General features: G+C 40.9%; 2 protein-coding genes across 4 annotated transcripts; both read left to right on the forward strand.

Annotated features, from left to right (window-relative positions):
• Nucleotides 1-6449: 6449 nt before the first annotated feature.
• Nucleotides 6450-12021, forward strand: LOC120559901 (E3 ubiquitin/ISG15 ligase TRIM25-like). Its single transcript, XM_039801983.1, has 4 exons — nucleotides 6450-7278; nucleotides 8937-9076; nucleotides 10477-10644; nucleotides 11026-12021. Exons 1-4 carry the CDS (start codon nucleotides 6658-6660, stop codon nucleotides 11732-11734), a joined length of 1638 nt encoding a protein of 545 aa, XP_039657917.1. The 5' UTR covers nucleotides 6450-6657; the 3' UTR covers nucleotides 11735-12021.
• A 321-nt stretch (nucleotides 12022-12342) lies between these two features.
• On the forward strand, nucleotides 12343-111930 carry chchd6a (coiled-coil-helix-coiled-coil-helix domain containing 6a). Of its 3 annotated transcripts, XM_039801482.1 has the most exons (9): nucleotides 12343-12566; nucleotides 14371-14464; nucleotides 15926-16046; nucleotides 17317-17461; nucleotides 43676-43699; nucleotides 50661-50744; nucleotides 69576-69646; nucleotides 85348-85483; nucleotides 111275-111930. In XM_039801482.1, exons 1-9 carry the CDS (start codon nucleotides 12483-12485, stop codon nucleotides 111296-111298), a joined length of 783 nt encoding a protein of 260 aa, XP_039657416.1. In that variant the 5' UTR covers nucleotides 12343-12482; the 3' UTR covers nucleotides 111299-111930. The 3 variants fall into 3 exon arrangements, with proteins under 3 accessions (XP_039657416.1, XP_039657419.1, XP_039657420.1); XM_039801485.1 differs by lacking the exon at nucleotides 43676-43699; XM_039801486.1 differs by lacking the exons at nucleotides 43676-43699; nucleotides 50661-50744; nucleotides 69576-69646; nucleotides 85348-85483; nucleotides 111275-111930 and adding an exon at nucleotides 20018-20521.
• Nucleotides 111931-144179: the final 32249 nt, after the last annotated feature.

Genomic DNA, 144179 nt, shown 5'->3' on the forward strand with positions numbered 1-144179 from the left:
CCTGTGATGGATCACAACTATTTACATATCACAGCTCCCTTGAAACTGTTCCTTGCTCGCCAAAAATAAATACCTCCGAGCTAAAGGAGTGAGTGATGGAAAATGGATATCAGGTCTTGATATAAACACATATATTGGGGCAGGGAAGAGGGAAGGGCCGGGCCACGCTCACAATGCTTCGTCTTGTCTGGGAAGGGCCCCCCGGAGGCTGACTGCGTTTGGAAAAAGGGGAAAGAACACCGGACCCTGTCTGTTTGAACTGCATGCTCAAATGAGGACTTAGCATAAATATTTCCACCAAGAGAAATGAGAGAATGTTATCACATGTGGAGTTTATATATACACACACATGGCACACACACATGCTTGAAAATTCATGGGTTTACAATGTGGCATGCATTTACACAAACCCACAAAAAAAGAGGATCCACGTATAAACATGTTGGTTAAAGGATGTTAGGTAGGCTACAAAACCTGGTAAATTGGGTTGTGTAATTTTATGATATTTATAAGAGATTTATTTTCCATAAAACAGCTATAATTGTCCTGCATTTGAACAATTTTGGTGGCTCAACAATCTATCCACATTTCACCATGTTAGTGTTTGTTGGAGGGCTTGATTTGGATTAGACAGTTCGTGTTAGTAGAGTAAGTGGTAGTATACAGTATTTGTTTCTCCAAAGAGGACATTTTCCTTCAATGTCCAATCCGGTTTTACTTTTTTCTGAGCAAGAATTTCTCACACTTACTATTACATAGCTTATGCCGAAATAATCTGTGGTCTAAACACTGTCGGCAATGGTTCTAAATTGTTCATCATCATTATCGCCCAATTCTGCAGTTCCCCTCAGCTCCATGGAGCGTTTTAGCTTCAGCAAAAAGCTCTGATAAACCAGCTGCCGGCTCAGCACCAAACAGCAGATGAAATACTAGTTTAACATGGTTTTCCCCACATAAAAAATGAAAAAAAAACTCAGGAGAGTTTATGACTTAAAGTTCCAGTCCAGACACGTTTTTAAAGTATGTAAAACAAATAAAGTTTATCATGGTTTTCCCACATTAAAAAAAACAACTCTGTAATTCAGTGGATAAATGTTTTTTTTTTCAGCGTCACAACCCCCGCATAATGATTGGTTTCACTATCAGAATTTAATCCATTTGGTCCCATAACATTTGGAAAGTCTAGAAGAGAGATGATTAAATCCTTTAATACCCATTCAAGTTGGCAAAGCCCTAAAACGGGAGGTTGCCGACTCGGCCAGCGGGAGTCTCTAGTGCACCTGCTCTATGGGCCCCATAGAGCTGAAGCAGTGCCAATCATCTGGGTAATTTTATATGCGGCAATTTAACTTTTTTTAACTTCATGCTCTACCGAGCAAATAAATGAACAGGGCTCTGCCTCCATAGCTGTATCCAGTTCTTATTATAAGCAGGGACAATTTTCAGGCTCATTCTTTCTACGTTTTTTTTTCATCTGTGAAAAGGGTGAATTTTTTTAGACAAATTTTGTTAAGTGTTGTAATACTCAATTCGACCACAAGAGGCTGAAGTGCACAACTACCCAATATTCTGTTCCAAACACGACTGAAAACATTCATGTTTTATTTGACGGGAGGTGAGTTTTAATTTCTTCATGCACACTAAACACAAGGTAAATATATTGTGTGTCACCAAGTTATGGATCATTACTGTCTTTCTTTTGACTAGAAAGATACCTACTCAGCACACTCTTTGCTGTTACCTTGTGTTCAGAGTGCATGGAGAAATTACAACTTACCTGGAAGAAAACATGAATGCTTTCAGTCCTATTTAGAACAGAACATGGGGTAGTGGTGCACTTCAGCCCCTTGTGGACGAACTGAGTATTGCAACAACAGCTAAAAAAATATCAATCACAGATAGAAAAAGAGAAAAATTTAGCCTGAAAAAATAATTCTTGCTTGCTTTTAGGACTTCTGTACAGAAGTCTAATTGTACAAAATACGACAATCCTGGTGGAGACATGTGCAGCAGTAAAATGCAACATACACATTAAAGTGCCCATATTATGAAAAAAATCACTTTTTCTGGGATTTGGGGTGTTATTTTGTGTCTCTGGTGCTTCCACACGCATACAAACTTGGAAAACCCATGCTGTTTTGAGTGAGATACGGTTTCTGAATGTGTCCTGCCTTCAGTCTCCGGGTGAGCTGTTCAAAATCTGCAGGGCTTTCTACGTCAGAAGCCGAGACGAGGTGGCTAACTGTAGCATGCTAGCGCTAGCATGCTAGCGCTAGCATGCTAGCTCGTTCTCAATGGCAAAACACTGCTACAACATACATTAGTTCACCATAATCTACAAAAGAACTACTTACATATCCCTGTTCTGCAGGTATTCCACGCAAAGTTGGAAGTGCTCCCTCGTTTAGTCTCCCGGCTAATCCTGCCTTGTACTTACTGAAGTTGTAGAAACAAACGGCTATCTGATGTGATCCTTACCTAGCTACTGCGCATGTGCACCTCCCCACAAAGATGGGATAGAAGTGAGATGTCTAACTCTGTAGCTAAAACAGAGACCTGAACACACAGGGTGAAAAGAGGAGCTGCAGCAATGTGCAGTAGGCCTACAACAAAAATATATATGGTGTTTTTTGAAAACTAAACCATGTAAACCTATTCTGGTACAACCTCAAAATACAATTATGAAACTGAAAATGAGCATAATATGGGTACTTTAATGCAGCAGTACTGATCCAAACATCATATATAAATACCGACTGCACAATGAATACTTTTACTTAAGTACTTAAACTACATTTTGCTGATAATACTTCAGTAGCAAACCGTGGCTCATATGGCTCTTTGTAGTTTTGCTTATTTAAAGTTAATGTACTTGCACTTACTAATTGTTGTCTGGAGTTTGCACCTTCAGGGTTGAAAGCATTTAATTGGAAGTCGTTTTGGATAAAAGCGTCAGCTAAATGACATGTAATGTAATGTTGTGTGTGTGTGTGTGTGTGTCTGTGTGTGAACTGATCAGGCCGCATTTTTCTGTCCAAGCCTGGCCCACGTCCAACAGACCAGTAACCTAACCCGACCCGAGTGCATAACCTATTTGTATTAGTGTAGACCTTTGGTATCATTTCGGGCATTATTAGTGGGGTCATTTAAGAGATACAAACGTGGGTCCATTAGCCCCGCGCTAAACTATTCAGCGGCTAACGCTACTCTACGCTAACTCGCCCAATGTTAGACCCAGGTGAAAAAAGCTTCTGGGGGGGTGTTTGGCTCGAGGGCATGGTGCAAAGGACCCTAGGGTAAATTACTCCGAACCATCACTTTAAGATATTTATGTCCGAGCCCGACACAGTTAAAATCTCGTTTTTTTTCTCATAGGCTACTAATGACAGATGTTAGCTTAATATGCACGTGTTAAGTTGTCCAAGCTACATAAACAAATTTCCGCACACAGGAAGACAGATGTTAGGGTAATATTTTACATTTATTTTAATCACAAAAACGAACCTTTGCATCAACAAGTGAAACAGGCCCATTGGATACCTACATAATAAGCTGTTTTAAATTTAAAATGTTCAATGCCTTATCGAGCCGATGTGATCGAGCCCAACCCGAACCAGAACATAATTTCTAAATATCTGTCCGTCAGGTACCGTCGGGCTTGAGTCGGGTATCACCACTCGTCTGTGTGTGTGTGTGTGTGTGTGTGTGTGTGTGTGTGTGTGTGTGTGTGTTATATATAATAATTTATTTTATATAGCGCTTTAAAAGGTAGCTAGTCAGAGGCACTTTACAAGGTAAAGACAAAGACAAAGAAAAACAATTACAATTGACAATATGATTCAAGGTAAAACAATTGCTATGATGACATACACAATACAACATTCCTGTTAGTTTGAATTGCTGCCATCTCTCTTTCTCATATCTCATATTTATTTGTGTGGTTGAACTTACCCTTTAAGTACACAAGGTGGAGCCAGAGATGACACCAAGTGGCCACATTCCATCTTTTCTCATTATATGGTTAATATGACACACAGCTCTGTTATGAGATGCTTTTTCATTTACAATGCATGTGTACAACTACTTTTTGTAGCATTGCCATCTATGGACTTCTGTTATATAGTGCATCATTTAACATAGTTCACATTACTATGAGCATCTTTTTGTTGTGGTGGAGTGGAGATAGAGGACCCAAACGTAGGTTGAGGGAGGCAGGAGATGGTTTGGACATGAGGTTTTAATCCAACAGAAAGCGGCAGTACAAAGACCGGAAAACACTCAAAGACACGCAGGGAAAAACCAAAAGCAACAGACGAATAATGCACAACAGACAGAAACACACAGGCAGGAACAAACAGGAGCAAACTCAAAACGATCTGACAAGAGACAAAGGGAACACAGAGGCTAAATACATGAGGTGATGGGTAAATCAGAAACAGGTGAGACGACAGGTGAAGCACATCAGGGTGGGGCAGGACAATCAACAAAGGCGGGAAAACACAGGAAGTAAATTGGATGAGACAAGACAGAAAACCAATCAAAATAAAACAGGAACCAGAAATAATCAGCAAATGAACAGGAGTACACAATACAAACAAGAATACACAGTTAAAACGGGATAAACAGAAACACACAACAATAAGGAACAGAATATACACAATAAATATACAAAACCAGATATACATAACCAGAGAATATACAAAAACAGGAAACTTGCAAAACAACAACAGGCAACAGAAACGTCCATAACCATCACACTTTTGCTTATATCTATATTATCTTTTTGTTTACTTTCTAAAATTCCATTTTGAAATTGTTTTTTTAGTTTGACAAATGATTTAGGGCTCAATTTTTGTTTATTTAAGCTATTGTTTCAGTAAATTGCTATAAATTCATTCTTAATTCAATACTTTTTTATTTAGTGATGCATTGATTTGTTTGTAAAGGTTCGTTATCAGTCATTTTATCCCTCATTTTTGTCTGAACAGATGTCAGTTAATGGACAGTTTCTAATTTGAGAAAAACAATATTTTGTTGTCATAAGCTTCAGAACAAGCACGTAAGTGAACCTTGAGTTGAGTTTGTTTTGTCAACTGCTGTTTCAGAGGTCAGGAACGTACATCAAGCACTATTTATAATTTCATTATTTATTTAAATGTTTTTGTTAGATACGCTGGCTTCCTGTCCTTTCCCAAGTTCTGTGCCCACCAGATGTCCTTCTTTCCTGATGTCTTTGTGTGTCAAAGACTCACGCCAATGTTTGTAAAATATTACTCGCAGACGTACTCACAAATTTGTCCGAAGAAAGGTTGTGACAACAATGACATATCACAACTTTGTGTTGACCGACAGTATATAATACCGGAAAGGTGGGATGTATATCATCAATGAGACATGTGCTTTATAATAAATACTGTACGCACATGTTTGACAGTTATTGTGATTTAACAACCTGAGAGAATCATGTCATATAATCACATTTCTTCTCAAATGTATGGCCTGTCAATGAGTAAACATTGTCTATCTATTTCAGGTACTAAATTCTTGTATTGTTTGTGTCAAACAAGGACTTAGGTGGCCGGGTTGGTTCAGTGGGTAGAGCAGGCGCACATGTGCAGAGAGGCTTGTGCCTCGACGCAGAGGTCTAGGGTTCGGGTCTGACCTGTGGCGGTTTCCTGTATGTCTTCCCCCTCTCTCTCCCCTTTCTCACCTAGCTGTTCTGTCCATTAAAGGCAGAAAAGCCCAAAAAATAATCCCCTCCCCCCCCCCCAAAAAAAACAAGGACTTATGATACCTGCAGTTTAACATAGCAAACAAACAAACTCTTCACGTTTTGATTACTTTCACTTGACTTTTTGTTGGAAGGTAACCTTGATACCTCCAGTGAAATAAGTCTATTAAATGCATCCTCTGCTGTAATGTGATGTTTACAGTCAACAGGAGACATCAGCGCGTGAGATTTGTGTGTATGATACAATGCTCTTCTGTTTTGGGGTCATCCAAGCACATGCAGAAACACAAACAAAGGTTTGCTGTTAATTTAACAACCAGTCATGCATTTCTTATGTCCCATAAAGAGTTTTATACACCTTATGGGTTGGGATAATGTGGAATTTTCAAGTCTACTGATGAAAACTTAAGGTAAAACAAGAACATTACCAAACTTGGAATAAGATGCCTCGGGCTAGATTTGTGCTCTGAGCTTTCCCGTAAATATGTTACTTACTTTCTAATTTCCAAAACGAGCTCTGAGCGGACATGACTGCTGACCGGTGTAGCATATTGTCAACAGCAACAGCATCCCCTATGCTGGTGGAAATTTCTGTTAGCACAAACCACACATGGAAAGTCATGCTGTACAGCGCACATTTGGGGATACTCCTCCTGCTATTGTGATACATTTTTAAGGGCTGAAGACTTCCTTGTTTGCTCTGTATGTACTGCCTATATTACCTGTTGTCGTTGTAGACTCACCTGTTGCCTCACCAGGGTGGAAAGAATATATGGAGTGAAGAAGGAATGACAGATATAGTTTTAGGACAAAAAAAAGGTGGAAACGGGGTAAGAAGGTTGGGAGGTTTTGACACCAAGAGTGACATGAGAAGAGAAATAATCGGCAAGTAACAAAAGAAGCGACCAACCTCATCGCCTGCCATCATGTCTTTCTCCAAGCCAGAGGATCAGCTAGGTTTCGAGCTGAGCTGCCCCATCTGCCTTCAGCTGTTCTCTGATCCGGTGGTTCTCCCCTGTGGACACAACTACTGTCGAGCCTGTATCTGGAAGACCGCCGACAAGAGGGACACAACCCTTCCACGTTGCCCAGAGTGCCGCATGGAGTATCAGGGTGTGGATTCCCTGCAGAAAAACTTCAAACTCTCCAGCATCATCGAAGGTTACCGAGCCACCGCACCACAGCCGTACATCAGGAAGCCTGAGACGGAGCCTGAGAAGACAGAGGTTTTCTGCGACCACTGTATAGATGAGCAGTCGCTGGCTGTGAAGACCTGCCTGAAATGTGAAGTGTCTCTGTGTCCCAGGCACCTTCAGAGACACCATGAGAAGGAGGCGTTCAGGGCACACACTATGGTGGAGCCCCTGAAGGAGCTGGGGTTGAAGAGCTGCGCCACTCACCGGCTAGCCCTTGAGTATTTCTGTTCCAACGACATGACGTTGATGTGCAGAACGTGCTACACAGAAGGCCGTCACCAGAGCCACGATGTTCTCACCTTCAATCTAGCCGAGGAGGAGATGAGGCGAGCACTGGAGAGCTGCACCAAGGTCCTTTTGTGGTTTCATTTACATTTACCATAGTTTTATTCCACAGACATTTTTCCTACGGTGATATTTTAGTGTAGGTTTTGCAAACCTCTGCAATATTGGGAATTGGTGATAAAGTAAAACACAGGATAGTGTTTTATTTTACAGTCAAATTTCTGAATAATTTCCTGGAAAGAACTTTGTTTTTGGGAAATTAGAGACATTGAATTATATTGGTATCCTAGAGATTCTATTAGTCAGTGCAGCAGGTCTGAACGCAAAAATGTGAAACTTATCTTCAGGCAAGCACACAATTTAGTGACAAGAATAACGTTTTTGAAAATGAATTAATAATGAATGAATGTTTACTTTTGCTTGAATCAAACAGAGCACTTTAGGGAGTGCTGAATGTCGAGCAATGATGAAGAGGCTTAACTTTATGCCAATTGCTAAACAACAATGAAAAGGTTTGAGTCAAGTGGCTACCGGGCACAAAGCCATTTTGTTTCAGAACTGATGAATGATGGTGATGATGATTCCACGGTAGCATAATAAGGGTCCCTACATGTAGACCGAAGCATTCAGACCTTTGTATGTGTACAGACAGTTTATTAAAAAGATAGTTTATAAAGACAGTACCATTTACGTATGCGCCATCTTGGGAAAACAGTCACGACCAGTCGAACTGTCTGTATACTTACAATGCTTCGGTTTACATGTAGGGACCCTCATTATGCTACCGTGGAAGTGTGGTGCTATTTTGAGCCTTGTTAGTGGTATAGAAATAGCGATTTCTTTTTACTTTACCCGTGCCCCGACGACTAGCGTTATAAGCTAATTAGCGGTTTGCGCTAAAACTGGTCACATTCAATTAGCATGAAAACATATCCCAGAGAGCGGTCGACTTGTTACTCATTTGTTATTAACCCCTAGGTTCATTTTGCGCCAGATTTCTCCTTTAATACACAGGCATGGCTGTGTAAATGGAAAACAAACAGAAAGGAGTGCATGAGCCGCAAAACACTATTCTAGCCAATAGGCGGCAGTTTATTGTAGGGGCGGGAGGGTGGGAGGCAGCATGTAAATGTGCTGGCCGGCCAGTAGTTATCTGTCCGCTTCTGAAGAGGGTGGGGGTTGTTTGTGTTTGGCAGTTGAGTTCAAATATCAACAATCTTTGTGCAGAATCACTTAATGCACCTTTATTTACATCTGTGCTGAGTAGAAGTGCAAAGTCATCACACCTAAAACTCACTTGGACTTGGCCAGGCCTTCCTCTTCCGTGCGCTGGTCATTGTTTACAGTCTGATTAGCAACTTGAGACGCGAGAATGGAGTTGGAGTTGGAGTTGAGAGACGACTTCTACCACCGGATTGCTTCACAATTAGCCTATTACACTCACTTAACACTTTAAACCCACACTAGCCGATGGGTTCTGAGATTGCATTCTGGCCAATGTGTTTCGGCTCTTTTACTCTTCACAAAGACTGTTTACCTGCATGCAACCAAAGCATACTCAGACTACAAACAGGTTGCAAACGGACTACAAAAGGGAGCCAGAATGCTTCGATGCCAAAATCTTGCCTACAGATTCTGCATTCATATGTAGATATCTGTTAGAGATTACTTGGTGTAAAACACACAAAATCTCTAATGTGGGTTACGTAAATCTGTGTTTGCAGGGGGTTTCTAGCAGGCTGCTGAAGACAGAGAGTCTCCTACAGAGGACAGCAGAGGAGCAAGCAGCCTCTGAAGCTACAGGGGACAGAGTGGTCAACAAGGCTGTCAGTGTCATGGACGGAATGGCTGCACTGGTGGACAGGTAATATACTGCACCTGTGCTGGTATTGATCCTGCCTTAAAAAGTAGAATTTGCTGTCCTAAAGCAGATGTATTAAAATATGCAAATGTCTTACTATAAGCGACGTCAAGCGAAGGCATGGAAACAATGTTTTTTTTTTTTTTTTAACATGAGACGTTTGCCTGTGCTGTTTCTCTGTCCTCATCTTCCTGGTTTGAGGTGGGCAGGGCTTAGTTGGACAAAGATGATGTCATGTGATGTAAATAATTCCCAGGTTATGTCACAGTAAAGTCAGTCACAGTACGATTTATAGTATATATTATAGTGCATTAGATTACGAGAGGCAGTTACTCTTTTAGTCTTAAGGCCCTGACACACCGACCCAACAGCCGACCGTCAGGATGAAATGTAGTCAGACTGATCAGTCTCCCCGAGTTGGTCAAAAAAGGTGCCTCGGAACACATCGAAGCGACACCGACTTGAGCATACGTTCTGCGCATGTGCGAGACGTAATACGTCTCCATAACAGCAGGCGTCGCCCAAAAAATGAAAACCGGCAGCTGATTGGACGAACGCGTCACGTGGGTCTGGCTGCTCCCGGATTTTACAACCGAGCATAATGGCGCCTCATTCAGAATACAACACGATACATACTTTACGAAGATAGTTCACCGAAACGTGTTTCTGGAAACATTTTAAGCGAGAAACAGGCCATGCAGTTGCTGAATCTGTCTTCACTTCAGATCGACAAAGGTCAGTTTGAAAGATTTTCGTCAGATTTTGTGAGGCTGTTCGTCACGATAACATAAGTGCACTGATTCGCTAGTCAAGGGCTAGCACTCCACCAATTAGATTGGTCATTGAGTCCGACTGCCCGCCCTCCGACCCAGCAAGTCAGGTCGGCCAAAATGAAGGCTGACGGCCCCTCCGACCGACGGACGACGGCACGGAACCTACCGAACAGACTCGAGTCACTAACCTCGCCAGACTGTCCGATGGCCGATTATCGGGTTGGTGTGTCAGGGCCTTTAAAGAGCAGGATCAGGCAGTGACTTTTGCAGATAATATTGCATGCCAGAACTCAGTAGACCAAATATTTTATGTGATGAATCCAGCTTATCAGCATTTTTAGACTTTTCGACCAAAGTAATAGTGTTTAAATGTCATTGACTATTCATTAACAGCTCTAAAACTGGACTAAATGATAGTTAATCTCATTCATCTGTATTGTAATGTTTGATTTCCTTACATGTAAAAGAAAAAAAAAACTGAAATAAAAGTCCTATGAAGCGAACCACACAACATACTGTCGAGCAATGCTAGCAATAACAGGTGGAGAATCATTATCACGATTTTTGCTGACAGGAGCTCACAGTTTACGCTCATTTTGATGTACCGTTGTTGTGTTGTGTTGTGTTCAGGTACAAGGGACGTCTATGTGTGCTATTGGAGGAGGAGAGAGACCAGTGCAGAAAACGCAGACTCCTCAGACTGAGTGCACTCAAAGAGCGACAGCAGCAGTTAATGGAGGCGCAGCGATGTGCCACACAGGCCCTCAGTGAGACAGACACATGCATCTTCATACACAGGTACAACAGAAATCTATATTGCTTGTAAAATTAAAATGAACAAATACAACAAAAAACATTCCAGGAAAAAGAAACTATTAAGAAGCTATTATCAGCTTTACAAACTGAGGTAATATATACAGTAGTGTATATAATAATGTGCTGAATGAACATGTGCACTATTAGCACTTCTAAAATATAAAACAAACGGGTAAGTCCATACACACACACACACACACACACACACACACACACACACACACACACACACTAGGAAAATGTTTTCCAGGCCGTATGTCTGTGCATTCATGCAGCTTACATACTGTAAATAAAGACATGACGCTAAGTCATGGTAGCACTACAACAATGGAAATCAACTGAGGAAATTCTTCTGCTCTCCAGGTTCATGCTGATTGAACATAAGCTGAGAGAAGTCGTCACAGACACAGTTCCCTCCACGATCCCCTCAAAGGCTCCACTGAACACCAGGCGTCTCCAGGCAAGCCTCAAAACCCAAGACTTCCGCTCAGAAATGACCCGCCTCCTGAATTCCCTCCACATCCTCCTGAGCCCCCTGGACCTCACCTTCAACCTCTGCACTGCCCACCCCAGCCTGATAGTCTCCAATGATCTGCACACAGTCAAGTACAGCCCTACCAAGCAGTCCTATGCAGAGCACCCAGACCGTTTTACAAGCGCCTCCCAGGTTCTTTGCAAACAGGGGTTTTCGAGTGGCGTGCACATATGGGTGGTAGAAGTGGGCTCCAACAGCATGTGGTCGCTGGGTGTGTGTTACAAGAGCATCCCTCGCCGTGGTGACCACAGTCGTTTAGGACACAACTCTGTTTCCTGGCGGCTGCAATGGAAAAACAACAAGCTGACAGGGTGCCAGTCCTCGTGCAATGTGGCTCTGGGAGAAATGGCCTATCATCTGCTGAAGATTGAGATAGTGCTGGACTATGAGGCTGGAACATTGATGTTCCACAACATCAAAGGACACAGGGAGCACCTCCATACCTTCAGGGCTGTGTTTAAGGAGCAGGTTTACCCAGCATTCAGCATACATTCAAACACACCAGAGTCCTGGATCACACTGCACAGTGGGATGTAAACACAACTTCTATTTTTATTGTTTTTATATATTTTAGATATTTTATTTGGGTGTTCAACCATGTAAATTTGCCTCCAACTAAAAAAATTGTTTCTTACTTTTGTATTCACTGCTTTCTTTCAAACGCCTGTATGGAAATACATTAAAGAAGTGCAGATTGGATAATACGTTTTCCTTTTATTTTCCTTATATACAGTAAACATTGATGTGTTTGAACTTGAATGCTAGCATTTGGGCTGAATATGAGACATGATTGTGTTTATGCTATAAATAAACTATTGTGCTAATGTCTGTTTATCCATATTTTTATGCGTATGTATGTATGTATGTATGTATGTGGGTATTTGTGTATGTATGGTATAATGGCTCTTGGCAGGTCATTTACACTATGTGCTATGGTTAGTATGACATTGGGCTTGCCAGGTTGGGCTGTGGATAGGTAGCTAACAGTGATTCAACCGTTTTGTATTGCACCTAAATGCACCTGTTGAAGGAATGTATATGCAGAATTGTGTTAGGAATAATTCAATTTACTGGTTCCTTCCTTTTAATACATTACTAGGAAACCATGCTCCGGCTTTTATACACATCTGTAAAAGGGGGATGGATTAAGACGTATTTGGCAACCCAGATCCCATCTGTCACACATTTTGTCATTGGGCAGTACACTAACATTAATTCATGTTAGTAACATTATTCAACACCAGGCCATTAACGTTAGCAAAGCTGCCACTTAACACCAGAAGCCATGGGCTCGGGAGAGAGTACGACCAGAAAAGTGTCTTTCGGTGTCGATGATGAGGACAGAGTCAGGATTCTTCGTGGAGTCAAGGTAATGCTAATTTAGCTAGCGTTTGATAAGCCATGCTAACGTCACTTTAGTGTCACGCCTACTGCTAACTAGCTACTTAGCGTGTTGCAGCATAGCAAATGAAGTTACCAGTTTATTCTGAGTTGAACTAACGTTAGATCTATTAAGTAAGTAAAGCGACTGATGAAATGAGGAAGATGTAGAGGGATGCAGGGGCTGGAGCAGGTTGATGTACGACCTGAAACGACCCTTTTACGTTACGCCAAACTCCAGTCGTAAAACTTCGCAGGATGCAAATATCTTGTTTATCGGCAAAAGAACATTATCTGGCAGATGACCAACGTCATTTAGAAACGTTAACGGTATTCTGGTCAATTCGGCACATAAACTATCCACTCAGCATTACTACATTAATTAGAAATCCCCCATTTGTTTTTACAATTCGCTAGCTAGCTAGCTAACGTCTAGCATTTGCTATCAACGTTGAATATAAGGTGTCCAGCTAACGTTATGTTAGCAGTTAAGAGGCGAAAGAGTCATTAAAGGTCGTTAGTATTTTGTTCGAACATTTAAATTGCACGGTGAAAGCGATCAATGAGATTCAAATGTTGTTGTAGATATGACGATATTTGTCCATAACACAGGTGCCTTTTAAATTGGCAAATTTCAAATGAAGTTTGGCGTGCTGTGCCTTTTTGACACTGCTGCCTTTCTGTGCTATTGTAAATGTCGGAATTTTCCGAAGTGCTATATAATACAACTACATGTAGCCAGCAATACCAAACTATACTCTCTTAAATGTTTTAAATTTTGTAAATAGTGATAATGCGTGCTGCACAATTAATCATCACGGAAACTGCGATGGATACATTTTTATGCAGTCATGTATTAACATTACAGTGATTCTGCTGCATTCACTTTAGCATAGATTTGTTGAATAAAAGCAAATGCTCCCAATCCTAAATGCATTAACAAAGACTTCATGTCACCATACAAATACCTGTGCAACAGGCAGGGGAGTAAAACAAAAAAAGAATGTGTTTAACACTGTGAAAGAAAATGATTAGCAGGAACAACACATTGAACAGTGTATGGAAACGACAACCTTTTGAAGTGGAGTAAGTAGTGCTTTTCAGCTTGGTGCTAACTCTAAGTATGGGCTGCTTTCAAAATAGATTAATAAAGCCACACACACACACTTGTTGGACGTTATCGACAAATTTCCCGTAGGATTTGAAGGCATCTTTAGACCTAGCTGTACTTTCACAGCCACTGGAATGTAAAAGATAAACGTATGCAATTCAAGCAAGTTAAGAGTGTATAGTTCTGGTACTTCAATGCATCATAAGGATTGTGAAAATGTATGTTTGTAAGATAATCTGTAAAACACGAGAAAGACCCTGCCTGCACATTCAAATCTTGTGAGTCATAGAAACAGTGAGTCAGTGGCTGCTGCTGCCTACTGTGGTTTTTTGTAACTAGGTTTAACCATTTCCCTGGAGACACACACACAGACACACACATTGTAGAGCTACAGTGACCCACTGTTTTCTGGCGCATTTGGCGCACCAAAGGTTTAAAAAAAGATACAAGTTAGATTTTTATTTGATTAAAGATGATACCCCTTAATGCATATTATATGCTTTATGCTCCAGAAAACTGTTATTACGTACGTTTGTGGAAATGTTGCTGAAAGGCTTCTCACTGTTTAAAAGAGACAAAAGCAAAGAACAAAAAAAAGCTTTAGGGCAATCCTATGTTCTCAATTCTGTGTTGATTCTGATCTTTGCCTATTTCTTTTTATTTGCTCTTTATCCCTTCCTAGCTGTCAGAAGATGTTCTCCAGAGGATGAGAGGAGTAGCTAACATTGCTCCAGAACGCACATCCCCATCGACCTCAAGCCCTCAGAAAGAAACAGGTATCATGCACCTATAACAGTACAGGTACCGTACATGTGCACACAGTATGTGTCCTGAAAAGGAATGTAAAGAAGGTGTTTTAGCAGTTAAACTTGTAGACTTCTAATTCCACATTTGGACATAAAAGGGGAACTCTACAGACATAAAGGTTAGTTTACAAGTCATGAAGTGTACTGCTCAATTTGTGAATACAGCTCAGGGTTCAGCTATAAGGGTTACCTGATGGCCCGGGGGGGAAGGTAAAACGCAAAGTCGGGCAAGTAAATATAACAACTCACTTGCGCAATCGGGCATGATCGTGTCATAAATAATGTTATCGTTATCTGGCCGTCGTCGGAGATTGCTTGTTGAATGAGCTGTTGGCCAATCAAAAGTTGAGTTGGCTTTTGAGGGGGGGTTTTTTCGCAAAAATTTTGAAGTTGTTTTTAAATATTTGTGATGTGTTTTTTTTTTTTTTACATTTGATGCTTTTTTTGATGCTTTTTTCCGTGTTTTCTTCAGCGTCTTTCACTGTTTTTCAAGCAAATCTTTTTGTATAGAGACCAGTAAAAATATATTTCGGGAAAGTAGAATTATTTTTTTCACTTGCCGATGGGACAAGTGATAAAAAAAAAAAAAAAAACCTTAATGTTGAACCCTGCAGCTGTAGGATGACTTTTGTGGCTCCGGAGGAGCTTTCTCAAGTCTGATAAAATAGCCCTGAGGATTTCTCATCTTGGAGACTACTGTAGGCAGGCAGCAGGAAAAAAAACATGGTATCAAATTTAGGGCTAAGCAATATATGGATATTATATCGATATATGAGATAGCTAGATATTGTCTTAAATTTTGGATATCGTTGTCTTTTCCTGGTTTTAAAGGCTGCATTACAGTAGAGTAATGTCATTTTCTCAAACAGACTGTTCAAGGTGTTCTGTTATTTGCCTTTACCCACATAGTTATTATAGCAACATAACTGATGATTATTTATCAAAAATCTCATTGTGTGCATATTTTGTGAAAGCACCAATTGTCAACCCTACATATCGCCACGATATTGATATCGAGGTATTTGTTCAAACATATCGGGATATTAGATTTTGTCCGTATTGCCCAGCTCTAATCAAGTTACTTTATGGGTAAGTGTAGAATCCATTGTTTTTGGAGTCATTATTTGGACATTAATTGACCATTCGATTTCTAATCTCTCACTTGTAAATCCCTCCCTATCAAAAACAGAACACTTTTAGGGCTAACTAACTCTAGCAGACATACAGTACATAGCAGACCCCTACTTTTTTAAATGTAAAAAACCTTATCAGGTTAAATAACTAGGTATCATTTTATTACACTATGTATCAATTATATCTGCATTACGGCTTGTTTTCTAATGCTTTAGGTCACCAAGGTGTCCTAGTTCATAATAGTTTGTCTTCTGCAGGAGTTTTTTCCCTTTTGATATCCACTCTGTCTTTGTCCAGGAGCCTCTCGCAGCGCCAGCTCAAGCTCTCGACCCCAGCAGAGCACACAGCACCAGGCCCAACCCAGCACCCAGTCCGGCTCTAGCAAACCAGCCTCCGACGCTAAGGAAGAACAGAGAAGGTGGGTTAAAGAACATGTGGGTGTGTAACACAGGTCCTTAGTGGTTGAAAAACATTCAAGCTGATTTATACCTGGGGATAATAAAAGTACATTTGAATATTGATGTACAAAAATAGCCACATCAGGCTATATGCTCAGTATTCTTTTTTTTTCTTTTCTTTTTTTTTATAGTGACACACAGTGCCTCTTCTCTTGTGTTTGTTTTTTTTTTTTGCATAAAAAAGAATTAAATGAAGCACTATCATTTTTAAAGGCTCATTCAGGAAAACTAAAATCAGTTGCAGCAGGGTAAGAGGCCCCAGTACAGAATTGTGACCATTTAAGTGATTGGCTCCTACTTTCTCTAACAACCTCCTATATACAAACATGATGGAGCTTCCTCTGAAATTCAATGGCTAGCAACAAGTATGCCAAATCTTTTTGAACTATGGGTATCGTGCACGATTGCCCAGAGTGAAACTACTTTCAATTAAATATGTAACCTTGCCGCGTACAATCAGAATATCACCAAGCTACTTATTCCGTACTCTCTTTGTATGAATGCATGTACACACAATGTCTAGACCAGGCTTTTAGCTGCCTTTTTGATTCCAGGGAAATGCAAGTTTACTAGCATCATGTGCTGAACTGAACGTGTGTCGTAATGTCATGGAGTTGACCAGTGGTTTATGGCCAAAGAACCACATCACAGTTACATTTTGAGAGTCCATTGTTTTGGGCCAGATGGCTCGCAATATAAAAAAATAGGGGAAACACAGATGGGAGATTTAACTTTGGAACAGTATAAAAGTTTTGCGTATGTTCTTTTCAATCGGACATTCCTCCTTGTTGTCTATGTCAAAATGTCTATTGGATCAATAAAATGTCACTGCATCCCTCAACGCCCTCCCGCTTTTGATTGAAAACTGCCAAAGAAAAATTGTTAAAAAGATAAATAAATGTTGCATTTTAAACTGGAGATCAAACTGAAGGCTAACAGATATTATTTCTTCTTTACATTTTAAATTTAAGTTTTCTCAATCCCTCTCAGTATTCTTCTCATTATGAGGGAATTCATATTTTATTTTAAGAGCACACCTTTAGATACTCCATGAATTTGACAGGTCTGATGAAATTTGGTATATGCTGCCCCCTTGTGGAAATGTGTTTTAAAGTAAGTTTGACTAATTGACTGGATTTGGAAAAGCAGAAACTGATGGTATGCAGCAAATGGAAGCATGATTATGTGTGTGTTTATGTGCGTGTGTGTGTGTGTGTGTATGTGTTTCAGGTATGAACGGCAGCAGGCGGTCCTGAAGGAGGAATTGGCCAAAGTCGCACAAAGAGAGAGGGAGGCAGCAAGGGAGGAGATGACTAAAGCCGTGACTCAGGAAAGACAACACAAACGCCAGGAAGCCAAGAACGCCAAACAACTGGTACACACACACACACACACAGACACACACACAGAGTGTGCATAATTTGTACAAAACAACTGTACTGCTGTGGTAAAAGCAGAGAAGCTAGCAAAGAATTGTCAACTAAGTAACTGTTCTCTTTTCAAGCATTGCATTAATATATAAGTCACATTTAATTGTATTTTATATGATTTCCCGTGACATAAGTGCTGGTCAGCATAAAGTGATGCCAATATTTAACAGACTAGTGATTTGAATAATTGTTAGGATATTCCACATTGAAACTATAGCTATTCATTGTGCAAAATGTTTTTTGTTTTGCATTGGTGGTCCATCAGTACCTGAAGCTTTGGCAGTTAGTCTAAAGCTTGTTGACAGCATACACCCATATCTAAGCGTAGGATTCGGTTCGGTGGAAAAAAATTCTGAGGTTTGGCAGAAACCGAACTCCGTCAAAAAGCCCAATATTCGGCCGAATCCTGGATTCAGTGCATCCCTGATATCAAGACTTTCACCAACAAATGATACGCCTTGTGTACTGTTGGCCGCTTTGGTTCACTAAATTTGAAACGGGGCAGTGTTACATACTCTTGCAGCTTTTATGGCACTGAAGGAATACACTAAGTGTTGTAAATTAGATATTTAGATTATTATTTTTCTTTTAATGTAGCACATTCAGGAAGCTACTTAGTGCATGTCCTATATCACTTTGTACGGTATTTGACACCCTGCAGCCAATTAGAATCGAGTATTAACCCAGACCGTGCTATAAAAGTCCATAACCAATAATACCAAGCAAGAAAAATGGGGCAAAATCAGTATGCACACAGTGGCAGGCTCTCTTCCAGTCCCCTACAGCCAGTCAGAGAATATGCTAATGAGGCAACATCTCTGTCAAATTAATTATTAATGAAGTTTTGTAGATTTGAACCAAAACGCATGACTTTTTAAACTTGCTAGCTTAAATGAGGACAGAGAGTCCTCCCAGCTACCACAGGTACACATGAACAGCAACACATAGGCAAGGACATCTAAAGGAGGATCCAAAGCAAGGATCTAAAATATAAATTGACAATACCCAAAAGGATTATTTCTAAAATGTATATGAAAGAATATTAAATGCACTTAAGTTTTGAGAAAAACAACACATACTTGCATACTTGCTCCTTGTGGGGAAATTAATATGTTGTACCCTCCTGGTGCAACGTTGCCTTTACGATCCCTGACAGCACTAGAAAGACTGACACCCCTGCTGTATATGCCGCTGCCTGAGGAAAAGACCCCAAGGCCAAGATAGGGCCACACTGCTAATTTAAATAATCACCTCGTCCAGTTTTGCAGATTACAGCTAACGTGCCTAAATTACCTTTGTCCTTGACTGTCATTTATACTTTTACTCAAGGCAAAAGCCTCCTGTGCCATGTTTTTCACTGAGATGTGTCTGTAATGTAATTTAAAAACCCTTGTGTTGACTTCGGGTCAAATTGACCTGTTTTAAATTTTTGTTTCATATCATAAAATATGGGACGTAGAAATAAGCGCTGAAAATGTGTAGAAGAACATTTTTACAATTTAAAACGTTGGAAAAAGCAAAAACAAACTGTGAAAACCTTTTTTTCAAGGTTGACGGGTGTATATCTACGCTGTATACAGCGGATGTAAACATACACACCCACGTGGGGTCTATCATTAGAACATGCCATGCTATCGCGAGAACAACGTCACATGCATGTAAAAAAAATAAAAAATAAATAAAAAAGGTTGGGTTTAGGAAAAGAACATTGGGAAAGGCTTTAGTGACAAAAAAAATGACAAAAACACGACTGTGACCAACGTCACACGCTTAAGAAAACAATGAACGGTTGGGTTTAGGAAAGAAACATTGGGGAAGGCTTAAAAAAAAAAAAAAAAAAAAAAAAGGTTGACAACCACCACACGCGGGACGCTATCCTGGATGAAAGTCCTGTGTTTTACCCATCCACCACCCCATCCAACGTCCCTCTGCGGACTTCAGTCCTTTCATACTGCTCGCTACGGCGAAAATTCACACATAATGTAGGTCAATGGTAGCCGAAAGGCGTTGATAAACGCGCTAAAAAGCGGTTATGCGTCTTGATAACGCGCAAAAACGGCATACGAATTGCCGTGCCATACATACGCCACTTTATGAGATCAGTCTGCCTCCACCAGTGACTCGTTGGCAAAGCTGTTGTTGTAGTGTGAAATGACACCGTACCTTTTTTTTTTTTTTTTTTTTTGGGTCAGCGGTCATTCTAGCACTTTTGACTGAACACCTTAGGTTTGACACGCGAGTGAGTTCAGTGATATACAGTAGGTCTCTCAGTAGCAGGAGATAAGTTTGTTTAGAGTCAAGTCAAGAAAATTGGGCCTTGGGATTGCATTTGTAATTTCCATGGTGATACTCCTCCTTCCTTTCACCTATAACATCCCTGTTCTCTTTCTATCTCCCCCCTCTCTTTACCATTTTCTCTCTCTACCTCTTTTCCTTGCTCTCTTTCTGTCTTCGCTCCCCACCATCTATCTCCCTCTGTCTTTCTCTCTTTTCTATCCCAGCCCATTACTCTCTCCTTCCTGCCCCGGAGACAGTATTATCAGTGCAGTGCAAGCGGTAAATTGCACCCAGAGAGTTTCCTGGAGCTGGAGATAGGAGTCGTGCGGGGGTTGGAGGTAGGGTCGTGGGCTAGGGGGAGAGCTTGTTTTACACACCAGCCAGTGCCTGTTTCACGTGACTCCCCCCCCCCTTCCACCTGCCGCTGTCTTATCTCCACTCCAACACACTCCCGGAGCTAATAGAAAGCCGCTGGAGGGACGGCGTGAACAGAATGACCGGTCGAGCAGGACCGGACTTTCTAATGCTGAGGGCTCCTTGTAATTACTGTTTCTGGTGCAATGATTACATATACACACTATACACATGAAGTGCGGGCAGATTTGCTCACGTTCTTTTACTCAAATGAGATTCCCCCCCTGTTGTGGAATCAGAGGGTATGATCAACCATCATCCACAGCGCTTTGTCCAATGTAACCCTTGCAAGAAGAAACAGCTGCTTTTCGTAACTGTTGAGAATGAGTCATGTTTTACAGTATATCTCAGCGATACTAACAAAACCAGTTTTATGACTAGTTTATGCAATACGTGTCTTCAAACTCTGGCAACAGAGACCACCTTCTTAATTGGAGGCCCTATCTAACAGGAGCCCTGCCTGTTGTAGTACCCGAGATCAGTCTTGGTCTCAAGACCGGTCTCAAGACCACATGTTGAAGGTTTCGGTCTCGTCTCGGAATCGACCGCTTTCTTCTCTCGGTCTCGGATTAAGAGCACTCGATTTTATTTCATTCAACTGCAGGGATATCCCTAAATTGTCGGTGCATTGTCTGATTTATGTGTTCATTACTGTGTTTGGATGTAAAACTTCCTGCTTCAACTGCAACCAATATATATGTTGTTGACTCCCCTCTCCCCGCCCGCTTAACACACACTCCCAAGAAAGTGGATGTGGGAGACAGGAGAAGAAGCTCGGGCCATCTGGGAGATATCAGCCAAATCATCTGTAATACAATTTGGCTACCTAAACCATAAGGAGTTTATTTGCAAAACAACATCTAAAAGAAAACAGACAGCAGTGTGTCAATTCTGCAATGGAACGCTGCCTGAGACAGCTGGGACCACCTCAAATTTGAATCGGCACTTAGAAAGAAAGCATAAAGTAAGTTAAGTAAGTAAAGTTTATTTCTAAACTTTACTTACTTCTATGTTCTAAGCACATATAAAAACCGCTCGCGCTGACCAAAGTGCTGTACATAGCGCATTAGCCACAGGGTGATAAAATAAAATAAGAAAAATAAAATAAAACGCGTACAAATCAGTGATTTAGGCTAAAAAGTACATCGAAAGACAAACACTTAATTACAAACCTAGCAGGATAAGACAATTAAGATGCCGGGAAGGCCAATGTAAAAAGATGAGTTTTGAGCCTGAAGGGGCATTTCTGATGTCAGGTGGCAGTCTGTTCCACAGCTGAGGACCAGCAACAGAAAAGGCTCTGTCACCTTTTTGCTTAAGCCTTGACCGTGGGACATGGAGGAGGCCTTGGCTGGAGGATCTGTGGGACCTAGGGGCTACGTGAAGATGAATGATATCAGCTATGTAGCTGGGGGCCAGGGCGTGAAGTGCTTTAAAAACCATCAACAGTATTTTAAATTGTATCTTAGACTGGACTGGAAGCCAGTGCAAGGAGGCTAGGACAGGTGTAATTAGAGGTTGACCGATATGGGTTTTCTCAGGCCGATGCCGATCTTTTGAAATCGGGGTCGGCCGATGGCCGATATATGCTGCCGATTATTTTTGGCCGATATTTGCTTGTTTTTAACCTCTATTTGAAAGATAAAATTTAACACTAATAAGTACTTAAGATACACAAAATGTCTCAACAAAAACATTTATTGAACACTTGAACACCAATCTGCACTTGTATACTTACATTAAACATGTATAATAACATATATTGTATAAATAAACAAAACGGGTAAGAAGAAAGAAAATAAATTTAACTTTGTCAAATAAACTTTTCAATTAAAAGATAAAGTTTAGTGCACTTAACAGCATTTATAAAACAGCTGAGAACAATAAAATAAATTGACCATTTTAACAATAGTAGTGCTGACACACAGTAGCAACCAGCAGCATTTATTTGTTTTGGTGTTGGCTGGGTGAAGCGCTGCCATAAGGGGGTGGTTTTCTTTTCAGCCATCAGACTTAATGACTAAAAAAGGGGGAAGATACAAGGTTAAGTTAGTATTTTTGTATAGTATCTTCTTCAAGTCATTTTATAGATTTGTTTTATAAATCAGCTAATAATTCAGTGCATTGTAAGTGATACAAGGCTAAAAAGTTTCTATCATCTTCCCAAAAACTGTCCTAAAACATGTATTTTTGGTTTGTTTTGTTTGTTGACAGACAAAGCCAAATGGACAAAACCTAATTAAGGGGGAAAACAACTTTAGGCCATATGGTCAAAATTAAATGATTTAATAATAATGTAATAACTATAACTTATAACAATAACGTATTTCACTAGTAAATTGCTGTTGAACAACAAAAACAACCACCATGGCAAAAGGGTATTTTACAACAACTTTGAATGCACCGCGAGGCACCGTCTGTGTTGTTCTTCAGACAAGTAGTTAAACAACGGCAGCAGCACACTGCTTAACATACTGCTGTTGGATCCTATACAGTGAAATAAATCACACTTTACACCGTTTAGCTGTCAGCATTTTAATCGTGTTTAATCCATCTGCTAGCTAATGGTAGGCTAACGTTAGCTGCTGACGAGTGTAATGTTAACTAGCGTCACATGCTGCGATGTTTCTGTTATTCTAACATTCGTTTTCGGAGCATCAGAGAGCAACGCCGGCATATCAATGGCGCCGAAATGAGGTACAGAAATCCGCGTTGCTATTCGGTCCGGTAGATACGGGTCGTTAAGGCACAGGTGCCATATTAGCACCGGGTCTACTCTGTACCAACCCTAGCAACGACGCTAGCAAAGCAAAGCCAGTCCTTCACTAGCCGATGGTGCGGTGGTCTCTTTTAACTACAACTTCTTTCTCTGCATTGAGTTGACAACCCTCTCAAATATAGACACACAAACAGAACAAATAATAAAAGTCTCAGATCCACTGTCTGTGATTGCAAAATTCTAGCTTAATTATTGTGACATGACAGCATGACACGACAGCTATCAATATCCAAAGTAGCCGAACGTCATGTCGCCTGTTCATGTTTTTTCTCGAAGTTGGCAGTAACATGTCATACGTTTTTAATTAAATATATACGACTTATAAGAATTTTATCTTTACCGTTTTCTCCGAGGAACAGCTCCTTCCTTAGGCACTGGATGAGGTCTGCTCACTCTGCTGGTAATTGACTCTAGGGGCAGCGTGCGTCGAACTCGTGTTCCACAACAACAACAACATCAGGCTGCCCGAAGATGCGCCTGCCTATTAATCGGCTTGATATTGGCCGATGCCGATTATGTAAAAAAAGCCATAAAATCGGCCGATTAATCGGTCGACCTCTAGGTGTAATGTGTTCACGCTTTTTTGTATTCGTGAGCAGCCTAGCCGCTGCATTTTGGACCATCTGAAGCGAGAGTTACAATAGTCTAAGTGGGAGGTTATGAAGGCATGGATGACTTTTTCCAGATCATTGTATGACAGAACAGACTTGAGTTTAGAAATTATTCTTAGTTGGTAAAAACTGGACTTGGATATTTGTTTCTCCAGGTTAAGATGGGGATCTAAAATAACACCCAAGTTACGTGCATGGGGTTTAACATAGGGGGCAAGGGGACCAAGGTCGGCAGGGATGGCAGTTTTGGATTTTGAAGGACCAAAGACAATAACTTCATAAAGAAAGGTCATTGTAAGTTAGATAGCTAACGTTATCAATCTGCCACTCTTTCAGATCAATTTCAGTGCCTATGGTTAGCATTTTCTACATTTTAACGTGTCATGCAGTGTGGGACTCGCACTGGTCTGATCTTTGCCTTGACTCGGTCTGCCCTGTCTTGGTCAAGTGCGTAATTTGGGTTCATCATTTGGGGGTTGAGATCTCCAACTATCTAGGGAGGTCCCGGGACATATATGCATGTATTGAAAAAAGTGCAAAAACGTTGTCAAAAAAAGAAAAGGGACAAAAACATCAAAAGGCGACAAAAAGACCAAAACCTTAAAAAGGTCTTGACTAAAACACTGGCTGGGGGGGGGTTGAAACCACCCTACATTTGGCAGGTGGCCCATGTTGATTCCAAACCCTGTGAGGGAAAAGTTTCAAGAAATGACAGTGCTGCAATGTTTCCTGGAGAAAAAGGATGAAGAAGACGAACTTATGAGAAGTGAGACTTGACAGCTGATTAAGCACTTGCTCAGTAATTTTCGGAAGCAAGAAGGATGTGAGGGTGAAAAAGAAGTGACTGAACATTTTGTGAAGGGGTTAGGATGAAGAATGAAGAGGAGCCGCGAATGAATGGGGAATGAAAGAGACGATGACACACATTTCCTGTAGAATTGAGCTGAAGAAGAGGGAATGAACTGCAGGGTGAAAAAACCCTTCACAAGCGATTTAACATTTCCTGCAGGATCACGAAGACGTGGAAAAGGAGAGCAACAGTGTGAGGATGAGATGGAAGGAGTGACTATTAGTAACGTTTCTTTAACGCTTTTAGGAGGATGAATAAGAAAAGGCGCGGGGGGGGGTGGTGGGATATGCTTTAAAAGAAGGTTACAAGATGACTGAACATTTTGCCCAATTTAGGGGACTTAGAAAAGGAGAAGAAGAAGGATGAAGGGTTTGAAAACAGAGGTGTTGGCAGAAAAGATCATTATGATGGACAAGGAGGAGGGGGGAAAAATGTGAACGCCGTCCCGTTCAAATTTGCAACATGGCATCATTACTTTGCCTAAACATACACGCCACTTTTCTAAGGCTAAATGGCGTGTTATCTGTACACATTTTGAGCTATCCGCGTGTATTTCTACGCTGTATACAGCGGATGTAAACATCGTGAACGTGCCGTATTGTAGGTCAATGGAGGCCAAACGGCGTTCACAAAAAAGCGATTATGCGTCTTCATAACACTCCAAAATGGCATACGAATTGGCGTGGCATACGTACGCCACTTTATGAGATCAGTCTGAAATTTGCCTGCTGTAGGGGCGGAGTTAACATCGGCTTTTATCTGCATGGCTTCCGGGAAGGCTGCTTTCCTGTCCTCCCGTTTGGCTCCTCAGAGGTGGTAATAAAAATAATAATTATAAAAATATGTTTCTTTAATATAGCACCATTTACAGAACAAAGTTCTTCACAAGAGAAATCTGTCAAAAGAACTACAATAAAAAGAATCGAATAGAAATAAAAAACAGTAAAGTAAGGCCAGTTAAAATAGTTTAAAATAGCTTTTTCAACAGAGACCACAGAACTATACAGTGTGGTGTACCTACTCTATTTGTAAAGTGCCCAGAGATAACTTCTGTTATGATTTGACACTATAAATTAAATAAAATTGAATTGAATAGAACGTATGACAGCAGGAGGGCGTTCCACAGTGTCTGAGCCACTGCTTCAAAGGCTTGCTCACTTTTTTTTTTTTCGGTCCTCAGTCGAAGACAACCAGTAAGCCCCGGTCAAAAGAGCTAAGGGACCTACTGTTAATAGATCCCTCCTTGATCCTCGATCCTCATAGCCTGGTCCTACCAGACTCTCGTACATTTCATTTGTACAGAGAGTCTGGCCTCTGTCCATGGACAAGTGTTAACTTCCTTGAAGGCGGCTACTCTGTTGAAGTTTAAAACTATTGGATCTGCCCAGAGCCACTCTGGATCTGCCATAACCAATCGCTAACGTTTGGTCGTGACGTCGGCTTAGCATCGCTAGCGTTCGCCTTAGCCAACTCCTTCGCCACTAACGGAGCGAGCTGGAAAATCAAACTTATCATGGCCACAACATCGTGGCCACCAACAAGAACTCAGCAAAGATCGTTCTTGCTCGGGCTTTAACTTCTGGATGTTCGGCAGCGTTGCCACAACTGACCGAATGGCTTCGCTCGCATCTTTCTCCGACGCCATTACGGAACTACAGCTCAAACTAGCGCACGACCTCAACGTCATCGTTCTCAGCCACTCCCTCTGTTCGCTGATTGGACCGGTAAAGATTGGCCGGAGAAAACCCGCGACTATACCGCAAACCCAGACGACGTACTGAAGGAAAATGAAAATTGAGCGGAAGTACGTAGAGAGCAGAGCGGAGCCAGGCTACGATCCTCACTCTTCAGGGCAGGAATCAGCAGGGGCGTACCACAAAATTCTGGGCACTGTAGAAAGGCATTCAGTATGGGCCCCTTCCCACATGTGCTACATGTAAAGCCCAGTTCAGACCAAGGATTCGCCACGACATGAGTTGAAACTTGCAACTACTTACAACGCACCGGTCTGCAGCGTTGTGAAACCTGCCAGTTCCCACCAATTCGACGACACAAGACGGTGTATCATCTCCATAGCAACGACTCTTTGTGCTTCCGTTCTAACTTCCGACTTCCAGGCTTTTTGTAGCTGGATATATCGTTTGTCGCGTCTAAATATGAATGTGGATAACGTCAGTGATAGTGAGATGCTTGCTACAGTTACGTTTCTAGTGATGAAACGGCGAAAAACAAGTTTTATTCCTCTCATTCACAGCTCAGTCCTAGGCGCTCCCTCTCTTCAGTCACTCTCTAGCTCGCTCGACCGTACGTGCACGCGGGCGCACGTTGAGCCTCCGTCTTATCTGCCATTTCGACCAGTTAACGGTTTGTAACATAGAAATGAAATGGATTTTTGATCATATTTTATTTCTATAGTTTGTAGCTGACTTTACAAGCTGACTTTGCTATTGCCTGTTGAAACGGGTGACGTCCCTTACGCTCTAAAACCAGCCTCTACGACTTGACCAGCTGAGTCGCAGGGTGCCACCATCAGCTGGCTTGAGTCAAGCTGAGAGGGGCCAGTTCAGATCATTGTTTTTTTTAATTTTGTTTTAAAACGCTTAGCAGTATAATGGTGAATCAGTTGCATCCTACGAGGACATAATGCAACAGGGAGAAATGCAAGCTGGTTAAAATGACTATGCGTCCATAATAGCATTATTCTACGCATCTTTTTGGGTCCTCCTCACATCAGGGCCTTGGGTACTCCGTACCCCTTTTCACCCCCAGTCCGACACCCCAGGGAATAAGAGCTTTGAGACGGCCTTTAGGACGACTTCCTGTTTAAGCGAGGAGCGAGGACATGTCAAATAAGAGACTTGAGAAGCACCCGTGGTACAGAGCTCAGCCTTGAGTGTGGAACAAAGGTGTGAGGAGAAGGGAGAGAAGGTGCTACAGGTGACTAAGGGCTTCCTGTGTGTGTGTGTGTGTGTGTGTGCGTGTGTCTGTGTGTGTGTCTGTGTGTGTGTGTGGGCAAGGCACTGAGTCACAAGTCAGAGAGAGCCAGGCAATGATGTCCTTCTTTTCTCCACCTTTCACTCCCTCACTCATTTCCTTCTGTCTTTTGTCCTCTTCTCAGTGAACTGTCTGATCCCGCCATCCCCCCCCCCTTTTTTTTTCCTTCATTTTTAAGCCAAGGCCCTCGCCCACTGTGCTGCGCTCTGTGAATAGTCTTTGTTAATAGCAAATCTTCCGCAGATTAATTTCAGAATGAGAGAGGGGAACAGGAGAATGGAAAGAAAGGAAGCAAGTCGAACTAAAGGGCTAAAAGGGATTTTCTCTTTTTATAATGTGTTAATGGCCTTTTGGTGCCTGTTGAAAGCAAAAAAAGGTTATAAGCCACATTAGCATATGGTAAATTTCTCTCTCTCTCTCTCTCTCTCTCTCTCTCTCTGTGTGTGTTTTTGCAGAACAATTAGGAAGCCTATTTTATTAGCTGCCCTTTAACAAAATGCCATCCATGCTTTTCTCATTCTTTGAAAACGCCTGTAAAGCACAGGTGAATCAGTTGCATCCTACTCCTACGAGGACATAATGTGACAGGGAGAAATGCAAGCTGGTTAAAGTTACTATGCGTACATAATAGCATTATTCATATTCTTCTAATAGCATACGTTTTTGTTTGCAAATTATGCATAATGCGTAATACCACTTCACGAGAAAATTGGTGCACTCTAGTGTCACCATCCTGCACCCAACACCCAACTACTGTCCAGGAAAAATCTTTAGGGTCTCACAGATCAAAACTAAAGGGGAGGCCAACTGTTTTTTTTTATTTTTCTTCAATGCTCACTGTAAAACGGATGGTAAATTTGTCCCATTTAAATGATATGGGCGTGACAGATTGATAGAAAAGCTCAGCTCTCTGTGACCGCTACACACAAGAGGTTAAACTTCTGGAGGTGAATTTGTCAGGGGGATAATTTCATTTCCACCAGCAGTTGCATTCTAAATGTTGAACCGCCACAAGATCACAATATCGCAGGTTTACAAGGTAGTGGTGCTCTTCAGGTACTGAAATTGGGAGTTGTCATGTAAACCACAGCGGGGTTATAATGTGAGAGGTGAGACGAGAATTTCTTTCAGACTGTATAGAGCCAAAGACAAAGGTGAAGTGTTGATTTGCATGTTGATAGCAATTTTAGTCAAAATTATTTATTACTTATTAGTATTATAATTTTATTACTTTATACATGTCAATTTTTACTCAATAGCAGATCTCTTGAAATGCTGGATTACCCACTTCCTCCAAGGGACACTAGATGGCAACAAAAGCCTATTTAATGTTTCACTGATTTCACGTTAAGGTGGAAGCATCTCTCTCTCTCTCTCTCTCGCTCTCTCTCTCTCTCTCTCTCTCTCTCTCTCTCTCTCTCTCTCTCTCTCTCTATCTCTCTTTATTTTCTCTCTTTTTTCTGTCTGTTACTTTGTCTCTGAGCCCAACATGCAGTATATTAAGTTAAACTTCAAGTGTGAAATTCTCTTAATGCCAAGCCAGTCACAAATGTTAATGCATAGGTTCCCCATGTTAATCCGATATACCTAATCTCTCCTCCATGACCTTGTATCTCTCCAATTATTTGTATTACGTGAGAGTTGGCTGTAGAGACAGGGAACATTTTATTGTAATGTTCAAACTACTTTAGTCTTCAAGGAAAATCTCACATGCAAAGAGTAAGAATACCAAGTGAAATATATGGTTCCACAGGAAGTAATTAGCTTTTTTTCAAATTTGGAACAATTGACTCAAGTTTGTTTTCACTATAGTCACTACCTGTGTACTTTTGTGTAGGCTTGTATATCTTTGCGGGCGTATTAACACTCTTTCTGTGAGTCATAAACAGTCCAAAAAGAAGCATGTAGGAGATAATCTGTAATCATAGCCTTTCTCTTGTTTAATATTTAAACAGCAACCGCAGTGTTTCATTTACATTACTTTGCCACAGCTGGAAAGTAGACCCCCAAAAGGCCACGAAAATGAAATAAATAAAACTTTATAATTGTCTTGTGTTAGTCAGGATTGCAGTTCCAACACAATTAACCACATATGGTGAAAGACTTACACCGTGTCTACACAGGAGGCGTAACCTGAGCAGCATGTTAGCAGAGCAGCAGCAGCTTCAGCGCTCAGAACCCAATGCACAATCACTGTAGTTAAGTGCTTAAAATATGCTACTTTTCTTTCACAAACTACTTTCTGTTCATCAGTGAAATACATATACTCCAGCAATTCAATATTCAATCAGGAGAGACTTTGTTGCAAATATGCAAAGGTTTATTTGTACATATGCATAGTATGAAATGTACAGAGTCTTTGGAGATTAGACTCCGTCGTTATAAAACTAATTTTAAAGGGGTAGAGAAGCCAAGGCATTTCCCCCCGATGGAGTCTAGACACTGGTGGTGGTGGTGGTGGTGAAGGAGCCTGAAGACCGGACCGAAGGAGCCGACAGGAGCGGTCTGCCGGAGGAGGACCCAGGGTGCCGTGGGTGACGATGACTGGAGGAGGAAAGGGAGGAGGAGGGTTGCACGTTTTGCCTGAAATGACAGCTGACAGCAGCAGAGAGAATAACAGAATTAAAGCAGGGATGCCACGCTGTGATTGGCTCGTGAAATTCATGGCCAATTCTGGTTGGTTTAACTAAATAGGGAACGCCTCGAAACAGCTGATCAGTTTAAAAAAAAAAAAAAAAAAAAAAAAAAAAAAAAAAGAGAGAGAGAGAGATAGAGAGAGAGAGAGAGAGAGAGAGAGAGAGAGAGAGAGAGAGAGAGAGAGAGAGAGAGAAAAAAAAAAAAAAAAAAAAAAAAAAAAGAGAGAGAGAGAGAGAGAGGTGGATGAAGTTTAGAAGTCTTCCTGAAAGAATTTACGCTGAGCTTCATTTGTATTTGCATAAAGTTGGGCAACTCACAGGGGACACTTAGAAAAAAAGTGGTTAAAATTTAAAGCAGCAAAAGCTGAGATACTCCAAATACTCCTACATTTCTCATAATATAATAATACAATAGACGGTGCCCTACCCTGCCTAAAGGCTATTTAAAAAGGCTAGGAAAATCTTTAAAGATCCAAACAACCCAGTAACAGCCTTTTCACCCTGTTGGGAAGAAGGTACCAGATACACCAGGGCAGTGCTGAGAGGCTTTGGAGGAGCTTCTACCCTTCAGGCCACTAGGATCCTGAATGAGGACACTCACTAAGACAGGAACCGTTTTATATGATTTCATGTTATTGAAATTTAAATTTTCACATACCCTAATAATATCATTGGTAACAAATTGTTATGGTATTTCTTTCTATGTACATATCTACCGTGTTGATGTAAGTGCCGTTAAAGTACTACATATCAAAAGCACTTGCACAGAATGGCCATCACGTCTCAGGAACACTCCCCGTAACAGTACCACCACTGTTTTACCGCAAAGGCCATAAAAGCCAAACGTTATTCTAAATCCCCAGTGTTTAATTCCCAGATGGTATTACAAGGCAGCAGCACCACTTCAGAGCAAGATAGTGCTGGGTTCCCTCCGGTCCGTCTGTTTTGTCAAGCAGCCCTGCTGGAATGAGCCAGATGTTGGCTCTGATTGGACAAACCTGCCTCACTTGTTTATACCTAAACCCATGTAATCAGCTGGAGATTCTCTGCTGATGGAGCGACTGTTTTGTCTCTTTTACGCACTCAGTGAAGTCATTCAGATTTTGGTTAGGGGTGTGAGAGAAACAGCTGCATGCACGCACGCAGGATAGAACACACACACACACACACACACACACGCACAGGATAGAACCAGATGGGGACATGCTTCATTATAGCAGTACATATGAGCTTGTGAATAGCTTAATGATTTATCATGTACTCCTCTGACTGCTTATTTAGTCAGACATATGGTAACACGCTGCTATTATGCCATTTAGATGAGTGAAAAACAGGTTAAATGAGTTGCTTAGCTTTGCACAGGTTTTGTCTTGGATTTCAATGGATGTACATCCTTTGAGCAATTTAAAGAGTCTGACTGTATAAAATATCAAGCACACACATGCTTTAATTTGGCACGGATACATGTAAGGTTCAAATGCATATATACGCATAGACGTGCACTCAGGCGTATGAACTCATGCACAGTTAATCACAGAGGTTGTCCCTGTGTTTGGGGAGGAAAAAACAAGTAGGAATAAAGATTAAGAATAGTAACGGGGAGGAAGGTAAGAGTGAATGGGGAAAAGAATGTTTGGAGAAAATGAGGGGAGAGGAGATGGGGAGATGGTAGGAGTGACATGGACAGAAATAGAGGGAAAGAGGAGAGTGAAGGAGTTGAGTTGGTGAGGTGCAGATAAGCCTGCAGTTGTATCAGTAATTGTAATCTGCAGGAACTGACATGGTACTGCATGTAAAGCTGTTAGGCTGACTGTGAGCTCAGCCTCCCTCACTGCACAGTCAGGTAAGAGGAGCCAAGTGAACAGACAGACAGACAGACAGACAGACAGGAAGTCCGGTAAATCTTGGTTTAAAAAAAAAAAAAAAAGGGACAGACTGAGAAAAGAATTGACATCAGATTAGATTGCCTTTTATTTCCAGCTATTAGCAATAATGTTGCTGCAAAATTGGCTCGTCTCAGGCATACTTACAGTTGACAAAAAGACTCATTTTTACGTAAAAGATGAGTGCGCTGTAGCTCACTGAAGCAGTTAAGGGGTAATACTGGGTCATCTTTCTAAATATAATTTTGAAACTGTAATTATATAATAGAGCTTGGTAAATTGAAAGCTGTCAATGGACTGGGTTGCACATTTTATTGCTGCAAAATCTATATTCTCAACACTTCCCGGCTAACTTGAACTGAAAGGACCATGTCTAAATTGAAACCTTGATCTGTTCTCTAAGTCTTTAATTCTCACTGACAGTAACAATTATCTGACTGACTGTCCATTACAACTTTCCCCCAGACTAACACCAACTTGGCCTGATCTTGAGCCTCAGTGATGACCGCCACAAGAAGACCGTAAAGCTGGAATGCAGATTTGCAGCTGATTTAATAAGCGAAAATCCATACAAACAAAAGGTGTCCAGAAAACAGCAGACGAGGTCATCCAAAATGTGTTAGCAAAAATAAAAAACAGGAATCACAGGAAACAGGAACACTGAGACAAAACGGGTAGACTACCACACAGAATCCAACACAGAAATACACACAATGACCTGACAACAGACAAAGAAAACACAGAAGAGATAACGAGGAATGAAAGACAAGGAAGGAGTGAGAATGGAAATATGGAGACAGAAATAAAACAGGAAATAGAAAAATAGAAACAATGACATGTGAAGACACAGACTTCCAAATTTTTAATGCAATTCAGTTTTTGACTCAAGCTCTTATTTTTTGGGGCTTTTTCCCTTTATTAAATAGTGACAGTGAATAGACAGGAAAGGGGGAGAGAGATGGGGGATGACACGCAGCAAAGGGCAGCAGGTCAGATTCAAACCTGCGCCGCTGCAAAGGACTCAGCCTACATGGGGCACACGCTCTTACTGGGTGAGCTAGAGGCCGCCCCACGAATGTGTTTTGAGTGCGCTGACTGTTTTTACATTTTCCGTCAATCGTGGGTTTGGATAAGCAAGTCAAATTTAACCGCACAAAATCTTAAATTGGACAATTTAAATAATTCTTACAACTGCATTCATGACTGCACCAACATCAGAGACAGTAATACACTTCAAACCAAAGGGAATTGGTCTGCTCCCTCTGATGTTGTTAAAAACTTAAAATGAAACACACAAAAAAAGACTGGACAAAACAAGGTCCTAGTAAAATTTTGAAAAAGGCAAAAATGATATTATTAAAGGACATATTGTGCTTTTTCTCAGATACTCCCTGGCAGTACACATGCATGCAGTATTGCTGATTTAATTGACCCCACTGAACTACATTAGACCACATTTCATAATTATGTAGAACGTACTGTATAACAACAAAATTAAACCTAAATGGGGGAGTGTCACATGAAAGAGGGAGCCGTCAGAGTGAAAGTAATAGATGTGGAGCAGCAGAAGGGCCACTGGCCCTTATTGTCCTACTCCTTTCTCTGCGTAGCTGCCTGGCTATAATTATCAGTCAGATTATTAGTGAGTGTTAATTTATTGCCTCGCTGGGAGCTATGTGTTAAATAAACGCAGCAGAGTAAATAGAGAGGGGGGAGAGGGAGAGAAGAGGGAATGGGAGAACAGACTGCTGCTGCTATCAGATGGCAACACAGCACACACATTGCCCAAAGGGGAAGAGTGAGATGCATGAGTGTATATTTGTGCCTGTCTGTCGGCATACTTGCAAGCCCAAACACTGGTGTTCCATGCCTATGTGTTGTGTTGCTGATCCATTAATCCGTTAATATTGGTGCGCTGCCCTCGGGTGCTCTCTTCACATGCTCCTTCTGTACTGGATCAGGGTGTTGGCCCTCCATGGCTGATATCACTGTGGCGTCTACAGGGCAGACACGCTGACTAACAGCTCAGCCAGCCGCCATCTGTTGTCCCTACAGCTCAGCCTCGAAACCTGCCGTACATTATGGCAGTTGTAGAGCAGAGCCAAAATATGTTCGTCTTTTAACGGAGTTGTTTTGATGTCTAATATTTGTGTTTTCGCTTTATACTAGGGCTGAAACGATTCCTCGAGTAACTCGAATAACTGGATTATTAAAAATCCTCGATGCAAAAATGATTTGCCTGGAAGCTTCGTTTGAACAACGTTACCAACGTTGTGTCGCTCACGGTGTTTCCGCACGGATGATTATTGCTGTCGCACACCGGGCTGACACTGCTGGCGACACATGCCAAGAAACTGACGCCGCAGTTTACAAAATGAAGAAAGAGAGCGTAAATAGTGAGGGGCTAAGAGAAGAGACAGGCTGGAGAAAACGACAGGAAGTGTCCAAAGTTTGGAATCAGTTCAAACGTAATTAAAACGAAAACTCTGTACAGTGTGTCTACTGCAAAATCAAACTAGCTTACCACGATAATAGCACGACGTCAGTGCTTCAGCATCTCACCAGAAAACATGGAGTCTAACTTAATCATCCATTCCACGAAACGGAGTCGTATGGACGATGAAACTACACCAAACACAACAACTACCAAAAACAAAGACAAGAAAATACCTAGTGGTGACCACAATTTGATCTAAAGAGCTGACGCGTTGACTATTCCTTCGGAAAAACTGCTGATTGTTGCGCACTATTTTCTCTCACTCTCTCTCTTCACGGAGAAACAGCTGATCAACGATCTACTAGCATAAGCGTAACAGAGCTGTGTGACATTGTAATCAAATATATAAATGAAAATAGGTTGAATATAACTAATATTTACATATAGGCCTATGTATATAGATCAGTCTCAGGTTGAAACTTGTAGTTCTGAAAGTTAAGTTGCACAACTTAATGTAATGTTTATGTAGGTTTAATGTATACCTTAGTTTGAGGTTGTTATTGCATTTCAGAAAATGTTTTCTTTAAAAACAATGCAATATGGCACTTAAATGCTGTTAAAAATGTTTAGTTTTTTGAGAGATGATATTGTAAGCAATGTAGGCAATACAAATGTTGCTTTTTTCTGAAAATTAAACCAAACTATTGTATATTATTGCTCTTCAATAAAACAAAAGTATTTATTATCCGATTACTTGATTAATTGATGGAATAATCGATTACCAAATCCTTGGTAATAAAAGTTTGTCGATGCTTGCGTCTATATCAGAGATCTTCAACAGGGGGTCCGGGACCCCTAGAGGGTCCTCAGAGTCATTGCAGGGCGGCCTCCAAATTATTGTTAATTTTTGAAAGTTTTTTGACATTTTTTAAGCCTTGTCAAAGTTTCACCATGCGTTGTGGCTGGAAGGTTTGGACATGAGTCGTAGGGTATGATAAAGTTCAGCCTCATGGCACTGCTATTGGAGCTTCTAGATCAGGTGTGTCAAACTCAACTTCACTAAGGGCCACACTTTGAAATAAGAATCACATCAGGGGACAGACATAGACGTAGGGCCCTATCTTGCACTCAGCACAATTGCCTTTGTACACCGACGCATGTATCATTCCTATTTTGCACCCCACGCACAGCGGACTTTTCCCTCCACAGACGCACGTCAGTAAATTAGGGAATGTATTTGCGCTCCCGGAGGCGGTTCAGCGAAAAGAGGAGGCGTGTTCAGGCGCAAACGTTCCCTGGTGCTATTCTGCAGTTTCAGAAAACAATTCCGCCACTGACCAGGAAAAACCTGGTCTAAAGTCAGTAGCGCTTATTCAGATGCTATTTTAAGGGAGCATGCTTGGCCATAATGTAGCGTGTGCACAACGCGCATACACTTCTCTCATCTACACGGACGCAGCAGTTCCCATTTTTGCAAACCATACATAATTACAAGGAAAAATATTACTGAAAATGCTCTTCAGGTGTTTGGATAGATCAGGAGGCATTTTACAGTACAGTCCTCAAAAAGTTTCAGCATTCTTTGTGGCTTGTTGTGTTTTACACAACATTTCCATGAATCATGGACGTGTTGATGACATAAATAAGGAAATATTAGAGGACTTAAAGTGATGGTTCGGAGTAATTTCACCCTAGGGTCCTTTGCATCATGCCTTGAGCTAAACACCTCCAGAAGCTTTTCCCCCTGGTCTAACATTGGGAGAGTTGTATAGAGTAAGCGTTAGTCGCTGAAGGCTAGCTTATGATCGAAGTATCTCTTACTAATAATGCCGAAATGATACCAACGGTTACATTATTTACAATATAGGTTATGCACCAAAAGCGGTGGTTTGTAGTTTGTAGTACACCAGAAGGTTTTGTAAATATACTTCCTGCTGGCTTCTGCTCTCTGCTGTTGTTGTTGCTGCTATAAACGAGTGCTTAGGGACATCTACAAATTACAACAACGAAAAGAGATGCAACAAAAATATTTTTAATTTAACTTATTTTTAAAGTAAGTGCTGTAGTATAACTAGCAGGAGACAAGTAATAATTGAGGTAAGTTTGGAGACATTACCTTATTTAATCATTAAATTAATAAATATTTTTGTTGCATCTCTTTTCGGTGTTGTAATTTGTAGATGTCCCTAAGCACTCTTACTGCCCGGTAGTAACAGCAGCAGCAGCAGCAGCAGAGAGCAGCAGCCAGCCCAAGTGTTATTTACATAAAATTCTGGTGTACTTACAAATTTTACAATCCATCGTTTGCGAGTGCATAACCTATTTGTACTACTGTAGACGTTTGGTATGATTTCGGGCATTATTAGTGGGGTAATGTTAAGAGACACTTCGGATCCATTAGCCTCTGCGCTAAGCTATTCAGCTGATAACGCTACGCTACGCTAACGCTCCCAATGTTCGACCCATGTGAAAAAAGCTTCTGGGGGGGTGTTTGGCTCAAGATCATGGTGCAAAGGACCCTAGGGTGAAATTACTCCGAACCATCACTTTAAGGAGACGTGATGTTGAAGTACGGCGGGAATGGACACTCCGGCGGAATCTGGTCCGGGAGTGGCAATGCGCGATGCGCTCCTGGGAGCGGGTGGACGGAGATGGAGTTGGGGGGGGAGGAGGAAGGGGCACAACAGGAGCAGGTGGTGCGTTTGGAGGCCCACGCTCCATGGCTGCAGCAATCCTCTCAAGACTTGAGGAGATGCGCCCGAGAGGCATTTATTACTTTGCTGCATCTCGGACAGCTCCCACTGGCATGCACCAGGCAAATCCTCCGTTATAATAGCAATCCGCCATGGAACAAGCGTGCCTGCTCTTAAAGGGAATGTGAGATGACGCTCTGATTGGTTATTTTCACGTTACGCCCAAACCACACCTAGCTACTTCAGACCAACCCATTTTAGATTTGCGTCGGGCGCAAGAGTCATTTATCCTGCCGGTATAATAGCAACAGCGGCCGAGATCCGCCCACAAAGCTCCTTTCTTTTTTCCGTTTCATACTTGCGTTTCAGATCGTTAAAATAGCGCTCGTAGAGTTTATTGACATACTTTTTATTTAATCGAAGTCCAACATATACTGTAAGCTTTCTCACTTACATTTATGTCGACATAAAGCCACATGGCATAAAAAAGTTCCTTAGCCATCCTAGAGTTTTGCAAATTAAGCAAAACAATGATTACATTTTTTTACAGCAACCTGTTTCACAGCCTAAATATGAAAACTCTGCTTCTGTGGGAATTCCTGAGTCTCAAAGTCGGCAAATTCTGCTTTGAGCAGTTAAGATGCTGAACTCCCTTGCAAACAAGTGGAACTGCCTAAACCTCTCTTCTAGAGTTTAGTTTTGCTGTGAGATGTTTCCACAACAGAGGCTCTCATCTGTCATTCCTACTTGCTCACATATTCTTGCTATGATTTTGTTTATATCACTTTTTTCACTTTTGTTTCATAGTTGTCTCTCCTTTTCAGCTCATCTTCCCCTAACTGACTCCTGCTTGCCTTTTTTCTGTCTCATAAATTTACACATTTCTTCCTATCGCCGTAGCTTCTAAATAGATGCTTCACACCTCTAGCTGTGCACTGAATTGATTCATATGCAGACTGTGCCTGAAGCAGGAAGAATGTGCCATAACACGTTTGTAAAACTAATCTCCTGTTTAGCTCATGGCTAGCTGCCGTTTCCAGCTATGCACCTTCTTAATAAGTGTAGATATTTTCTGCCCTTGTTTACATTTTTTATGTATTTGGTCTTCCTCTTGTCTCTCCTTCTGTTTTCTTCTCCTCAGCAAGATGAGTTTGTATCTCTTTAATTGTTTTCATTTGAAACATTAAGGATTAGATGAATATAGTGATATATATTCATATATTCATTTGCTGGGTGTACCAGATGTGTGGGATTTAGTAAATTAGGGTAGTTCAGATAGTGTTGACTTTCCAACACACACACACACACCTGGTGTCAAGTTGTATCTGTAGCTTTTTTCATGTTGATATATATGCCATAAAGCTTTGGCACAGTTTAACAAGATTAGTGAAAATTCTTGGCCGAAACCAAAACCAAAACACCGAAAGAAATTAAGCCAATTATTAGAACCATTGCATTTATGGCTATGACTGTGTACTAACTTTACTAAAATCAAGGCATTGCAATTGTATAAATTAATATTAAAGTTTCCCTATTAAGGATATTTTTAGAAGATTTTAAAAAATTTTAACGACAGTATGACCCAAATCCCCTGATACCATACAGGAGTTAAAAAACAAATGGGCATTACAAAACGAACAACTGCACAGCTCTAGCACTCAGTTTGCTTTCTTCCTTTCTTTGAAATTTATTTCGAACATGTAAAAGAAAACTCAGGTCATTCAGAAAACAATAATTTAGATAACATAGATACATCATAACATAACATGTCCGAAAAGGAGTGGGAAAAACATACGCATAGACTTATTTAAACCCACCCCTTCTCCATAAAAGATTTTGAATTATTTAACAAACTTTTTTTGTCATAACTTTTCTTTTCTTTTTTTTAAACTCTGCCAATGTTTAACTTTACTTAACAATTCTCTTACAAAATACAGTTTATTTGTTCTATATTCTTATCAATTGTGTATTATAATTCCCTGCATATTCATTTATTTGACCCCAAATACATATTGATATATTTTAGTATCAAAATATAAATTCATTCAGAAATTCCAAAAAATGTGAATATAAATACATAAGGAAATAAAATGAAAAATAGAAGGTAAGAAGAAATCTAAATAGATAAACAATATACAAGCAATGATAATCAAACCCCTCTCTCCCTGTACCCTGTGAGAATCATCTCCTTATATTTCTTTTGAAACTATTTCATGTTTGGACATTACTTAAAGTGATCATATTATGCTCTTTTTCAGGTTGATAATAGTATTTAGAGGTACCAGAATAGGTTTATGTGGTTTAATTTTCAGAAAACACCGTATTTTTGTTGTACTGCACATTGCCGCGGCTCCTCTTTTCGCCCTGTGTGTTGAGCTCTCTGTTTTAGCTACAGAGTGAGGTATCTCACTTCTGTTCCATCTTTGTTGGGAGTCACACATGCACAGGAGCTAGGAGAGGACTACTAGCCAGTCAGAAGCAGAGTACGAGGGCATGCCATGCTAGCAGATAGGCGAGCATTATAACGTGTGTTACAAAGTGACGCATGTTTGTCACGGAAGTAAAGGCTGGACTACAATAGAGCTGTTTGGAGCAGTTTGTGAACAGTGTTTTCTCTTGAAGATGGTAAGTCCCTTTGGGGTGGACTTTGGGCTTTTTCACTTTGTAAACCTATAACGTGCACAAAAAGATATATAACAAATTAAAGGAAAGGGGAAAAGCAAAAAGCATAATATGAGCACTTAAAGGTCCTCATTCAAGCTGTTCCATATTTTTTTTAGGGTTTAGATTGAGATATCTTTGTAGGGGAATAATCCTGTGAGGACTAGGGTATGTTTGTGAGGCTTGTTTGGGATAAAAACAGTTTCTCAACACTACCAAAACTAATGCTGCTGTACTATTAGTAGGTGAGAAGAACAAGGACCCTTGAATGCAGAATCAGATTAGGCATTGAACATCAGTACTTTTTTGGTACCAAGCTGACAGGAATGTCAGGGTCTGTTGAGTTTGGACTGTCAAGGACCAAAAAACTGTAAATGAAAGCTTGCTGAGATTCATACTCATCTTTACTTTAATCATAAGTTTATAAATTATTTGCGTCATTCCAAGACCAATGGACTGACTAACCAAATGTATTCTACTAAGATCGTTTGTTTGTGTGTATTTGGCTGGCATTACAGTGTGCTGGATGTTGCTGCTTTGTGACAAGAGCTGAGCCAATTTCAATTTTTTTGCCATATGACCCTTCATTTATTTCATTGGAGCCCTCTGCTCCAGCAATTTTCATTGAAATAAATGAGGGGACTGCGTTATTTTCTTTTTTCTCACAGTGGAAAACAGAATTACACATGGACTCATTGACACGCATTAGTACAAATAAGAAAGAAAGATGAAAAAAAAAAAAAGAATGACCAAGGTATCCCAACAGCAAGACGGACTAAACAAATGTGAGCATGTAAGCCTCAGCCATCCTCTCTTTCTGTGTGTGTGTGTGTGTGTGTGTGTGTGTGTGTGTGTGTGTGTGTGTGTGTGTGTGTGTGTGTGTGTGTGTGTGTGTGTGTGTGTTCACGCCTGGCTGGCTCTTATCTACCAGAGACTCGCAGGTCCCTGAAGGGACACCAGAGGAGTCATCTGATTCACTTGCAGTTTCTTCTCTGACTGCAAATTAAAACGGGACCAACACAGATAGGAAGGAGAGCTGTGTGTGTTTTTTAATTAAATCCGTGCAGTTTTCTGCTTAATCCCCGCCAAACAGATTTGTCTCGTCTAACTTAGAAAATGAACACGTGAACAATTTCAGTCCGTCTTTTCACCTGCATTAACATGCACCAGCAGCAGCTTTCACCCGACAGTGGAAGTATCTCTCACATCAGAAGCCCTCTCGCTCGCTCTTCGTCTCTCCTCAGTGAGTTAAGGTCTGTTTATGAAACGCAGACGATCGGCTCTGATTTGATTTGGTGTTCAGCAGCCCTGATAATTATGATGAATCTTCCTCCCTCTGTAGGAGTGTGCATGTGTGCTCGTCGACTCTCTCCGCCTTTCTGTACTGATGCTGCTTTACAGTGCCACAGTGCTGTTAGTCAGAGACAATAGTGCTTTAAAAATATAGATTGGTGTGGCCGGTTAGCTCAGTTGGTAGAGCTTGCGCACATGTCAGAGGTTTATTCCTCGGTCCAGGGTTCGAATCCGACCGTGACGGTGTTTCCTGCATGTCTTCCCCCTCTCTCTCCCCTTTCATATCTCAGCTTTCCTCTCTAATAAAGGCAGAAATGCCCAAACATAAAAAAAAAACACAAATATATATATATATATATATATATATATATATATATATATATATATATATATATTATATATATATATATATATATATATATTATTATATATTTTTTTTAAAGGGCATCACCGTGAGCACCAACGGGAGGAAAACAATAAATCGGGCCTATGGCTTGGAGATGTCTTGTCGTTATCTCTAGATGTATGATACAAACATAAAAATATACTTACTGCATGCTGCTATACATGTCATCCATCGCCATCTAATCATTCTTTTTGTCTTCGCACTTGTGGTGGTTTTCATCTTTCTCTTTCTGCAAATTGTATATGATGTATAGCGACATGACCCAGCACCCAAAACACTGTCAAAACACTCCAACGCGCACCCTGCATTCTTCGCGAAAGATGGATAAAAGGCACAAAAGAAGGAAATGGGTACCTTGAAAAACAAAAAGCCACGCCAAATCCTGGACAAATCAGAGATGCCGATTCGCGCGGGACTAATATTATCACAGGACCTCCGTTTCGTGAAATATGGTAAGGTCATTTGTGGGGGAATTATTACTTTACAAATTACAGACATGACCGATCACGCGCACGGATTAAGATCACCGACAACCTCCGCCATTATTACAAATGACTGGAGGTCACCAGGTAATACTTATCCCGGTGCAAATAGGGCTTAAAGCCCTATTCGTACGGGGATAAGTATTATCTAGGGACCTCGTTTGAATTATAAATTACCCACCCACGTCTGATTTTCATCTGGCGCATTCGAACGGGATAAGCGAAGCCTGTGATTTTACTCGAATTTACTGACATTAAGCAACAGTAGAAACATGGGTGTGGTAGCACTGCTACGTGTGTTTGTGTGTGGTCAGATCTCGAGGACACGCACCGCACAATCTCAACCGGTACGGTAGTCAGTCACGGCCGAACCGCGACTTCTCCTTTTTCTTTCTCTCACTTTTTCTCCGGGTGGTGTCAAGCAGGGTCCGGTTAGATGGATAAAACCAAACATTTAACCAGGTTAAAATCTATTGTTTGGAGATGTCTTGTCGTTATCTCTAGATGTATGATACAAACATAAAAAATATATTTACCGCATGCTGCTATACATGTCATCCATCGCCATCTAGCCTAATCATTATTTTTGTCTTCGCGACTTGTGGTGGTTTTCATCTTTCTCTTTCTGCAAATTGTATATGATGTATAGCGACATGACCCAGCACCCAAAACACTGTCAAAACACTCCAACGCACCCTCCATTCTTCGCGAAAGATGGATAAAAAGGCGCAAAAGAAGGAAATGGGTACCTTGAAAAAACAAAAAAGCCCCGCCAAATCCTCGACAAATCAGAGATGCCGATTCGCACGGGACTCATATTATCACAGGACCTCCGTTGTGCGAAATATGGTAGGTCATTTGCGGGGGAATTATTACTTTACATATTACAGACATGACCGATTCGCGACTAAGATCACAGACAACCTCCGCAATTATTACAAATGACTGGAGGTCACCTGGTAATACTTATCCCGTGCAAATAGGGCTTACGTCAGTAGTTTACAGTTGGGTTGCGTATTGAGTGCTTTAGGGGCCTTCTGTAAGGCGACCGGCAGGTCAGTCTGACATATGCCGATTTCATGCCGGTCAATGCTACAATTAACTGACAACATAAGTTATACGAGTTACAGTTCTCAAGGACTCACGCGCACACGGACGCGACAGCACAGTCTCTTTTTCCTTTCTCTCAACGCGTTTCCGCGGTATGAAAATTCGCCCCAGCTGTGAAGCGCTGTGGTCCGCTATTCTCGCATACGTAGAGAACCTCGTGAATTAACCTGCAACATGTCAGCTGTTTGGAAATTCTTCGTGTGCAGAAGAAATCGGTATCGGCTGGCCTAGCTCAATGAAAATCGGAATCGGCCTAGAAAGTTGTAATCGGTGCATCTCTAGTGTAATTACTATGGTCAGCAGAAATAGGGGCTTACGAGTTAGAGAAACATTCTTTTTTTTATACTTCTGATTATAGAATTCCTTGTGAGACTAAATACAGATGAACACAATAGCATTGTATTTTTTTTTTCTTGTAATTTCATCCGATCAATAATGTGATTCATTGTAATAAATTGCAGGAATATATGTTTTAACTGCAATTGAAATGATAATCAATTAACAGCCCTAACCTTAACACTGTCTGGTGTTTTCTTACTGTTTGTGCTTCTCTCTTTCTCCCTCTTCCTTTCTCATCCTGCTTTGTTTCTCTACCTCTTCTACTCTTTCTACTTTCTATTTCTCAACCGATAGTCTGCAGATGAAATAGATGTGATGGTAAGCGTCATCATAACCCTCAAACCTGCTGCTCTTTTGTCTATTCCATCCATCCATCCCGCTGCTTTCTAACCCTTACAATTATTTCCCCACCGTCCTTTTGCTTAGGGTCACTTAAAAATGGTTGAAGCTACAATTACTGTGCAGATTATTCTCGAGGAACTTCCTATTCTTTCCTATTCCTTTCTTTCTCTCCTCTTTCAGCTTGCTCCCTTCTGCCCGTCCATCCAAATAATTCCATCTCTTCCTCCAACTTATTTACCCATTTCATTTCCCTCCATCAGTCCTTCTTATTTGTCCTTCCATCTTTCTTTCCTACGGTTTGTCGCTATTGTATCTTTGGATCCAGTATTTATACATTTCTAAAATGTTCACAAAGAAATTAAGTGATATGTCAGCCAAATTTAGCTAGATGCTGGTATAAACGTATGCTGCATGGCACTGTTGGGTTGCTTTTATCCCTTGGTTTTACAGCATCTTTTAAGGGGTGTATGGTATTTTTTCCCCAAAAAATTATTCTTGATAAAAAATAATCCTTTTTTGTTGCTGTCATGCATATCAACAGTGTAAAATCCTGTAACACAAGCAATCTCCAGTTAATTACATTTAACGGACAAATTGATTACTTCTTTAAAGGAAGTTATTGAATTAAATGCTAAGTAAAAGAAATCTGACAAATTATACCTAATGAGAAAGCTTAATTTTTCAATTTCTATCTTGCTTCTATCTATGATCCCTCTTTGTCTCTTCTATTCTTTGTGCACCTCCTCTCCTGTTTTTTTTAATTTTTAATTTTTATCTTTCAGTCAGTGTGGAGTGTGTTTACATGGCATATGAGCCTGTTTGTCAGCATGCTTTCACACACCTGTGCATGATTTTGTGAACGCATGTGTATGTTTGTCACCTTCAGTGCCTCATCACTACTTTAAAATACCATATGATCTGTGGTGATCTGACACAATCGATAGATGGACAGATGGTTATGGGTGGGTGAGTAGAGAGAAGCAGGTGTAAAACAAAGATATTCAAAGAGGTATAACTTGAGGGTTGTGGTTTGCAGTTTGTGGAATATATATATATATATACAGTGCCTTGCGAAAGTATTCGGCCCCCTTGAACGTTTTGACCTTTTGCCACATTTCAGGCCTCAAACATAAATATATAAAACTGTAATTTTTTGTGAAGAATCAACAACAAGTGGGTCCCAATTATGAAGTGGAACGAAATTCATTGGCTATTTCAAACTTTTTTAACAAATAAAAACTGAAAAAGTGGGCTGCAAAATTATTCAGCCCCTTTACTTTCAGTGCAGCAAACTCTCTCCAGAAGTTCAGTGAGGATCTCTGAATGATCCAATGTTGACCTAAATGACTAATGATGATGAATAGAATCCAGCTGTGTGTAATCAAGTCTCCGATAAATGCACCTGCTCTGTGATAGTCTCAGAGGTCCGTAGCGCAGAGAGCATCATGAAGAACAAGGAACACACCAGGCAGGTCCGAGATACTGTTGTGGAGAAGTTTAAAGCCGGATTTGGATACAAAAAGATTTCCCAAGCTTTAAACATCCCAAGGAGCACTGTGCAAGCGATAATATTGAAATGGAAGGAGTATCAGACCACTACAAATCTACGAAGACCCGGCCGTCCCTCTAAACTTTCAGCTCATACAATGAGAAGACTGATCAGAGATGCAGCCAAGAGGCCCATGATCACTCTGGATGAACTGCAGAGATCTACAGCTGAGGTGGGAGACTCTGTCCATAGGACAACAATCAGTCGTATACTGCACAAATCTGGCCTTTATGGAAGAGTGGCAAGAAGAAAGCCATTTCTTAAAGATATCCATAAAAAGTGTCGTTTAAAGTTTGCCAAAAGCCACCTGGGAGACACACCAAACATGTGGAAGAAGGTGCTGTGGTCAGATGAAACCAAAATCGAACTTTTTGGCAACAATGCAAAACGTTATGTTTGGCGGTAAAGCAACACAGCTCATCACCCTGAACACACCATCCCCACTGTCAAACATGGTGGTGGCAGCATCATGGTTTGGGCCCTGCTTTTTCTTCAGCAGGGACAGGGAAGATGGTTAAAATTGATGGGAAGATGGATGGAGCCAAATACAGGACCATTCTGGAAGAAAACCTGATGGAGTCTGCAAAAGACCTGACACTGGACCGGAGGATTTGTCTTCCAACAAGACAATGATCCAAAACATAAAGCAAAATCCACAATGGAATGGTTCACAAATAAACATATCCAGGTGTTAGAATGGCCAAGTCAAAGTCCAGACCTGAATCCAATCGAGAATCTGTGGAAAGAACTGAAAACTGCTGTTCAAACGCTCTCCATCCAACCTCACTGAGCTCGAGCTGTTTTGCAAGGAGGAATGGGCAAAAATGTCAGTCTTCGATGTGCAAAACTGATAGAGACATACCCCAAGCGACTTACAGCTGTAATCGCAGCAAAAGGTGGCGCTACAAAGTATTAACTTAAGGGGGCTGAATTTTTTTTTCGCCCAATATTTTTGTTTTTATTTGTTTAAAAGGTTTGAAATATCCAATAAATTTCGTTCCACTTCATGATTGTGTCCCACTTGTTGTTGATTCTTCACAAAAAATTACAGTTTTATATCTTTATGTTTGAGGCCTGAAATGTGGCAAAAGGTCGAAAAGTTCAAGGGGCGAATACTTTCGCAAGGCACTGTATATATATATATATATATATATATATATATATATATATATATATATATATATATATATATATATATATATATATATATATATATATATATATATATGTATATATATATGTATATATATATGTGTATATATATATGTGTATATATGTGTATATATATATGTGTATATATATATATATATATATATATATATATATATATATATATATATATATATATATATATATATATATATATATATGTGTATATATACACACACACACACACACACACACACACACACACACACACAATCTCACAAAGAAATTGAGAGTACACCTTTTACTAAATATTTCATTATATCTTTTAATGGGACAACACTAGGGCTGGGTACCGAACGTCGATACTTTTATGGCACCGAAAAAAATGGTGCCAAATTTCGGTTCCAAAAGCTTCTGAGCGCGTAAGCGCAAGCTTATCTGTCCTCTCTGCATATTGATATAGAGCTGAGCTCCGACCGACACACACGCGCAGAGAGGTGCGGATGGAGTAAACTGTCTGCAGTTTTGTTGAAGTCACAGAGTGTCACGGTTGGTTTCAAGTGTAGTTACAGTTTTTTAAAACTTCACGCAGACAGTGTTTGCTGCAATATGATATTAATGGCGAGCCGAAAGCGGTCGCTTTGCTGTTGACGTTAAACTTCCTCTTACTAGACAAGCAGGCACAACGGTGGTTTCTCTGCCCTGATGACTGACTGACAGGCTGAGCTTGCAAAGCAAGGCACTTGTAATAATGTTACTATGAGTGAGCAGTTTTAGCAGAATTTTTTAATTTTGATAATTGTTTTGATTCACAATTATAGTGGAAAAGAAAAGCTTTGTGTTTAATGGATTTTTGTTGGTGTTGAAATGGATTTTAAAACATATGGTATTGAAAAAAGTATCGTTAGGAACCGGCATCGAAACTGAGGTATCGAAATTGGCACCGGATCGTAAGATTTTGAACGATACCCAGCCCTAGACAACACTGAAGAAATTACAGATTGGCATGGGGTACTTTCCATAAAATCATCTCGCAATGCAAATCAAACCAGCTATTAGGCTAACCGACATAAAACCATGCCAATCTCTAGGTATGGTGAAGGGTATGTGATGATGTGGGGCTATTTTAATTCCAAAGGCCAAGGGAACTTTATCAGGATGCATAGTATCCTGGATCCATGAAATAACTGGCCTTTAAAAATAAAAATCTGCCTGCCTCTATGGGAATTAAACATAGGGGTGTACTCACGTTTGTTGCCAGCGGTTTGGACATTAATGGCTGTCTGTTGAGTTATTTTGAGGAGACAGCACATTTACAGTGCCTGCGTGAAGGTATTCCGCCCCTCTGAACTTTTCGACCTTTTGCCACATTTCAGGCCTCAAACATAAAGATATAAAACTGTAATTTTTTGTGAAGAATCAACAACAAGTGGGTCCCAATTATGAAGTGGAACGCGAAATTCATTGGCTATTTCAAACCTTTTTAACAAATAAAAAACTGAAAAAGTGGGCGTGCAAAATTATTCAGCCCCTTTACTTTCAGTGCAGCAAACTCTCTCCAGAAGTTCAGTGAGGATCTCTGAATGATCCAATGTTGACCTAAATGACTAATGATGATAAATAGAATCCAGCTGTGTGTAATCAAGTCTCCGTATAAATGCACCTGCTCTGTGATAGTCTCAGAGGTCCGTGTAAAGCGCAGAGAGCATCATGAAGAACAAGGAACACACCAGGCAGGTCCGAGATACTGTTGCCGGAGGAAGTTTAATGCCGGATTGGATACAAAAAGATTTCCCAAGCTTTAAACATCCCAAGGAGCACTGTGCAAGCGATAATATTGAAATGGAAGGAGTATCAGACCACTACAAATCTACGAAGACCCGGCCGTCCCTCTAAACTTTCAGCTCATACAATGAGAAGACTGATCAGAGATGCAGCCAAGAGGCCCATGATCACTCTGGATGAACTGCAGAGATCTACAGCTGAGGTGGGAGACTCTGTCCATAGGACAACAATCAGTCGTATACTGCACAAATCTGGCCTTTATGGAAGAGTGGCAAGAAGAAAGCCATTTCTTAAAGATATCCATAAAAAGTGTCGTTTAAAGTTTGCCAAAAGCCACCTGGGAGACACACCAAACATGTGGAAGAAGGTGCTCTGGTCAGATGAAACCAAAATCAAACTTTTTGCCAACAATGCAAAACGTTATGTTTGGCGTAAAAGCAACACAGCTCATCACCCTGAACACACCATCCCCACTGTCAAACATGGTGGTGGCAGCATCATGGTTTGGGCCTGCTTTTCTTCAGCAGGGACAGGGAAGATGGTTAAAATTGATGGGAAGATGGATGGAGCCAAATACAGGACCATTCTGGAAGAAAACCTGATGGAGTCTGCAAAAGACCTGAGACTGGGATGGAGATTTGTCTTCCAACAAGACAATGATCCAAAACATAAAGCAAAATCTACAATGGAATGGTTCACAAATAAACATATCCAGGTGTTAGAATGGCCAAGTCAAAGTCCAGACCTGAATCCAATCGAGAATCTGTGGAAAGAACTGAAAACTGCTGTTCACAAACGCTCTCCATCCAACCTCACTGAGCTCGAGAGCTGTTTTGCAAGGAGGAATGGGCAAAAATGTCAGTCTCGCATGTGCAAAACTGATAGAGACATACCCCCAAGCGTACTTAACAGCTGTAATCGCAGCAAAAGGTGGCGCTACAAAGTATTAACTTAAGGGGGCTGAATAATTTTGCACGCCAATATTTCAGTTTTTTATTTGTTTAAAAGGTTTGAAATATCCAATAAATTTCGTTCCACTTCATGATTGTGTCCCACTTGTTGATTCTTCACAAAAAATTACAGTTTTATATCTTTATGTTTGAGGCCTGAAATGTGGCAAAAGGTCGAAAAGTTCAAGGGGCCGAATACTTTCGCAGGCACTGTACACTGTTGTACAAGCTGTAAACGTAATACTTTACATTGTAGCAAAGTGTCATTTCTTCAGTGTTGTCCCATTAAAAGATATAATGAAATATTTGTCTTACTGCTGGCCTTGTGCATGTGCAGGCGTCTCCAGGCCCCCGATTGTTGATGTCTTTGGACACTGATATGCACTGCATGCATTTATTTACATAATGCTATGTGTGCATGCACTGTATGTATTTTGTATTGTGTGCCAGTAATCCATTTGCTTTTCTCCTGATCCACACTTCCTTTCATTCATGTCCCCCATGTTTATGTCAACGTAATAAAATGAGAAGAAGTCAAAGTAATCATAACATATATTAGGAAACTTATATACTTATATGATGTCAATGAAATAGGACTCTGAGGCAGATTAGTCCCTCCCTATTTACATGTTTATACATGCTTATTTTACATTTAACCTGACATAACCTGAAACAAGCGCGTGTGTGTGTGTGTGTGTGTGTGTGTGTGTGTGTGTGTGTGTGTGTGTGTGTGTGTGTGTGTGTGTGTGTGTGTGTGTGTGTGTGTGTGTGTGTGTGTGTGTGTGTGTGTGTGTGTGTGTGTGTGTGAACACACCAAGCACAATGTGTCTCTGATATACAGCAATCTCTCATTTGTTCAGTACCTACCATCCTAAATGGACTGTGGAGAGTAAAACCTTTTATCTCAGAGCTCTTCTCTTTAGTTTAAATTAAACAATAAGAGCCGAAGGGAGTAAATGTGTCAGCCGTTTCCAACAATTGCCCCAAAACTATATTTGGCTTTTCACGAGGGATTCTGACATTCTTTTGCTCGACTACATCAAACTAGCAATCCTTTTCGGATGTTTTTAGTATTTAGAGCCGAAGAACGAACGAAGTGAACATGATTCCTCAGAAATGAAGTTGAAATAACTAAAACTGGTCATAACATCATAATATAACATCATAATAAGATGTTGTCACACTTCCCAACTACTTGTTTTTCCCCTCCTCAGACTTATCATGCGTCCCCTTGTGGGAGTCTCAACACCAAGATTGGGAATAAATGTATTGTAGCATATTGTAGTACTATAACAGAATATTATCACTAAAGTGTAGATTAATCTAATTCATAATCTTTGACAAAAACACTCAGCATTACTACTGTATCCTACCTTATAATGAGAAAATTTAGCAGTACACAGTGTTTAATCCCCTTCTCTTTCTGTGTGTGTGTGTGTGTGTGTGTGTGTGTGTGTGTGTGTGTGTGTGTGTGTGTGTGTGTGTGTGTGTGTGTGTGTTGCAGGCTCAGCAGCTACAGAAGAAAGATGCACAGCTGAAAGCATTGGATGCCTTCTACAAGGAGCAGCTGGCACAGCTGGAAAAGAGGGTACAACATTTACACAAACACACACACAAAGACTTCATTAGAGGCTTCCACAGATTCCCAAAGTTGCACATACTGTACACACAAAACTATAAATACATACACACATACTTTGCAACACACACACACACACACACACACACACACACACACACACACACACACACACACACACACTGCATATATAAACACCCACAAACAAACATACACACTATTGTACAATCACACAAATGCAGGCACAGTACACAAGATTTCTGCATGTTCACTCAGCCGCCGCACTATGACAGAAAGAGGGTGGACATGAACGGTCTGTGTTGTAACTCTCATTATGGGAATTTTGCAACATGAATAGCATGAGCTGTCTTGAGTCTGGTCCAACACACCTGCTGAAAAACACAGCTGGAACACTACTGGAAGTACTACTGTGTTTCAGCGACAATCACATTAACATGGTGGGTGGTTACTAGGCTTTTGTCCCCTTTTCGGATGTCGGATATGCGCTTCTTCCATCTAAAAGAAAGTTAAAATAGCTTCCAAGGCTGAATAAGATAGCATGCACGGTGCACACAAACAAGTGTAGAAAAGGCACTTCACAAGGTGGGTCTGTAAATGTGATTCGAAAAGGGAACACGGATTTTAGCCAGCCTGAGCATCTCCACAGAGCCCTTACAAGCCCTTTCATCTGTCTGTCTGACATTTACCAGGCAGAAAAGGTGTGGAAGCTGTTGGTCTCGAGTTAAGTCTCAGCCGTCACCAGGCGACACGCAAGATGGACCTTTACACGGGTTCTCTGGGGGAAGCACTCCCCTAGTTCTCAAATGGAGAAGACCTTTAGAGGATTATGTGTAAAATATAAGTATTATGTTGTGTTAAACGTACAACATGTAATTTTCTACCGCTAGGGGTTTCCATAAGGGTTACTCTATCAAAACCATAGACTGTTAATATTCAGTCTATGATCAAAACGCAGACTTTTGACAATAAAGTTGCGTGGGATCATGGGAGTTGTTGACTTCATTGTTAACGACCATTGCCGATGAAAATGTATCTGTTCACGGACAAACTAATATATTAAAGTTGTACTCGCGTAATGTTTAGTAACCTTTATTCATGTCATGCCATTCTAATGAAATAGGCGCAGTCTTTCCCACATACAGTAATGACTTCTTTTTGTCGTGGTAGCTGACCAGTTAGTAAGCGAGCAAGCTAACATTGGCCAGCTAGAACCACAGTATCACAATATATTTCACATTAGCCACCAAGTATTAGCATGAGCCACTTGTTGATCATTGTAAGCTGGATTGCTATTGAAATATCAGTGTTTTCACTATGTACAAACGACAGCCACGCTGCTATATTTTTGCCGCCGCTGCTTCAGAATTTTACGAAATGTCATGAAGTCGCAATTACACGACTCTGCAGAGCTGTCTGCTACCACTGAACCCAAGCGAACGGTCATCTGCTCTCTCTCCCCTTTGAGGGTAAGCAAACAGGAACAGTGACAGGACTTCATGACAACCAAATAAACAACAGCGCGAGAGCAGCAGTTTCTCCTCAGGCAGAGTGACAAACAGGGATGAAAGCCTCGATGGCTGATTTCCCATGGAAACCGGGCTTATGTCCTGTGAAATATGACAGCTACAGTAGTTTGGAAAATGTCATTAAGGGCACTGAATTAGATGAATTTACTGTGTAGCAGACCCCAGATGAGAAAAGAAGCTACGGTAGCGCACCCTGTGGCCCGCCTGCTTCACTCCCCACTAGGGGTGCAAGATATATCGCCTCAATATCGTTAACGCAATATATCGAAAGTGTCGCAATAAGTATGCAATATTTTGTCCCGTCCGTTGGCTGTGTGACTTAGTTGTGTTTGATTTAGAGCCCGCACGGGTCCAGTACGTGACAAACCCTCTGGAGCATACCACGTGTGTGCATATTTTGACAGAGTGACGGTGTAAGTGAAGAACTGGATAGAGACAACAAAACAGAACGAATCAGAGAAGCGAATGAAAAGTTGTGTCCTGTTCTCTTTTATTTATTTATTTTATACTGTCCAACCAGTAAAACAGGTCCTGTTCTGTAGACATGGTCCTTATTTATTTATTCAGGTTGGACCAGTCCAATATGACTGTCAGTTAAAATAAACCTTGTGTTGTAAGAAAACTTGTTTAATTTGTTATGAATCTATTTTAATGCGTTTTCCCGTAACTTTTGTAATTTTACGTATGTTTAAAAATATTGAAATTAATATTGATATCGCAATATCCATAATTGATATCGCAATATAACATTTTGTCAATATCGTGCAACCCTACTCCCCGCTGCAGGAGACGTACAGTATTCACGCGATACACCGTATACACTTACTACATTTTTCTAGGTAAGTGGGGATGCATATCGCTCTAAAAACCTAATGTTCCCTCAGCATTTCTTTTTGTTGCTAAATGGCATGTAAAACGAGCAGTAACATTAAATTACCTGTTATACTTATACTAAGCTGCGTCTTAGTGGTAGTAAGCTAGCAATTAAGCGCACTTACGGCAATTTTATTGCTCATATTTTGGCACAATGTTAGTAATGTCAGAGTATTGGTCATAGTGAGTGAAAATGTGATCTGATATGCACATTTTAAAATGTGTTATGTAACGTTATCTGGAATTGTTCATTAGCTATGTGTGATATTTGTCAAAACTTTTGTTTTGACAAACTGATTTTATTCTGATCCAAAGATTAAAATAGAACTCTTTCTGTGAGGGAAAAAAAAAAAAGAGCACAGTATTCTGGAATGCATTGCAAATGAAGCAAACCGTTGCTAAAAAGGAAACAAAATAAAAACAACACGCTCCGTTGTCATCAATTAAAATTACAGATTTCTCTGGGTTTCAATTGTTTGAAACAATTGGGATAAAGTATGTGCACAAAAACAAAAAATATGACATACGTATAGTTGTTTTAAAGACCAGGAATATTACATATTATATCTTTAACCATGGCTTATTGAAGTCTGTCTAACAGAGGGAGTGGTGGAAGCAAATTAAGTCACTCAGGAGTGAAATTGTTGATGTTAAATTGGAGTGCCATCCCTGTAGTGTTACAGTTGCCCCTGTGGTTTATTTGTTTGGAGCTGAGGGTAGACTTGATGCTCAATCACTCACTCAGACTTTTAATTGAATCACTTTTCTATTAATTTGCATCTTGTCAATCATTTGTATATTTCTGATGGCTTTTGGAAAATTGACAGAAACAGAAAATCTCATACCAAGTTTGGAATAAATCTTGTGCGTATGTGCATGTCAGTAGAGGTTATGCTTCGTGTCGGCCATAAGCTACCATAAGCGGATAGAGTTCTTGGTAGCCACTGACACGAGCAATAGGCTTTATTCTGTTTGGTTAAGTCTGAAGTTTGGGCTTTTTGGAACTAGGCATGTCCAATCCTGGCCTGCTAAAGAGAAGACAAGAACGGGGTCTTTCTTTCCTTCTTTTCTTCTTTACTTCCTCCCCCCACGATTCTGTGGCTGTCTACTTTAAATGACAGACAAACACACACAGGCTTACTTCACCATAACACAAAATCTGTATTCTAATTATCATGCAGTCAGCCTAAATAAACATTTATTACCTCGATGCATAGTCTCTACAGACATTTGAACCACACAGACAGACACACGCACACACACACACGCACACACACACACAGGTCTTGGCGTCAGATGCACGGCTATTTGTGTTGGTCTCATTAGTAGCAGGTTGGGTTTGCAGAGGGAGTAGAAGACTGGCAGGCTGACATACGGGTGGCACAAGCTGTGTTTGCTGTTGGGCTTAGGATGTTTCTACACAGATATGTGTGTGTGTGTGTGTGTGTGTGTGTGTGTGTGTGTGTGTGTGTGTGTGTGTGTGTGTGTGTGTGTGTGTGTGTGTGTGTGTGTGTGTGTGTGTGTGTGTGTGTGTGTGTGTGTGTGTGTGTGTGAGTGACAGAGAGAGATGTGGGTTTTTTCATGCATACTGTATATTCAGGTGCACGTGTAAACGGGGGGATTTATGTGTCTGTTTGCAGGATCGGTGTGTTTGCAGACTGCATCAGAAGCCACATACAGTAATACATTGGATTTAGTCTGTTTGACAGCTCAAAGTGTTCTCAATGCTTGAGGTTTAGTTTTCTCAAAGTGCTCAGCTGAACTCAGGGTTTTCCCTGGGTTTTTAGAGCGCTTAGGTACAAATGACACCATATACTCATTTGCATTTAAGTGACATCATCGCGCAATTATTTCAGTACAATGAGAATAGCTTAAGGCAAGCCCACCTTTAAGTCAGTCAGCCTATGCTGAAGTTGTCGCTAGCTCCGCTGCTAACCCATTCACTTTAACCAGCGGGTAGCAAGCAAGACATGGGAACTTGTCTTGAGGAGTTGTAGCATTTATTCACGAACAGATTAGCTGTACACAGACTTGCACTGCTACGTTCACAGCTATAGCCTTACTGCTTACTTCATTCTCACCGGCAAACGACCTCCCTCTCTCTTTTTCCTAACGTGTGGGCTGCAGCTGGCGCTGTGCAAACCATCATGCATTGTGCAGAAGACAACGAGCTCGTCGTCCAGATGCTCTCCACATTGTTTTTACGTTCGTACTTTTTTATACAGTCTATGGTTCATACTCTAAGGCGGTATGCAAAAAAAACGCTGATCATAAGTCAAGTCAAACTGAGCTAGCTTATGTTAAAGTGCCCATATTATGAAAAAAACACTTTTTCTGGGATTTGGGGTGTTATTTTGTGTCTCTGGTGCTTCCACACGCATGCAAACGTTGAAAAAATCCATCCATGCTGTTTTGAGTGAGATACGGTTTCTGAATGTTCATGATCTACATCTGAGCTACTGCGCATGTGCGAGTGCAATCAAAGATAGTACAGAAGAAAAGAGGTCTCACTCTGTAGCTAAAACAGAGACGAGGTGTAAAGAGGAGCTGTAGCAGTGAGAGAGAGCTGTGCAGTACAACAAAAAATATGACAGTGATGGCAAAAATATGTTTTTTGATAATTAAACCATGTAAACCTATTCTGGTACAACCTTAAAATACAATTATGAACCTGAAAATGAGCATAATATGGGTGCTTTAATGTTATCTCACCCTTTGCATTAATATACTTGCAGGTTTTGGATGTAACAAAAACTCATCACAAATTTGACAATATGCATTGAGAAGAAGAAAGGTTCCTAATTTTAGGTGAGGTCTAATACCTGAGAAACAATCTGGATAGAACTGTGTTTGAAATCTGAATGTTTTTGGTGCGAAAAGTGTTCCAAAAAAGAGGGTTAAGATGCCATATCATTTTTAATATAAAGAAATATGTATGGAAATGTATTTGTCAAATGCAGAATGATGAAGGTATTTCTCAGTATACAGTTCAGTCACACAACAAGTCACTTTAAACTTGTACTCTAATGTACTGTGTCTTTCCACCCTGTCCTTGGTGAGTCGAGCATTAGGATATTACTAAGTACTTTTTCTATGATTTTAGTATTGAGATAAAATGAATATGAACTGACACAGGCCAAAAAACACCATGCCTGGTGCTTTTGTGCTTTTCAACTGTTTTGACAACCCAGAAGTCTGTTGTCGGTCTTCCCATTTCTTACAAAATGTCAATACTGGAAAAGCAGTAGTAACATGCACCTTTTACTATCTGCCTAATTCTTCCTTTTGTCTTTTTTTTTTTCCTTCTTTCCCTCACTGTCTGTCTTGCTCTCTCACTCTCTCCCACACACTCCTGACATAGTAAAGTATAGTTTGAAGCTGGAGGAAATAGAGCGTACAGAAGGAGATAATAATCTTCCTCCAAGTCTGACAGGTTGCTCGACGCGCTGTCAGTAGGGCCTCCACGTAGTGCACCAGACAAACACACACACACACACACACACACACACACACACACACACACACACACACACACTGCTTTACTCCTTTCCTGGCCAGAGAGGTAGAGGACTTATTTGACAACATACCGTATGTGTATGTGTGTTCCTGACACGATTGAGTTTGGCCTTCTGATCATAAGTTTTTATTTATTATTATTTTTTTTTTAAATACCGTATTAAAAACTTCACTTTTCTGCTGTGTTGCACTTTCTTATGCAAATGAATACACCCTGGGCCCTGTGTAGACGGAGTCAAAGTTTAACGCTTTCATCCTGTGGAAAGCTATCTGCTCAATATGCTGCAGCGAGGGCTTCGAATCTGCTTATTAGTTTAGCTTGTTAGCTATATTTCCACTGAGGCTGCACCCATCTGGAGATGAAGATATGAGTTTCGTAATAAGTTAACATTACTAAACATTGCAGAGCTGTGGCTTCCATTCCAGTTGCCTCATTTTGCCTTTGCAACAAAGAGGTGTGTGTGTGTGTGTGTGTGTGTGTGTGTGTGTGTGTGTGTGTGTGTGTGTGTGTGTGTGTGTGTGTGTGTGTGTGTGTGTGTGTGTGTGTGTGTGTGTGTGTGTGTGTGTGTGCTTTTCTCAACACTTAGTGAGATCATGTAATTTGAATTGAACACTAAATGTTTTTGATATACTTTTAATTTGCCTGACACATACTGTATTCCTTTTTGGCTGTAGAATGTGTGTTTTATACTGCATTTTACATGTGCTATAACATTTAATCTTTGAGAAGTTTCACGTGGGTGTCCTTCTTAACCACATCAGGGCATATCATGGCTCTGTGACAACAATAAAAAAATGCAAGTGTAAAACCCCGCTTTAGTGACTGGAGTCTTGTTGCCACCATGCAGAGATTCCAGGGAGATGCAGCATTACCTCCAGAAAGACATGAAATGAAGTTGACATTTATACACTTAGTCGTCTGTGTGCTGTAGCGTCGCAGCTAATGTTAACAGAGTTGTAAGTCAGAACGATTAGCTGTCTAGGTGTTCCATTAGTGACTTTTGTGACCCCTCGTGGCTATAGTAAAGGAGAAGAATATACAGTAAGACATACACACCAAAAAACAATGCTTAAATAGATGGAGGCACATACATTTAAGCATACAGGACACAGAATATGACACACTGATATATTTCTCAAAGCTCACACACACACACACACACACACACACACACACACACACACACACACACACACACACACAGAGGTCAGGGTCAATAGCGTGACATGATCGAAAAATCTTTTGTGGTGTTCTGTGAATACCTCTGCTACTTTCAGGTCAGACCAAAAGGTTAGATGAGGTGGGAGTGTGTGTGGGTTAAAAGACTACTCCTTTTACAGTTGGATCAAAGAGCGCCCTGTGTGTCTGTCTGTGTGTGTATCTAGAGTTTTTTTGCCACCTATTTGTAGATAAATGTTTGTGATGTCTGCAAAATGCCTTTTTGCTGCTTTGTCTAGTGTCTCTGTATTTTTTTTTATTTCGTTCATGCTGTGTGTGTTTATGTCTAGGCACATATTTTCAGTCAGGATAGAATAACCTTATCAATGCTCTACTCCGACCAACTGTAGCCTGTGTGAAAGGCTCTATATCCTGATCTGTAGCTTGCAAGTTGTGTTTCCAGTTCAGTATTAGCTTTAAAAAATGACATGATTTTTAATGAGCCAACAGCCAACGGTGAAAGTAAATCCACCTAATTACTTTTGAGCTTGCCATCGACTCCAAGCACCGAATTTCAGAAATGTAATCCCATAGTTGCAGGGCAGTTGTAAACATGTGTAGACAGCTGCGGGAGAATGGCTGCAATCATCATCAGTAGGGAAGCAGAAATGTTTTCGGCTATTGATGGCTGATAACTGTTAAGTACAGCTGTTGCCACCTTTTCATTTTCACAGCTAACAAGCTTGACACTCCACATGCCCTTCACCATACCTAGAGATTGGCATGGGGTGCTTTCCATAAAATCATCTCTCAATGCAAATCAAACTAGCTATTAGGCTAACCGACATACAACCATGCCAATCTCTAGATATGGTGAAGGGTATGTGATGATGTGGGGCTATTTTAATTCCAAAGGCCAAGGCAACTTTATCAGGATGCATAGTATCCTGGATCCATGAAATAACTGGCCTTTAAAAATAAAAATCTGCCTGCCTCTTTGGGAATTTAACATAGGGGTATACTCACTTTTGTTGCCAGCGGTTTAGACATTAATGGCTGTGTGTTGAGTTATTTTGAGGAGACAGCACATTTACACTGTTATACAAGCTGTAAACGTAATACTTTACATTGTAGCAAAGTGTAATTTCTTCAGTGTTGTCCCATTAAAAGATATAATGAAATATTTACTAAAATGTGAGGGGTGTACTCACTTTTGTGAGATACCGTAAATATATAAAGATAAAATGTACACAACATTGATGACAGGCGTATCGGCCTCTACTAAGGTAGCCATCCACAGATACAGTTAAGCTTAAGGATTCACTGTGCTACATGTATGTTTCACATTGAAACTATTTATTGACATATATACAGTATATATGCCAATTATTTTAATAGCTGAGTGTTGTATGCACCACAAAAAGGCCACATGACACGTTATTGTAGGCCCAGTTTAATATGCAACTCAATTTTGTACAATGCCTTAGACCATGCATACACATGGTTTTGTAGACCGAGCTTAGGGGGACAAGATAAGGTGGAGATTGAAAAATAAGGTGCGATGGAATCTAGATAATGAACATTTGTTTAACTGATTGTGTGATCTGTAAAATTCCCGTCAAAGGCAGAACGATACATTTCATTTTGATTAATTACTGTCCATTTTTATTTATATTGGAGGTATTGTTTTGTTGTCAAGAGTATGTGTTAATGATGTATTCGATCTGTTTCGATACGAGCACTATAGACTAAATTATTGATTACCTCTCTCACGTTTAATGATGGCGAATGATATATCACCGTACAGGTAGACGTTGTAAATATCCACAGATCGAAATCACTCGAAATGACAGCTGCTCATTACTATAGAACCTTGCAGATGCTACACAAACGGTGAAATTACGCTACTTCTTTGCCGTTCTTTTCACTGGCAGTTCTGACAGGTGTAATAAGTGGGAGAGCAGGCACATGTATTGATATGCAACTATATGATTAAGGGTATGTCTATGATTATTTATGGTTAACTGTCAGTCTTGTGCACATGTGGTCAATTTAGCAATGCATACTTACACTTATACATAATTATACAGTACATTATCCTTCCCCTTGAAGTACGTAGATTCAAAAACATCCAAGAAGATAAAAGGTTGTGCGAACTATGTGAACTAGGAGAAGTTGAGAACGAATCACATTTTCTTCTGCATTGTCCGTATTATGATGAGTAAAGAAAGCCGATTTTACATGAAATGTCTGTCCAAAATCCTGAAATGTTCTGGTGCATGGATGATGACCAATTGGAGTGGTTGTTTAAGGGCGTTTTCACACATACCTCGTTTGGTCCGGACTTTCGGACTTTTTAGTTTGATCCGAACCAAAATTACATGTGTGAAACCTCCCCCGGACCATGGTCCGGATCAAAAGACCAAATTTTGGTCCGACAAAAAGAGGTGGTCTCGGTCCGGACCAAACTGAACCATGATCCAGTTCGTTTATAGTGTGAAAGCATTTTTGGGATGGTTTGGACTTTTGGACCAAATACAGGAATCTCTGGCAGGCTCTCCTCGTGTTACAAGACCGGGGAAGCTTCTTTAAGGAACAGCTCGGTGCTTAGTGAGAGAGAGAGACTGTAAATGCGCTCAGAGCAGACAGCTGTCAGCTATCAGAGCAGATAATACATCAGCAGTTTATTTGTTAAGTGGTAGTAAATGTAGGCTACAGCGTATGTTTCCGTTTGTCTTTGAATAAATGCTCCAGAAAGAAAGTCCCGTGTCTTGCTTCTCTACATCACAACAAAACAAAAAGAGCCGCGGCAGTAGGGGAGAGCAGCGGTCAGTTGAATAGCCTAAACTCTGACCCAGAGAGAGGATACGAGAGGACGGGGAAGCCGTCAACAAACCAATCAGTTCTAAGTATCTGGAGACGCAGCTCACGTATGTGATGACGGCAGGACGTAGTTTTGTCACGTAGAGATCTTTAGTGCGCTTGCAAAACTGCAGTGTGAAACCAAAACTTACCGGATCAAATGTATACAATGTAACAAAAACACGAACCTTGGTCCGGACCTTGGTTCGGACTTTCATGTGTGAAAACGCCCTAAATTTAATATTTATAAGTTGGCGACTTTTGTTTCTAAAGCTTGGCAAAACAGTTTATTTCAATTTGTTTAGGGTATGTGGTTACTTTGGCATCTGGTCTTTTGTCCTAGGTAATGGGGTCTTGTAAGCCCGTGTGGGCTGGGCATATTTTATTGTATGCATGACACAATAATAACAAAATATTCATTTATTCATTCATATACATGCGTACGTACAAAAAAACATGCATATACATACAGTACTTCAAGCTCTTAAGTCGTAGCCTCATTTTATGCAGCATTGGCTCCAGATTGTGTAATACCATATGGGTAATAAAAGTAAGCTTTTCATAAAGAGAAAGCACCAATGAGATTAAACTGAGGCACAGTCTCAAAAGTCTGATTCTTTTTCTCTTCTTTTGGTTCTTCCTCCTTCCTTCCCTAAGGCCTAGGAAGAGTGGATAAGGCTTAGGACGCAAGAAGTGTTTCCAGTTGTTGACGTTGGCTTTGTCCGTCTGTGTGGTATTTCAGTGCCACAGGTGGGAGGAGAGGCGCAAACAGGTGGGAGGTTCATTCAAATGGGGCGGGGCATTTTTTTGTGGAAAATATGCCCAAGATGTTGAACTGATAGTAGATGTTCCTGGAGTGAAGTCAATCTGCTGCCACTTTTGTGACTTTGTCCGAAAGCACCACATTTGGAGCAAATGCACAGAAATAACACAATAATGTAAATACACAATTTTTATTTGTGTTTATTTTATGTAACCCCTTCCAACCACTAGATTTTGAAGAGAACAGGACAGAGATGTTTATAAACCTGAAGCCTCTGATTGGGGATGTGCCGGATAAGAGCACAGTGCCATGACGTTCTACCGTGTTTACCTTGGTTAAATCACATGCAAGTGACACCAGGCTGCTACAAAAAACACACACACACACACACACACACACACACACACACACACACACACACACACACACACACACACACACACACACACACACACACACACACACACACACACACACACACACACACACACACTCCAGACAGATTTGTTAGGAGTATTCTGCCCAGGATTACCAGACTTTATTAATCCTGTGCGTCCCAACCTCCTTTCCAATTCTTGAAATGCATTATGAAGCAGATCCTGCTTGGTCACATTTTAAGATGTAAGTAACCATTTGCAACATGAAATCGAGCGGAATTATGTTTGAAATAGCGTCGGACTGATGCGATCATATGAACTGCTTCACCAATTTATTTTTGGTTCTATTATCATTGCACTGTACCAACAAACTGTTGAAAACCCACACCATCTGCCTCTAGCTGCATGGTGCTGTGTGTTCACATTGTGCTACTCTGCACAATCCAGACAACCACATGATTTTCTAGAGAAGCCAATTCTTCATATTTTCATTCGAGCTATTGTCGTCATGCGTCACTGTGATTGGCACAGTTGTGTAAGATTAGAGTGACGAGAATAGTGAGAGCGTGTTTATTAATTACTCCACCCTCAGATCTATATTCACCCAGCCCTTTTGCAATTGCGCTGCTGCACCTACGTGAACTAAAATAGCAGGTGCTCTTGGAGACGGCCACGACTATGTGCACTTGCACGTTTAAAATGTCAATGTTCTTTTTTTAAATTTTCATTAATTTCTTTGTTCTCGTTTAACCAGTGCAACTCTTTTCTTCATGCACACGCACAGTAATAGAACTAAATGGTGTGACTTGCTGTAAAGTCTCATCTGTCTAAATTAATTCACATTGGTAACTTTTATTAACACCATTCACATGGTCATAAACCATTTTGTGGTTCAGTTGGCTGTGGCATGTAATACAATTATGAGTGTTAGACAAAACTAGCCATACTTTAGAAGTCGTGGCATGCCCGGGACTACTACTGTGTTCAAATCAGGTAAAGTTAAATCACAACAGTTAAATGTTCCGAAAAAATATTTTCTAGTGCAGAATCATGCACACGACGTTTCGGCCCAAAGTGTGGCCTTCCTCAGGTTTATTTGATTATGGTGACCCATGACCCTTATCTCTTGTCATCATATCACTGATCAGAGGTGATGTGAATACGTATAAATATTGTCCCAAAAGGGCAAAAAAATAATATTTATCTCATTTTTTTGAACCGGGGGCCTGTTGCACAAAACCAAGATAAGGGATTAAGCCGGGATATTCAGGTTATCCTGGATGAATTTAGCTTTGATTTGGTTGCACAAAAGGAGGCTGAATTAAACCCAGCCAAGTAACCATGGAGATTTATTCTTTGCAGCTAGCCTGGTCCAGAGCAGGCTAACAGGCAGGCTAAGATTAATCCTGGAGTCTAAATCAGCTGCCGCTCTGATCCGAAATAAACGTGTTTAACAGTTATTTCGTTGTCTTCTGAATGTGTTCTGCTTCATTTTATTGACATGCATTACTTGTCACTATTCCTGTCACGAGTTTGATATAAATCCTACTACTGCAGTTGTTGAGATGGTAAAAATGGTTGCACTGGCACCCTGAGATAAAGTGGGACGATACGGAGGAAATGGGCTTTTCCTCCGCTGCTCTCCTCGTGAAATGTGCCCCGCGGGGAGGCGGGGGGAGGAAGGGGGATCCTCCCACACCGTGCAGCGGACTCTAAAAGGGGACTTTTAGCGTCAATAACGACGACAATGGCACCTGATCAAATGTCCTTTTTTTACCAAATGGGAGTGAGAATGTGTTGGAATGCCACAAAGCTTCTTAATCATTTTATTTTGGTGCTGTCACTTGTCATCTTCGAGCTTGGGAGTGAGAAAAAAAACATGAATAATGACAGGCTACATTGTTTTACAGATATGCTTACAGTGTGTATTGAAGTCACTTCTTTTTCTAGTTTTTGTCCAGTCATGTTGTTCTGTATGAACATTAATTGTAGAAAGATATTTAGAATTAGATAACTTATGGAGATTTGTGCATATGGTTGTAAAACATTCTCGCATTATGAATAAGAGTTTGAAATTAAGCCTAGTCATTAGGGTAAATTTCCAGAGGAACAAGAATTCCATCTGCTCACTTTTAAAGGGGTGATAGAATGATTATATAGGGTATTTCACACTGTTCCTTATGGTCTCCTAATGGGGTATGTAACAATAGATGGGCTGAAAATGGCCTGGTTTATATTTTATTGGCCCTTATGCATCCCTGTGTTTTGGCCCTATTTGTAACAAGAACTTTTCTTCCAAATGTGGTATGGTCATGAATATTTAGATGAGGTGCGCGGGGCTTGGTTGAGCCTTATCCCCGTACACACACGTAGAGACGCGCGCTGATTGGTTGAGCGAATCGCCATACACACGCATTAGAGACGCGTGCTGATTGGTTGAGCGAATCCCCAATACACAATACATTCTATCACACGTGACAGAATCTCATATTCCAGACACTGCAATGTTTCGTTACCAAATTCACTTCTGAGACTTTTTTATGCGAGAAATCAACTATATAAAGCTCAAATATGGGCCGTTTTACGAAAATTGATGGCTAATTGCAAATTTGGTAAAACTGTGTGTCGGAGTTGAGCGGCCGGTGCTGCCTGTGTTGCTGCCTTGCCGCCCGGCCTGACTTCCTCCACAGACCCCGGCCTGCTGTGAGCTCGATTGAGCTCCGGCACGGCTGGCAGCCCACAGCACCTCATACCCGCGCAAAGTCACCGTTTGGGCTAATGGACTAGCTACCAAACACCGCTGCCCTGACAGAGCTCCAGGGCCTGCAACTCCTCTCTTCCTGCTAGCTAAATGGCCCGTGTGTGAGAATGAGAGCGCGGTCAGCGAGCTTGTTACACCAGCAATCTCTTACCACATGTTACACACATGTCACGCCACTTATACAACATCTAACTAAATGTCTTATAAAGCTAACAACGGTGTCCGATTTCAAATTAATGAATATTTGTGAACTGTAAGGGTTTTGTTAGCTGCGACTGTCCCTTCAAGCCTATGTGTACAAGATTGCGGCTAGTTAGCTTCATTTTTGGTCGTAATTCAAGTATATTTAAAGTTTGAATTTCGTAACGCCACTTATACAACATCAAACTAAATGTCTTATAAAGCTAACAACGGTGTCCGATTTCAAGTTAATGAATATTTGTGAACTGTAAGGGTTTCGTTAGCTGCGACTGTCCCTTCAATCCTATCTATGTGTAGCTACAAATCACGGATAGTTAGCTTCATTTTTGGTCGTAATTCGAGTATATTTACAGTTTGAATTTCGTCACGCCACTTACACAACATCTAACTAAATGTCTTATAAAGCTAACAATGGTGTCCGATTTCAAGTTAATATTTGTGAACTGTAAGGGTTTTGTTAGCTGCGACTGTCCCTTCAAGCCTATGTGTACAAGATTGCGGCTAGTTAGCTTCATTTTTGGTCGTAATTCAAGTATATTTAAAGTTTGAATTTCGTAACGCCACTTATACAACATCAAACTAAATGTCTTATAAAGCTAACAACGGTGTCCGATTTCAAGTTAATGAATATTTGTGAACTGTAAGGGTTTCGTTAGCTGCGACTGTCCCTTCAATCCTATGTGTACAAGATTGCGGCTAGTTAGCTTCATTTTTGGTCGTAATTCGAGTATATTTACAGTTTGAATTTCGTCACGCCACTTATACAACATCTAACTAAATGTCTTATAAAGCTAACAACAGTGTCCATTTTCAAGTTAATGAATATTTGAACTGTAAGGGTTTCGTTAGCTGCGACTGTCCCTTCAATCCTACGTGTACAGATTGCGGCTAGTTAGCTTCATTTTGGTCGTAATTTGAGTATATTTACAGTTTGAATTTCGTCACGCCACTTATACAACATCTAACTAAATGTTTTATAAAGCTAACAACGGTGTCCGATTTCAAGTAAATGAATATTTGTTAACTGTAAGAGGTTCGTTAGCTGCAACTGTCCCTTCAATCCTACGTGTACAGATTGCGGCTAGTTAGCTTCATTTTGGTCGTAATTTGAGTATATTTACAGTTTGAATTTCGTCAAGCCACATATACAACATCTAACTAAATGTCTTATAAAGCTAACAACGGTGTCCGATTTCAAGTTAATGAATTTTTGTGAATTCCAGAGGAATTCTAAGAGGAGGCTAGCTAGCTCTCATTGATAGAGCTCCATCCAGCCGCAGGCTCTATCAATGAGACTCGCGGACAAGCGGCGTTTATTTCCCCAATTGTTTGTTTAAATAACTCAACACATTATAATTACACACATTAAAAGAGTAACTGGAACCTGTGGTAAGAGAATGCTGGCGTAACAAGCTCGCTGACTGCGCTTTCACTCACATACACCGCGCAATTAGCTAGCAGGAAGAGGGGAGTTGCAGGCCCTGGAGAGCAGAGCAGCGGCGTTTCGTCATCCATTAGCCCAAAACGGTGACTTTGCGCGGGTATGGAGTGCTGTGGGTTGCCAGCCTAACGGAGCTCAATCGAGCTCACAGCAGGCCGGGGTCTGTGAAGGAAGGCAGGCCAGGCGGCGAGGCAACAACCCAGGCAGCACCGGCCTCTGAACTCCGACACAGTCGGACAAAATTTGCAATTAGACATCAATTTTCGTAAAACGGCCCATTTCTCGCATAAAGAAGTCTCAGAAGTGAATTTATTGGTAAAATAGCAGATGAACAATGTATACAATTTCTGAGATCTGCACGACCTAGATTCAGAAGACTAACTGATCTCAGGTCAGTTGTGTAGCCTATGCAAATGTTGGGGCGTGACACACACAGAGACTAGAGCCAAATGAGGAGGAGCCGCAATAGTTGACATCAACTATGGGGCTCGTTGAGATTTGCCCGTTTTCAGAGGCAGTTTCAAATAGTGAGATTTGCAGAGGAAAGACGTGTCAGTGGGATTTAGAGGTTCTATGTATGTCCTAGTTACCCACTAAACTGTCATTATTCAACTATGACAAGGTAAAATCAGTTTTGCATTCTATCACCCCTTTAAGGCAAAGTAGTAGTAAATCTGTGATCGATACCGTGGTCTATTTAAGAAAGCCGTGAACGTGCACTTATCCCAGCTATCTACACCTGGCTTGACATAGCTTCACCTATTTATCCTGGCGCGGCAAACGTGCAACCGATTGAGCCGCGATGAGCGGATCACACTAAGTCAAGCTGCGCTTTTTCAGTTATCCTGGATTTCTTTATTCTACTTTTGAGCAACAGGCCCCAGGACTGCTACTGTGGCCAGACACTTGCCCAGTTGTGGTGACTCCCTCAGGACCCATTGCTTTGGCCCCTGAGAGGAACAAATGTTCCTCCAGTCTTCATCAGCAATATGTAGCTTTGTGTTATTTAAACATTGTTTTTTCTTCAAATACATTTAGATTTAACAGCCACTGTATGAGGAATACTGTGTAAATCTGTCACAGGCAGGACTCCTTTTGTACCTTCCATACCTTCTTACATATACAGTACAGCCAAAAGTTTGCACACACTTTCTCATTCAATGCATTTCCTTTTATTTTTTTATGACTATTTACATTGTAGATTCTCACTGAAGGCATCAAAACTATGCATGAACATATGGAATTATGTACTTAACAGAAAAGTGTGAAATAACTGAAAACATGTCTTATATTTTAGATTCTTCAAAGTAGCCACCCTTTGCTTTTTTTATTAATAAGGGAAAAAAATCCACTAATTAACCCTGACAAAGCACACCTGTGAAGTGAAAACCATTTCAGGTGACTACCTCATGAAGATCATTGAGAGAACACCAAGGTTTTGCAGCGCTATCAAAAAAAGCAAAGGGTGGCTACTTTGAAGAATCTAAAATATAAGACATGTTTTCAGTTATTTCACACTTTTTTGTGTATAATAATAATTCCATATGTGTTCATTCATAGTTTTGATGCCTTCAGTGAGAATCTACAATGTAAATAGTCATGAAAATAAAGGAAACTCATTGAATGAGGTGTGTCCAAACTTTTGGCCTGTACTGTACGAAATACAAGCATAAGTAGTCAAACACAAATCTGTCTTCTCTCTCTACACTTTTGCTTCTTACATTTATGCCTTATACAACTTCTCTTACCTTATTCTTCTTTTATCTCCCTTCAAGCTTTTTCTCTCTTCCCCCTGCACCCCCACCCCTCCACCCCCCCCCATCATCTTTCCCTCCCCATCTGGTAAAGTTTGCTGGTTAAATATTTGGGGGTGGTACTGGGTGCTGGAAGGCCTAAGCTAGGAGGATCAGCAGAGGAAAGACTGCAGTTGTTGTGGATTAGCTGCTTGTTTTATTATAATACCACTGCCTGCTTGCTTGGGGTTTGGTGCTCACCGGGCAAGCTGCAAAGTCAGAAATCACGATTTCTTAAAACAAATTATGAGGAATGCAACTAGTTACTGCTGAGCTTTAGTTTCCCTAGAAGAGGCTAGAATCACAGAGCTTTCCCATGGATGATAATACAGCTTCACAACTTTTCCTTTATGCTGTAGGTTTTGGTGTTAAAACAATTACTGAATGAAATGAAATTTTGGCCTGGGGTCTTCTGTGTGGTTCATCTTACAGTAAAGGCCATGTTCAAGGTTTGAACTCCCAAAGGGGTTTCAAAGTCTGGAAGGCATTAAATGGACAATAGAAAGATAAGGGAGAAAAGGAAGCTGCTACATTTTATATACCAAATAAAAACGCCAGCAAAGAAGTCCAAATTTAATAAAACAGTGTCCATTATAGGTTTGCTGAGTGTAGTGGATTTCTGCTCAAAATGTTCTTGTCTATGGCCATAAATAATTTCACTGTACATTATTGTACAGGGAAAATTTTTAAAGTCTCGTAAATTAAATGAAAAATTAAATGTTTTGATACAGAGGTTTGCTAACCTTTTCAATTTAGTCATGTTCAGAATGGCCCTGATTATGACCATGCAAAATTGTAAGAACTTTAAGTGTGCAGTTTTTGAGAAAGTTAGCTCCAATTAATTTATAACATTCATAATTCACACACAAATCCTTAATAGGTTTGCTGAAATTTTTAAATTGAGTCCTCCACTACAGCATGACCCAGACTATGACCATGACAAATTTAGGTAAAAGGTATTTTACTGTACAGTGTTGTTCTTTTTTGGAGATTAAAGGGAAAATCACCTCAAAATGCATTGCGGAACATTTACTCTACACACGTTATTTACTTCTTTTTTTTAAACTCTCATAAAATCTTTTCCTTCAGAGGTTTGCTGACATGTTCAATGTAATGTGGTTCAGGATGACCCTACTCTGACTCACAGGATGTAGGCGTATAAGCCTGCCATTAGTCACCTATTTCAGACAATTCTCCTCCCCTTCCCTCTTTTTGCAAGGGCACAGTCGCTGCATCCTGCGGGGTTCAGCTAGACCTTTCTTCAGTGTTGGCACAGCCAAGTGTGGAGATAGGTCTGGCTATGCAAGACTAGAATGACCCTGACTATGGCCATGTAAAATCTAAAGTCATTTTACTATCTCACTTCAAAATAAATTGAAAAGTTGGCAGCCCTGTGTAAAGCTGCTACCCAGAATCTGATTTGATTGTCAGTTTAGAAATACAATAACTTACTATACAAAAGAAAGGAAGACACAATAATGCAGACATTAAAAATGATAAAGCTCAAGTAATGTTTTTTTTAATGTCTTCCTGTGTTGTCCTTTTAGACTTTGGAAAGATATGAACAGAGCAAGGATGAATTCCACCAAGCTGCCTCCAAGACAGAAGAAAATGTGAGGTGAGTGACACACACACACACACACACACACACACACACACACACACACACACACACACACACACACACACACACACACACACACACACACATTTACAAACTCATTTGCAGTTCCAAAAGTAAGGAGATATTATTCCCTGGAGCCTCAGATGCACACACACCAACTCTCACACATGTACATAAGCATGCACACAGCAGACTAATACTGATAGATAGTGATCTGCTCTTTTCCTTATTTTTATATACATACATTCTCTAGAGCACACCTGACTAATATGATAAGTGTTTTAATTGGCTGCTTTAATTAAGCCAAATGTAAAGGTGCCTTAGGCAGGATTGCGAAGAACCAGGACTTAGCCAAAAAATGTGAACATCGACAACTTCTCAGTCCCTCCTCCCTTTCCGCTAAAGCCCAAAACGGTCTCCTAAGCCCCTCCCCCCCACAAGGGAGAATGAATGCGTTTGCATGAGCAGTGATTGACACGCAGTTAGACACCCTCTGGCCGTGATTGGAGCATCTGAACAGGGAGCTGTGGATTTTTGCAAATTGCACTACAGGCTGTAGGTGGTGCCAGAGGAGCCGGATTTCTTTTTTTTAATTATCTGCTTCGTGTAGTTCTACTGGAACATAGGGTCAGTTTCAGGAAATATGACAGAAAGGTAGTTTTATAAGTCTTAACTACTGCACCTTTAACAATACCCTATTTCCCCATCTTCACTTCTCACTGTGGACTTGTAATGAGCCACAGCCAGGGAAAAGATAACTAATTATTGCCACTGCAGTCTGTAAAACACCCAGGCCTTGACTTGCTGTTTTTATAAACATTTTATAAACAGTAACAGGGCTTTCCAAAAACGAGTCACACAAGTATTTATGGATGAGGACAAAATAACAAACACTTGTTTATGCACGTCCTTCAGAGTAACTGCTCTCATAAGATTAATTAATGATGTCAAGATAAACACTGACCCACAGAGAATTTTGATTTTAGTACTGCTTGATCTTACTGCTGCTTTTGACACTGTTAACCACGACATTTTAATTGAAAGTCTCCATGTTTCAGTTGGTTTAGCCAGCCCTCTTCTTAACTGGTTTTCATCTTACTTAAAGGACAGGAGTTTAAATCTGCAGAAAGAAAAATCTTCTCTGGGGTTCCACAAGGGTCAGTCCTTGGGCCATTGCTCTTCAATCTGTACATGCTCCCACTTGGTATTATCATAAACACAATATATCCTACCAGTCGTGCCGATGAAACACAGTTGTACATTTCACTTTCCTCCCATTGATCTCAGTTCTTTTAACAAACTAGTAAACTGTATTAATGATAGACTGGGATCCTCGTTGTTGGTCCTAAAAGTCATAGACAGATTTATTTACACCTGGATTCACTGTCTCTGAAATACAGTGAGCAATTCAGAAACCTTGGCATTATTTTTTATACTGATCTCAACTTTGAGAATCGCATCACCAATATCACCAAAACAGCATTTCATCACTTAAAAAATATATCAAAACGTAGAGCATTCACATCTCAAACTGAGTCTGAGAAACTGGCGCATGCATTCATCTCAAGCAAGTTAGACTACTGTAACACTGTATTTGCAGGATTATCCAAACAATCGGTAGGGTGCCTCCAACATTTTGAAAATGCAGCAGCCAAAGTCCTTACACGTAAATTTGAACACATTACTCAGGTACTCAAATCACTTAATTGGCTCCTGCTACAATACAGAATCACTTGCAGAATCCTAGTCTATAAAGCACTTAATGGTTAAGCTTCTCAGTATGATTCATTCAAAATAAAATTAGAAGAAGAAGTCAGAAGATCATACAAAATGAATAGATCTTTTGTAATGACTCTTTTTAGTGTCCAGTATGTACCGGTCAGCCTGTCGAACGTACCGAGTGCTCATGAATGCCCAACTTTGCCCATTCATACTGCCCACACGCTCACTGTTATCGTAAGGTACTGCTCACGCTGCATGCTATAGTGGTGCAGTCTCTCAAAATATAGGAAGCGGGACAACCAGTGAATGAGCGGGAATCATTGTCTCAAATGAGGACGTCAATGAGTGACTCAGGTCGAGACAGCCTGGCAGCTACTCACTGAACAAAATCAAATCGAGCTGGGACATATGAGTGAACGAGAAGCGATTGAATTGGACCTTCAGTCCAGACAGCCTTACTGCTATTTCTTGATCGAGGTGTTCTGGAAACAAACATAAGGAATATTTTTAGTTTGAAACACAGCATTACTGGTAAGAAAGAAACATGGTCTGTCAATTCTACCTGGATGACTCATAATTAACCGAAAACCTATTCCAGAAAGAATAGAGGATCACTACACATTTACACCAAAGCACTGCACTTCAGTTTTTAGCCTGACGATAACAAGAAGAGGTTTTTCAGCTTGCCCCCCACTGTCACACATGCATACACAACTCCTTGTGTCAGCCCTGTAGTTAATGCACCCTGTTATCAGCAGCTCAGGAATATGAGACCCCCATTACAGTCAGATTTAATCCAATGTTAACATGTTTTTGATCTGTGCTGATGCTGAAGACCAGGTGATCTCTGGGGGAATACTGTACAGTAATACCGCTAATCCTCTGCTCGCTGGGAGGGTGTGGGTGTGTGTGTGTGTGTATGTGTGTGTGGAGGGGGAAAGAGGGTATTTTAAATACACAAGGGTTTTATCAGAGAAGATAAAACAATCTGAGCTTCCTGTATGGGACTACCTTTATGGACAATTATATACTGCTTTACAGGTTTGAGTGTGGATAAGTCTCTCATTCATTCTGTAATCTAGTCTAACCCTAACCTCCGGGGAATTCAGTAGTGTTACTTTGATGAGTGGATTAAGGTGTAAGGATAGGTGTGTGTCTGTGTGTATGGTGTCAAATTATACAAAATAAATGGAGTGTATTTGATGTGGAACTGTATACCTTAGTAGCTACATTATTATTCACTTAATTGGAACAGAGCCATCATTAATGATATTTCTAACAGTGTGTACTTTCTACCATGACAAGTCAAAATGTCTGCTGAGAAAAAGGCCTATGCCACTAAATAAAAGTGTTTACTAAAAATGGATATGATTCATGTTCTGCCCTCCTGTTGGGGTGCGTTAAATAGTGTAAGTAATGGGGAGGCAGAGTCTAGATATAGACACTTGGAATCATTCATGTATTCGAAAACAACAGACAGTGCCATGTTCTGACATTTTTAGATGCCAAAAGACAGTTTTATGTTGTAAAGTGTTGGAGTGAAGTTTTCCCCTGGCTCCACTGTCTGTGTCATTCTGTGTTTTGTATAAGTATATACATGCCTATATATGTGTGATGTGTTAATCCTCAGTTTAATCCTTTGGACCAAAAAGGGGGCTTTGGCTGCCAGCAATCTGGGGTATGAGGGAACCAGAAGGCACAGGGGCCTGTGTGTGTGTGTGTGTGTGTGTGTGTGTGTGTGTGTGTGTGTGTGTGTGTGTGTGTGTGTGTGTGTGTGTGTGTGTGTGTGTGTGTGTGTGTGTGTGTGTGTGTGTGTGTGTGTGTGTGTGTAAGAGAGACTGCAACCTGTAGCACACAAAAATTGTCAAATTCAATGGACCATGATAAAACGGCGCTTCAATCACTTTCTTATCGCTATCTCTCTCAGTTTGCATTGCTTTCTTTGTCCAAACCTCCATATTTGCCTGCACACATTTATTTTTTCCCCATGCAGTCCAAGTTCTGAATGAAAGTTCTACATGAGATAAGATGAATTTGGCCGTGAATTCCACATTTTGCTTTGCATATCAGTGAAAGAAATACAAATTAATACAAAAATACAAAGTAAAATTAATTTAAGTGTAAAGAAGAAACCAGTTATCACCGAATCCCACCACCCTCCCATCCCAATGCTTCCCCTTACCCCCACTCCAGATGTCCTCCTTAATCAACACTATTGTACTATACAGTCTTATAGTCCTCCCCTATCACAGGAATCCTTTAGGAACCACAGATTTTGCCCAGTTAGTTACCCCGTTTCCAAGAACAAACTGCTGCACACAGACTCTGAGAAGATCTTCTACCAGTCTTAGCAGTGGACTGTTGCAGCAGGCTGTTCTGGAACTGGTCTACATTGAGATTGCTATGTATAAGGGACCGTTCAGTATTCATGGAATGGACCACCGGAGGAAAATAGGGGAGGGTCATGTCTTTTTATTCTTTGTTGAGGGGAGGGTCATCCAAAAAATTGTAGTCCAGAGGGGGGAGGGGGGGTCACCCAACTTTTGTATTCATGAAACAGCAACATTTCAAAGTGGCTTGTTTGGTGCATATTTTTCCATGTAGCTCTTAGTCTCGGCCCCCGCTACCAGATGGGTCTGACCCATGAGTTTGCTGTGGGGCACGGGGGAGCTGCCCCCCTGGTGGCTGAAACGGGTAATTGCATTGTTTAAAACTGAGTGGAATAATTACATCTGGCATGACCAGATATTTTATAAATATCTTAAATAACACAGAACAACTAAATGGTGGTAGGTAATACATCTGATTTCATATACTGCTTTAGTAAAAAAAATATTTCCTGGCTGACGATGGGAGCAGCAGGACGTAAACGAAAATGACTGTTGCTAGTCTGGACATCTTACCCTGCCAAGGTTGCAATAAAGGTTTCCTAAATGCCACATTTGATGTCAGCTTACTAATTGATTGTGGGTTTTGTGTAGATTTGGATTTACGTTTATTCCACTTTGGAACGGCGAAGTGGAGGAAGCCTAGTGACAAGTCCATAGCAACTGTTTGTGCCTTGCTGAATGGTCTCAATGTTTTATTGTTTTATTTCATGTGAATACTAGTTTACTGGAGGAGTAACTTAGTATTTGAAGTAATGCAGTAATGCAGGCAGTGTGCATTTAGTTTCCATGCTTATTGTGTTTCCACAACAACGTTAGTGAGTAAATCTACTGAAATGGCCACCACACCATAACAGAGGAGTGGGATGCGTCAGATGAGAAAGCAGAGGTTTAGTCTCGTATATCATGGTTGTAAAAAAAAACAATGGGAATCTGTATATATTTGCCAAGCGCAAACCAGTACAGAAGGTATCGATAAATTGTTGGGGGGATGGTCGTGCCTGTTTTCCAAGTCGTTTTGGAGGGTCATAGAAAAATTATTACTGGCGAGGGGAGGGTCAGGTCTATTTTGGCTAAAGGTCCCAAAACTCCTCCGGTGGCCTCTTAAATAAAAACGAACAGTCCCTAACTGATGACCAAAGGCATTTTGCATTTGCCAGCTTGACAGGCTTTACCTAGCCGTGGAATGACAGAGTGTGAAAAAGACATGAGGATGGAAACTGTTGTCTTTTTAGTCTAGATACATTTTGTGTGTGAGAGTGTGAGACAGACTCCTCTTCAGAGTTGAAAGTAATAGAATGAGAGAGAGACAGACAGATGGGCAGATACCCATGTCAAACTGGTCAGTATCCAAGGCTTTATAACAAGGCCAGCTGTCTGTTACAGTAGTAGTCGAACTAGCCTTAATAGCCGGCCTTTGTCAGATCCTCCAAGCCTGTGTCAGACGATACCAGCCTACGGAGATCACTCAGCGATAAGGCTTGAAACATTGACAAGCAAAGTCCAGGGTCCAAGTTAAAAGGCAGACCACTTGGCCATTGTTATTGAGCTGTAAGAGAAAATCCAACTAAAACATGGTGTGTAGCTCATTGAATTTAAACCCCAGTAAATTTCAAACGTGTACATTTAGTGCCACTGATCTTTCAACTGGCTGTTTGAGGAGAACCGTTATGAAGCAGCCTGGTTTGGATGGAAAGGGTGTAAGTGTTAAAACAAGTATGCCATTGAGTTCATCAAATGTACTCAAGTGGTGAAATAAATCCCACAGCACCTCCAAATAGAACTACCACTATACTTTAATTTACAGCTGTCAGGGATGTAAGCTTATTACAAAATATGCATCCTGTTAACACATCGTTTAGGACATGTAAAACAATTTCAATCATTTCCTGAATCTGACATCCCAAACTTGCAAAAGCCACTCTCACAACATAGTTAAGTTAACGAAATGAAAATTGTTACATGGGGGCCAATTGAAGAGAAGCCCAGGGATACTTTACAGTATTTTTCATGGATGTAAACTTAAAACAAAAAGTAAGGAAATTTGTGTTTGGTAGATTATTTCTCTCATTCTCGCATTTGTTGCAAGTCAGCCAACGTGGTTGTGTTGGTCACTCTGGCACGAACAGCACGCCCAAGCAGATCCCACAAGTGTTCAATGGGGTTGAGGTCAGGACTGCTGGCAGGCCTTTCCATCCTCTCCACTCCCACATTCTGGAGGTAGTCTCTGATAAACCCCGCCCTGTGGGGGTGAGCGTTGTCATCTTGGAGGATGGAGTTTGGTCCCAGACTGTGGAGATATGGGATGGCCACTGCTTGCAGAATCAGGCACCTGATTGTCAGCACCTGGGGGTACCAGAAGCACAAAACAAGAGTCAATAGCAACAGCAAAGAAAAGCTGTTTGGCATTGTCAGAGACGATTTGGCAAATTGTTCATGGGCGCAACCCACATACTGAGCTCTGCTGCTCATCCCACAAATTCATGTTCCTTACAAATGGGGCACCATTTGAAAGGGAACTAAACAGGCTTTCCAACGGTATAAGATTTATTGCCAAAAAGCATTGTTACCACAGAGAAATAAAATGTCCTTACTTTTTGTTTTATGTTTATAAAGAGAACTGGATAGAGCGTTGAAGGCGGGGCCCCATTCATTCCTAATGAAAGTTGCTTGCAGGGATCGTGAGGTATCCATTTGTATTTCCACTGTTTCGCCACTATGACAAATTGGCTGTGTACCCCTTTACAACATATCTAAGCAGTAAAAAAAATTAAATGAACTCTTAACAAAAACCCTTTTAAAGTAATGGAAATGCTTGTAGAAGCTATGCATATTCATTAGAGCTACTTAAAATAAGACTACAAGAAAATATACAGTATTTACTAATACAGCATTGATTAAAGGAAAGGCAAAAGTGAGAGGCATTGAGAGAAATGAAGTACTCTACCTCCACTTCAATGTTTACGAGAGACAAAGTGAAGTCTTAGTACAAGCATATAGAGGACCCTCTCTTCCTGGTTGTGATAGGAATGGAGAGATGGGAGAGGCTGAGTGAAGGAGTGTGGAGATACAAGATAGGGGAGAAGAGGATGTGTGCCCTGAGTCAATTGAAAAGCTGTCAGGGTACAGGTGCATACAAGCTACAAGCAAGAGATAAGAGGCAACTGTCTCTCTAGCTGTATTCTTCTTCACCTGTCCTGCCCTCTATCTCCCTTGTTATCATCTCTCTTTTTCTATTTTCTTCACCACCGCACCAGTATTAATCAAGCCAGTAATGGTAAAGCAGGAATTCTGACCCTCTGACATGTCAAATGCCATTTCCTGCCTCAATGAAGCTACAGACAGGAGATTAGGCGATTAGCTTATCTTAGCATAAAGGCTGAAGCTACTAGCTAGAATAAACCTTTGAACAGGACTAGGCAAGCCTTACACCCCCCCCCCCCAATCTTCTCATCTTACCATCAGGAAGGAAAGCAAATAAGCGTATTTCCTAAAATGTCGAAGTAGTTGTCTTCCTCCGTTGATCTTGGATCAGCAAATGCAGTTGTATTTCACTCCGTCTGTCCATGTTTTCACCCGGACAGCCAAATACGGGCACAAGTTGAGTACCTCTATCTCCACAGCCACCTGTGACTTGGTAGATGTTTGCCATATATTCCCTCTATAAAAGTCCCGTACACCCAAGTAAGGCAGAAATTGCAGAGAGAACAGCAGCAGCAACCACAACAGCAACTGCCTTGACAAGAGGGCTTAGACAGACTAGGAATTCACACAAGTTGTAGTGGAGAAAGAGAGCAGTGTGTTAAACAGAATATCAAACATGATGTTAATCCTAACTGTGTAGGCTCAAGTTGTTCAGGGCTAAGAGAACCGCCAGACTCCAGGACCAGAAGGCAGATAAAGATAGACAAAATGCCGAGGTTTTAATGGTTGGTGATGTGAGCATGGCAATGAAAGAATATTTCATTCAGCCGTATTTTGTGTCGAACTTAAAGTGATGGTCGAGATTATTTCCCTGAAGTTCTTTCATGCCAAATGCCACCCCAAAAGCTTTACTTTCACCTGGGTCTAACATTGGGAGCATTAGTGGGAGCGTTATCAGCTGATGCATAGCGTTAGGGCTTATGGGACCCACGTTTAGTTCGGTAAGTTACCCCACTAATAATGCCCGAAATGATACCAACGTCTAAAGTAAGTACAATAGGTTATATAGTTATGCTCGTTAAAGGATTGGAAAGGTGTTTGTAAGTACACCAGAAGTTTATGTAAATAACACTTGCCTGCTGGCTTCTGCTCTTGCTGTTGTTGTTGTTGTTACTGTAAGACGAGGTGTTAGGACGTCTCCAAATCTACAAACAACCGGAAAAGAGATGCAACAAAAATATTTTTTAATTTAACTTTTTTTTTAAAGTAAGTGCTGTAGTATAACTAGCAGGAGACAAGTAATAATTGAGGTAAGTTTGTAGACATTACCTTATTTAATCATTAAATTAATAAGTATTTTTGTTGTATCTCTTTTCGGTGTAGTAATTTGTAGACGTCCCTAAGCACTCGTCTAACTGCAGGTAGCAGCAGCAGCAACAGAGAGCTGAAGAGAGCAGGCAAGTGTTCATAAACTTCTGGTGTATTTACAAACTTTCCAATCCATCTTTTTATGAGAGCATAACCTATTTGTACTACTTGTAGACGTTTGGTATCATTTCGGGCATTATTAGTGGGGTAACTTACAAGATACAAACGTGGGTCCATTAGCCCCTGCGCTAAGCTATTCAGCTGATAACGTTACTCTAGCTAACTCTCCCAATGTTCGACCCAGGTGAAAAAAGCTTCTGGGGGGGTGTTTGGCTCGAGGTCATGGTGCAAAGGACCCTAGGGTGAATTACTCCGAACCATCACTTTAAACTTGACCCTCATTACTGAAGGATTCAAGACCGTCACAATGAAACTAACTAGGATTCATCTTAGTAAAAAAAATGTGGTTCGATCAGAGATTTAAAATTCACCTATAATTGCTACCTAAATATGACTTCAGTTAACGACAAATTGCACAAATCACAATAATATTCGTTAATAGTAACAACTCTGATAATAACGAGTGGACCTCTTGGGTCACAATCTGTTACAATTGTTGGCAACTAAATTTGTCATTATAATGTTAAGAAAATATTATTACTTACAATCTTGGGCTGTTAGCTGGAAGAATAAAGATGTTTTTGGCAGAGCACATAGCGCACTAGTCTGGATCAAGATGTTGGGTCTGGGAACTCACCATTGACAGGGCTCAATCTGAGGGGCGAGATAAATGGTTGCCTTTCAATTTCCCTTTGCACGCAATGTGATATAGCGCTACAACCAACCTAAAGGTAGTTGATAGATTAAACTTTTGCCGTATCCAGTCGGCAAAACTCCGAACACATCTTCCTTTTTTAAGAATGACTTCAGTGCCGTTCTTTGTTCTTTTCTCAAAGAAAAGCTTCACTCCAAGTCTTCCAGAGTCGCGGCCAAAGCCGATTCGAAAGACCGCTGTTCGCCAGCAGCAGCAGCCATCTTCTTTGTTTTCAAGTAGCAGGGAATTCACGCGGAGCCGTCACAACTCTGCCGTCATTATGTTAAGCCCGCCCACCGACTCTATACACGGTGTCATTGGCCCGGCTAGAGTTCGTTTTTTCCAGCTCGCAAGCCAACGGAGAGTTGCTAGACCCCCTGGCTGCAATTTACAATTTTTTGCCGCTAGGGTGTGTCTAGATTTCTAGGCTACTATTTGGCTGCCACGTCTGAATTGCGAACACAGAGTTTTGTGCAACCCCTAATGTTTAAACTAGGGAGGATAATGATTAATCAACGACTGATTAACTCGTCCATAAGACTTTGATAGAACATGTGAAATGTAATCGATCTACTATCAAATTAAGATCTGGAATATGTTATTCAATTAAATTGTATTTATAGTATCAAATCATAACAAAAGTTATCTCAGGACACTTTACAGATAGAGTAGGTCTAGTCCACACTCTATAACATACAAGGACCCAACAATTCTAGTAAATACCCCAAGAGCAAGCATTTAGTGCAACAGTGGTGAGGAAAAACTCCCTTTTAGGAAGAAACCTCAGACAGACCCAGGCTCTTGGTAGGCGGTGTCTGACGGTGCCAGTTGGGGGTGTGATGAACAGTGGCAATAATAGTCACAATAAAGATAATGGAACAGTGACTAGAAATAGTAGTTGTAGTAGTTCATGGCGTAGCAGGGCGTTACAGGAAGTAGCAGGGCACAGCAGAGCATAGCAGAGCATAGCAGGACGTAGCAGGACGTAGCAGGACACTGCGTTATGAAATAGATTTTTTTGTAAAGCATGTTTCAGTGACTCACAGTCACACCAGAGGGCGCAATAGATCTATTTTATGACAAGGCGGCGCTTCCGTCTGACACCCGACCGTGTCGACGTGCTAGCTTTCCTCAACGTGAAGAAGTAGGCAGAAATCAGGACGCTGTGAGTCTGAGATATTTGTTAGTTTCTATTCTCTTGTTGCAGCGTTACATTTAGTTTTTTTTTTTTTTTTAGCGTCTTTCTTGTAAGACTATATGTTAGCGGAGATTATTTTTACCGCATGTAATCTAATATTTAATTATATTCAATGTGTTTAATATCTGTGTTTTTTAATAGGCATCTGCATCTTTAGATGTTTCATAGGCTATGAAATGCTGTCAGAGAATATGCAATTATGTCACTGCAGAAATAAAGCTTTAATTGAGGGGAAAACAACAAATTTGTTATTGTGTGGTAGAAGCACATTTTTTAATGTTTTTAATTACGATGAATCGATTGATTGATTGTTAGTGTTACCAATGATCAATTAAGAAAAGTGTTTACAATTTTCAATCCTAGTTTAAACCGATATTGAAATATGCAGTCGTTTCAGGCAAAGCAAGCATTATAAAAACTAAAAACTATCTCAAAACTAATACAACATTTGCCCAATGTGTCGGCATGCAAACAGAATGTGCTGACTTTCACTGAACCTGTATTGTAGCCCTCAAGTCAGTCACAATATTGGATTCTCTTTCTTTTTCCTCCTTGGGCGCTACTCCCTGTGAGATGTTAACAAGATTTTCTAATTAGTTGCCTGAAACACAGTACAAATACCAATACTTTGTAGTTGACAGGATAGCAATAAAATGGCATGTCGGACAAACAATGCTTCATATGTATAGCCAAAGCCATTAAGGAAAACACAAAAACATCACTCTAAGTCTTAGAGATGCATGGTTTAGGGGCGATAAAAGCATCTTCCTTATCAGTCTCGTAGCTTTGCCAGAGGCTTTTGTAGTTGGTGGTGTGTTTTGTGTCTTTTCCATTTTCCAATTTCTCCCCTTTCATTGCTCTCCGTGTCTTTGTCTCGGTAAGCTGGTGTGCGTGGTCCAGAAGTCTGAGGCCTCTGTGTTCCGTCTGCCTCCGCCGTCGCTGCCGGAGATTAAAAATAATGGGCAGCACCATTAATTAAGCAACTAATCTTACTGTTTGTGTTTTGTCATATTTACCACTCACAGATGCGTTGAGAACTCTCCAAAAAATGACTGCCACCACACACATTAAAATGCTTTTGCAGCACATACACACATTAACAACAAAACCCCGTATTTGGCTAGACGGGCCATCAAGGATGCTGCTTTACCTTGTTCCAGCTAAAAAGAAAAAACAAAAAAATCAAGGCCTCCTCTCTCTCCCTCCCTCCCTCTCTCTATTTATTTATTTATTTATTTTTGTAAGTGGCTCAGTTAATATTGTTGATTTAAGACCTCACCTTCAATTTGGTGTGGCATGTGGACAGAGCTTTAGCTTTTGCTGCGGCTGAGCCAATTTTCTGCTTCAAGCGCCTTTTAATAAACCACGCAGCGCTATCAGGAGACTTTGGCTTCCCTGATGAAGGCCATTTATTTCGAATTAAAGGAGAGTTCCTTATCTCCGGTGGCCTCAAACGGAGAGACAGATAAAGATGGCGCGCTTTGGCGTCGTCCTCGCTATGTAGTTGATGTGGTGAGAGAAAAGGATGGGGGTGAGCGAGAGAGAGAAGTAAGAAAGGAGACCCAGTCGAAGAGAAGACGGGAGACAAAAAGTGGAAAACCCCCCCCCGATGAAACAGGCAAGACAAACCATTGGAGGTGATGTGGGGGGAATGGAGTAATCTGATAGGCTGTCATCTTTTTTTTAAATGGTCTTGTGAGGGAACACCAAAGAATGCTTAATTTCTTCCCTTTCATCGTTTTATACTACTTCCTTCCTTTAATGTTTTTCTATCCGTCTCTGTTCATTTTCCTCTTTAACCTTCATCACCCATGCTCAGATAAACTTCCATGATACCGTTGCTGACAGTAAAGTGTGTGTGTGCCTGTGTGGATATGGATATGCTGCAATTGAAACGCGGGGGTCAGCTCTCCTCCGTGAATCAAAGCAAAGAATACCCTTTAATTTGGCTTTCGGAGAAAGTGGGTATGAATGGGCACAGCGTAGAGGGGATCAACGTGTCAGCATGTAGGTGTGTGTGTGCGTTTTAGTGTGTGTGTGCAGGATTGTGGTGCTTTCATGTTTACAATGAACTACAAAGTGTCTGTGGGTGTGTACATTTGTGCATGTGCCTTTCTATACCTGCGTGAGCGAACATAACTCGCTTGTCTTCTCTTCAATCAGTTAGAATCCATTACAGCAAGGCACCCAGGCAGCAAGCCTGTCATAGTTAACAATCATACAGATAGACGGCCAAAGGCCAATTATAATACAGCCCACATATCAAATTAAGCATGGCTGATTCAGTCTCTTAAAGAACACTTTTCTGCTGTATTTGATCAGAATGATCCTACCCTCTCAATTAAATGTGATTTAGCACTAATTGCATGATCTGCAATGAAGCACGTTCCATACACAGCGTAGGTTGTTAACAGGTTGCAGTGTGTGAGGTTGTTAATTGTTTTTCATCTTTGTCTTGCCTCATCTTCTTTCGTGTGCATGTTTTTATTTCTTCCTTCTTTTTCATTTTGTTCTCTTGTGGCTAAGACACACATGAATGTCGGAGGAAGCCGTGAACTGTACCGGCAATACAGATCTTTCAAAGCAGTGTTTCCCACACATAGATTATTGTGTGGCGGTGCGCCTCACTATCAACACCGGCCGCCGCACATTGCGTTTCGTTATAAATTTTTGTTTTGTTTTTAAACGCTATTTAAAACACGTTCTTCTGCATTTCCTTTCCCCGCTCTCCTCCGTCTCTCTGTCACTTGTGTCTCGCTCACACACACACACACACACACAGCTCCTCCCACCGTGCGGTGTTTGGTGTTTTTAAGCCCCCAACGTCGCCTTTCAGGCAGCGCGGCAAGGTTACGTTTAAGGTTACGGTGAGGATTAGCTGCCTGTAAGGCGACGTTGGAGGCTTAAAACACCATCGAGCCCACCGTGCACACAGCATCTGTCCCCATCAAGGAGAGAAGACGGCTGGCGAAATCACCGACCCGACTCTTAGCAAACAAGCGATTGCGCCTGCTTTAGAAAGTTAACTAGTCGCAAGTTTGCGGTAAAATGCAGTTGGCTTGTCGAGGTCAAAACACTATATAGCAGCTGTGAATCAAATAAACATATCTATCTATAAATTACAGGAACGTCTGTCTGTCTGTCTGTCTGTTATGCGCATCTCTCGAACCGTTAGTCTGATGGATTTCAAACTTGACAGGTGTCTTGCTACGGGCACGAGTAAGTGCAGTGCCAAGTTTGATGTTGTTTGGATTAGAAATGCAAAAGATATCGTTAAATATATATCGGTAAAAGAAGCACACATTGGCTTTCGCCGCTCTAGCCGCTGGCCACTGCCCCTCTCACACTGCACAGCACTGAGTGAGCACAGCGCAGCTACAATGTGAAATACACCTCAGACCCACAAACATTTGCAAAGTAGCACTACTTTGGACTGTCTTTGACTTTGAATAAAAATGAACTTTTGCTGTGTAATTATAAACACACCAAACCAGCAATTACTAAAAACACACACAAAAAGCGATTTTGCATGGGCACTGCACTAGTTATAAATAATGTTATGTCATTTTTTACTCTTACACTGGATGTTTGCTGCTTCAATCCAGATGAGTATTGAAAAGTATTTTCGCGACTGAATAAGGCACACGTTGAGGATGAGGACCAGCCTGAACCGGAGGTATCAGTCTGAAACAGAGCTCAACAGTCCGACCAGTGGAATTAGTTATGTTATTAATTTGTTTACAATATTTTCAGGCTTCAACCAGTGAAAGACAGGGTCAGGGAGAGAAAGACATAGATTTGTTAGGCATTGAAGTAGGAGAGGAGGACAGCATCCAACTGCGTGTCCTCCTCGGTTTTTGATACTGGTTGCCCAAACCACCTCAGCTGGCTCCTTTCCACGCAAAGGACTAGCGGCTCTACTCCAGAGTTCCTCACGGATGACTGAGCTTCTCACCCTATCTCTAAGGGAGACGCCAGCCACCCTCCTGAGAAAACCCATTTCGGCAGCTTGTACCCTGGATGTGAATCTTTCGGTCATGACTCATTAAGTTAAACCTGCAATAATATTTTTTTGGGCTACTTGGGGGCAGCCGAAACAAGCTTTAAACGCAACACAAGGTTTAAGGTTCATTTACTGGGATTCTGCAACACAGGGTTGCACAACGAAATACGTGTGTCTTTGCCTCCTTTTTTTCTAAAATCAACTACCGTCTCCTTGGTTTTGCTGACGTTGAGCACCACTCTGCAAGATTGTTGATTTCTTTGGGTTGATGTGGCGAACTTGTTTGCAAACAGTTGCTTATTCACACATCCAACGCACAACGGCACAACATTATCAGTCATTTGAGGTTGTGTTTGTGGCCACCTGATGTATCTAAGTCTAATATTCACTCTACTTTAGCTCTGTTTTTGGTCCCTACCAAATATCTGGCTCTTGAGCTGCTAAATGCTCCACTATGTTCCCCAGCTATTACTCCGTATCTGTCTCCTGATACTGAGAAGGTAATGCATTGTCTGTTCTTCAAACTCTTTTGCTTAAAACACCTGTCTGCTGCAGCTGAATACGCTATGAGAGAGTTTAATTAACAACTATGTGAGCCATTGTTTCTTATACAAACATAGATAGCAGCTTGAAATAGACTGCTGTATCTATGCTTTTTTTTCCACGTTCACATTTTTCCTCCTGTTGACTTCATGTCGCACCAATTGTTGTCATTGTTTTTATATATATATATATATATATATATATATATATATATATATAATATTTATATATTTAGAGTTCTTATTTATTTGCGTTATTCGTTACGACCAATAAAAATCCTCAAGCCATCCAAAGTGATATGTGAAACTTTGTACATTCAGAATCGGTTGATCTGACACATCTGGTCCAATATTCAAGCTGTAGAGGTTGATGCTCAGCAGTTGTTTAGTTACATTGATGTTTTGAAGTGATTCTAGTTTTTTTCAGTCCGCATTATTATTCTGCAGGCCTAAATTGACACTGTCAGTGAGAAAATAATTCCGTCTTTCTGTATCTCTGTCTCTTTGTCTTTTGCAGGTCTCGCAATACAGACCCGGTGTGTCCTGGCCTGCAGGCTCAGATCCTGTCTTGCTACAGGGAGAACAGAGACCAGACCCTAACATGTTCAGGCCTGGCCAAAGAATACATGCAGTGTATCAATGCTGCAAAGAAGGTGAGAGCTTTTTTTTTTCTCAATTGGATAGGATTTGGAATATCAGGGAAGATCTGAAAGGTTAATATAGCCAAAGTATTATCACAAATTCTATTTACTTCAGGAACTTGAAAAACAAAAAGCCTACTGTAGATCCTACCTTAACCATAAAGATCACTTTCTAAAGCCATATCAATAGCAACTTTCTACAAAAAATAATAAGTATGTAATAATAATTATATTAATTCTATCATATTGTACTTCTAATGACCCCTCAAATAAGCAAGGATTTGATATAACATTCCAGTCTGAGTGGTGTCTTTTGAAGTTTTCCATGGAGAGAGATGATGTTATTTTCAGAGCAGCACTCTGTCTGATGTAAAAGAAAGAAATTCATTTTTTTCTCATGTTCTCAAGATTATTCTGGGGGAGTTAAAGATCCAAAAACATCAGATTGATAGGATTTTGAGTGCTGTCACTTTAGGTTTATACACAGAGAAAGTCCTCACCGTCATTAGAAACAGCTTCCAGAGTAAATGTCTGATGTAAAAGTATGAAATCCAAGTTCTCCTGGGCTACAAAACCTGTTTTCCTAACAATGCTGAAAATGCCCCTTCTCGAAGGCAAACAGTTTGGGTTGCCATTACATACTGTAATTCCTCAGTCGCAGCTCAGCTTGTCACTGCAGCCTTTACACTGTTAGTTCTAATTTAAGGTAGTTTACAGGCACACAATCATTTAAAGTGTGTGATAAGGAAAGAAAAGCAGGTTGTCCTCTGAAAACAAGCAATAAAACTAGACATTTTCCCAGACAACAGTGATTACATTTTTTATATTTTATGAATATGACTGAAGCACATTAACATTGCCATTGATATACAATGTTTTTTTTAGCTTATGCATTGAAGAAAAATAAGAATTCCTGAAAGTGGTTCACTTGTTTGTCCAATCAGACGCAGCAACAATGTCTGCAGGCTCATCATTAGAATTCTAGGAGAGTATAAGAACAGAAATCCTGCACTGTAGACTGTAAATATGATTATGATTATGTAATCTCATCTTTTCCTGTTTGTTAGCATTAGTCCTTTGCATTTTCTTTTCTCAAAGTTTGAAAACTCATTCCTGACCCCCAGTCCCTCATCGTAGCAAAGAGGAGGACAAACCGTATGTGATGCCGATTATATAAGTCGTGTTTCTGACTGCATCTCTGGTGTCATTTTGGCTGAAATCTACTAGGGGTGGGGGGGAATCGATACAGCACAGTATTGCGATATTTTCAGTGGCAATACTGTATTGATACACCGACGCCAAGTATCGATCCATTATTACATATGTGTTGGTAAGTTTGTCTGCTTGACAATCCCATTTTGCAGAGAGTGAGATGAACAAAGAGAGAAATGTATCTTTTTAGACAGGATTAAAGCAGCAGCAGCTTTCAGCAACTTTAGAGTGAAAAATCGTTACAGCGTGCATCAATGTTAAAATGTATACAGATTGGCAGGTCTGAAATGTTCGAGTCACACACGTCTCGTCTTCATATCAGAAACAAGGAAATTAATTCACTCCAACTTAGTCATTGGCTCTCAGAGTCACATACTGATACAAAGTCTGGCACGTGGGACTGCTGGGATTGGTTGAAGTCACGGGAAACTCAGGTTATTGGTCAAATTTGCGTAAACTTTTGCGGTTATTGGTCAAAATTGCGAATCATACCAAATTCACAGTGATTGGTTGTAACAAGTAACGATGCAGCACATAAAAAATGTATCGGAGTAAAAGTATTAAACTCATCGAAAATATGTACTCAAGTAAAAGTGGAAGTAGGAGAAAAACTTAATACTCCAGTAGAGTACAGATACAGCCTTTTAGTACTTAAGTACAGTAGAGAAGTAGTTCTACTTCGTTACTATACATCTCTGGTGGAGACTGATAACTATATAAGAGATGCTGGCAAGCAGGGAGCCGCAAAACTGAAAAAAGGTAGAAAAAGGTTATCAGACAAGTCAAAAATATACAGTAACTGAATGTAAAAATCAATGTATTAATAACTATATTATGTATTGATACATTCAGTTATATTTGTGACTCGTTAAAAAGGATTGTGAAAAGAAACAAAGCCTTATACTTTTGATTTAACCCCTGATAAGTCTGGAAAATAGATTATTGTTAATACTTTATCTTCTAGCTGATTTTGCTTTCCAACTTCTTACTTTTCCTGTTTCTTTGTTCATAGCGCAGTTAAAAAAATATAATGAAATAGTAAAAGAAAAAGGCGTTCAGGTAGTGTGTTGTTAGGATGGCTACGATAAATCATAGGCTCCTGTTATCGCAAAGATTTTCAATGTAATGGCTCAATATCTAAATGATTTTGACAATGTGGATGAGGTCATTATAATTGGATGGCCATCCCTATTCATTTGAGCCAGATCATAGGCAACACACACACACACACAAATTTCCAATAACTAATTTTGCTGGACAACAAAAGTTCTACACTCTGGCGAGTTAAGGTCTTTTGGCTTTGTAGGGCAGAATAATTAGCCAGCTTTTTAACCAGCTGAGTGGAAGTTAAAGGAAAAGTATAAACCTTTTTAGATTTCATTTTACACTCATAATTTCACAAACAGTATTATTTGTTCATGCATTCATTTATATTTTTGACTTGTTTGATATTTTAAGGTAAATGATGGGGCTCCATGGACGGACAGCTAACTGCATGACATTTTATTAAGGTGGTAGTGGTTCCATGCTGTTTACTGAAGCAATAGTAATTTTGTTGATGTAGGAACTGGACCTCTCCAGGCGCCCGAATATGCTCATATTCGGGTTTTTAAAAACCCGAATATGCTACCTGGGTTACCCCTTTTCTAACCCGAAATTTTAGTCATGTAAACGCGTATCGGCATATCTCCATCAAAAGGAACATTGATTTGTGTTCTGCGCATGTTCTATTCGCAAGGAATCTTGGTCTTTTGAGTAGAGGAACTTCTTGTATGTGCCAGAAAACATAGTTATAATAATAATTATATACTATAATAATATAGTTATATTTATGTCAATGCAGAAAACCTGCGCGCAGTATACCGGAAGTAAACAAGAAGTAGAGGTAAACATGGCGAGACGCAGCACAGCACCACACTTTTGGAGCGAGGAGGAAACCAATTTCTTTATTAGTGTGGTGAAAACCATGAATATAATGTCTTTTGGTGACGGCAGAAAGTACCGAGATAGTGAGATTTATAAGAAGGTGACCGAAAAGTTATTGCGTCTTAAGGTTGTCCGTAGGCTACGTCCAGACGCTAACCGTGTGTCGCCGTTTACGTCGGGATATTGCCATTTGATTACAAATTCCATGTATACAGGAGTAACTCTTTCTGCTCACGCATGTAAACGGGTTATTCCAAATGTTTCAGAAACCTGAATAGTGACCTTAACTGACCATAACCTGAAAATTGACAGCTTGTAAACGTAGTCAGTGGAATGGTTATATGACTTTTTTCAAGTTGAATGGTGCTCGTCACGCTACCCCCTAGTGCCTGTGAGCGGAAAAACCACCCTTGCAACTATCAGCCGGCGAGCCAACAGCCTCAGCGTCAGCAAGTATCGCATAATATCAGGTCTTGCGAGGAACCGGCTAACAAGGTAGCGATGGGAGTTTTTCACACTATCGTCATGGCTGAGCTGGCAAAAAAGAAACGGAAAGCTAGAAAAGCATTGTCGGAGGAACAGAGAAAGAGGAAACGGTAGACTGACCGAGCGAGGACTCGGTCACAAGTAAACATAGGAGCTGCCAAATGTCGAAGATGTCGGGAGCTGTGGTTTCATTTTGCCCAGACTTGGCTGGATCCTAGCATGCCAGCGAACATTCAACCGGGCGACTCTTTTTGGTTTGCCGATCTGACAGCCACATTCTGCTTTATGATGAAACTGACTTTTTTTCTATTTTATCCGCGGTGAAAAACAGTGAAGAATCACTGCTTATGCATGCACTCAGTAAAATCTAGCCTTGTACTTTCAGCATTCAATATTCCTTAATTGGATCCACTGCTGTATTATTCAAAAGCAAAGACAAGTTCCTCTCCTTACGTATGTGCATCACTGTAGCAGTTTTAAGTTACAAATTCACAGAAAGTTAGAGAGAAAATGTGAGGAGAAGGGAAAAGGGGGAGTTGGAGGACAGAATACTGGAAGCTTGCCCTTCCAAAGTTTGTACAGTAGACACATTTGAAGGTGCTGCTGCTCATCATGCACCCGGACAACGTACTGCTCTGTCTCATGGTGCACTCTGCTCACATCTCCTCTGCGTTGCTCAGGGGCACTGAGGCTTCCCCTGGCATACAGTAATACAGCATGTGATAATCAGAACTTGATTCCTCTGCGTGTGTGTGTGTGTGTGTGTGTGTGTGTGTGTGTGTGTGTGTGTGTGTGTGTGTGTGTGTGTGTGTGTGTGTGTGTGTGTGTGTGTGTGGCTGCCTGTACGTGTGTGCACTTTCAGTAGTATCTGTAGCTTTGTATCTGTCTTGTAAGAAACCCACACAAAACCCACTTTTATATACACACAGCTTAACCTTTGTTTTTAGTGTTGTATTTCTGCACTTATGAGAGTGTAAAGTCCTTACAAATGTTGGCATGTGTTTGTTTGTGTGTGTGTGTGCTTGTGTGCGTACATGCGTGTGTGAGAGTTTCTTCATCATATTAGCTAGTGTGAAAAAAAGAGGAGTGAAGAGTGAAGTGAAGACTCTTTGAAGATAGTCTTTAAAAGAGCACATATGTACTGTGTGTGTGTGTGTATGTGTGTGTGTGTGTGTGGGGGGGGGGGCTTGCTACATTGTAGTCTGCTTTAACCTACACATCAAGGGCTTTCCTCCTGATTAGCCCTTGAGGCATCTCCCTGACTTTCACTCAATTTGAACGTCAATTTGAAAGTTCTTCCTCCATTATGTGTCTTTAGAAGCTGTCACAGTTTGGTTATCACTGATGACTTGTTTTCGTCTTGTGGAGTGCAGTAGATGCGTAGGCTACTAAATGAACTGACACTTTGGGGGTAAAAATTGTTGCAACTCATCATGTTGAATTTACGATGTTTAAAGACAAAATAACCTCTTTACACAGAGCGAGTATTAAGAGATAAATGGTATTAAATGACTACTATAGTACTCTATGTCTCGACCCAGCAGACTTATTTCCCAAACACGTTTGTTCCATTTGAAGAATGGTCTAAAAACAAAAAAATATCACAACACTCAGCTGTTGTTGGAACAGGCTGAAAGTTGCTAATTTTAGCTTTTTAACGTGATATGAAAATTGTGTAGGTTGTTCAGTAAGCTAAATAGCTTATCATGTGCTTGAGTCTGAATCCAGATTTTTAAAGCATCGTAGCCCTTATAACAGAGAAATGCAGCAAAATGTCTTTTTATTCGTTTTGATCATTTATAACAAATGTTTGAGTCCAACAAACGATGGGGAAATATTGATGCGGTGATAATTCTACTTTGTGCGTTAAATATTAGCCAAACATTGTTTCCTTCTCTTCCTTGTAATGCATATTAAATTAGTACATCTTACGGACACACAGTGTGCTGTGAGGCTGGGGAAAATTGGTTTTCATTTCTGTTTTCATTTTATTTATAAGCACACACAGTTGATGTGTGACGTCTTCCGTATTGCAAATATACGTTTGAATGCTTTAAAAAAAATTGGAGTGGCCTGCTTATTTAATTAATGAGTCAAAATGATGAATTAAATGAAATGACACAGCCTCTGATGGCAGAAATCAAACAGATGATGTATTTTCATTCCTAAGCTTTTTAAATGAGTAAAACAGGACTTCATTGGGACTAAATGTGGTCTAGTTCTTGTTTTGTCTTTCCAGACTCACAGAAGTGACTGTGATGTGTTTTGATCAGTGTCTCAGCGGGTCAGTAGAAAGGGCCTGCATGTCACAGACGTCTGCCTGCTGGGTTACGCTTCCATCTTTATGTGTGTGTGTGTGTGTGTACATGCGTGTGTGTTTGATGGCAAATGAGGGGAGGATCCCACAGAGTCTGCAGAGACTGAGCAGGCAACCTCGAGTCATTATCCTTTGGGAGGCTGAGCCTGACGTGGGCACTGCTACATGTAACGCGTACACACTGTCCAGACACTCGGTGGGATTCTCTAGTCATTTATCTGCACTCTCAGATGCAAATACATACACAGCACGCACATTATGCACACACTGTCTAAATGGCCTGGTGGGATTCCAGAGTAATTTAGCGGCAGTCTCAGAGAGAGTCTGCCTCTGATGCTGATCAGTGTCAGAGGCTCGGCTCACGATGGAGACGGGAGAAAGGCAAGAGAGGAAGACAGCCTGAAAAATGAGAGACAGTGACAGAGAGGTACAAAAAGAGATTTGGAAAAGTGGAGAAAATACCTGAACTGAGAAGAAAAAGAGCAAGTAAAGGATATACAGGGAGTAAAAACAGCAAAAGAGATTTTGAAAAAAGAATAGAGAGATGAGCGTTACAGCAGCATGTCCGATCACAGATGTATGTGGAGCTACAGCGAGTTCAGGATCGGGCCGGCTGCTGGTTGAGACCTCAGAAACTTTAAACGTCATTATTTTCCCCTTCAGCAAGGCCAACTACTGAGGCGCACACACACTCACGCGTATATATCTGGAGCCCTGCTGTGGAGTGCAGACATTACAGGCTTTGGGTCTAATACCAAGGGAGTTACTCCTGAAGTTAAAAGCTGCCTGTCAGACTGGCTGTCAGAGAGTAACCAGGAGAAACAAAAGGTAGAATCCGAGAAAGAAAGTGCTGAAAGAGTGCTGAGGAGCAGCAGAGTAATTGAAAAGGTTATTTGGAAATGTGTGTTTAAAGAAGTATTGGTCACCATGATCTTGTCCACTCTGGCCATGAAGCAACCAACTGTGGGGCAATAAGGGCCGTTTCACAGTCCTTGTTTCGTGGACTGTGATTCCTTGCTGCTGCTGCGGCGGAAGAATACTTACCTCGCACAGCAGCTGGATTCTCGCGATATCGTTCATGCAAGAAATGCGAATTTGCGTTTCCTAGGATGGCAAAGGCAGGTCACGGGCTACGGATTTTGCCATAATATAATTGCAATAAACGGATACAAATTACAGTTACATAGTTAAATCATGATCATGATGACAATTTGTAAAAAGTCTGAAATCATACTTCATCATGTATGTCCGCAAGACTAAAAGCAAACAACTACATTTAAAATGTTTTTTCTGTGAATTTCAGATCAATCAGGGCTATGCTAACATTGTAGCAGCTCCATCAATACAAAAACGTACATATCATTTCAGAATTTTCCAGCTAGTCCAACTTCCCCACTTACTTTTCCCCAAGAAAGCTCCTTTTTTGTCTTTTGTCTCTGCACAATTAATGAAGGTACAATAGAGCTCTGGGTGCCCAGAGACAACTATGTTAATGTAATGTGATCGCGCCACCGAAAACGCCTCGGTCTAAGCGCACGATTACTTTGCCTCTGATTGGCTTACCCTGATATTCTAACCCTAACCAATTTTACTCCTCGTGCCTAAACCTAACCTATCCAACCAACAAAGGCAACGAGTACTAGCCATCAGAGGCAGAGCAGGGCGGGTCATGCCTTTGCAATCGTGAATTTGCAGCTGCGACTGTTTGTTTAAAACAACAGTGGAGGTTTCCAATGACGGCTTCTTAGATTGTTCTGTGTTGCTCATCACGTTAGAGGAATGCCTTCTTGCTGTCACATGTAGGTTTGTTGCCAAATCATCACTTGAGAAACCCTTTAAAACTTTTAAACCAGATGTGTGATCAACACTTCGGCTGAAAGAGCTTTCAGTCGTATGGGTAAAACGTTTGAGATTTTACAAGTAGACGAGGAGTTAAAGGTGCTGTAGGTAAGATTGTGAAGATCCAGGACTTTGCCAACAAATTTCTCAGTCCCTCCCCCCTTTCTGCTGCAGCCCAAACCGTCTCCTAAGCCCCCTCCCACACAATGGAGTTTGACAGAACGTGTTTACTCACTAACCGTAAAACGATGCTAACTAGCAGGCTAGCGTTAGCCATTTCAGCATCATATCAGACCGACTACTGTGCAAACGTTACTATTATCCTCCTCCTGAACCCCCTACCTCTAAAAAGTGAAATTGGTCTAAATTGGCCAGGTAATTATATCAAATTACCAAAATGTTTTCAACATACATATGGCATTTGATTTGCTGTATTAAGACAGACTTGAAAAGGCATATTTGGTGTGCCCGAAATGGCAGGGGGAAAAATATGTACTTAAGGTATTTCCTTTGTGGTGCTTGATAGAAGACATCTTGCTTTGCATCACAGTGAAAGCCAGACTTTGACTAATGGCAATATATACTGAGTTAATTAATTAATTGTTGCAGACTTAGGCAATACAGGAGAAAAAAAAACACATGTATGTTATCACAGAAGCCTTAATACCTTAACAGTTGGCTAGGAGTCGTATAAATAATGAATATCAAGAGATGCTCTCCATGTAGAGCTACGTATGCCAACAATAAATGACAGAAAAGCACAACCCATGTGTGTCGTCTGTGTAAGGGATTATTACTAAACAAGACATTTGTTTTGTAATCTTACCTTTCCTATGCTCTGTTAGCTGTCCAAGTTGCAGAACTCCCTGGTCCCTGACAGCCTGGGCGAGGTACAGTAGAAGGAGTAGGAGGACTTGCTGATGAGATGTCAAATTTGTCAGCTATCATACTGAAAGACATTTTCCAAAATTACCCAGTGCATTGAGATTGACTGTCCTTCTCCTGCGCGAGAGGCATTCATTTACACCTTTAGTTCCCTTTCTTCTGCTTAGCTAATAATTTAGGTTGTCGGACTGTTCAGTCGTTGACAGTCATGCCATCCAGGGCTAGTTGAAATAGCGGAGGAGGTTTGACTGATGACATGTCATGTCTCCTGTCCATCAGAGGCTACTTTACAGATTTATTAAGTGCTGTGTTAAGATGGAGCTTTTCTCAGAGTTGTAGAATTTGCACATAAATCAAAATCCAGTCCGACAGCCCTGTAGCAAACCCTTAGAGAAACTTTTTTGTTGACATTTAGCTCTTTTTCCTTCTAAGCTGAAACTTTGTAAGAACCTGCAAGGTCTAAGTTCTGCCTTTTCCATTAGGTTTTATAAATCAGAATGTATACACGTCATCGTAAAGGCGACACTGTATGGCGACACTGGGACATATGTCCTCATTTTAATGTGCTGTTTGGTAGGAAAGTGCAATTCAGTTTTGGGACAGACACTGACAACAAAAGTGGCGTTAATATTGATTAACTTTGACATTCACATGTGATGACTTTTACTGCCACCCGCAGTAGGAGGTCGCCGGAGTGGAGCAATAAGAGAGTACATGAGACCGGCACCATACCATAATGTCAACCCATCCCGCTGCTTAAATATTCTCCTGAATAAGAAGACAGGGAGGTGCAGGTGTAGAATCTGGTACAGAACTGACTGAGAGATGACGCACAATCATTTCTGTAGCATTTGGTCGGGCTATAGTGGCTATTTAGTGGGGAAAAACAGCCCACTACAAAAAAACATTAGATTCTGAATTTAGATTTTGAATGAAAAAAAACGCCAACTCTACCCAATGTCACTGGGACATGAAGTTAAACTAATAAACTACTCCAAAACATTGTGCACACAGGTTGGGTATTCCAAGCCCTGTAGTGCTAATGGAAACACATGTCCTGTGTTATTAATTACCACGCTCGTGTTGTGTTCCAAACCAGCTGTTCTATTTGTTTCCCTGAGAGTACCTGGAACTTGGATTTAGTACCACCCTCCTGAGCAATGCCAAAATGTTATGTTCAGGAAGTAGGGGTGTGACGAGACACGAGATTGGGTTCACGAGAACGAAGATTTTAACACTATTTTAAAGAAAACTTCAATTAAGAAATATGACTGGAAAAAATTGTCTTTACTCAGAGAACCAAGGTTACAACGTAACCAAGCGTTTCCTTGCAGCAGTGAACAAGGAGGTAGGCTGCTCTTGTATTGATTTATGACCATTTTAAGACAAGGGGAGAACATTTCTTTGTTTAATATCATTAAAAGTAAAGTTAGGTTTTGCTTTCTGCTTCCATCTAATTTTTAAAAAAAAAGAGAGAAAGAGAGCGATTTGTGCAATCTGCGTGAGTCAGCAGCACACCGAACTGCACGCTGCAGTCTGTGTGTGTGTGTGTGTGTGTGTGTGTGTGTGTGTGTGTGTGTGTGTGTGTGTGTGTGTGTGTGTGTGTGTTGGGCGCCAGAGAGAGAGAGTGTGTGAGGCCGTACTGTCTTTAACGCTTGGTTTTACAGGCAGCTTTTTACAATTGCAAATCCTCTACCGCTCTGCAAAAGTGAAGTCAGAGTCAACTTTGGCGAACGGGCAGTGGATCTTCTATGCTAATTTAGAGGTCCAAGCCAGACTACTCTTCAAAGCCAGATGTATTATATGTCCGAACAGGCCAGACTCCCTCTACTGGCTGCTGTTCTGCACTTGAGACCGATATCGCGAGACAATTTTTACCTCGACGAGAAGTCTCGACACATTTTAATCTCAATATATCTCGTGGCACGAGATCTCGTCACACCTCTATCAGGAAGTCGCTGCAGTGTGTACACCTTAAGTTACGGGTCATCAAGTTGTAGGCTTATCTGTCTCAGAGCCATTTTGATTCAACTCCATAGTGATTTTCTTTACACCAGAGCTGGTAGTATCGATGTATTGCATTGCAATATAATAAGAAGTGTTTGCGATATTCTGTCCCTCTCATTGATGTTAATAGGGGGGTGGGCAGAGCATTTGAGCAGGGCAGTGTTGTAGTCAATGCTGTGGAGCGTTCAACAGACCCACAGAGGGATGGGATAGAATTTTTAGGAACACTGTTGTGATTTGAAATGGCCCAGCCTGTTGTGCAGGAGCGTGTGTGCTGTTTCTGAGGCTTAGTGTGCAAGTAAGAATCCCTGAGGACAGAACACCAGAAGATAAGGGCAAAGAGAAAATAGTTTCATCAAGTTTTGATAAGTCCATTCTCAAAGGAAAACCCTATTGACAATACTGATATACTGATAACAAATCTGTATCTGTTGCTGATCTGAATGCACACTGACTTTCGCAAAGCCAGTGAATCACAACGGTATCAAAACTTATATTGATTTCTTTTTTCTTTTACCTTCAGTTTTATTGTTGATTGAACAGGAGTCGTGCCGGTACCAAATCACAGCAGCTCAGCTACTCTGCTGGCAGATAACATTCTAGACAAACAAACTGAAGAAAAATACAAAGAAAAGGCTTTGAAGAACAACAAAAAAAACGCACGCTGTAGACATACAGAGATCTAGAAACTGTCACATAGCCGTGGTATATGTGAAAGGCCAAGGAGAAATAGACGGAAAGGCTTTGAGAAACACTGGACCCACAAAGAGAAAAATAGAAAGGAAGATGAGGAGGGGAGCGCTAAAACATGACAAAAGAGCACAGTGAAAGAAGAAACGATTAGGTCTAAAGTAAAAGCTGGGATTAAATGTTGACAGGCAGAAACTGGAGATCAGTTTAAGTGAAACAAATAATGGAGCAGACTTCCTCTGCAGGCAGTACGAAAGAGAATAAATGAGTAAGAAAAAGGAGAGATGAACCCTGTGATGAGCACTGATACTGCAAAGCTGGAGAGACATTACAAGAAAATGAACCAGTTGAAGGAACATGAGGAAGAAAGAGGAGAAATATATAGGGGAAAAAATAGGAGTAGCCAAGGGGAAGAAAAAGAGTTGTGCTTTGTAAACCTGATGGTAAACACTGAGCAATTGAAGAAGCGATGTGAGGAAATGGGGAAGTGAGTAGTAAATGATGAAGAGGAGGAGGTGGACAGTTGAAGAACAGCGGTGGAGGCACACGAGGGATGATGGGAAACGGGGTAGGAGCACCGTTGAGCGAGCGAGAGAGAGAGAGAGAGAAATGGTGGAGGAAGACTCGAACAGATGTGCTGGAGGGGAGAGAAAGAGGATGAGGTGGAGAAGGAATATGGCTCACGTCAGAGGGGAGAGCATTGTGGGAGAAAGTGAGTGAGTATCGTGAGGGGGAAAAAGCGAGAACGGAAAGATGGGTAGGTACCACAAGGAGATGGTAAGTGCTTGTGGAGGAAGGGTTAGAGATGGACAGAGGATGAAAAGATGTAAAGAGAGAGAGAGAGAGAGAGAGAGAGAGAGAGAGAGAGAAAGAGATGGCAGGCCCCACAGCAGTCAACACTAATGAAGAAGAATGAGGGTTTTCAGCTGCTTGCTGGACCTGATACTGACCACACACACACACAGACACACACATAGTTTCACACACTCTTTCCCTTAAGTATGTACTAAATTTTTTACACAAAATCTATGAAGCAATAAGTAGTCAACCTCCACATTCACCTCATTGCTATGCGTGAATAAATACCACAGTGTCTTGTAGCTTCCTTTAAACTAGGCCCTTATTAAGGAACAGAGTTTCTCTCCATTTTCATATTTGTTCTGTGAGTATGGGAGAATGGGAGTTTCACACCAAGCTTCTAAATTAGTATAGGTTGCTTTAATTGGGGCTAAAGTCTTGCAGTGTTTTTATATCTTCTTTCAAATTGCAGAACTTTTCTACAAAGTTGATGTGCCATGGAGCAGACAGAACTTTTTGTCCTTTGACATTCTATTTGTGACTCTGCGCTTCAACCACCACAACGTCCTGCCCACTAGAGAAAACCGGAATCTTGAATCTTAACAAATTTTGTTAAGAAGTAGTTTGCCACCGGTTTTTGCAAAGGCGTTGAATTGTTTCAAAAAGATGACGTTCATTTGCAGCAAATTTTTTTTTTTGTCAGATTCTTCTTTCTCTTCTGCTCTCAGTTGAAGGTCTGTTTGTGCCTCATTAGCTGTGACTGCCTACAGACAAGAAGAGAAAAAAAAAGCTTTAAGGGATCCTTTGACTTTTTTCTTCACCCCCAGCTCACAGTGTTGAACAGAAGTTGACTCAACACTTGCCAGAACACAGCGGTACAATGCGTGTGCAGTGATGGAGGTCTATCAAAAGTTGTATCGTGCCTCTGCGCCAGCGATAGCCGTGGCTGGAGGCATTATGTTTTTGAGCTGTCCGTCTGTCCATCTGTCCATCGGACCCATTCACATGGACGTGATCTCTCGGGCCTTGAGAAGATGTCTTCAAATTTGGCGCAAACATCCACGTGGACTTAACCCTCCTGTTGTCCTCGGGTCAAATTTGACCCGTTTACAGAAACTTTCTATATCAGAACTATGACAAAAGAACGTTGAAAAAAGTGACAAATGCTACAAAAACGCAGGAAAAAAATCGACAATTTTGTTTTTTAAACGCTGAAAAAAGGGTTAAAAAACCCATCAAAAACATCGCCATAGGTGAAAAAAACATCATTAAAAAAAATGCCAAAAAACTCATCAAAAATTTTTAATGTGACAACAAAAACTGGAATAAAATCGACAAAAACGTCGAGAAAGTGTAGAAAAAGAACAATGTTTTTTTTTTTTTTTATTTCGACCCAGAAAAACACAAAGTTTAATGGTCGACAGGAAGACAACACAAGGGTTAAGAATTAGGATCAGAATCTGTAGCTACCTAGCAACGTATACGTCCTGTGTGTGTATGTTCACAGCTCACATTCTGATCTCAAACCTTACTGGGACCTTCAGTTCTTTCTGTTACCTTCTTCCTCCTTTTCTTCTTCCTCCTTTTTTCTTTCATTTCGTTAAGGAATTTCTAAACCCTTGCAATATGCATGAAGTTGATACATTTCCGATGACCAGCCAGCATACACATACTGTACATCTAATGAATTAGCCAAATATGTTGGAGTCATCTCACACTCTGCAGCACGGTGTTTCAGGTGACTTTGGACATATTACTTTCTACCCCCTCCCATTCCGAGCGCATTTCAACTCCTACGGTGGCCAAACCTGAAATTAGCTCTCAGTATCTCCATTGTTTACACGCAGCTGTTCTAGCCACTCCAATATTAAAGGTCCCATGACATGGTGCTGTTTGGATGCTTTTATATAGGCCTTGGTGGTCCACTAATACTGTATCTGAAGTCTCTTTCCCATAATTCAGCCTTGGTGCAGAATTACAGCCACTAGAGCCAGTCCCACAATGAGCTTTCCTTAGTATGTGCCATTTCTGTGTCTGTAGCTATTGAGGAGAGGAGAGGGGGTGGCAAGGTGGAGGGTGGGGGTGTGGCCATGACCAACTGCCACTTTGCTCGTTTGAAAACCATGATGTCTCTCTCTCATGGGTGGGCCAAATTCTCTGGGAGGGCAAAGTAGAGAAAGGGGAGGTAACCTTGCTCCTTATGACCTCATAAGGAGAAGATTCCAGATCAGCCCATCTGAGCTTTCATTTTCTCAAAGGCAGAGCAGGATACCCAGGGCTCGGTTTACACCTATCGCCATTTCTAGCCACTGGGGGACCATAGGCAGGCTGGGGGAACTCATATTAATGTTAAAAAACCTCATAAAGTGAAATTTTCATGCCATGGGACCTTTAACTTTGGTCTTGTTGCTTTGCCTGTCGCGTTGTCGTTCTCTTTTTCGCTTCCCTGGTGAGTAATTTCCCCCTGGTATTCGTCACGGTGCCACTGAGTTTAAAAGCGCGAAAGGCGGAGGTATGTCCCTCTTTGGCTAATGTATTTTAAAGATGGAGGCGCTACATGCCGGCCGTCATTCGAGCGACTCGCTCGTATGTATTCTGAATGATTCTAAATGGCAGATTCTACACTTACGAGAATTCTTTGATTAGTTGGTGGAAGTAATTACACATGAATGAGCACATACTTGTGAAAGAACAAAGTTTTTTTTTGTTGCTCAGAATCTACTCCAAAAATTACACAATGTAGGTTTAAAGGAACACGCCGACTTATTGGGAATTTAGCTTATTCACCGTAACCCCCAGAGTTAGACAACTCGATACATACCCTTCTCATCTCCGTGCGTGCTGTAACGCTGTCTGACGGCTCCAGCATTAGCTTAGCCCAGCACAGATCCTGCAGGTAACTGGTTCCAACTAGCCTACTGCTCCGAATTGTGACAAAAGTGACAAAATAACGCCAACATGTTCCTATTTACATGTTGTGATTTGTAGAGTCACAGCGTGTACAAAAACCAACGTAACTTGAGACACAGCCATCTTCTATCCGTAAATAAACCGGGAACTATATTCTCAGACAGGCTTGCTGCGAGCATATCACTCCGCCCAAGTACTATATTCTTCCGCCTGAGAATTTAGTTCCCGGTTTGTTTACGGTTTGTACACGCTGCGACTCTACAAATCACAGCATGTAAACAGGAACATGTTGGCGTTATTTTGTCACTTATTCGGAGCAGTAGGATTACTGGAACCATTCACCTGCCTGTTCTGTTATGGGCTGATGCCGCTGGAGACGTCAGACAGCTTTACAGCACGCACGGAGATGAGAAGGGTATGTATCGACTTGTCTAACTCTGGGGGTTACGGTGAATAAGCTAAATTCCCAAGAAGTCGGCGTGTTCCTTTAAGTACAGTAACAAAGTATTTGTACTTTGTTACATTACAGCACTGCCGACAAGACGATCTGCAGATGCAAGTGAAGGATGTTCAGTTTTTTTTTTATAACTGTGAATTTCTCAGTCACAGTGGGTCTTTCTTTTCTTTGTCGCTGAATGTTTCATTTATGACTTTGGCTGGCACAAATTCATACAAACCTATCAAATGGTAGTCACTTCGACCTGTGTCTGAACTCGCGTTATGTTTGTGCCACGGTACATTTTGGCTCAATGACCTCGAGTGTGTGTTTCTGTGTGCGTGTGTGTGTTGGGTCCACTTAAGAGTTTGGCGCTGGAGAATGTATTAACGGAGATAGAGGGATAGTGTTCAGGTCATTAATGTCAGTGTAAACCTACACAAACACACACACACACACCCACACACCAGGCCACAATAACTCATTTGAATCTGTGAGTCCAGTTTTCGGACATGAAGGCAAGAAGCTAGGCATTTTTCACTGTAAAGCTGAAATACAAAATGTTCTACTTTGTCGAAGATTTTCATACAAATAACATTTTCACACACAGTTCCCCTGCTTGTCAAAGTGCCAATAATGAGGAAGGTTTATACCGTGAGGACGCTGACAGAATGTGTCCTTACACCTTACTCTTCCTGTGTAAGGTTAGCTGAGCATACATTCACACATGCCCAAGTACACTTACATCAGCTCCCTGGGTTTGGAGGAAAGTTTTTGTCAGTTGGTTTGTCGTATTGTTCGTCAGTTTGTTTTCACTGTAGTCTCTTTTTTTTTTTTTTATCTATCTTTAATGAATCTTCCTTCGTCTGTCAATTTTGTTTTTCTGCCTCTGCTTCCTTTAAACCAACACCTTTCATCTAGCTTCCACGTCTGTCTGCTTTTTTTTTTTTCTCTTTCTCTGTGTCTACTCCACTCTCTTTGTCTCTCTTGTTTTATTCTGTCTTCTCCTATCTGTTTCTCTTTTCTAAACTCCTCTCTTCTTTTTCTCGGCCGCCTCCTTCATTTGTCTCTCCCTGCTCTGCAGTTGACTTATTGATTTCATTTTCATACTGTCGGCAGTTGTTCCCTCTGTCATAAACCATCAGCGTTGCCTCCTTTCAAGCCGGCATTGATCATTGTACAGACGATCACAACCAATCACCGCCGAGCGTCATTATCTGCTCTCTCTCTCTCTCGTTTGTTGTTTGTCTCTCTTGTGTTGTGTGCCCTGTGGGTTGTATATATTTTTTTAATCTGGCGATTAAGCACTCCGCTGAAATAACAACACTGTACATTTAAGCATTAAGGTAGTGAATTAGGCTTCTCTTCACCTTTTCATTTTCCCCCTCAGACTCAAGTGCTGTGAAAATTGGCTCACTAAGATGGAAAGCTGAGGGCTTTCAAAGAAAAGGCATCACAAACCTATTTATATAAATCATCACAACCTTACTCTTCTTGTTTTTAAAGAAATGCACGTGCCTGTCTTTGACAATGAATGTGCGTACCTCCTCCACACTCCAGCCACTGTTGTGTTACACATGGAACTTTCTCTTACTTTCTCTTTTTCTTTAAGCGATGCCTGCCGAGCCTCTGTTGTCTCCTCTCTCTCTCTCTCGGTCCCAGTCCTTCCCCTCTCTCCCTCCCTCCCGCTCCTGTATTTCCCTCTTCTTGTCTTTTGTTGCACTGCAGTGTTCGATCGAACAGCACATCAAGCCAAATCTAGAGCCTCCATTTCCTCTTTTATCTGCCTCGTGGCCCTCCGACGCCTCAGGGCTTTCAAACAAGGGGAGAGTCGGGGGGTGTGGAGACGTGGAGACATGGAGCGAGGGGGTAGAGTTGAGGGTACTCGCAATTGCTTCCCTAGGGAGGCATTTTCACCAGCTTTTGTACACCTCTCTGACCTTTCAGAGCGCCACCACGCCTGTCGGCTCGCGCTACGAGACCCCCTACTCTCTCTCCCTCTTTCTGCACCCTCTGATGGGGGTCCCAGATAATAATTAAACACAGCCCTATATTGTGTTCTGTTGAAAGCCACCTCGGCTGTATAAGCAATTGACACACTGTTTTTTTTTTCTTCCTGATGGCATTTTACACCAATATTCTGGTCAGCATTTCATCGCTCCCTCTCTTAGCAAGAGGTTTTGTGGAACCAAGGCCACCAGCTGGGATAAGAGAGGACAACAGCGAGGCTTTTAGGTGGGTTTTTCACTGGCTTTTGTTTGCCTCGAAGCAGCCGCACCATTATCAGAACAGTCCACTTTGTACCAGCCTCTCATTCCGTCTTTCTCTCCACTTCCTCGTTCTCTTTGTGACTTGAGGCCTGCTTCTCCTTTGTGATTGCTCTCCAATTCACACCCTGTACTCCCAAATAGATTGATCGATTTTTTTATTTTTTTTTATTCCCTGGCCTTTTTGTAAATAAATAAATACCATTGTGTTATTGTTTGCTCCCAGAGCTGTGTTGACAAGTTCACTTTCATGTGAAACTTTGAAATTGCTTTTTTATAGTGGTAACTGCAATTATTCTTGGTCTATGTAACAAAGGCAGCCGCTTATTTGCATTGTACGAAAACGACTCGTTAGTTTAACTTGTCATTTGTGTTTTTCATCCAGTAAAATCGTAAGATCTTAATCTGTGCTTCAAATTGACATAATTCAAAGATTTGCCTTAGAGTTAATGCCAGGGTAGTATCCGCTATATCTGTTTGCTATATCAGTTTACACTAACTGCACATACTAAGGTTACACTTCTTCCCAGTACTGTCTTAGCAGTAAGGTATACTTCTGTCTATCGCAACTCTCCTGTTCTCCTGTAAGAGTGAACTTCTCAGTAATATGACAAGACAACGCCAGGATTCCTCCAGGCACGGATGCACCATGTTCCGGCTGCATCGTGGTTTTGTTCTGTCCTCCACCGTGCGTCATACCATACCTCACGCCACGTCATTTTTAGTCAACATGGAAGGTGTGATAGAGATTGCTAGCAGTCGAAGAAATATGCTGATTTTAGAGTTATTTTAATTGATATATGATGTCATCCAAGCTTGTCACCATTTTATTTCTGTCTCCATAATTTTTAATATATGTACTGTCACTATTTTTTTTATTTTCATTGTCATTTGAATATGTTTTGGGTTTTGGACTTATTGATTATTTGAAAGAATAATGAACAGATTAATTGACAAAAAAAAAACATCTGTTAGTTATTGTATTTTGGATTGAAGTGGAGGAAGCACATTATCTAGGTAGCCTTTGTTAGTGGAGACAATCTTTGCAGTATGTGTTCTCATCCTCACTCCCCCGCTCCTCTCCCCCCATCTCCATCCCTCAGCAGTGCAAGTGGTCAGGCCTATCAACCACAGAGCCTCAGCCTATCACCTGGGAGCCCCAATTGCCTGCCAGTCATCAGATAAAATGGATTTCCAATTGAGTCCAGGCTCCCAGGCTGGGTCAGGCAGAAAGGAGAACAGCCAGACTTCTGCTCTTCTACCTCTCCTGACTTTCTGTTTGTTGTTAGTTTTTTTTTCTTTTCTTTGTATCTCCTACAGTGTTCGGCCCTCTCTCCACTCCCCTCACTCGGTTTCTCTGATCTGCCGGCCGGGCCACATGAAATGAAAATAGGCTCGTTGTAAAAGCCCAGATATATCGTTGTGCTATCTGGGCGGCAGTGTGGTGTAACCCCAGCAAGTCTTCTTAGTCCCTGACTACTTTAACTCAGGGTGGATCTGCAATTAGAGCAACAGGTGGGAAATCCATTAGTTTGTGTGTGAGTTGTGAGGTGTTAACAGTTTTATTTTTATTTTTTTATTTTTTTTATATACACTACAAATGCACAGATACCATTTTCAGAACCTATCGTAGTACTAATTACTTTTGCTGTTCATTCTGTGGCCAGTAGTACACCATTAGATTAGATTAGATAATACTTTATTCATCCCACAATGGGGAAATTCACTTGTTACAAACCAACAAACAACCAAACAAACAAACACCAGGCAAAGTGATGATCAATGAATGTAAAGTGGCATTATATAAAAAGTATTGTAAAGTAAAGTGAGGTGGCCGTGGTACGAAAAATATTGTAATGTAAGTAAGTAATTGACGTGAAATTAGATTGAATAATATGTAATTAAATAACATAGCAAAATGAATTAACCATAATATAAATTATATTGAAATGTGACCATAATATAAATAATATTGAAAAAGTCAGCACTCGGAATGGAAAAATATACCTCTCCTTCTTACACCGTGGGTGTATCAGTCTGCTGCTGAAGGAGCTGCTCAGGGACCCCAGTGATATTGTTATTAACTTTAGTCATAAAATAGACCATCCTAAACATTGCATTGAAGCATACAGTAATGTATAGCTTATGGTACACAAGCATCTAAAGTATGCTTTGATAAGTTGAATTGTTATTTTTTTTTTGTATTCTCATTAGCTTCATCAAAACAGAGGCTATTCTATGCTTTATACTTGATAATGGATGAATTGTTTGAAGTCATTTATCAGTAATTAAAAAATTCAATTATGGTTTCCTGTATGTGAGGATTTGCTACTTGTTTTATATCATCGTTCATTCAATATCTTTGAATTTTGGGGTAATTGATTCATTGAAAAAATAATTACAGATTACTTGATAATGAAAGTAGTCATAAGTTGTCCTTGACAGGAGTGGAGAAAGCCGATTATCTTGGTAGCCTGAAATGAACTTTGTTAGTGGAGACAATCTTTGCAGTATGTGTTCTCATCTACTCTCCCTCCATCATGTTACCCTCTTAATCAAATTGCTTTGAATCTCTGCAACACACACACAACTCTTTCTACAGTGAATGTGTGAATTACCCACTATTAAATATATTTGTCATATCTGAAGCGAACAAATTATGTTGCACGTGCAAATTAAATTATACCAATGTAACAGGTTGCTAAAGTGAAGCAAAATCTTTTAAGGCGCTCTCTTTGCAGAGGTAAGCTTATCTCAGATTTGAGAAAACAGTCTGACTTCAAGGTCCTTTTTCTTGCTGTTCTAGAGTTTCAACCATATTGCAAGATTTGCATTGGCAGATGAAGTTCGTCCCGTTGTCATGGAGAGTTGTAGATGTTCAAATGTCCATTTTCCCGACCACTTTAAGGACTTCCATGTTGGCTTAAATGCTTTTTTTTTTTTTTATCTTGAAAGTTGCAGGCACCATGCAAGACACAAGCGACTCACTGACCCATAGTCCACATCTACATATCAACGATATTGTTTTAGAGCCGACAAACTGTGATGGTATGGGTCAAATGTCACCACCTCTTATCCTTTAGTGTTTCTGTTTGTGTATGCATGCAAGCACATGTTTACCCTTTCCCTCTTCCTTTGACTGGTCAAGAGCAGGCTCACTCCTGAACGTACACACATTGTTTGAGAGCGTCTGTTGCTTAGTTTCTCTCTAAAGTGAGCCGTTTCGTTCATAACCTGTACCGGAGCTTTCAGTGAAGCTAATTTAAACAAAGTTTAAATGAGGCGAGAAAATATGTTCTCAGGTTTGCATTTAAGTCATTGTACTATATTTAAAACACCTACTCCTTGTACCCAGTGAAGTGCAGAATAGAGCAGAAAGGAAAGAAGATGGAGGGAGGGATGGATAGAGGAGTAGATGAGAAGAGAACAGATGGCAGTCGTGGAGCGGAAGAATGGGGAGAGAATGGAAGTTGAGGAGAGGAAATCGGAGGGAGGAGATGAGAGGAGATGAGAGGAGTGAAGGAGGTGGGGAGCCATATTGATCACCCTGCTCTGTGAGTCTCTCTGTGGTTTGAATGGTTTGAGTTTCACAGCTGGAGTGACCTCTGTCTGCGGTGCTGAGAACAGATACCATCCCCCTCTCTACACAGACATACATGCACACTGTACAGTACGAAACATGCAATCTGCTTCTTTACCAGCTGACTTAAGGTCTATGCACCGCGAGCCTTCAGTCAATTTAGCTAATTGCATCGTTCCACATTGGGACCTTACTGCAACTATAGGACTTCAGTGGGACTAGTAGTCAATCAGGAACAACCCTACTCCCTGCTGCGGTCCAGCCTCTGAAGCCAAGCAGTGCTGAGCCTGATCAATATCTAACTGGGACACTAAAGCAAATTTACAGACAGGAGACTTTTATTAATAATAGATGTAACTCTTGGATTAATTCCTGAAATGGTTGATGCAAAATTAAATTTTTTGTCTTGATAAAAAAAAAAAAAGCATTAATGAAAACAGTTGCCTCAAAGTGTTACAGGCATGTGTGAAATGTTTTCACCATATAAATCCTTATTTTCATAAAAACACAAGTGCATAAGCAAAGTACAACTCTTTAATTCATCCTCAGTTTTCCAAATATAGTAGATCAAAGGGTGAGTTTTCAAGATTAAGAGTCTACAGCCATGCTAGCAGCTCTGTGAGGCTGCAGTTAGGCACAGTGGTGCTTTGAGCTAAATGCTAATGTCAGCATGCTGCTCTTAATGACATGTTATGTTTACCCTCTCCACCATCTTAGTTTAGCGTGTTATCATTCTAACATTTGCAAATTAGCAGTAAACAAAAAGTACTCTAAGACTAGTGGGAATGTCATTAGTTTTGCAGGTATTTGATCATTAAAGATGCAGTAGGTAAGTCTTATAAAACTAACTTTCTGTCATATTTGCTGAAACTGACCCTATGTTCCAGTAGAACTACATGAATTATGTAAAACAAAACAAAAAAGACAGCTCCTCTGGCACCTCCTACAGCCTGTAGTGCCATTGGCAAAATTCCACCGCTCCCGGTCGATTTTCTCCAATCAGGGCCACAGGGGTGGTCTATCTGCCTGTCAATCACTGCTCAGGCACACGCATATATACTGTAGCGTTCTCCCCTCCCCCCTCCCCCCTCCCCGCGCACGAGCTGCAGAAAGGTTTTCCAAAACTCCGTGAATAATGGAGAGGCTTTTCAGAGGCGTGGCTGCAGGATTTTAAAGATCTGAAGAACGATGCTGATGTAGCCACATTTCCTCTCAACAGGTAACATAATTACCATGAATGATTTATCTTTCACTTGGTTATTAGTAGTCAAAAGTCCACAAAGCTACGTTGGTGAGGATGATAGTAACGCGTGTAGCACGTTAGGTCTGGTATGATGCTGAAATGGCTAACGGTAGCCTGCTAGTTAGCATCGTTTTACTGTTGGTGAGTAAAGTTAACGTTGTGTTGGTGTTTAGTTATTGAACATGTTGTCTGACATGCCGGCAGTTCTGTCAAACTCCGTTGTGTGGGAGGGGCTTAGGAGACGGTTTGGGCTGCAGCAGAAAGGGGGGAGGGACTGAGAAGTTGTCGATGTTCAAATTTGTTGGCAAAGTCCTGGATCTTCACAATCTTACCTACTGCAGCTTTAACCAAAGTAATGGACAAAATTTGACCTGATTATGGTGCCAGATTAAAAAGTCAGAGAATCACCAAAGTTGTGCTTTCTTTTTTGACGGGTACATTAATCCGTACCATATGTCGTGGCCAACATTCCAATGGTTGTTGATGTTCAGAAATTAATCTCAAATTTATTGTCTGTTCTCAATGTACTTTAAATAGGATATATTTTAAGTTTTTAATGCACGTATCAACATGGTAGCGTAAAAATATGTTTGCTTTATGCAATGCATGCTAATGTTAACGTGCTAAGCTAAGCTAGCAATAGTCAATAACATGGCTGTAGACTCTTAAACGTGATTTATGCTTCTGCGGAGGCTCCACTCAGAGCTTTCACCGTAGCATACGTAAGTGGCCTGAAGTTTATACTTGGTGTGTGCGTCGATCTCTTTTAGAGAATAGCTCTGTGTGTGTTTGTGTGTGTGTGTGTGTGTGTGTGTGTGTGTTTGTGTGTGTGTGTGTGTGTGTGTGTGTGTGTGTGTGTGTGTGTGTGTGTGAAGTGTGTGGTGAGCGAGTGAGATAGTGACGGCGATTAGCTTTCGGAGCGAGTACCGACTTTAGAGGCGTAGTAAGAGAACCAAAGTGTCTCCCCTGTGCGTTCTGATCACGGTGGGAAATCTCTAGCACGAAAAGTTAACTTTCTCCTTGATTTCATGTTGTGTATGGAGGAGGAGAACAAGCATGAATCATGCTTTACTCTTGTTAGGTAACTGATACAGTCCATATCTCTAGATACGTTTGTGATGTGCTCACTCTGTCTGATGTTGTTTAGATTTCTGCAGAATAAAGGTTAATGCACATTTCTTTTTCAACCATAATCCTTCTTGCAGCTTGTGTAAATCCCATCTGTGCTATTTTATGTCTGCAAATTGTGTGACCTTAATAAATCCAGTATTTCAGTTTCCAGTTATTACTTGCTTGATCCTTCCTTAAAGGAATATGCAGTAATTAGAAACTGTTTGATAAATACACTGCATGTGTCTGGAGCTGAATGCATCACATCAGTAAGTAGTCAGGGTCGAGTCTTCCTGTGTTAATCAGCTTATATAATCATAGCTAGGAGCCATCTTGTTAGATATTGTCTCTCTTGTCGCCCATGAGCATCCTCTTCTTACTCTGTAACTCAATATGTTCTGTTGAGACCATCTCACTAACAAGGTGCTGTATATCACCCAGCTTTAATTGATCATTTTGATAGGTTGCATTCCAAGGTTATAGGTGTAGGTCTGCGTGGTGGCGAAGCTATATAGAAATTGGCTGGTTATCACCTTGGCATGATAAGTTTCTCTCTCAGGGTCATGTTACCAGGATTTCAAGGTGCTAAATGATCATCGCTATTTCATGGAAGAGCACACAAGCGTGGATAATGGTGTCATACCTGTTGTGTTCTCTCAGGGACAATGAGATGCTAGGGTTTCAAGGACCTCGTTGGTCTTTGGTTGAATGATGGAGGTGGCACTGCTTGGATCAATTGCATGTAGCTGTTTTAAAGTAGAAGTTAAGTAGGCATGATAGGCTAGGTTATTACATCTGCCTTCGATGAACAGAATGCTAGGGTGTACAGATAGAGTAAATGAGAGGATAGATAGATAGATAGATAGATAGATAGATAGATAGATAGATAGATAGCAGCTCAGTCTGTAGAGAGTTGGGTTGGGAACCGCTGGTTCAAGTCCCCATACGGACCAAAGTATGGTGGTGGACTGGTAGCTGGAGAGGTGCCTGTTCACCTCCTGAGCACTGCCAAGGTGCTCTTGAGCAAGGCACTGAACCCCCAACTGCTCAGGGCGCCTGTCCATCGACAGATGCAGCCCCCTCACTCTGACGTTATCACCCTGTGTAGTTACTGAGCATGTGTGTGTATATTTCAGGCCTGTGTGTAATATGTGTTCTAACAACAGACTGAAAACATTGTAATTTCCCTTGCAGGATTAATAAAGTATAAATTATTATTATTATTACCATACTTAACATACCATACATGCATACATACATACATGCATACTTTAGTAGATCTCATACATAGTCACCAGCAAGACTGATCTTTAATATAACCCTGTACATAGATACATACCTGCTGTAGATGCACAAAACAGCAACCTAAAAGGGAAGTTTTATTAACAAGGGACATCATCTACCATTGCGACAAATTTTGGGTCAAACACATATTTTTGCATCTTCCAACTCTGCAGTCATTGCCCTTACCTCTCCCCTCCATTATGAGACAGTCTAAATGCATTTGTGGGGATTGCACTGATTTGAAAAGGAAATGAGAAGAGCTGTATGATTGGGTGTGTTTGTTGCCAGCCAATAACACACCCTCTGTTAATATATTTCCCCTCATTCTTCCACGTTCCAAACTCCGCTGCTCTTAAAAATACCCAACACTCAATGACAAGACAAAATAATGTAAACACCTTGTGGAAAGAGATTAAACGGACTAATATTAGGAAAATTAACCATCTGGGAAAGAGGTCTGGCAATCAGAACTTTGTGTGAGAGAATGTTTGTAAAGTAGCACCAAATGGCTAATGTCCATGCCTACACCTTTAAGTCCATTGGTCAAAACACCTGCCAAATCTTTTAGTATGTCAAGGGGAACAGTCGTGTGAAATTCTAACAACAAAAAACAAACCGACTGCATCAACAGATTCACTTTTCTCCATTACTGATATAATCCCTACTATTAGCAGGTCTGACCTTTCAGTTCTGGATAGTTAAAGCTGGAAAAGTGTGCACAAAACATGGACAGTCCTTGCACCTAAGAGCATCTTAAAGGTCGGAGGGTGTGGCAGGAGTAATTCACTATATTTTTGTCTCTTTTTTTCTTAGAACCTGCTCGTCAACCACGGATGAAGAGAGGGTGGGAAAGAGTAAAACAGTTATTTGACGAAGGCTTTGACTTTGGCACTAAGAGCGGCACTTGTCGCTTTCCTGTTTTGAATTGTGAGAGAGTTGATTTGCTGTTAGCATGCCTTGTTTTTAAAACGTTCTTATTATGCTATTTATCTGCGGTATCATCTGGTGAAATTGCTCTACTATTCTGCACTGCTACATTCTACCGGGAAGCTTTGGAAAAGGAAATGAGTGTGCGTATTACATTCATGGTCTGAGTCAGTGCGTTTTCAATTCTGTTATTCACAAGATCAGCTGAAAGTATTTCTAAGACTCGGGTTGTAAAAATCCATACAGGGTCATTCCTCCATCATCTGAATGTGAAATTCAGTTTAAACGTCAAAAACTCTGCTTCCTTTGTTGGGATGAAAAATGATAAAAATAATTTAAGGTGTGAGATTAATTGTGTGCATAGGGGCCGTCCTTGTTCTGACAAAAAGAACTGTATTAAGTTGAATTGTTTTTGAGTTGTACTTTTTTTTTTTTTTTTTTTTAACAACACAGGAATAAGCTCAGGTAATCCTGGCCATGACTTAAATCCATCAGACCTGTGATGTATTGTATGATTTTATTAAAACATTCATATCCTGTGATAGTCATGTTTGTGTCTTTACATTTTCCATCAGGACTACTAAACCAGCTTATATGAGTAAAAAAAAGAAGAAAAGTTCCAAGGCGCTCTTCTGGCAAAAAGTTAAAAAGCCTTTATTTAGATGGCTTTTTCATGATGAAATTACTAGAACATGTTAAAATAGAGCTGAGGAACAACCTAGCCAGCAGCTTATATGTGTATTTCTTAAATTATTTTTAATTTGGAAAGCTGAGTACATTTCATTTTAACTAGTGATTTATTGATTCCTCAAGCATAGCTCCTCCGTAAATCATCTTTCTAACTAAAACATCAGTGCTTCACAGAACAATAGTAAAATAAGAGGACCCCTTCAACAAGCTACGCCACACGGTTGAATCCTCCAAGGGCACGGCAGTGACTGACATGTCGATGTTCCCTAGCTACTGTAGACTGATAGCCTGACAGGCCAGACCCACATCAAGATGTTGGGTCTGGGAACTCACCCTTGGCAGGGCTCAATCCGAGGGGCGGGATAAACGGTTGTCTTTCAAATTCTCTCTGCACGCAATGGGAAACCATGCAGAGCAACGAAGAAGGTAGCGGAGCTAGTTGATAGATTAAACTATGCTGTATCCGGTCGGCAAAACTGCGAACAAATGTTCCTTTTCTAAGAAAGACTTCAGTTCCTTTCTTTGTTCTTTTCTCAAAGAAAAAGTTAACTGCAAGTCTTCCAGAGTCACGGCAAAAGCTGTTCCCAGCAGCAGCAGCCATAAGCCCGCCCACCGACTCTATACACGATGTGATTGGCTCGGCCAGGGTTTGTTTTTTTCCAGCTTGCAAGCCAACGGAGAGTTGCTAGACCCCCCTGGCTGCAAATTACATTTGCTGCCGCTAGGGTGCGTCTGGATTTCATGGCTAGTAGACAGAGCCTTTCAAAGCCAGACTACAACTCACAAGTTAAGTATTTACTATGAAATAGTGACAATGAAAACCATACATCAGCTGCAACTTTTTTAATCAATCAACTATAATTTCTAGATAAGAGTTTGAGGGCTGTGAAGGGATCAATGCCAAATGTCTCAAGGACTAGACAATACATACTCTGAAACAGCTAAACACATGGGGAGTTTCTGATGATTGAGAACTCACGAGAAACAGACGCAGGTTCACTCAGGATTCTGGTTAGTAATGTGGAGGACTCCATGTGTGATAAAAATGTCAATAAGTTCCTGCACAGAGATACAAGAAGTAAACCGGATGAACATTGAAATGATGACACTGATGAGACTTGTCTGTAAACAAAGCAAAGGTTTTCAGCCTTACATTGAAATCAGAAATGCTAATTATTAACAAGGAAATTGTTGGTACTAAATGAGACCTTGTGATTCTGTTTATTAATCAAATTTGTGGAATATGTATTTTATTCGTTGCTAAATGTGTCCCCTTGTTCATCCCTTGGATATACTTTATTAAGACAACTGGATACCATGTTCTGAGAGGGCTTCCATTCATACCTGTGAAGGTTTGTCACCCGGCACATAATCAGAAAGACTTGGAAATCTGACTATTAACAATATGGGACCTTTTAAGTCATTTTATCTCATGGACATCAGTGTCATTGGTGACTGAGGCGTGTTAAGTTACTGCTAATGCAAACTGAAATTCCTACTGCTGCTAGTTTACATTAAAAGCTTTCAACTGGTAAAACGTACAGTGGCTTTCATTGTGAATTAAAGCAACACCAAAGATTCTTTTGTACCTTAAAATAATGTTTCCAAAATCGTTTCAGTGGTTCATCAACTCGTAACAGGGTGAACGGCACTTCTGCATTTGCTTTGTGGGCCTCTTATCGGCTAAAACCGCACTAAAGTAAAAGTTTATTGTTATTCTTAAAAGTTTATTGTTATTCTTATACTGTATTTTTTCTGTCTTTGATGCTAAAATCTGCTGCTGGAAATCTAATTTCCTTGCGGGAGTCATCCCAAAGGGATCAATAAAGAGAAGTCTAAGTCTAAGTCTAAGACTATGCAAGTTTGCCAGATCGGGTAGTGCACACGTGTCAAACTCAAGGCCCGTGGGCCAAATCCGGCCCCTTGCTAATTTTGATCCGGCCCCTATCTACATTTAGGTTCACAATACATTTTGGCCCACCTACTTTTTGTCACTTTTCACAACGTGTTTTTGATGCTTTTTCCAACCGTTTTTTGGCATTTTCTTTGACATTTTTGTCGACCAAACTGTAAGAGAGAAGACTATATGAGACATGCAATAATATTTGACTTTTCGCGTGACATAAAAGCAATACACTCTATGTCTGGCCCTTGAAGTGATTCTCATTTTCTAGTGTGGCCCTTAGGGAACTTGAGTTTGACACCCCTGAGTAGTGGATCTGTAGTTCGAATGAGAACAGTAATGGACAATTCCGCTTCCAACCTGTAGGGGGACCGAAGAGGAAAAGTGCTTTGGTGTTGCTTTAATAGTCAATGCTGACAGCTATCACTGATCCATAGTGCATCTACAAAACAACACATGGTCATTTTCAACATTTTCTGAGAATGGACCAGTTTGAATTATTGCAGGAAGTGATGTCACTAGACGGAGCAGCCACAGAGAGCTGTTGGATGAAGAGCTGCAAGGCAACCGGCTGCACACCTCCAACTCCTCAGCAAGGTAACCAACTCCTTTTACTGTGTCCTGCTGTTGTGTGGAAAACTACTACTGTTGTGTGGAAAACTAAATAGTTTGTGGTTGCATGGCATAGTCTCACTTAGCCACACTTTCCACCACGGCGCTGCGGAGGAGGGACTGGCTAGTCCACACAGCATTCTGGGATGGGAGAGAAACGTGCTCTGGTTTATTGGCATTTCTTTAAACCGATCACAATCGTCTCATGGGCGCCGCACGGAGCCACGGTGCAGCTACAAAATAGTCTCGGGAAGGAACTTGTTTTGGTGGAATATGTGTACGTTCAAAAGTTGTTTTAGTCGTGCAACAGAAAACTCAGATTGGACAGATAGTCTAGCTAGCAGTCTCAATTTACCCTGCAGAGATCTGAGGAGCAGTTAACCACAGTGCTCATAAATCCACCAGAGTTTAAAATTCCAACACAAAGAAAAAGGAAGGTAATGGACATCTAGCGAAAAAGGACACACAGCGAATTTCCGCAGCAACGGACTGTGGTGAAATGTAACGAAATACAAATACTTATTACTGTACTTAAAGCGTAACCGCAAAATGCAACCTAGGGTTTTTGTGATTCAATTTAAAAGCATATTTAGGATGGAAACACCACTTTTAAGATTTACCGTATTTTTGTTTATCGGTCAAATGGCCTTTTATGCTAGCCTCAAAATAGCTATTTTTAAAACACTAAGAAGGCTCGACACAACATGAAACTTTGCTTGAAGTATCACCAGGGGCTCTACACCTTAACGAAAGCATTAACAACATTGTTTGTGTACCCAGAGTTTACTAAAAATAAAGGTTTTGAACAACTCACCGTAGCTCTTGTTGTTTGATCTGTGTGTTTTGTCGTTGTGAACTGAGCTATCATCGCAGCACGTCCAGTCTGAAATACCACTTGATGGCCGAGCACACAGCTGATGCGAATTCTCCGCCCCCTCGTCAAAGCCAGGCGACAGAAGCACAAAGCAAGCCGATCCACTTTTCCATGTTGATAAGAGCATTAAAATGAGAAGAAATGAAGGGACATTTAGAATAGATTATTATTACTTTCTATTGAATATCATTTAGCTGACGCTTTTAACCAAAGCGACTTAAAATTGCTATATATATATATCAGAGGTCACATGCCTCTGGAGCAACTAGGGGTTAAGTGTCTTGCTCAGGGACACATTGGTTGATGTATCTCAGTGGGATTCGAACCCTGGTCTCCTGCACCAAAGGTATGTGTCATAGGCCTATCCACTGCGCCATCACCTCCCAAACCTATCTCCCCACCTAGATAAAAATGTGCGATTAATTGCGAGTTAACTATGACATTAATGCGATTAATCGCGATTAAATATTTGAATCGTTTGACAGCATGAACTTTTACTAAAGTAAATGTGTCTCTGGTACTTTTACCTAAGTACTGAGATTCAGTACAATGGAGCAATCTCGGAAGTGGAACGTCGTGGATATAGACTACTAAAGGACAATTATTGACCGTCTTAAAACAACATGAGATTGCTAGGCTGAGCTCTAAACCGATACACCAGTTGCTCTTCTGTTGTAAAACATTTTAATAAAATCGTCTGTGAGGGATAAACCAGACCGATGGCGATAATTAGGACAGAGAAGAAGTCTGCTGTCCTCAGGCCTGAGCTCCAATTAAATGAGAAACAAAGATATAGTTGGATTGAAAACAAACCCTTGTGTTGACTTTTCAATTTTTGTTTTACAGTGCCCTCCACAATTATTGGCACCCCTGTTTAAGATGGGGTCATGGACTTCTAAAAATTCTCCTTTTTTTTTAAACAACATAGAACCCAAATGCAAAAAAAGAGAAAAATCCAACCTTTTATTTAAGTACATTACTTTGGTGGTAAAAAAAAAAATCACACATTTAGAAAAAAAAAACTTGAAATCATGTGTCCCACAATTATTGGCACCCCTGATGTTTATACTTTGTACAACCCCCTTTTGCCAACAAGACAGCACTTAATCTCCTTCTATAACATTTCACAAGATTGGAGAAAACAGAGAGAGGGATCTTTGACCATTCTTCTTTGCACAATCTTTCTAGATCATCCAGAGTCCTGGGTCCTCTCTCATGCACTCTCTTCTTTAGCTCAGGTTTTCGATTGGGTTGAGGTCTGGGGACTGAGATTGCCATGGGAGGACCTTGAGTTTGTGACTGCTGAACCATTTTTGTGTAGATTTTGCCACATGTTTAGGATCATTTTCCTGCTGAAAGACCCAGTGACGACCCATCTTCAGCTTTCTGGCAGAGGCCATCAGGTTTTTATTTAAAATGTCTTGGTAGTTCAAAGCATTCATAATGCCATGCACCCTAAAAAGGTTCCCAGGGCCTTTGGAAGAGAAACAGCCCCAAAGCATCACAGATCCTCCACCATACTTCACGGTGATGAAGGTGCTTTTCGGCATACTCATCTTTTGTTTTACGCCAGACCCACTTAGAGTGTTTGTTGCCAAAAATCTCAATCTTAGTCTCATCTGGAAAGGTGAGACTTGTCTTTGCCATATTGACAAATGGGTAAGAGAATTAGGACTCTGTGTCACGTCATATTTATACCCCAGGGAAACAGGAAGTCATGAATTACTATTTAAAAGTTCCTAGATACCCTGACCAACTTTAGCAACTACAGAAAAATATATTTAAAAAAAAATCTATACAATTTTTCAGCGGAATTGTTAGGGGTGCCAATAATTGTGGGACACATGATTTCAAGTTTTCTTTTTCTAAATGCGATTTTTTTTTTTTTAACACCAAAGTAATGTACTTAAATAAAAGGTTGGATTTTTCTCTTTTTTTGCATTTGAGTTCTATGTTGTTTAAAAAAAAAAGGAGAATTTTTAGAAGTCCATGACCCCATCTTAAACAGGGGTACCAATAATTGTGGAGGGCACTGTATATCAGAAAATATGGGATGCAGAAATAAGCGCTGAAAATGTGTAGAAGAAAAATTTAACAATTTAAAACGTTGGAAAAAGCAAAAAAACAAACAAACTGGACATATTTTTTTTATAGATATTTTTTTTTTTTTTTACCAAAACTGTATGGACTTTTGAGTGGCAGTTGTGTGACTCCTCCAGCAGAGATATCCCCTTTGAGCAGCACCGAGGTGCACCCAGGTGTGCGATAATGTACTTGATTGACTTCATGTAACAAGTTGGACTCAAGTGGCTACATTTTCTCTGCTCGAGGTAATTCTTCCCGAGGTTGGAGCCTACACACAGTAGCGTTCAATTCTGTAGTGAGGCTCCGTGCTAATTGGCATGGAGCACGGCTCAGGCTGGCAACGCTCTGCTGCACGCGCACCTCACTGTCGAGCACATACACACACACACACACACACACAACACACGTTTGGGCACTAGCGGACAATCTTAATAAAAGAAATGACACGGGGGAGGTGGAGGAGGGAGAGTGGAGGATGCAGCCACGCAGATGTTGCTACGGTAACAGCGGTGAGCGCGGGCTGGGAGCTGGAAGGCAGCAGGTTAGAAAAGAGAAGTGAGGAAGACGACATTCGGCGCATTCAAATGCGTCCTCGCTTTCTCCCTGTTGATCCCGTGTCATACCCAATTACCAGCGCAGCGAGGGGAAGGAGGGAGCGCCGAGCGAGCGGATGCAGTGGGGGTGGGGGGTTGAACCGAGAATACAGAAAGAGAAAAAGGAGCATTCTGATGTCTTCTTGAACCTTTTCGTGTGCCGAGGTAAACACCCACGCCTGTCATTACCCGTTCACAAGGAGGATGGTTGTGGCAAAAAAATAAAAAAAAAATCTCTCTCATCTGCAGCTTCAAGAAAACGTGTCTAAGACAGCTGAACATTTCAGTGCGTGACAACTTCTCTGTGAAATGTAAGAGTGTGTTTGGAATGCGTGTAGCCCATACTAGAGATTTGGCTCTGCATACACAGTTGAGATACGTTTATTTTGTGTGTGTGTGTACATTGCACAGTAGTAACAGGCATGTGTTGAAAGGGTGTGTTTTCCCTTTTTTTCCATGTCATTCACATATCTTTGTCTTAATTCATTTCCACAATATGGACAATTTGGGTCCATAGTGTTGTTGGCCTTCATTTCCATCAGTTATGATAACATTGTAGGCTACTGACCAAAGTAATTGCTGACGAAGACACCATCACAACAGTGAGATGGGAGGGGGAGGGGGGAGATCAGACAGGTTGTAAACAAGCCAACACTTAGCCAGATTATCTGTTTTAATTGGAGGGAAAACTAAAAGTAAGTGCATTTGAAATGTTGGCAATAATCCCTCATTGCACAGGGGGGAAAAAACAACTACAGCAGGTCAAAACTAATCCAGGAAGTTGGTATGTAAATTCTGTTGGATGTCCAATAATAATACAAATAACAGTAATAGGAATAATTAATCATTTTAATAATATTTATAAAATTCCCCTTCATTTTTTCTTCCAAATAAATGTGGCTTAACCATTGGGGCTCCTTAGCGATGTCACCTTCCCATATTTCATAATATGTGTAAATACAATATATACTGAAATAATACAAGCTACTTACTAACTCCATTTTAACTCAGGGCCCCTCTAGTTTAATAGTGTCAGCTAACTAGGAGGCAGTAGGCAGTCATTGAGGGAAAACTTGACACATAGTAAACCAGAATTCTCTTGGATTACATGCTGTCTAACACATGTACTAACCCTCCAGTAGTCTACACACACTAGTGTGATCCAAATTATAATGCACAAAATGTAAAAATGAACGTGAAATGTGTGAATATAAATGCTATAATAGAATCATTTTGAAATTTTGAAAACATGTTAGAATTTGGTGTTTATTTTATTTCCCAAGACAATTTGAAATGAGACAATAAGACACACAAATACGCAAGACATGCACACACACTTTATACACACCTGCCACAAGGGAAATCAATGACTCTTTCTATCTGCTATCGCTTCCCTCCGTCAGATTATCAGCAACACTGACATCTATTAGCCCGACACTCCATCTGCTCAACAGTGTGTGTGTGTGCGTGTGTGTGTGTGTGTGTGTGTGTGTGTGTGTGTGTGGTGTGTGTGTGTGTGTGTGTGTGTGTGTGTGTGTGTGTGTGTGTGCGTGTGTGTGCGTGTGTGTGTGTGTGTGTGTGTATGGTGCTCTGCAGAGGCCTTCCTCACTACATTGCTCCTCCGATTAAAGACTTCCACCTCTCTAATACCAGATGGATGAGAAAAGGAGAGAAGGTGGTTGAGGGGATGAGAGAAAAGAAGAAAAACAGGAAAGGGAGAGAACGGTCTGCTTAACCTCTGCTGTCTGACGGAGCACAGAGAGAACGATTTAATCCTTCTGTAGTAGCCCGGATTAGTCCTGCGATTTATCACTGCCTCGCTCTTTTCTCTGGGCCTCGCCGTCATTTTCCTTCCCCTCTCATCCCTTTCTTCATTCCGTCTTTCTCTCCTGGTAATGCGTCTGATACTGAGTGGCTTAATGCTGTTTAATGTGGTGACTTCCCTTTATCTGCCTATTGTCATTACTCTCTCTTAGGGACAAAGGGCTCCTGTAGTGAAGCTTCTGTGGAGCTAAAATGGTGCTGTCTTGATAGATAAATGTCCATGAGCAGTGAGCACTTGTGCCAAAAATGTTCTGTTAAAATACTACTAATAAAAAATACAGTACATAGACATCCCAGATGGTAATTTTTAAGGAATACTTCCACATTTTGATACATGTGCGTATTGGCCTTCTTTCCAAGAGTGAGATGACAAGATCCACATCAATCTCATGTCTGTGCATTAAGCACAGAGCTGGAGTCAGGATGTGTTTAGCCTAGTTTAGCATAAAGACTGGAAGCAGCTTGCCTGGGTCTGTCCAAAGTTAAAAAACACAACAGGGGCATAGCACAAAATTCTGGACCCAGGCATCCTCTATACTGTAGGCCCCTCACCGCATCCACAGCTATTCAGTTTAGTATCTTTGAGGGCCCCCTTCTCACATGAGTATACTCAGTCCACACGGATGGGTCAGGCCCTCTACGTCTTTCAGGTAGACCTTTTCATCGTTGCCTGTGATCAAGCTCACCACACTTGTGTCGTCAACAAACTTGATGACGGTGTTGGAGTACAGCAGGGGGCTTAAAACACAGCCCTGGGTGCAAGTGGCAGTAGTGAAAGCAAAGCAAGCGCAGTACGTCATTCTTCACATGATGCAGCAGTCTTCTGGACCAAGTAGACCAGACAAATGTGTTCGTTTGGTTTGACCTGTAATTGTAGCTCACTTCCTGGGCAGTGCCATTTTTGGAAATCCTGGATACCAGTGACATGCATCGTTCCCTCAAGGCTGACAGAATTTGATCACCGGGCCCCGAAATGACGCGTGTGACAGACAGACAGACGAACGAACGGAGACTTATCCTCAGTCCACCATCCTTGTTAAATTTTAACAAACTGACGGCCACTCACCTGTCAAAACGTTTCCTCTCACAGCCACTGTCAGGTGGCTCACATTAAATGGCATCCACCTTGTTAGACAAAATAAATCTGACTTTCTGCCTCCTCATTAATTGTATTTTTTTAGGTCGAAAACAAAAAGGGGGAAAATGACAAATGTCCACCAGCCTTGTTAAAACTGGACAAATCTCTCTCTGCTGAGCATTTCTGGGTTACGGGACGATTGCCACATATAGCACAACAGGGCCTTTTGTGTCTGTATACATTTCACAAAGTGTGTGCATTTCAGCCAATACTATAACTATAGTTCATTAAGTGTAGCACATATTTTGTGGTGCTATGTAGAATTGTTGAGTGAATGTTTATATTTCTTGTGCAAGATTTTTGTTTCTACTCATTTGTTTACTCATTAGCAGCAATGAAAAGTGTAACAGAGCTACTCAGCTTTGGACTGATTGTTCTGAGTCATAGGAAATGTACTGTATGTCATGCTGTGACCCTGTAGCAAAGCAGGATAATAAACCAATAACAAAAAAAATACATTATTGTAGTTTGTATGTTTGCATTATGATTCTATGTCGGAGAGGAGCTTTTCACCTCTTTCTAACGCTCTACCTCTATATCTGTCTCTCCATCTCATAAAAAAGCACAAAGCGCCGTGAAGCGTAGATTCGTGCCTGATCGCGCGCCTGGCTGTTCATACCAGATGTGCCTTGGCAGTATATTGTCATAATGTATATCTAATTGTTTTTACATAGGACATAAAAAAGATCTGAACACATTGTTCTATGGCAATGTTGGTCGGTCGACCGACCATTTTGGTCCAAACTGAAATATCTCAACTATTGGACAACTAATGGATAGATTGCCATGAATTTTGATTCAAACATCCATGGTCCCCAGAGAATAAATCCTTTAAGACCTTGATGATATTCTAAGTTTTTCTTCACCAGGTCCGCATTTCTACTCATCGAGTTGAACATTTTAACATTTACCTTAGCAATATTAGCATGCCCACATGCTTAACTAAATTGGTGAACATAGTAATTATAACAGTTTGCACCAGCATGTTAGCCTGGTCACTGTGAACTTGTTAGCATGGTGAAATAAGTATTGAGCTCATTTTTTAAATGGAAATACCCATATGCTGTTCTAAAGTAATCAGTGATTTTGTTTTTGTGTGTGTGTGTGTGTGACTTGAACGTAGCTTCCGCATAAAGCATTTTTTCTAAAAGGCTAACTGATACTATGATGTTCGTTGATGTGTGAGTATGTGTATAAATGCGTGCAGTAAATGCCTGTATCTTTATACTACCAGTATGATCAGATAACATGGAGAATCTTAGAAGAGCAGCAAGTAAAGGTGATAATGATTGTGGGAACAAAACGGTTCATGTCTACTCTGATGACCCATACACACCTCATTATAGAGCAACCTCTTACTTTGAGTTGCATCATGTCATTATTTGTGTGTTTGCATGTGGGTGTGTAGATGGATCCGTGTGAAAGAGAGCTTCAACACCTTGTTGCTAAAAAAAAGAAAGAAGAACAGGTCATGTTGTAAATACAGCCTGTTCTACATGGTCATTAACAGTGTCCATGTAACAGGTCCAGCCTTTAATTGAAGACTGAACCAGGTTATTCACTGTTGGTGGGGCTGATTTAGAGTTCCATTTACAAATATTTAAATTCCTACTGATGAAAGACAAAATTAACATAATTTTTGTTTAAACATTGCAAAGTAAAAAATCTTCCGTTACACCTCCAACTGTATGGAAACTCAAAGTGGCCAATATTAAATTTCCCATAGTTTATCCACACATGCTTAGTCCTTTACAGCAGGGGTCTTCAATTTTTTTAAGCCAAGGACCCCTTAAATGAAAGAGAGATAGAGCAGGGATCCCCAACTACATATATTGTATAAAATTAAGTTGCATATTAAACTGGGCCTACAGTAACGTGTGGGCGGACTAAAGCCTTTATACAAACCCTTTTTGGTGCATAAAATACTAAGCTATTAAAATAATTATTGTTAGCATGATTTTATAAATCATGTTTTAAAGGGGTGATAGAATGCAAAACCGATTTTACCCTGTCATAGTTGAATAACAACAGTTCGGTGGATAAATAGGACATACATAGAAGCTCAAAATCCCATTGACACCCCTTTACTATGAAAATCTCATATTTTGAAACTGCCGCTGAAAACGGGCGAATCCCAACAAAGCTGGACGTTGACGTCAACCTCCAAAAACCCGAACCTTTGTCAGCCCTTGGTTGTATTAAGAGAACGGTCACGCCCCAACATTTACATAGGCTACACAACTGACCTGAGATCAGGTAGTCTTCTGAATCTAGCTAGGTCACGCAGATATGCTATTCCATTACAAAATTCACTTCTGAAACTTTTTTATGCGAGAAATCAACTATGTAAAGCTCAAATATGGGCCGCTTTACAAAAATTGATGTCTAATTGCAAATTTTGTCCGACTGTGTGTCGGAGTTCAGCGCCGGTGCTGCCTGTGTAGCTGCCTCGCCGCCCGATCTGCCTTCCTTCACAGACCCCGGCCTGCTGTGAGGTACTTGGAGCGAGTCACAACTGGCAGTCCACAGCACTCCATACCCGCGCAAAGTCACCGTCTCTTAGGCTAATGACAACCAAATGCCCCTGCCCTGACAGAGCTCCAGGGCCTGCAACTCCCCTCTTCCTGCTAGCTAAATGCCCGGTGTATGTGAGTGAGAGCACGGTCAGCGAGCTTGTTACACCAGCAATCTCTTACCACAGGTTTCAGTTAATCTTTTAATGTGTGTAATTATAATGTGTTGAGTTATTTAAACAAACGATTGGGGAAATAAACGCTGCTTGTCCGCTAACTAGCCTCCTCTTAGAATTCCTCTGGAATTCACAAATATTCATTAACTTGAAATCGGACACCGTTGTTAGCTTTATAAGATATTTAGCTAGATGTTGTATACGTGGTGTGACGAAATTCAAACTGTAAATATACTCGAATTACGACCAAAAATGAAGCTAACTATCCGTGATTTGTAGCTACACAGGTAGCTAGGATTGAACGGACAGTTGCAGCTAACGGAAGCCCTACTCTTCACAAATATTCATTAATTTGAAATCGGACACCATTGTTAGCTTTATAAGATATTTAGCTAGATGTTGTATACGTGGCGTGACGAAATTCAAACTGTAAATTAGGGCTTTGACTTTTGCCCAAAAATCATATTCGAAGTTCGTTTGTATATTAATATTAATATTTGAATATTTATTAACAATATTTTGACCATTAAATGCCTTCAGTTAAAAAAAAAATTAAAAGTCAGACCCTGGATTAAACACAAACAGTGTGCTTTCGACAGGAAGTTCGGAGCTTTCACCGTAGCCTACGTAAGTGGTCTGATGTTTATACTCGTGTGCTGGTGTGTGCGTCGAGCCAGTGTGTGTGGGCGGTGTTGCCAACTTAGCGACTTTTTTTTCACAAAAGCGACTAGCGACAAATCTGGCGACTTTCTGTAAAATAAAAAAGAGTCGCCAGTATTGTCCAGCGAGCACGCAATGTATTTCTCTCCGCCGCCGAAACAGTCACCTTTCTCTTCTGTTGTGTGACTGAGGGCAGCGGCCCCTCTGTGCTCTCTCCTCATGTGCAGCAGCACTGAGCAGGCAGGTAGGAAGGGGAGAAGGGACAGGGTGCGGCGCCGGTGTAGGTAGGAGAGACAGCGGAACGCGACGGGAGAAAGACGCCGCTGACCTGGCCTGGCCCTGGGCAAGCCTGCCTTCTTTGAGAATTAGGGAGGAATGCACCGCTACGGAGCACCGGCCGAGAGACGTGCGTCGCCGCGACGTATGGTTACATTTTGAAATGCGTGAAAAAGCCTCGGAATCTGAACTGAAAACAACGTTTACAAGCAAACGCATAAAAATAATGCCCATAACAGGTTCGAATATTAAGGGCTGGCTAATATTCGTTCGAATATCATTATTTTTTTTTATATTCGAATGATATTCGAATAACGAAGTTCGGAGTCAAGGCCCTACTGTAAATATACTCTAATTACGACCAAAAATGAAGCTAACTAGCCGTGATTTGTAGCTACACAGGTAGCTAGGATTGAAGGGACAGTTGCAGCTAACGGAAGCCCTACTCTTCACAAATATTCATTAATTTGAAATCGGACACCGTTGTTAACTTTATAAAACATTTAGCTAGATGTTGTATATGTGGTGTGACGAAATTCAAACTGTAAATATACTCGGAATGACGCCGAAAATGAAGCTAACTATCCGTGATTTGTAGCTACAAATCTACATCCAGCCGCAGGCTCTATCAATGAGACTCGCGGACAAGCAGCGTTTATTTCCCCAATCGTTTGTTTAAATAACTCAACACATTATAATTACACACATTAAAAGAGTAACTAGAACCTGTGGTAAGAGATTGCTGGCGTAACAAGCTCGCTGACCACGCTCTCACTCACATAAACCGGGCATTTAGCTCGCCATTTTCAACAGGAAAACTAGGAAGCAGTGCAGGCGGGGTGGAGATCAGGAAAAAGCTAAAATGAGAAAACATAAAAAGGAAATGTGCACTATAATTGCAAATGTATAAATGCATTCATTTGAGCAATCGTAGATATACTGTATGTTTGGCTGAGAGGGACTTGGACAGATGTAATAATTGAAAGGGTCAGCAAACCTTTACTCATGCACTGAAACACTTGGATTGGTGGCAGATCAATAGAAGACGGGTCTCGTCTCTACATAAATGAAGGTAATAAAATGCTTCTCCTGATAGAGGCCTTATCAGATTGGACCAAAGATGTAGCGCTTCTGTCTTACTGCCCTGCAGATATGCCTCAGGATCTCCTGTTATTTATGATGCTTGCTGCAGATATTCTATTTTTCAAGGCAACACAATCCATATGTCGGATCCCCGTTATGGAGACTAACAAATGCTCAATGTCAAAAACTCTTAGGAATTTTCATCATCGTATGTCTCGCCCCACCAGGCACAGCAAAGTCCTTGACTTGTGCAATGTTTCTGTCAGAGAGGCTCATGCTGTGAATCTGTGACCCTGCGTCCACTGGGGACAGCTGATCACAACTGTATGCACTTTATCCCTGTGGAGTTGCACTCTCCTAAAGATGTTCTGACATGGTCTGATGATTCTGCTATGACTCTCCTGGGCTGTTTGGACTGTCCAAACTGAAAAAATGTTTAAAAAGAAAAAAAACTTGCAGGGATATTGACGACCTCAGAGATGTTGTCAACTCTTAGCTGTCACTTTATACCAGTGCTTCTATCCCTAACAACCACTGTTTTTTCAACACGCATGGTGGTCCGATACACTTCAACACGTGTTCAACGTGAATTCAAACTAAACTACTAGGTTACTTATGCTAGGTAGGCTACATAAATTGGGCACCCGGATAGCTCATTTGGTAGAGCAGGCGCCCATATATAGAGGTTTACTCTTCGACGCAGTGGGCCAGGGTTCAACTCTAAGCTCTGGCACTTTGCTGCATGTCATTCCCCCCTCTCTCTACCCTTTCATTTCTTCAGCTGTCCTGTCAAAGAAAGGCCTAAAAAAAAAAAGAAGCTAACTCCTTGCTTTAAAACGTCAGTCCACAGACCAATGTATGACGTAATTGATGCCACGTCCATTATTTGTTTACAGTCTATGGTTAGGAGTGAGAATGGGTTGATACAAGATGAAAAGACAGAGAGTGAATATGGCTTTAATAATGCAGACTCTGGATTGAAAAACTATATTCGTACTGCAGCAATCAATCCAAGTAAAAATAATGATAGAAACAACTCTCATTATGAACACAGGATCTCAGGTTTGATGCCCACAGTTTTAATGATGTTACCTTTGATCCTAAAATGTTTTTAGCTCCTCTTGCCCTTCCTTTTAATGAGAGCTCTGTTAAATGTATTAATGTTTAAAACCCCGACCTAACTCTGGCCCCCGAGACTCAATGTAGCATGTTGCCTTTTACACGTGTAGAGTCATTAGGGACTAGTTTAATTCATTTCCTGATTTCCTGTCTCCCAGCAGAAGGTGCAAAGATCGTGGAAAGAAATTCAGTCTGATGTCATACCTGTTGCTAACAGCAACCGCACAGATGTATTAGATAAGTCGACCAGAAGCCTTGACATCTCTTGTCATGAATTATTTTGAAATAGTGATGTTGAATGCTGCAGGTGGGAGGAGATGAACAGGTTGTGATTGCTGAAACGGACGTGCAGTATATTTTATCGACACAATATACAGTTGGTGATTTTTCTTTTCATGTCATGTGTATTTGGTTCTGTTAATGGAATGTGCCTCAATGTCGTTGCATTCATTTTAATGAATAGCAACTGCATTAAATAATTTTATTTATTTAATTAGTGTCTTTGGTGGGATTTGTTGTTACATACATGATCATTCTGGGACAAATACTATTGAAGCCTTCCCTAAATATCATGGATTAGGATAACAAAGATGCACAATGTATTATATGTATTCAAACCAGTCAAGAAGTTAATCTCCATCTGTATGACCAGCAGTTGCTATACATGTCCCTATTGAACTGATTAGCAGAGGTTCACATCAATTATTTTATATGCCAAACAAGATTAATTTGAAATAGTGAATTCCTGTGACTGTAGTTAGGAGAGATTAATATAGAGATTATATTTATTAAACTACTGTCCACAATTGAGGAATATTAAAATTTGTGTAAACCCAAATGGCCATTCATGATGATGAAATATAATATTTTGCTTCTGGTTTCATTATTAATTAAGAATTTGAACCCACAAAAAAAATCTGCATAATTTTGTGTTTCTCACAGTTTAAAGCCCAATATCCCCTTAACATTGCTGTCAACTCCCCCTCCACCCGACCCACCCACTCTAGCGCTAATCTTTTGATAGACAAAGAGAACAAAGCAGTGAATCAGAGAAAGAAAATGTTCTTTTCTGATTGTTTCACGGATTGCTTTTAGCGGCCTTTAACATTAAAGTTTTTTTTCTGTACTGTAGTAGATGCCAATTTGTCTGAGAATATGGACAGTAAACCCCAGAAACACAAAGGTATTTGATTCTCTATTAAGTTATACAGTAGTGGTGAACGTTTTAGCAAACAGTTGCCTTTTCAAACACCCAGCAGACACGGAGCAACATTAGCATTGATTTGGAGCTGTGTTTCTCGCGACCCTGCAAATGTTAGTCCAATATCCAGTCTTCTTTTAGCTCTGGCTTTGTCTCCACTGACTCCTGAGGGGAAAATAACTGTCCATTTAGCTACTAAATGCTATTAGTTAACTTTGGCTGTTCTGCTGGACAGGTAGAGTACAATAAGTTCATCAGAGCTTTCTTAATGAAAACTGCTTGGATGATAAGAGTGAGCCAAAACAATAAAGTCATGGAATTAGCTGAAAGAATTGCAGTTGGGTGCAAATTCTCTACCCCTTTCGCATTACGTATTGTTATTTCACTTGTTTATATAAAGGATTCATTAAAAATGATTGATAGGTCTAGGTAGTGTATATATTCAGTACATTTCTCCTATATGTAAAACAATGTATTGACATCTCATTTTCATTAAACTGCTGCATGCAGCCTAACTCACTTGGGAATCATGTATACGCTATTTGTATTATCAGAACAACCCTTATTATTATTCTATATGATAAATTTAGCAGCTTGGTCAAATTTAACAAGAGGATAGTGGAATATAGTCTCTGCTTACCTGCACCCTCAAAAATCCATTATCAACAAGGAACCAGGAGCCAAAACATCTATTTATTTGCTACCAGCCAGTCTCATGCTCCCTCAAACTGCCCCCTGGACATGTCATTATTTACCCAATTATAACAAGACTGCACTTTTTTATATTGCTATATCCACAGCTTTCGAACCAAGCCCTATTTAATGATGTATGACAGAGTGTCTGGTTTGCTTTCCCCTATGGTCCCCTGATTGGCAGACAATCATTTGACACAACACCAATAGGAAAAACACTCCTGCTCATCTTTTTCAGTCAATTCATAGTTTTTTTGACATATCCATTCCATTTTTATTTTTTTAAACCTATCCATTCCACAAATGCAAAAGACATTCACCCACGCTTTGTGGGTGTGATATATATTAGGTGTGACTGAGAAGAAGGTTCCACATGTGATTGCATGTAAGAGCGTGAGTGTGTGTTCAAGGTTCATATTTTCTCTCTTTTTGTAGGTGTTTGCACTGAGGAAAGGCTTAGATAACACACATACTCGCTGCGCACACATACAGACACACACACACACACACACACATGCTCTGAGCGTAGATAAATATTTCTGATTTTGCCTGGATCTAGCCAGTTAATCATGTAAGGCTTTACTTTGTTAAAGTCCCATTTCAAACAAATGTGCAAAATTAGATTTCTGAAATAAAAAGCCCTTTGGGAAGAATGGCTCTGTGATTTCCACTCTGGCCTTCTAAATGTGTGTGGGCTGGCTTAATTGGGGCTACGTCTTATCAAAACCTTGTAGTATTTTTCTAGCCTAACTAGAGGTTGCTACGGCAACGTGCCGGTAGGTAACAGCGGTCTAAAACACAATTGGAGAAATGAGAAAATATCTTACAAGCTGGAGACACCAGACCGACTTTCAAAACCGGCTAATGAGCACCCAAGTTTGTCTTTTTTGTCAACATGTAAAAAACACAATATATAATCCATTGCTCATAAAGGTATGTATGAAAAATGTCAATTCTTTAAAACACAGTTGGATCTATCTGTTACAGTAATCTTACCTTTATTGTGAAATGGCATCTGGACATCAAAGCCAGTGTTTAAACACAGAGCAACATCAACCACAGTAGCTGTGATAATAAGAAAACTATGTCTACTGAATAATTGCCTCTACACTGGTAGTTTTTCATTTTAAAGCTGCAAACACACATTTCGAGAGAACTCTTCCATTAGTCTGCTGCAAGTTCTCACAACTAAGCCCATCACATAATCCAGCAAAATTGAAGCAAAACTAACCAGATAATTTTTTTTAGCTTCAACACACGTTGGGGGAATGCAATTTTCTCCTCGAGAACTTTATTGAGTCAGAAGTAAAGAAATATATTGGATTTTGACTCAGAGGCTCAGACTTGCCAAACATCATATTGCACTTTGTGGTTAGATCTTGCAGCAAATATCGGATCTTTAGGCAAACAACTTCACTGCAGAGCTTTAAAGAAATCTGAGCAATAACAGTATAAAATTTTGCTGTATGTATTTGTGCCCAGTGGATTGGCCCATAGCCAAAATGTAACTTTTTATTGATTGGGTGTGAAAGTCCTTTGTCCAGTTCACTGGTTAATTATTGAACATATCATTAGGTATGCAACATATTCAGGCATAATTAACTCATGAGGTGCCTCCAGACAGACAGACAAACAGATAGATAGATGGATAGATAGATAGATAGATAGATAGATAGATAGATAGATGGATAGATAGATGGATAAATGGATAGATAGATGGATAGGTGCAGTAAAAACATTACTGCTTTCCCCCATTAGATCCACTGTTGTCATGGACGAAGGAAGGCCGCTTAGTTAGGGATTTGTAAATTGTGGAAAATGGAGAAAATCAATATTAAAATATTAGCTATAATTTATACTCTATGAAGCCAAAAATCGTTCAAAAGTGCAATAAAGTCACAAAACATGGATTTGCCTTTCAGCAAGAACATTTCCAGCAGTAGAACATGTTTTAACAATTTAAAAAAAACAGCAAATGTCAAGCGTTAGTGTCAATCTTTCAGAATCAAAGTAAAGAAACTATTGGAATAACACTTTTGTATTTTTCATTCGGCAATCCTTCAGGGAGTATGAGTAATAACAGCAATAGACCAGACGTAATACAACCACAAGACAATATGTTTGGGGAGTTGGCTCGACGACAAGCTCCAATATTCATATAGTATATGTATTCCTCTAGTACTTTAGGCATCACTGGCTTCAATAGCATGTGGTGTACTGTGCTCCAAATGGAATGAGCCATTTCCGATTGAAGAGAAGTGGCCTCTTTATCTCAAAACAATGAACTGAACTCAACATTAGTCGAAGAGGATCTGACGATAGATGATTTTAAAGGCAAACTGAATACTCAGTGTGGCTCCACAGTGGATGCATGCACACATGGTGAGATCATGTGGTGACGATAGATGGCAGCCTTGCCTTCAGTTTATACACACACACACATACACACACACTCACACACACAAACAGCACGCCGTGTCTTACAGTATAATGCTCACTGAGCTATGTTTCTTTCATAGATTCCTTTAATCTCATACCTGAAACATTAACGCTGTCCAAATAAACAGTTGAAACCTGGACAAAGAGAGAGACGAGAATATCTGGAAAGGAATTAAAAGACTTTAACCTCAAGAAAGAAACCAGGATTCGTCCAAAGCTGATTAACAGGAGTTATTATCCATTTTAAACTACTAAGACATGCACACGCAGCAGCTGAGAGGCAAGCTGCAGGCATCAGGCAGACGATTAACTGCACAAGGTTAAATTCCATGAAGTAATGACTTTGAATTAAACCTTGACTTGTAATTACAAATTATGTAAAAATATTTTTTTAAGCATGCAATGTTTTTGTTTTATGTTTTTTTTTCTTCACATTTGGATCTGATCACATCCCTTATTATTAATCGCACATTATTCATATTGGCCTAACAGGCACATTGGGCTGCCGAAGGAGATTAGGATGGAGTGGAGGAGGGCGGTAATGGAGGAGATAGGACAGAGGTGGACAGCAGAGGGATGTGGAGATGAAGAGGAGATAGGAGAACGGGAAGAGAGGAGAGGAGGGCAGGGAAAACTGAAAGAAGTGAGCAGAAAGAGTAGAGCTGTCAAGGAGGGGAAGGATATGCAGAAAAGAAAAAGCGTATGTAAATAAGTCCAGTTTTGAAAACCATAGGAAAGAGGGAGGAGGGAGAGAAGGAGAGGAAAGGTGGGAAGAAATAAATAAAGGTGATGATGACAGGGAGGAGGAGCAGAGTATAGCAAAGGTGCAAAGGAAGGAACAGAAGTACACAAGAAAGGAAGAGAGGTGTACAGGATAGGCAGTATGTAATAGAAGAGAGGGCAGGAGGTGCAGAAGAAAAAAGGACGGGCAGAGGAGGAGAAGGAACGAGTTGCAAGAGAACGGAAAGAAGGTGCTGAATAGAAGAAAGTAAAAGGGGAAATGGTGGGCAAAAAGAGAGGAGAGTAAATAAGTAGTAGTAGTTAGAAAAAAAGGAGGTGTAGAAGAGAGGAAGGGAGGAGCTAAAAAGGGAGAAGTAGGTGCAGAGAAAGGAAGAGATGCGCAGGAGAAAGGGAAGATGCAGAAAAAGAGTTCAAGAAAAACAAAAGGAGGTTCAGGGGAGATACATATGAGAGAGCAAGGAGGGGATGCCAAAGAAGAAGAAAAAAGATGGAAAGAAAAAAGGAGGTGCAGAGGAAGGAACAGAAGTGCAGGTATGTCCTAATACATAGAAGACAGGACAGATTGCAGGAAGGAGGTACAAAAACGAGAAGAAAGGGGATGTGAGAGAAAAGGCATGAGATAGAGAAGAGAAGGAAGTATGTGCAAATAAAAAAACAGGTAGAAAGAGAATAGAGGAGGTGTAGAGGAGAGCAGAGCAGATGCCAGCTATACAGCGGTGCTCCACTAATCTGTGTCTGTCATGCTCCGCATATGAAACACCAAGAGATGGCCGCTGTGATTCACTACTGCTGGCTACAAACCAGCCACTGGTCACTGTGTGTGTGTGTGTGTGTGTGTGTGTGTGTGTGTGTGTGTGTGTGTGTGTGTGTGTGTGTGTGTGTGTGTGTGTGTGTGTGTGTGTGTATGTGTGTGTGTGTGAGTGACTTTCCATTCAGTGCGGAGGGCTCCTTTTAATAGCAGATTTGCTTTGACATGATTCATGACGACCTGCCTCCAGGGGGGGCACAAGGGACACACACGCACTCACAAACACTTGAAATGCTTGTGAGTCTACAAAATGAGATTAGAATTTTACATAAAATTTAAATCCTGCAAGAATCCAATGTCGCTGGGGTTAACATTATATGTGAACGCACGCACACACGTGTGCACACACACACAGACGCACGCACGCACGCACACACACGCACACACACACACACACGCACACGCACACAAAACGGATGAGAAAGGGAGACAGATATCTCATCCTTGCTGTCCTCGTATAAATCAAGCATAGTCACACGTGCACAGGTGTGTGAAGCATGTGTGTATGTGTTGCTTTGTGTCTGTGGTCTAACACACCACACAACAATACACACATGGATGGAAAAATGTGTATATTGAGGAGGAAACAGTGCTGTCATCACACATCTTCATCTCCAGCAGTGGACCCCGAGCCACCCAGCCAAGTAGCCACTAATGGAGGCTTGATTGACAGGTAGGGACTTACAGACTATTCCTGTGACTCACTCTTCCAAAGCTCGGTGGGTGTGTGTGTGTGTGTGTGTGTTTGTGTACGACCCTTTGTCTAATAGAGTCAGTGGCAGCAGGTAGAGAAGAGAAAAGATGAGATGCATCAGTTGTGTAACGCAAGGAGTTGAATGCACACAGATTTTTAAAGGGGTGATAGAATGATTATATAGGGTATTTTACACTGTTCCTTAAGGTCTCCTAATAGGGTATGTAACATTGGTTGGGCTGAAAATTGCCCGAATGCTATTTGATTAGGTATGCTCTATTTGATTATGGTATGCTCATTAATATTCCGAATGAGCTACGTGCTGATTGGTTAGAGCAAACTACATAGAAACACATGGGAGATCTCATATTTCAGACACTGCAAAGTTATACATTGTTTATCGGGGTATTCCATTACAAAATTCACTTCTGAAACTTTTTTATGCGAGAAATCAACTATGTAAAGCTCAAATATGGGCCGCTTTACGAAAATGGATGGCTAATTGCAAATTTTGTCCGACTGTGTGTCGGAGTTCAGCGCCGGTGCTGCCTGTGTTGCTGCCTCGCTGCCCGGCCTGCCTTCCTTCACAGACCCCGGCCTGCTGTGAGGTACTTGGAGCTCTGTCACGACTGGCAGCCCACAGCACTCCATACCTGCGCAAAGTCACTGTCTCTTAGGCTAATGACAACCAAATGCCCCTGCCCTGACAGAGCTCCAGGGCCTGCAACTCCCCTCTTCCTGCTAGCTAAATGCCCGGTGTATGTGAGTGAGAGCACGGTCAGCGAGCTTGTTACGCCAGCAATCTCTTACCACAGGTTTCAGTTAATCTTTTAATGTGTGTAATTATAATGTGTTGAGTTATTTAAACAAACGATTGGGGAAATAAACGCCGCTTGTCTGCGAGTCCCATTGATAGAGCCTGCGGCTGGATGTAGATTTGTAGCTACAAATCACGGATAGTTAGCTTCATTTTCGGCGTCATTCCGAGTATATTTACAGTTTGAATTTCGTCACGCCACGTATACAACATCTAACTAAATGTCTTATAAAGTTAACAACGGTGTCCGATTTCAAATTAATGAATATTTGTGAAGAGTAGGGCTTCCGATAGCTGCAACTGTCCCTTCAATCCTAGCTACCTGTGTAGCTACAAATCACGGCTAGTTAGCTTCATTTTTGGTCGTAATTCGAGTATATTTACAGTTTGAATTTCGTCACGCCACATATACAACATCTAGCTAAATGTTTTATAAAGTTAACAATGGTGTCCGATTTCAAATTAATGAATATTTGTGAAGAGTAGGGCTTCCGTTAGCTACAACTGTCCCTTCAATCCTAGCTACCTGTGTAGCTACAAATCACGGATAGTTAGCTTCATTTTTGGTCGTAATTCGAGTATATTTACAGTTTGAATTTCGTCACGCCACGTATACAACATCTAGCTAAATATCTTATAAAGCTAACAACGGTGTCTGATTTCAAGTTAATGAATATTTGTGAATTTCAGAGGAATTCTAAGAGGAGGCTAGCTAGCTCTCATTGATAGAGCTACATCCAGCCGTAGGCTTTATCGATGAGACTCGCCGACAAGCGAGGCGTTTATTTCCACAATCGTAGGGCAGGGGCATTTGGTTGTCATTAGCCTAAGAGACGGTGACTTTGCGCGGGTATGGGGTGCTGTGGGCTGCCAGCCGTGACTGAGCTCCAAGTACCTCACAGCAGGCCGGGGTCTGTGAAGGAAGGCAGGCCGGGCAGCGAGGCAGCTACACAGGCAGCACCGGCGCTGAACTCCGACACACAGTCGGACAAAATTTGCAATTAGCCATCCATTTTCGTAAAGCGGCCCATATTTGAGCTTTACATAGTTGATTTCTTGCATAAAAAAGTTTCAGAAGTGAATTTTGTAATGGAATAGCAGAGATCTGCGTGACTTAGCTAGATTCAGAACACTACCTGATCTCAGGTCAGTTGTGTAGCCTATGTAAATGTTGGGGCGTGACCGTTCTCTTAATACACCCATGGGCTGACAAAGGTTCCGGTTTTTGGGAGGTTGACGTCAACTTCCAGCTTTGTTGAGATTCGCCCGTTTTCAGCGGCAGTTTCAAAATATGAGATTTTCATAGTAAAGGGGTGTCAATGGGATTTTGAGCTTCTATGTATGTCCTATTTACCCACCGAACTGTTGTTATTCAACTATGACAGGGTAAAATCGGTTTTGCATTCTATCACCACTTTAAAAAAGTTGAATTTTGCTCTGGACTCGTTTACTGTATCGTTTCGTCTCGTTTTTATTTCTATATTTAAATATACATGTTGTTGCAACCTAAATGCTGCATGCAACCTGAACTCCTCTATAATTCACAAAGAAGTAAATTACTTTGCTCATGTTCTCCTACTTGTCGAAAGTTTTTTTCTATGCTTCGTCATAGCTGTATAGATGCATAGATGGCCTTGGTGAAAAGTGAAATAGAGATTTCTTTGTATCCATTTTTGTTATGAACAACAATGCCAGATTCTTTTGTACGTGTAGAAGCTCAAGGCTTTCACAGCACTGGCACCACAGCTTTCTTTAACCCACGACTGAGTAGTAGAGTAAGTAGACAAATGAAAGGGAACAATTACAATGTAAAACGTACATGTCGGACATCTGGCTGAAAAGAGTGAAATCCAGTGGAATTTTTGGCGGCAGCATGACAGTGACATGCACAATACCAGGCCTGTTCCAGCATCCATGTCATATTGTTCATACTTAAGATACAAACACCCATTGATTTCAGCCTCTGATACAAATATTGTACATTTTTGACACTGACAATATCTCCTACTTGGTGAAAAGAACTTCAGAAGTGTCAACAAAATTGCTGGCAACATGGCTGCCAAGCCACCATTGCTGGCGGTTACATCTACATACAATCCAATAGAGACAGAGCGCAATTAAGTCCCGCCTGCACCGGAGGGGAAAGCGATTCATCACTCCGCATTGACTTTGTGTTGCATAAAGGTGCCTCCTTGTCAATTCCATCTGCTAGCAAACAACAGAAAAATGACTAAAAGCTACTCTGTAGTGGGATGCACAACAGGGTAAAAACCCCATAACTAAATTTGTATAAGCTTCTGAACCAAAAAACTGAGCCTTTAGGAAGACACAAGTGAATACAGGCAATAAGGCATGAGGCATCAGTGTGAAATATGGAAAAACCGTGGGATCCTGACACCCAGTCTGCCTAATATTACATGTGCAGCTGAATTTTGTAATGAAGTCAAATATCCAAATGTCAGTTTTAGGCTAACTATATTTCTGTAAGATAAGCTAAAGTATTTTGACAGTAGGCCTATGCAACTTGTGTTATAGTGGGATGTGGATAAATCAGAAAGCTATGCAGTATTATGTTTGCAAGTGCCTTAGCTTGCTAACACATAGCTAATATTAGCTCACTAACAGCTAACTTATACTCTCCGGTAGACATAGGGTGCTAAAATAATCCTTGCCTATAGCCCACTATATGGTAATTAGGAAAAGATTTGGGAAACAGCCCTGGTGTCATGATGAACACAGGTCATGTTCATCACAGAATATAAGAAAGTTTGTAGGCAGCAAAGGGCATGTTGCATTTCTGGCCAGGCCCTAATCAGTGATGTCACAGCAGGTGTTTCCAATCAGCTACCAAGTCAAAAGACTTGCTGTGATGACTGAAAGCTGCACATTCTGCCATGTTAAATACATACGTTACAATGCTCACAATGCCATGAACTGATGTGTTACTCAGGTCATTTAGGAGTAACCGCAAAACAACACAAAAATAATTTCTTTAATGCTGCCTTCCAGAAGCATTGAAAGCACAGCAGCCATCTTTAATTTTTTAAATCCTTCATCTGACTCGGAGGAAGATATCTTCAGGCCGAGACAGAAGGTAAGAGTCCACAAAAACAATAGTGTGAATGCAACTGTACAGATAAATAAGGGTGAGGAAAATGAGCAATAGAAAGGTTTGATGGAAGGAGAGAATGTTTGCTGTTTATTTGGATAATTTGTCGGCCAGCTTACTTAGTGTGCATGGTATACACTTAGCTGTCCTAGCTGAACTAATTTAAAGCATCACTTAAGGGTGATTTATGCTTCTGCGGAGGCTCCACGTTCGGCGCCGCGACGTGTAGTTACATTTTTCGAGAGGTGCACGTCCGGCCAAAGCTTGATTTATGGTTCTGCGGAGGCTCCACGCAGAGCTTTAGCCGTAGCCTACGTAAATGGCCTGATATTTATATTTGTGTGTTGCTGTGTGCGCATCGAGCCAGCGTGTGTGTGTTTGTGTGTGGGGACTGGGTGATAGAGCAAGGGAGAAATGGCGATTAGCTTCGGAGTGAGTAGTGACTCTAGACTCCTAGTGCGAGAAACAAAGTGTCTCCCCTGTGCTTTCTGACCAAGTAGGGAAATCTGTAGCAGGAAATGTTAACCTCTCCTTGATTTTATGTTGTTTATGGAGAAGGAGAACCAGGAAATGAGTAGGGGGGGGAATCCAATGCTACCAAGCCACGTGCGTCGCCGTGACGTGTTATGTTTTTCAAGAGATGCCCGTCAGGCTACGGCGAATGGTCCGGCGTAGGCTCGTGTCTCCACGTACTTAAGTACGTAGCCACAGCGTAGACTTAACGCAGAAGTATAAATCAAGCTTAAGGCTGACGTGCACCTCTCGAAAAATGTAACTACAGTCGCTAGGCCATGGCTTGGTAGCGTTGCATTCCCGCTACTCGTTTCCTGGTTCTCCTTTTCCATAACAACATGAAATCTAGGAAAGGGTTAATTTTTTCCTTCTACAGATTTCCCACGGTGGTCAAAGTATAAATCAAGGTTAAGGCGTAGGGTCCGTGTCTACACCTCCATAGTCACGGCGTAGATTTAATGCAGAAGCAAAAATCAAGCTTTATTGGTACATATATGTGAGTAAAAGACGGGTAAGAAAAGGTAACTCAATGGACATGTCCCTCAAGAGGAGGAGGTGGCAGGAATAAAGGAATTTCTATTGTATTGTCTCCATTTTGGCACATTTTAACCTCACTCGCAGGGTTGTTTGTGCCCTCTGTGTTGTCTGGTGTGATCTGACCAAGTCTAGCTACTGGTTTCAGCTTTGAAGAGCAGTCTTAATAATGCATCCTCTTGTTTGGGCCTTGCAGCTGCTGTTGTGTTTGTCTTGGCAGTCATCAGAGGTTGAGGACGAACACAGAGCCGTGAGGTTTCCAGTGTTCCAATGACACACAGTTTCTGAGTTTTAAACCTCTGACTCCAATTGCTGAATGCTTGGGGAAGTTGGCAGAAGGGTATGGCAGCTCTGTTAAGGGGCTTTTTCTGTTCAGTTTAAAGCATGGATGAAAAGGCCAGTTGTGACCAAAAAGTTAAAAAAAACTTTGTTGGCATTCACTTAGACTTCCAAAATCCTGTAACCTGTCTTTAAAAATAATTCTTAGTGCTGAACTTGCTACAGTCTGTCTCTATGTCTTTCCTTCCATGTCTTTCCCTACTCTCAACCTTTTTCCTGCAATCGTTTGAGGGTCACTCTGGTGTGAATGAAAGCATTGTTCCAGAAGGGGAAGGCTGGCTTTGCAGTGAGGATTATCTGTTGGTGTTGAGCTGTGGGATTCAGTTCCTTCTGGGGTATGAGTCGGTCAGCGAGCTGCATCACTAAGCTTGTTGTTATTGTTTTGGAAGAAGAGACTCAGTTCTGAGGGGGGAAAAAGTAGAGGAGAGAAGGAAATGAAAAGGATATAAAGTGGGAAAGGAAAAATGGAGAGAGAATGTGTTTAAAGTCTAAAAGTCCAGTCCAAATCTTTTAATGATTTACTGTATTTGGAAGGAAGGACAAAGATGAGTAACAGCAGAAGGATAGAAAATCACTGCATCTGCAGAAACTGTCGTCGGGACACAGGTTTTAATGGGGAGGAGCAAAAATGCTTAGGTGTGCTTTTTCCACAAGCAAGACTGGGATAGGAAACCTGAGGAAAAAGCTCAGTTATGTCCTGTCGATTAGCGGACGGACACACAGACAGACAAGAACATAACTCAAGAAGGGTGAAGAGATACTGGACTCTGCAATCTTTTTCTTTCGGTCTTGTGTGAATTTTCTGTTTGAAGAACCAGACAATTGCAAAATTGCATATTCTGTATGGCAGTTAGTTCAGTTGTTATCATTGTCTTTTCATACATTTTCTTGACAGTAATTTCTTTTTCTTGCCTATGATACACTCGCTCTAAAGCAGATGAAATGCAAAAAGCCAAATTTATTATTTCTGTCCACGAATGAAAACCAAACATTCGTGTGAAAGATGGATCGATGACCTAATTACCATTTTTAATGGTACCTTTTTTTTGTTTTTTTTTAAACGACATTCATGTTCATGTGCAATCATACATTGTATGCTTCATATTAGTAAAACGGTATCACACGCTGCCAAAAAATCTCATTCTCAAAAAGCTGCACTAAGAAGCAGCATCTTGCATTTCAGTAAGGATGTGTCTCTGCCAATACTGTTAGCTAATGTTCTTTGAAAGGAAACAACAACAGATTTGTAGGTTAAAACTGAAAATGAACAAGAAGCGGCAACAAAGCTGCTGGGCTAAACCACAAAAACATGCAGGCCCGCTGGCATTTGTAAAAGGGTGAGGTAGCAGGAAAATAACATCATTAGGGGCTGTGGATTTAACTTTTAGTTGGCTATCGTTCGTGTTTTATAGGCTACCAGTTCGAATTAGTTCCACCATTAATCTTCCTCTAGATTTTGACAAAGGAATATCAGTGTGTGAACACTGTAGCTGCATTTCAGTGAAGAGGACCATGAATCCAGCTTCTGAATGGTCAGGCTGCTCCGCGGTGGAGAGCGCAGGTAGCTGTAATAATGCCGTTAGAGCAAGAAAGACCAGTGTTTGGTAATACTAATAAGAAATATTGATATTTTAATGTCGTGTATGTGCAGGCAGTTAATGTTTGCCGAGTGACTGGACCGCAGGTTGATTCCTCTTCCCATCTCCCATCTCTTCAGCCTGTCAGCGCTTTGACTAGGGCTGCTTCAGGTACTGTACTCTGCTGACACTGATGGTTGCACCGTGCACATCCCATGCACTCAGGCTGAAAACTCAACCTGGCATTTTCCTGGAGCTGGATTGGAGACAGGGGAGACGGAGCACTCTCGCACTGACAGGCAGGTCCAGAGCCTTGCATACGACACAGTCCTATCAAGGAAACCAGTGGCCGTTAAAAATCCCGAGGATCTATGTTAGGATAATTATTTATCAAAGAATGGACAAAATCACTGGAGTTCTCTTAAGTTTGTATACCTGCAGCAAGTAGAGTCAGTTTACATCACTTCAGCATAAGTAGAGAAAATGACTGTTGATAGTCTTTAACAGTAGCTTTTTATGGGGAAAAGGGAGTAATATCCCACAAGGAGAAATTTTCTTATCTCTGGTCAGGCTTGACGTCTCCTCCGCATGCCCTGCCCTCAGGGGTTTTCTGTGCTTTCCACAAGATCAGTTATAATCCTGATTATCACGTGAGAAACCGAAATGGATGCACAGTTTCTTATGCAAATAGTTTAACACTAAAATGAAGCAAAGCCTATAGCAAGCATAACTTTTGTAACCATCTAATGCTCTTTGGGAACAATTGCAGCAAAATGTGTTCTCGTTCTTTGCCTCTAAACCACCGGTGTCCATAATTTCTCTAGCGTCAGAGAATACGCAGATTTTAATACACACTGAGTAAAATACCTTCCTCTCTGGTTAAAAGTGTGTGAAATCATCTAGTTTTGATGGCTGGAATGAAAGCCTGCAGGCAGTTTGATGGCACGGGACTGGACACCGCTGGCCACAAGGAAACATTCTTGTGTTCAGTTTGATTTACAACTGTCTCTGTACTTAGAGAGACTAAACTAGGGAAGGCAGCACAGGTCGAGAAAGAAAATGAAACTTGCTTGACAGTAGGAAAGCCAAAACTCTTTGATTGTTCTGAATTTTAAAATTGAGTTGTCTCAGCTATAGAAATTATCTCTTACTTTCTGTAAAAACCATTGCGTAGGTTTGTAGTAAATTCTGTGTACTCTATTTGGGGACCGCTCGATTGACAAGTACCTCAAATCTACACATATAGCTTTACCCAGGGTCCCCCTGTTGCTTGTTGTTAAATCATTTGTCCTTTTTGGTCTCCTTTCTCCTTGTTTCCACCTTCTTTATTCAGCTAATTGCCCAAGTTCATCTCCCCACCTTCAGTCTGGGCGATGTCCTCACCTCACCCTTCTAATTCTAATTTGTTCCCCCTCTTCTCCTCTCCTGTGTTCCTACTCCTCCAACCCACCATCTCTCTGGTGTTAATCACAGCATCTCCATCTCGCCACGGGGGGAAATCTCCATCACTACTTCTCACTTCATCTGGAATTAATGCAGGATGTCAGAAGGCTATAGGAGACTCTGAGCTGCCAAGAATAGATAGTCAAGTCACTTGGAGAGGATTCAGAGAGGAAGAAAGTATAAATTATTTACACTACATTTTTACATCAAGGTTGTATGGTGCTCAGTAAATACCCATTCAACCTTGGAAAAAAACATTGTATTATCTGATGACACATAGTGTGTACATAACTCAGTTTATTTCTTGTGTTATGTCTTCCACCGGTAGACATTTTAAATTCTAGTAGGGACTGAAGACAAGATTGGTGGGAAGGATTAACGCATAGGGAATTGGTTTCAAGGATTGAAAGGCACATACATGTTAAAGGATGGTCAAGGTAGATTAAGGTAGAAAACGAAGGTTTAAGGATCCAGCCAAAATACCAGTTTTCTCTTTTGGAAGCAACTATGACACGTGAACAGGAGGAGCTGGGAATTAAACCGCCAACGCTATGTTTTAGGGGTGTAATGGTACACTGAAGTCATGGTTTGGTTCATATTCCAGTTTGGTATACTATTTACATTATAAAGTTTGTCTACAAACCGTGTATTCTGCACGGGGCTGCGTGTACCCGGACCATGACCCCGGGACCGTGACAGTTTAGCACGAATGCATGAACCATTACAGCCCTATGTGTAATGGATGACCCGCTCTACCTCCTGAGCCACAGCAGCCCTATAGTCTTGCCAGACCTATCTCACAGCGCTGAGGAGGAAGCGCTGTGTAGGAGGAAGTGCTGGATAGGAGAATAAACAATCAGGGCTTGTTTGCATTTCTTTAAACCAATCACAATCTGCTTGGGCGGAAAGTCAGGGACATCTGGCGGACCTTCCGGCGGCACCTGAACTATCCCGTAAATGCACAGTCATCGATACAGACTACAGCAGCCGAAATATTATTTATTGAATGTTCCTGACCCAACTGCTCTGTGGTTGCCTTGTGCTTAAATTTGTGTTCATAGTTTGGGAAGGAGTCTAGCTGGCATCTTTTTTCCACAGTCTGTGGTAGCATAGCTGTCGTGGTGTCGCACTAAGAATTGTCTTACCTTGGCAACAGTTCCAAGGCTCTCTTCAAAAAAAGTGGCTCTGGCTTGGTCTCTTTTGTTGCTCTTTTGCTGTCTTCATTCTTGTGTTTCTGGCTGGCACACTAGTTCATTGTTTTTCCTAAAATCTACTGTTAAAGGACCTGACAATGGCTGCTTTCTTCTCTCCTCATTAGCTCCTTCATGACTGTCTCCCTTGTGGCTTATAGGTTATTGGCTTGCTTTGCTGCGTGCGACACAAGCATCCTACTGCCTACATTCAGTATATTTTGAAATGGTGACATCCGTGACATAATTCAATGCACAGTTATGGAATTAGCCATCATTGTGTAGGTTAATTGAGAAAAAAACAAATTTATGTCAAAAGTGTGAGTTGCAAATCTTTTACTTGGAGCTTTTCTGGAATGCTTGTCTACAATAACAAAAGTGGACTGAACCTGTATACAGGGGAGGTTGTTTGAGTAAACCCAATGCAGTTCGTCAAATATCAGAGCAAGTAGTAAGTAATTCCCTGAAGACAGGAGAATACATGTATTTATTACCAGTTCATCTTTCACCACTATTGATATCTGTGTAGAGCAGAAGTGAACTGCAGTAAGATGTAGTTGCCTACATGACCTATACATTGTATGTTTTATTTTTATTTTATTTTAAACTTAGTAATAGAGTTTGAATCGTGTGAGTGTGTCTATCTTAAAATGCACACTGAGTCGATGCTGTCCTGAATTCTTTATTTAGCACAGCTATGATGTTTCAAATTCTGATCCCACAAAGGAAAAGAGACCAAGAGACTGAAACGGGGATAAAAAAAGACAAAAGAGAGACAAGGGCAATCTGCTTCCTTGGGTCAGGACTGTTATATAAAGATGACATATCTCCTCAAAGTTGATTTGTACGGACAAATGTCCATCAAAGTTGTTTCAACTGCTTAGGGTGTTTAGAATTCTGCTTCATCATGCCTCAACATCACCTACGCACACTGGCAGCCTATCCCACATACTGCAATCGCCCTTGCTATACCACCGTAGATATAGTGCCACTTGGCCAAGCATGCCAAACGCTTAAATATGCACTTCAATATTCAATGGAAAACACTGCGCTTTCACGTTGGAGAGCAGATTTCACTTCACGGCGAAAACAAAATATTCACCCACAAAACGCTTGTTTGTGCCTCGGGAACTTTTCTGGCTAAACT

Source organism: Perca fluviatilis, chromosome 5 (genome assembly GCF_010015445.1).
Source record: "Perca fluviatilis chromosome 5, GENO_Pfluv_1.0, whole genome shotgun sequence".
Classification (NCBI taxonomy): Eukaryota; Metazoa; Chordata; class Actinopteri; order Perciformes; family Percidae; genus Perca; species Perca fluviatilis.

What these genes read in the sequence shown, in the direction of transcription:
- LOC120559901 (XM_039801983.1), top strand. Translation starts at nt 6,658, where the DNA reads ATGTCTTTCTCCAAGCCAGAGGATCAGCTAGGTTTCGAGCTGAGCTGC. An exon ending in CACTGGAGAGCTGCACCAAG is followed by an intron (nt 7,279 to 8,936) that starts GTCCTTTTGTGG and finishes CTGTGTTTGCAG; the next exon opens with GGGGTTTCTAGCAGGCTGCT. An exon ending in ATGGCTGCACTGGTGGACAG is followed by an intron (nt 9,077 to 10,476) that starts GTAATATACTGC and finishes TGTTGTGTTCAG; the next exon opens with GTACAAGGGACGTCTATGTG.
- chchd6a (XM_039801482.1), top strand. Translation starts at nt 12,483, where the DNA reads ATGGGCTCGGGAGAGAGTACGACCAGAAAAGTGTCTTTCGGTGTCGAT. An exon ending in GGATTCTTCGTGGAGTCAAG is followed by an intron (nt 12,567 to 14,370) that starts GTAATGCTAATT and finishes ATCCCTTCCTAG; the next exon opens with CTGTCAGAAGATGTTCTCCA. An exon ending in GTATCAATGCTGCAAAGAAG is followed by an intron (nt 85,484 to 111,274) that starts GTGAGAGCTTTT and finishes TTTTTTTCTTAG; the next exon opens with AACCTGCTCGTCAACCACGG.